Source organism: Ostrea edulis, chromosome 6 (genome assembly GCF_947568905.1).
Source record: "Ostrea edulis chromosome 6, xbOstEdul1.1, whole genome shotgun sequence".
Lineage (NCBI taxonomy): Eukaryota > Metazoa > Mollusca > Bivalvia > Ostreida > Ostreidae > Ostrea > Ostrea edulis.
In genome coordinates, this window is record NC_079169.1 from 48,368,365 (window position 1) to 48,470,881 (window position 102,517).

The 102,517-nt window shown below is 35.0% G+C and overlaps 3 protein-coding genes and 1 long non-coding RNA gene across 5 annotated transcripts; all 4 read right to left on the bottom strand.

Moving 5' to 3' along the window:
* Positions 1-6,569: 6,569 nt before the first annotated feature.
* On the bottom strand, positions 6,570-7,933 carry LOC125648455 (uncharacterized). Its single transcript, XM_048875566.2, has 2 exons — positions 7,015-7,933; positions 6,570-6,903 (listed from the first exon to the last, which is right to left on the bottom strand). Exons 1-2 carry the CDS (start codon positions 7,910-7,912, stop codon positions 6,737-6,739), a joined length of 1,065 nt encoding a protein of 354 aa, XP_048731523.2. The 5' UTR covers positions 7,913-7,933; the 3' UTR covers positions 6,570-6,736.
* Positions 7,934-18,622: 10,689 nt separating this feature from the next.
* Positions 18,623-21,857, bottom strand: LOC125665764 (uncharacterized). 2 transcript variants are annotated; one of them, XR_008795831.1, is made up of 3 exons: positions 20,050-21,857; positions 19,773-19,889; positions 18,623-18,853 (listed from the first exon to the last, which is right to left on the bottom strand). It is a non-coding gene; the product is annotated as an uncharacterized LOC125665764 (long non-coding RNA). The 2 variants fall into 2 exon arrangements; XR_008795832.1 differs by having other exon boundaries at positions 19,773-19,899.
* Positions 21,858-37,545: 15,688 nt separating this feature from the next.
* Positions 37,546-53,544, bottom strand: LOC125647217 (uncharacterized). Its single transcript, XM_056141921.1, has 6 exons — positions 53,158-53,544; positions 52,484-52,664; positions 51,215-51,403; positions 41,551-41,895; positions 38,835-39,360; positions 37,546-38,193 (listed from the first exon to the last, which is right to left on the bottom strand). The coding sequence occupies exons 1-6, from the start codon at positions 53,542-53,544 to the stop codon at positions 38,073-38,075; spliced, it is 1,749 nt and encodes a 582-aa protein (XP_055997896.1). The 3' UTR covers positions 37,546-38,072.
* A 28,888-nt stretch (positions 53,545-82,432) lies between these two features.
* On the bottom strand, positions 82,433-89,147 carry LOC125647218 (uncharacterized). Its single transcript, XM_056141922.1, has 2 exons — positions 89,004-89,147; positions 82,433-83,401 (listed from the first exon to the last, which is right to left on the bottom strand). The coding sequence occupies exons 1-2, from the start codon at positions 89,145-89,147 to the stop codon at positions 82,433-82,435; spliced, it is 1,113 nt and encodes a 370-aa protein (XP_055997897.1).
* Between the last annotated feature and the right edge of the window lie 13,370 nt (positions 89,148-102,517).

Consider the following 102,517-nt stretch of genomic DNA (forward strand, 5'->3'; position numbering starts at 1 on the left):
TGTGCGATAATGTTTGAAAAATGTTCCAGTGATTTTACAATTTCATCTGCTATATATTTTACATACAAGAATCCTCCCATATCATTTATGTGGTAAAATCGTGTTTTGGAAGATCTCACATCCCCATCTGGATTGCTGAAAATTACATGCCATTTTATAGTTTATCTCTCTTAAACATTTGGATCCATTACATGCTTTTGAGATTTGTATGTAAAACATTGGAAGAAACTTAACAAAGAATGTAAAATTCTAATTTACTCTGGTATAATATAGATAGAAGATCATACTCTTTTATATAAAACATCCTGAAAGATTTGAATAGTTTTGTTTTCTTTTGAAATTAATTTGGAAATCCATAACACTTAATCGCTTTCTGTCTTTGTATTCAGCATGTATGCCATCGTCGGAAACCCACGGTTGATTACTCTTCGTTCCTCTCTCCATCACCCGTGGGTCCATTCATTCCTACTCGCTCGTTCTCATGAATAAATATTTAAAAATATTGTCCAATCACAGTAATCGTTATATCAACGGAACTCTTCTGTTTTTAAAGGTAGCATCAACTTAACTTTGCTCAAACTTCCACCAGAGTTCGTTTGCTCACAAACCAAACTCTTCCACTTAGGCATTATGGGATAGCGATTTCTTAGGCCGCGTATACTGTGACGTCACTGTAGAATGACGAAAAAACATAACGTCAAACGTAAACAACTTTCAAAACAAGAACGTAAACATCAAGTTCATTATTTTACACAATAATTTGAACAGAGTCTCCCTACTTTTTAATGATCTTTTGATCATTTTATGTTTAAAATAAAATCCATACATTTATATTAATGCTCTTAATATTAATATCTTCAAACTTTTAACTGCGAACTACTTCTTTAGTGTAATTTGTCTGCGTGATAATTGCGGACTCACAATATACAAATCTGTATATTGTGGTGCGTCACATAGGAGAGGTCTATTCGTATGTGACGTAATGAGGCCTCGACGGGGAGTTTGAACTTTGCTATCACAAGAATTGTATACCAAAATTGGACTGAAAGCGTCTTGTTGATTGGACAAATTCGCTCAGGGTATACGATGAGCACCCAATCAAATTGCCTCAATAATTATTCATAGAACGAGCGAGTAGGAATGAATGGACCCACGGGTGATGGAGAGAGGAACGAAGCGTAATCAACCGTGGGTTTCCGACTATGCATGTATGCGTATATCTACAACACCTATTTCACCCTGTCGTGTGTCCCCAATTTAAGTCTTTCTTTTAATTCTATCTCTTTTATTCCATATGAAATTGAATACAACTTTTTATAATATCATTATCAGTCAGGGATGAGAATGATAAATCATAAACGATCTTAGATATAGCAAGGAATATTTATTTTGAAAAAAGGTTTTGTCGAATATTGATAACTTTCTTTTCTTCCATGATTCCAAGAGTCTTTCTGGTTCTTTAATCTTACAAGTTCTTACCCATTTTTTTGCATACATTTTACTCACCTGAGCTGAAACCTCAAGTGAGCTTTTCTGATCGTCTGTTGTCCGTCTGTCTGTAAACTTTTCACATTTTCAACTTATTCTCTAGAACCACGAGGTCAATTTCAACCAAACTTGGCCAAAAGCATCCTTGGGTGAAGTTTGTTCAAATGAAAGGCCCCGCCCCTTCAAAGGGGAGATAATCACAGAAATTCAAAAATAGTGTGGGATCATTTAAAAATTTTCTTCTTTAGAACCACTGAGCCAGAAGAGCTGAAATTTAGAAGAAAGCTTCCTGACACAGTGCAGATTCAAGTTTGGTACAATCATGGCCTCCGGGGACAGGATGGGGCCCACAATAGGGGATCAAAGTTTTACATACAAAAATATAGAGAAAATCTTTAAAAATCTTCTCAAGAACCATTGGGCCAAAGAAGTTTACATGTACATGAAAGCTTTCTGACATAATGCAGATTCAAATTTGTAAAACTCATGGCCCCTAGCGGTAGGTTGGGACCACAATAGGGATCAAAGTTTTAAATGCGAATACATGAGAAAACTCTTTAAATATGGGCCAAGGTGACTCAGGTGAGCGATGTGGCCCACTGGCCTCTTGTTTAAATATCATAACCTAGATCAATCCGTAATACTTTCAGACATTCTTGGTTAACTTTGATTCCATGTAATTATTTGGAAGGTACACTCGAAATTACACAGTAACGTAAATTCAGTCATACACTGAAATCTAGAGTAGGTCCAGCCACATTTCGAAAGTATTTTATACATTTTATTGTTACATGTAATTCTAACGTTTTTTTTATCACGTTGTTGTAGTGTAACACTGATCATCAACATATATCAATTTCATATATGTTTGACATGATTTAATTGTATCTAATCTAGTAAACATGTGTAACTTTAGAATTTAATGAAAGCTCCAAATGAAATACATGTAGGTAATTGGAAAACAGATACAATACACATATATATAGAATCCACCATAGCCTCATTTCGAGTGGAAGTAGTTGTGACGTACATGTATTAGTCATTCTTTAGACATCCATGCTAGTGGAAGGACAAATTTATTTTAACACTAAAACTTTCACCAAATGAACTTTATTCAAGGTCACAACTCACAATCCTTTTTCCATAAACAATCTCTGTACCAAGAATAAGTCCCCAGCAGCTTTCGACCGTTCTCCGTATTTAGGATTGGAAAGGCAGTTTTGCTTTAATTAAAACATTTTTGTTACGCAACCCTTTGTCTGTTTAGGCTTTTATATAGAAGAAAGTCCACTTATAGGGAAAAGGTTGCCCGTAGATGTTCAATAACTTGACAATTGCTGTCCATTATTTTTAAGAAAAGACAGATGCTGTTCGTTCTTTAAAACAATGGACAGTAATTGTGTACTTTTTGGACAGTGCCAGGTAAACCCACTAACTTAGACGTCTACAGGTAGACTGGAAATAAGAAAAAGACAATACATTTCTCAAAAAGATACAGATTTAATTTTAGATTCCCTACAACACAGATATCGGAAAAATCACTGAAACACATAAAACGATATTTCCCCTTAGTAGAATTCTCTGCTCCACCTCGAAGATTCACAATGTTTTAAATTCCACTGGCCATTATTATATCTCATCAAAACTTTAAATTGAAAGACATAATTCCATGTTGTATTTGAATTTCGCTTGATCCAGAGGCACATTAATTCCAAAACTTATTCACAAGGCTTTTTTTATGTTTTCGTTATTAATTCTGAATTATTATTTTCACTTTCATGAATCATTTCATTTCACGAAATATTCGAAAACACAATGCTTTTCAGATCAAAATTTGTCTCCATAACTTTCTCAACCTCCATATCCAGAATTTAACGCTCATTAAGATAATGTTCGCAGTACTTTCATTAAAATCCTCAAATTTTGATTGTGCAATGAAAATGCTCTCCCCATCAGAGGAGGACATGTTGATATGGTTCAATACTACAGAGTGAATATAAAACCTGCAGTACAAGATTACTTACATGATACTCTACATTAAGTGAACGAAAGAAACAGACTTCTACGCAAGACTGGTTATATTGTCAGACTATTAAAAAATAGCTTTATTTATAATTGTCATTGTCAATGGGTTTACCCAAGTCTGTCCATTCTTAGAACAAAAGATGTAATGTTTAAAGTAGGATATAAGCCTCAAACTGTCCATTCTGTGAGAAAGAACGGGCCTCGATCAGTTCTTTCTCTCACAGAATGGACAGTTTTTGGCTTATATCCTTTACATACATCATATAGGCTAAGTGGTTGAACCTTGGTGGTGAGATATTTTCGATACCATAGTGATGTTTGTTTACGAGGCTCTTGTATACCAGACACTTGATGGGAGTTATTCCGCTTTCTCTGTGTGACGTCACATTCTGGGATGTGTTCTTTTGTCCTGCAGTCCTCTTTAGGGTGTGATTAGTGCTGATAGTATTGCGGTGTTTATCAGAATGAGATTGGTGGACATAATAACAGTGGAGAGTAATCCAGACGGCATGTGTTTTATAAAAAAAATTGACCTGGAACATGAATTTTGGTTTCGACTATATAAATTTTATTACTATTTTGGGTATTGGGAGAAAGTTGTGGAATATTTGAATTATTGAGTGAATGTAAGAGGATGATTGATGATCTGCGGAGTCTTTTTATACCCAACACTTAACATGATCTGAATACTAGAGGATTACTGAGGATAGGGTAATATTCGACATGTGACGTATTAGTCATTCTTTAGACATCCATGTTTGGTTGTATCCATGCGTGGCTGTAGACATAATGCATCAAGGATTGCTGGTTTTCTCATTCAGTATACGAGTGTATGTTTTAGGTTATGAGAAACAGACCGGTCATTAATACATCTATAATAGTAAGCGCTAAGGTACAGCATGTTCTTATCGGCTGCTGTTTACTATGGATGCAGTGATCGGTATCGTCCATCTGCAGAGCCTTTATAATTCATTGTACGATCGGACAGCAGACACTGCCCGAATAAGTCATCTCCGTAGAAGGTACAAGGCCATACAAACATCAGAATATATAAATACACAATGGATGTAATAATTTGAACATTGCAATAATATAGGTAATTCATAAGATTGCAGCTTATAATTAATTATACTATGATACATGTATCGTATTAAATAGTTTACACGTATATTAACTAAAGTTAACCAAAATAATTTGAGTTTAAATCAAGCAATAAGCGCTTCATATGATTTTAGCGTGAAAATACAGGGGCATCCCCGAATTGCTGAACAAAATAACTGTCTCTGGGAAACAAATTAAAATAAATATTACATGACCATGTTCTCTAAATTTTCCGTTCAAATGATGACTTCCGTGGTGCAATATTTATCTCCCAAAATTAAGGTTCCTGTAGTTTATGGGTTTTTTTTGTGTTTTTTTTAGCAATATACAAGTAGGTATGTGGAGATAATATGTATCAATAATTTGATAAACAGACTAAAGGAACTCTTGAATTATAAGAGATAAAATTATATTTTACAATGGAAGTACTTTCATTTTTTTTTTTATACCTACACGGTAAGCAATGCAAAATTAATAGTGATAGTGAGTTAGGCTTACAGTCAAATCACTTATTTGAAGCGAACAGCCGTATCATCCAAGTGCCATCAATTGCTAGAACCGGCCGAAGCTGAAAGTAAATTTCCAGGCATGAATTATGAAGGACTGTTCTGAGATTCGGTGAAGGCGTCAGTCCAAATATTCAACTGAGCCGAGATTATTCTATTGCGTGGTCCAGTGGGTAAGGTTGTTTATACTGTAAACGACTGTCCAGGATGTGAATGGGACTCATTACAAACACGCCGAATACAGCATATGATACATTGCACCTTCGTTTTATTAGCTAAGGCTGTTGACGATTTTCGGAGTAAAAGGTGAAAGGACTGTCCTTAATACTTGGGAATCCTACAAGTATTTAAATGGCAAATACGTAATAAGAGTTTAAATCTAGATGAAGATCAGTTCAACGTCACGAGCGTTTAAATAATCGGTACGGAGTCACAATTATTGAGACTTCCTGCTGCTGTGCATCGCCCTCTTTACAAGGACTATTTATTGAAATATTTTATTAGTTTATATTGCTGACATACTTTACGTGTTCTTTTCACCATCTTTAAAAACATAAATAGAGTAATGACATCCGATTTTGTACATCCTCTCCCCCGCCCCTAGAAAAATAAAATGAAAAACTAAACAGAGCCTCATTCCAGCTATTAAATATTATTTTTCAATACACGAGATTCATCCATAACTCGCACGATGACACCAGAATATTCGTGGGTTGTTTTTGTTTCTTGTGATACGCCAATCATTACCATGTATCTATTATTAAAACTGAATTATTGATATTAGATTCTAATAATTCGTCCTTGCTTGTACACCTCTTCTAAAAATCCAGGGTTGGAGTCGTGTGTTATTTTAAATGTTCGTAGTTTGCGATAATCAACGGCATCGATTTGGGATCGTGGTAATCAATGACTGTAGTTTACGACAGTTGGTAACATGGTATTGGAGTGCGAGAATAGCTGCATCCTGATGCAGTCACAGGAGCAGTCTCGGAGCGAGATGGGATCGTAGCGGGAACGTCCTTTTACGTACATAGCGTGGCTCGGGTGTAGGAGAGCGTCTTTTCGGCTCGGGAAACATCGAGGTGAAATATGTTGTGTATCATAAAAGCACGGTAACGTTACGATTGCTTTCTGTGCTCTCTTGGAGGTCGTGAAAAACATATTTTCATTCAATATGAAAGGAGATAATTACTTTGTACATTTTATATTTTCTCGATGCAATGACATGCGTCATATTGTAATGTCACGATGCAATCATATATTTGCTAAAACAAATCTCAATGTTAAACGAAAGGACCTACCTTAAATACCACAGATATATCGTTTCAATACATGTAAACATGCAAGTGGTACATGTATTATGTGTGGTACTGGGAAATTGGTTATAACTCGATCTCTTAATGCGTGTAAAACAGATTCTTGAAATAGTTATAAGAATAAGAAATTTTTGATAGAATTTTATTATTTTCAATGAACATACCCGGTATTTAAGAATGCATTGATGACTTCATGAAATATTATACAAAAAGGGGATATTTATCTCCGTTAAATATTTCAAACAATATAAAAGACGAGAGATTGAAAAATCTCTTTCGATACACCATAGTCGTTTTAGCTCACGAAATCCAGAAACGTCGAATGTCTTGTGCCCTTTGTGGCGTATGGCGATCCAGTGACCGTAATCTGGAATTCAAATGAGCTTGAGCTCTAAGAGCCCTTGTTTTATTCCTCGCCCGGTCCAGTTCCTTCAAATGATTTTCGCCGGTTTTTTCAGCAACAAAATCTGAAAGAAAATGAGACATCTTACTCCAATCATCAACATTTAATTTTATCGGTTGAATTCATTTAATAAATACCGTAGATTAGTAGCGTGGCTGTTCAAAGGAATCTGTACCTCTCTGTATGCCGGTATTGTTGTTGTTCCGTCCAAAAGCAGGGGGCTTTAACTTAGGGTCAATTGTAGGGTACGTTGTTCCAAACATTTCTCTGATATGCCTTTTTGACGCGGTTTGGTACCGTGGAGTCTCGTTACGGACAACATGTTTTATTGACATCGTTTTCATTGGTTTGCGTTTCTTGAGGTAGAAATCTGCTTGAACATTTAACGGAAGGCCATGCGACTCTCGATCCATTCGCTCGTGTTCTAACTGTTTCCAGGTAACATACTGACAACGAACTCGCCATTCTTTCTCCCTCTGGAACTCCGTCCTTTTTCTTTTCAAATCTTTAAGAATCTGGTTTTCTCTGTCTATCCTTAACCTTTCTGCTTGGCGTTGCTCTCGCAGTTTTTCATTATCATAGTTTGATCTGAAAGACGTGTACTTCTGGAAAAATTCTTTTTGTCGCATTTTTCTTCCTTTGTCGACATCATAAACTTTTTTCACTTCGTTATAGTATGTCTCCTGTCTTCCCTTAAGGGATAAATCGAGGTCTCCTCTCACGGACAGGGCACTTCCTGTCCTAGAAGGTGTCACCGATCGGCCATGTCCACTGGTAATGCGCCGTGCCTTCTTTATTTCACCAGAAGTGTCGTATACAGGATAAAAATCCAAAGGTGTATTGGTCCTGGGATAATTTAGATGCATAGTTATATCAGAAATATCTTCATTTGTTGAAAGTGATAATTCTTCATAGGTATTTTTATCCGACTTTGAGGTCAAAAGGCGTTTTTGCCATTCCGGAACATCTCTTTTTGCCTTCGGTTCTGACTTTGAGGAGAGTGAGTTCACGTGCCGGTAGGGTTTCTTGTCATATCGCCGGTATGGCGAATCAAATGATACCTTGTCTGTCATTTTCAAAATTCAGAAACATTTCTGAAAATGAACACCCTGAATTAATACATGATAAAACGCATTTTTATATATCATTCTGGAAATCAAAGTATCACTTTTCCAGCGTGTAATTTCAGTGGTAGTAGAAAATCTACCAGACACTAGTAAAATACCACTATCAAAAATTAATGATATCAATATGATTAAATAATCATACTCTCTTGAAAACAAGATAACCTACGCACGCAAGAATATTTCTAATCATACGTTGTAGTAAACGTAAATGAAAACTCCAAGAAATGAACATACCTTTCACCAAACATTACGCAAGATAAAATGACATTCAATACTTACTTCCCCTCCATCATTTCCCTGGATATTCTTTTTTAAAAATGCCAAGACCAATGCAGTACTATTTGTAATATTTAAACCTAATTACAAGTTCACTGATTTTATTTCGTCATATTTCATTACCCTCTGCAAAAGCCTCTACCCACCTTTTGCTAATATTGATATTGTCGTCAAAATTTGTTTTTTTAAAGATCAGATTAAAGCTAATCAAATGTCCACTCCGTAAGCCATCATATTTTGTGTGTGTGTTATTTTATTAACGTTTCATCTCAATCCCCATTTGGAAGATTAGTCATTTTAGCCAGGTCGACGACTTCCCACTGTAAAATAAAATAAACAAAACATTCCATAAAACGAAATGTTAAATTTTACGCTCTGTTAGCGGTTCTTTGGCATAATTTAGTTTTTAAAAATGTGTACGAGCAAGTGCGTTCAACAGATCTTAGATAGAGGGTATACATTTCCTATTGTGTGACCCTGAAATTAACCGACTCATGCATCACATCGATACTGGTCAATACACTGTGTATTCATGAAAACAAAACTCCTTCAGTGTTGCAGCTCGTGTATCCTATAATATCAATGGTTTAGAATTTCAGTTCTTGGTGATGAATTTGTATTGTTAGGCATTGCGATTGCCGTAATGCATTAAAAAATAAAGATATCAAGTGTCCAGTATCCCAGGTATATAAAAAAGTTTCTGTCCTTTACAAAAGGACTGCACTATGTGGATGATACGCTTGTGTTCTAATAGAACTTTTAAAATACTCATACAAATGTGTATTAAAACATGCAAATATTTCATTATATCAAAGACCTATATTAGGCCTAATGGATATGGAATATGTGTAGCTTTGACTTTAAACTCCAGAATTAAAAGTCGTAATTGTATTTGATTTGAACTTAAAAGTTCAAATTCAATAGAAGACACAGTCTGATTTAATGGTAAATTAACATTTGATTCTCATACAAATTACTTAATCCAGTGCTATAAATCTGGCAATACAATGCCTTAATCCAATGATATCAATCTGACAACAAAATATTGATGTTCACAAGCTTGAATGTCAATTTTTCAATTCAAAATCTCACTGTAACTTCAAACATGATGTCCATCATGAACAACAATACATGACTTCCTTTGTTGAGCGTTGCTAAGGTGAATATGTCGTAATGTCAGGGTCGTAAATTACATGGAGGCGGAGGAGGCAGCTGCCTCCTCCAACTTTTGAGCCAAAAAAAATTAAAATTTAAAGTTCATTAGAATTTATGTTGTTTCCAATAACTAAGAACATGATACCTCCCTTAAAAAGCATTCCAAATCTTTCTTTTAGAATGAGTTAGTCAAGTAACATCTTAGAAGGCCCTAGAATCAAGGATTTTGCACGAAACGTGTTCAGTGTGCACAAAATGTGCTCAGCGTCTGGGGGCCTGGGCGGCCCCCAGACCCCCGCCTAATTTCCTGCCTCCTCCAAATTGAAGGTTAATTTACGGCCCTGAATGTAACTATGTGTAAATGAATGAATTAAGACTCCATACCATTGATCGTTTTAAATTAAGAACACAAAAACAATTCTTCAAAAACCTTACAGAATATTTTTTTAATTCTCTTGTTTATGAAACATTACTGAGTCCGATAAACATGTACACTCTGTTCTTGTGCAAGCGCAACCTGACCTGTAGCAACCTGACCTGTACGGCCATGTGTTACCATGTGGTGGAATCTATACAAATAAAGGCCGCGGCATTAAGTTCTCGGCCTTTTTTGTCAAGTCGAGAAGTAGTTTTTTCTCGACTTGACGAAAAAGGCCGAGCGATGTTCCGACTGGATCTGGTGGAAAAAAAACCCTTATTTGTCGTAGGAAACAACTAAATGGGACAGTCCTTCCGATGAGAACGCAAAATCCTAGGTCCAGTGTCTCAGCAGGTGCGGCACGTTAAAGAACCCTCCCTGTTCAAAAGGCCGTGTTTAACGTCTCTCCCGAGAATTTTTCGCCCATATGGAAACGCAACCATAACCGGTGAAGGGCCGTACAATTTAGGCATATGCTCGGCGCTTATGATCATTGAACAGGTAGGCAGGCAACTGACAAATAAGTTGAAGTTACAGCGGTTTCAACAATCGCGTTTAAAATAAGCAATTCGCAAATTCTATGGTCGTTATAATGCTCTAGTTTACCAGTACAACCTCTCAAGTGCTACCTGATATGTTTCATATCAATTGTTAGATCATTCTTTACACACTGACTTTGACTATGGATGACTACGTTTACCTGATCAAGATACATGTTTAGGGCTCACAGCGTGTGTGACCCGTCGACAGTGGATGCTTACTCGTCCTAGGCATCTGATCCCATGTACATCCATATTTGCCCTGCTCTTGATTTTGTATTCTTTAAAGGAATTATGACATTGATCACTGTTCGTTATCTTTACTTTTACATTGGTATATGTAAAAATAATGAATATTCTGTCTCCCTAGGAATTGATATATGTAAAGATAATAAGTGCCATGTCTCCTCAGGAATTAGTATGTGTGAAGAGAACAAGTGTTTCATATTCACAAAATATTGATATGTAGAGAAAACAAGACTCTATAGATATTGGTATACGTAAAGGTAAAATTATTAGGTATCCATAGGTATTGGAACAGTATATAAGTCAAGATGATATATCCATGCACATGTATTATGTAAAGGTAATAGGTGTTGTATATCTCTTAGTATACCTAATAAATGACCTGTACCCCTGGCATTGGGATATGTAAAGATGTGAAGTGTTCGAAATAGTGTGTCCCATGTTACTGGCATATGTGAAGATAATTCATCTAGTATTTGTAAATGTAAACAGAATTAATGTTTCATATTATAAACCCGTGAGGATCCGGTTTAGAATAGGTCCTCAGTACACTTCCATGTCGTAAGATTCGACTAAATGGGGCGGTACTTTGAATGAGACCGCAAAAACCGAGGCCTCGTGTCACAGCAGGTGTGGCACGATTAAAATCCCTCCCTGCACAGACCTACATTTTGCAGCCCTTCACCGGCAATAGGTGACATATCCCTATGATTGAAAGATTCCCGAGAGGGGCGTTAAACAATATTCAATCAATCGATCGTATTATTGACATCTTTGAGGTCAATATGATGCTTTAGCTACCTGAGAAATATTAAATCTGGAACGAATCAATATCTCTTGACTTGTGAAGATGGACCGGATGGTGAGGTAAATATTCTACTTTAAAACATTGAATCTATGAAACAATACCTTGTCTGCCATCTTTATATACGGCTAGACTGTAACATTTACAATGCGATCGAAAGTGCGAGTTTTTGTTTATCGTACGACTAGATAATTTAAATAAGCGAAACCGGATACAGAAATGTGCAGAACTTACCAACCCGATGCCTGGTCGATCTTCTTTGGATCGGATTTGATGTTACCGTAATATAACAATTGTTACTCCTGTTCTTTATATAGAAGTCACACTGTGTGCCATAAATGTAGTGCAAGAGAGTCGAAAAGTAAGTAGAGACGATATTAATTATATATACTGTAGTTTCCATTGAGTAACCAAAGAATAGTCATCAAATCGTATCGATGTTTAATTTTCTAATTTATTTTGGTCTGATGTTGGAAAAATTAATTGTTGAATTCATATCGAAGACACGTGCAGGTGAACATGACGTTCCATTTTGCCGTGATTGTTGAGTCTCAGGCATTCGGGGAACACAGAAAATAATCTCTGTAATGTTAACACCGAACCCGATCTAAATACGACCGATCAGGTATCGCTTGGTAAATTAGACATTCTAGCTGTAAATATGACTGATCAAGTATCGTTTCGTAGGCTCTAGCAGCCAATTTTGATGTTTTCAATCATAAGATAAAACAATTATTGACACTTTTTGTCAATGTTTTAGCTGCACTCAAAGTGGAATATTCACCTCGCCCTCCGGATTTGTTAAACATTGTACATGTACCTCTCAGTAGTTAAAGCACCATACTGACCTAAGATACCACAATGGTATATTATTGGTATATGTAAACATAAAAAATGGTTTGTATCCCTAGCTAATGTTGTATATAAACGTACCTGTCATTGCGGTGCAATTCCATTGATTTCCTATCTCTACCACTTGGTATAAAATTACAGTATTGTACGCTCAAGTTGTTTCCCTTTGGAAATATCGAGTTCAGAGATATATCTCTTATTAAAGAACCTTCATCTAGTTTTCTGTAACCAAATGACTTAGATATAAATTTATGCACAACAGTTTAATGATCAAAAGATATACAGGGATTCAGAAAAAGACATTAGAATCAGTAGTAATGTGGGTTGATTTTTTTTGTTTTTGGACAATACATATTGTAACCAGAGATCATGAAATTGCGACAGATTGCGCCAACAAATTACAGCATATCTAACTACGGGTACTTCTAAACCTTTAGAATGGTGAGAATCCGATATTCTTTAAATGGACGCACCTGGTGGTGACTGGAGTTGAAACGAATGTACCTAGCGAATACCACGCTCCAGCTCTATGATATGTGTACTTGTACAATAATGACATCTGACAACAGGCTGGTTTATTTACACGTAATATTAGCTCGTATGTAACGGGTTCACAAGAAATCTGTCATTGACCGGCGTTGTATCACTTGCTGAGATTACGGCATGCAAAAGTTGTTGAGATTTGCCCTCTGCTTTTCACAAGTTTTCTGTTACGAATTGCTTCTAGAAAAAAAAGATACATAAGTAAAATCGATACATTTTTAAAACTAGTGTTGTAGACAGTATTTTCATGTAAATATGTCTTTGTAAATAAAATTTGATATTTATCATATTCTCTTTTCAGGTTGAATACAGCGATTATAAATAAAAGTTATTGCGATAAAATGACTTATTCTGTCATTAATAAATTTCATTGTAATGACATTCATTCAGTGATACTATTTATATTTACGGATGATCTTTGCCTGTATTCAATTTAAATATTTCATGGTTCATTGCACCGCAGGTAGTTCGATTAGCTTACCTGATTTGGCGGGTGTTCACTTTTCCCGGTAGCACTAGTTCATGCTCCATGTATTTGCTGACAAGTACCTTTATCTTTTTATACATGCGTTTAAGTCTCCTGGACGCCGTTTCATCAAACATCGTAACTAGTTGCGTAAGCTTAGTTTGGCGTAACTTTCTGACTAGACTAAATATTTTCCGTAAGTCCGTTTCATCAAGTGGAGTAAGATTGGAATTTACGCAAGTTTTCTACTAACTAGTAGAAACACTACGTCAGGTCGAACCCTTACGTAAGTACCTACGTAAGCAAAAATCATGGCCAACTGTTAGCTGTTTGTAAATATATATGGAATTTTTACCGACGAGCTTTGCGTCGTGATCGATTTTTTCAAGACAGGATGCTTTTAGACGTTTACAACGATAAATATGTAAGGCCATAAGGGTTACTTCCCTTTGAAAACTAGTAAATTTATGGCTTGCCCTTACTGTATGATTACTTTCACAAGTGTCTATCTGTACATGAATGATGAATGCACAGTGTTATTCCCAAATCCCTTTGTAAAGTAGTCCACCGTAAAGGGAACATTCACTTTGTTGTATTATATGTAAGCTGTTTATAAATGAATGTGCTACACGGGCAGATGAAAACAAGCGGTATTCTTGCGAGATTATACTTACTTGGGTGAAACGTCACCAATAGATAATATATTTCCGGAATAATTGTTGGCGTATAATACGCCATATTCAAATCAGTCTGATTAAAATCAAACCTCTCACTTCGCTCGATATACGGATAGTCGCTGCAGCGACTATCCGTATATCGAGCGAAGTGAGAGGTTTGATTTTAATCAGACTGTATTCAAATTCGAAAAATTAATCTTAATAAAATATTTTCTAATAGATATAAAATACCTTACATATCCAATTACATGACAAATTTGGCTAGGTACATTTGGAATGAAATTACACGGTATTTTTGGTAGGCTCTATATCAGAGACATATATTATTTTAGGGCTAATATTGACTATAAATCAAATTATTATTTTTTTTCAATACAATATGCAAGAAAGTTGCCAGAAATTTTACTGAACTTCCATTTTTGTTGCACATAAGAATCTTTAGAGCATCAGACAGACACATAGCGTGGGTTTTTAGCTCACCTGAGCTGAAAGCTCAAGTGAGCTTTTCTGATCACCCGTATTCCGGCGTCCGTCCGTCCGTCTGTCCGTCCGTCTGTCCGTTTGTCCGTCTGTAAACTTTTCACATTTTCAACTTCTTCTCAACAACCACTGGGCCAATTTCAACCAAAGTTGGCACAAAACATCCTTATGTAAAGGGAATTCTAAATTGTTAAAATAAAGGGCCAGGCCACCTTCCAAGGGGAGATAATCAAGAAAAGGTAAAAATAGGGTAGGGTCATTAAAAAATCTTCTTCTCAAGAACCACTGGGCCAGAAAAGATGAAATTTATAGATAAGCTTTATTAGGTAGTGCAGATTCTAAATTGTTAAAATCATGGCCCCCGGGGATCGGATGCGGCCACAATAGGGGGTCAAAGTTTTACATACAAATATATAGGGAAAATCTTTAAAAATCTTCTTCTCAAGAACCACTGAGCCAGAAAAGCTGAGATTTATATGAAAGCTTCCTTATATAATAAAAATTCTAAATTGTTAAAATCATGGCCCCCGGGGGTCGGATGGGGCCACAATAGGGGGTCGAAGTTTTACATACAAATATATAGGGAAAATCTTTAAAAATCTTCTTCTCAAGAACCACTGAGCCAGAAAAGCTGAGATTTATATGAAAGCTTCCTGATATAATGCAGATTCTAAATTGTTAAAATCATGGCCTCCGGGGGTCGGATGGGGCCACAATAGGGGATCAAAGTTTTACATACAAATATATAGGGAAAATCTTTTAAAATCTTCTTCTCAAGAACCACTGAGCCAGAATAACTGAGATTTATATGAAAGCTTCCTTATATAATGCAGATTCTAAATTATTAAAATCACGGCCCCCGGGGGTCGGATGGGGCCACAATAGGGGGTCAAAGTTTTACATACAAATATATAGGGAAAATCTTTAAAAATCTTCTTCTCAAGAACCACTGAGCCAGAAAAGCTGAGATTTATATGAAAGCTTCCTGATATAATGCATATTCTAAATTGTTAAAATCATGGCCCCCGGGGGTCGGATGGGGCCACAATAGGGGATCAAAGTTTTACATACAAATATATAGGGAAAATCTTTTAAAATCTTCTTCTCAAGAACCACTGAGCCAGAATAACTGAGATTTATATGAAAGCTTCCTTATATAATGCAGATTCTAAATTATTAAAATCACGGCCCCCGGGGGTCGGATGGGGCCACAATAGGGGGTCAAAGTTTTTTTTTGTTTTTGTTTTTGTTTTTTTTGTTGTTGTTGTTGTTTTTTTTTTATATAGTGCAGATTCAAGTTCGTTAAAATCATGGACCCCGGAGATTGAATGGGGCCTCAAGGGGGGCATCAAAGTTTTACATACAAATTTATAGGAAAAATCTTTTAAAATCAACTTCTCAAGAACCACTGAGCCAGAAAAGCTGAGATTTATATGAAAGCTTCCTGATATAGTGCAGATTATAAATTGCTAAGATCATGGCCCCCCCGGGGGTCGGATGGGGCCACAATAGGGGGTCAAAGTTTTACATACAAATATATAGGAAAAATCTTCTTCCCAGAACCACTACGCCAGAAAAGCTGAGATTTATATGAAAGCTTTCTGATATAGTGCAGATTCAGGTTTGTTGAAATCAAGCCCCCCTGGAGTAGGATGGGGCCACAATAGGGGATCAAAGTTTTACATACAAATATATAGGGAAAATCTTTAAAAATCTTCTTCTCAAGAACCATTGGGCCAAAGAAGTTCATATTTACATGAAAGCTTTCTGACATAGTGTAGATTCAAGTTTGCAAAAACCATGGCCTCCAGGGGTAGGTTTGGGGCCATAATAGGGACTACGGTTTTACATGCAAATAGATATGGAAAATCTTCTGATATGGACCAAGGTGACTCAGGTGAGCGGTGTGGCCCATGGGCCTCTTGTTTTCCTGAAGGGGGGGGGGGGTAGCAGAGTCTAAAATTCTTGAAGGGTCCAAAAAATCCATAACAGATGTTCTCTATTCCAAACTTCAACACCATACATGTAAAGAAGGGGGCGGATTCATCCTACCATGCAATGTAAGGGGGGGGGGGGGTGTCAGCCAGTATATCATAATTCGCAAGGGATGATAATTTACTATGCTTGTGAATATAATGGAAAATTCAACTTTATCAAAGTTAAAAGTATCCCGTCTCTGATTTAAAGCGCATGAGAGTAAAGGATATCAAATTGGAATGGGACGGTGGTAAAATGGATTTCTTTTAGATCCAGTGGTACGTATGTATCAATATCTCACCAGAGCTCATAGAATGTAGAACTGACTTCATAATGACTTATGAAGGTGATCGGTGGAGAAATAACATATTCTGGTGATATTACTGGTTCTACAGGTATATATTTTGTAGACAGTGGAGGGGTGGTGGTGTGTACACAACATCTGTACACGTACACTACCCACTTCACGTGTCTGTGCATTATGCAAGCACTAGTGTTTGCAAACCTTTATAAGACACATGAGAGACTGCATTGAAGATAATGGCAAGGATGTCACTTAGGATCAACAAGCTCCACTTTTAATTTGGTGTCTGTGCTTCAAATAAAGTATTTCTCATCTCCCACAAAATCTTTAAAGAGATGGGAGATGTCTCTCATTATTCATGGAAATAATTGTCATTAACACTATATTCTTTTAGCCCCTTAGCTGACCCTGTGAAATGCAGAACCACATGACCTCTACCCTTGCCCTTGGTGACTAGGTATACAGACTGTTGAATAGCAGTTGACCTTTGCTGTTCACTACAACAACCTTTTTCCAAGACCACCAATTCTTTTAACACAACTTCCAAGAAATGCAATAAAATTGGAAAGTCTAACAGATTGAAACACACAAGAGTCAATGTACTATAATCATGATTTTATGCTTGTGTATAAGGAACTCCTTGAGAGAAATTAAAAATATTTTTAATATTTACATGTATGATCAAGATTCCTTATAGCCAATATTCTTTCAAGCTTAACAAGGTTATTATGATGTGCATTGAAAATAGTTATTCTTAGAGGGGTATTAGCTGTCATTTTGATACCAAAAAATGAATTAAATGAAATTTACTCCATATCATACATGTATATTTCAGTGATAACACCAGTATTTAATTATTTCAAACACCTTTTAACCCCAAAACAGGCACATGAATGTGTATGAATATCACATGAATTTTGGTAATTAAATGATTATTGTCTTGCAAGACAATAATTCGTCCTTATGTATTTCTATACACTAAAAGTGACAATCTATTGTCGTTTTATTAGGTTTCTCATGTTTTTGTACAAAATAAATATTATTATTAGGCATTAATATATATTCTTATTGAGAGATTTTGAATAAAAACGTTGCCATCACTTTCACAGCTAATGCCCTTTTGACAAACTACATAGCATATCATAATTAACTTACTGTTAATGAATATGTAACTCTTAAATTAGGTTAAGAGAATTTGATACCAAAGTGCAGAATATTATATTGTAAAATGTACAAAGGTGCAGCCTTGAAATTTATTAAACATAACAATAATATGATTTCACAAAATGTATTAATCAGTATCACTTATACCATTCATAAATGTATTTTAACATAATGCATTTATTACTACTGTGTGCTGGATTATTTTTCAACCCCATGTAAATAATAATTTACATTCAAGGACAACAACTCTTCTAGACACATATTCTGTTCTGAACACATTCTCTTCCATAGTCATAAGATATACATCATCATTTAAACTAATGTGTTAACATGTGCATACCATAGGAAAAGATTTCACACGCATATATCATAACCTATTATTCAATGTGGAGATGTACATGGACTCCAAAGTTAAGATATTGTGTGTCTAAAAACTGATGTTCATTTGAAATATTGGTAAGTACAAATGTACAATGTCAGCTACAATATGAGTTGAGGATTTTTTTCAAGTTTTTCATAGCAAAATCATGATGGTATGTAAATCTATCCAAATACATAAGGGTCTTAGTACAGTTTCCATCACATCCATTCATATTCCTGGTCATCCTATCTCCAACAATCTAGACATTACTTAGTTCTCTCCATGCCAAAACACATAGGACCGAGACTCTCTCCAATCCACTCTGTTCTATTGCTACCATCTTGATCTCATGCAAGTTTCTCCATTCTGCAATTTTTCTTTCTGCTTCTACTGTTCCTCTCCAGGTTGTTTTCGGTCTCTTAAATGCCCTCTTCCCTTCTGGTGTCCAACCTAACGCCATCTCACTGTCATTGTCCCCTCCCCTCCATAGTCCTGACTGCCACTTCTCTGTTTTCCATAATTTTCTGCTACTTTATCCCCAGTATCCTTTGCAAGCATCTGATATGGTAAGCATCTATTGACTTTCCACCTATTCACCTTCCAAGACATGGACATGCAAAATTTCTGAAAAAATAAATGCAAATATACCCTATGATAAATTTTAAATACATGCGTCTTAAACAGTACAAGAAGCCAAAGAGTCACATCGCTCACCGAAGTCACCTTGGCCCTGCCATTGTATGGCTGTTGTGATTTTAAAAAAGACTTCAGTCTTTATTCCTATGAAAAATGTTGATCCCATATTGTGGCCCCAGCCTACATGAACCCCAAGGATCACAACATTACTGAAAATGAATTCACATTACACAGAAATGCCTCAACACCAATATGATCGACAAGATCTTGCTGTTCTGAATAAGACCAAGGTCACAAGGTAATTGATCATGGTACATGCATGATACAAAAGATCTTGCCATAAGAAATATATATACCGATGCATCACATGAAAGAACTTTTCGTAAAAAATGTATATACAAAATATAAAAGCCCTAGCTTAAATAGTTCAAGAGATAATTTTAAAAAAGATTTTTCCTATATACTTGTATGCAAAACCTTTATCCCCTATTGTGGCCCACCCTACCCTCGGGGCCATGATTTTAACAAAATTGAATCTGCACTATGTCAGAGAGCTGTCATGTAAATTTGAACTTTTCTGGCCCAGTGGTTCTAGCGGAGATTTTTAAATGCCCCCCCCCCCCCCGGCCTATTTTTACATTTTTGTGATTATCGCCCCTTTGAAGGGGGCATAGACTTTCATTTCAACAAACTTGAATCCCCTTAACCCATGGATGCTCTATGCCAAGTTTGATTGAATTTGGCCCAGTGGTTCTGGAGAAGATGAAAATGTGAAAACTTTACAGACAGATGGCAGATACAAAGTGATTAAAATAGCTTACTTGAGCTTTCAGCTCAGATGAGCTAACAATATATCTTTTAAGATGTTTCAGCATATATATATCTTTTATTAATAATAACTTCTTACCCTGTCCCTTTTCTTTTCAGTGGAATGAAATCTGGGTTGTAAGATGGTAGATACATTTTTATCCATTCTTCAGCTTTCTGGAAATGTCATTTTAGAGTTTCAGACAGGCTTTGTTTCCTGAAATAAACTTTAATTTTAAAAAATGTTTAGAATTTCTGACTTCATTTTGAACTACATGTATTTGGAATAAGTAAATACTTGTAATGTTCAAGGGACATTATATGGAATGAGCACATGGGATTTTAATATCATTTATATGTATATACTTAGCTGTTACCTTCCCATTGCATGTGTCATGGAAGGATGGTTGTATAGGACATCATCTGCTGATCACAAAGGCCTTTCTTGTTTTTCCTTGATATTTCGAGTTGTACTCCCTTTTCGTCTCAATTACATTGGTTTCCATCTCATGATCTGTCTGAATATTGAAAATGTTATAAGATTTCTCATATGAATTAAAATGTAGATATTACTGGAGACTATTATTTTCATATAATTTTTCCATTTAACAAGCCTAAAAAATCTTGTATACAGATGCTTTGTGTTACCACCATGATTTTGACCTTCAATTCTTATTGAATCTAATCTGGGTAGATCTACAGTTCACGCTTGCCTTTTATATTGCATCAAAATTATTTGCCTGCATCATTAAAATTGCATGTGATGCACGTTATACGTATAAATTACACCTTCTTTGAAAAGTAACATAAAGTCAAATGTCATAGTAAAAAAAAAAGTAATATGGTAGATCCATGAAAGTAGGTTCAAAGTAGCTAATCATCTCCGTTATGATAGGATAAACTTCCTGAAGCTGGAATATTACAAAATTTCACTTATTAGATTTAGAGTTTGATACAATCTTTTTAATAGATAAAAAACACCCTAGACATTTATATTTACTAGTACCTTAATTTGCTAATTAATACATGCAAAGGTAGCAGTATGTTTACTACATTCTTTGGTTGTGTGGCACTAGCATCTATTGTTTTCAAGATAAAAGATCCCCAACACCAGGGACTGAATCTTCAATTTATGCCATAAAGTAGTAGTTAACTTATAGGAGAAACAAGTAATGTATAAATTCACTTAATTAAAGAAAAAGTAATTACATGTAGTTAGTATGATCTATCTCTGAATACCATAGAGGCATAGCAGGGTTGGGCGGTTAAAACCGCCCCCAGTTTTAACCAGTGGTTTTAACCGTCCCAGTCAATACTCCCCAAGTGGTCAATAATGGTCAATTGTGATTTAAACTGTCCATTTTCCTATTTTTGTACATTTCTTGCAAAGATAAAGATAAATTAAGTCTTTTCATTATAATATATGGATCAATTGTTGATTAATATTTTTCATTAGATAATCAAATGTAATTTCATAAGTTTAATATATTTGGTTTGCTAAAACTGACCGAAACATCTTCAGTACCTACCAGAGGGTCACAGTTCTATAACATAGCTTGATTATTGGAGACAGACCTCTTAATACATGTACCTGGACAGATTAACAATAAAAGGTAGCTGGACATTACCTGAGCCCAGGAAGCAGAGTGGACAGGTGTTTTATAAAATAAGCATAGGCTGGGACCAGAGATGACCAGTGTACCTGTTTATATTGTTATGAAAACATCACTAACCCACCCTCAAATGTTTATTCAACAATTAAAATGAAGATTGATGAAACAATACTTATACTAAGGTAGTTCTTGTTAAATTAAGGAATTTGAACAGAAACTTTTACATCTCCCCAATTCAACAGAGTCATTTGTACATTATTTATGTAATATTATGACTTATAAGTATATTATATATACCAAACAATTTTCAATCGACCAGTATTAACCAGTATTGACCACCGGCCTCATATCGACCACTTTTTTGCCAACCCTGCCCCGGGCATAGACTTATAATAGATATGTTATCCATTATATGTCTATGTGAATACATACTGCAACTTTGCATTCTGAACAATTAAACATACACATTTATATAATTATACAAGTCCATATTGCTCTTTTTCCAGCCAATTGTGCATTTACTAGTTCTGGTATACATGCTATAATTGATGAATTTGATTACATCCCTCGGGCCCCCCATTTTCATCTTAATACTTTAGCCCCCCCCCCCCCGTTGATGTCCACTTCCCCAAATCAATGTCTACTTTCCGATTTTTGTTGGGGGTTGGACAAAAATACAATGATCATTTCGATGTAATGGGATTGTGAAACCAGTAGGATAATTTGGTTCAGACAGTGAGTTTTGCATTTCATTCATGCATAGAATAGCCCTACTTACCTGATCTCACCTCTGATACGTCCAGGGATCTATGTTTGCCCTACTTTCAGTTTTCTATTCTTCATGGGATTTATGCGATTAATCGTTGTTCATTATTTTCACTGGTCTACATAACGGTAAGAAAGAAATAAAGAAGTTTTTCCTTCAACGTATCCGCTTCGTTTGTTTATTGCCGCCATTGCGCACTAGCATTCCGGATAAATACTAACTACCGGATACGTCTCTTTCATTTCGGTTGTTTTCATCTGCCCGTGTAGCACATTCTTTATAAATCTCTTCAAAACTTCCGCTCTGACTATCTTGGAACAAATGATTAGCGAGCCCGATTCAATTCGATCTCAATCGTATGGTGGGTGGATTTACGGGAGTGTAATGTATATTTCATGAACAGTTACTTTAAGATCTACTATTTTCCATTGTATATCTTAAATCTTGAAAAAATATCTCGTCTTAAGAGATACATCATATAACTATATTATGATAATAAAGTTCTTCCAAATTAAAAAAAAAAGTCTTCGTAACAGTTTGATACTTGACGAATTTCGGTAATAAGTGATTTGCAGGATTATCCGTGCAGATATATATTTTATGTTATTATACTTTCATGTAAAATACTCGAACCTGATTGGTCGACAAGCATTTGAAAAAACATATTGTTACCCTCTGAGAACAAAAAAACACGCGCCCCAGGGTGATGGTATCTAGCAACGGGTAACAGTACTTGACAACGGGTGATATTATTATAGGATTAAACATTCTTTTTGAAGAATTTATTGATGTATAATTCCAATCTTATTTATTACAATTGTTTTGATTGGACAAAAATAAAGCTGAACAAGAGTTTACACTTCAATAAATCCGAAAACGCGATGTATTCATACACGCCTGAAAACAAACAACATAGTGCGGGTAACTATTCAAATTTTTGCAATTGTTAATAAAGTCAATGAATTGGAATTATAAGAATCAAACATTCTTTTTGAAGAATTTATCAATGTGTAAACTTCGGACATTTTACTCACAAACTTAACATAAAAGTGCTTCTCACTTTTATTCAGTTTGTGAGTAAAATGTCCGGAGTTTACACATCGATAAATTCTTCAAAAAGAATGTTTAATCCTATAGTAAACTCCGGACATTTTACTCACAAACTGAATAAAAGTGCGAAGCACTTTTATGTTAAGTTTGTGAGTAAAATGTCCGGAGTTTACACATCGATAAATTCTTCAAAAAGAATGTTTGATTCTTATAATTCCAATTCATTGACTTTATTAACAATTGCAAAAATTTGAATAGTTACCCGCACTATATTGTTTGTTTTCAGGCGTGTATGAATACATCGCGTTTTCGGATTTATTGAAGTGTAAACTCTTGTTCAGCTTTATTTTTGTCCAATCAAAACAATTGTAATAAATAAGATTGGAATTATAAAAAAATTATCACATGCGTCAAATTTATGCGCGTACGGTTCGCCGTAGATTGCTAGACGACGTCGTTTGATCGTTTGTAATAAACGCGAGTACCCGCATCGAAATACGAAATATCGCATGACAGTGATTGATCAAATGTCAACAGACGTAAGTTTTTCTGCTTTCCAGTTTACATAACATTCAGTATAATAAAACAAATATTGCATGTAGTTGAGGGTAACATTGAAATTTTCAATGTTACCCTCAACTACATGCAATATTTATATATTATCAAATAAAGAAAAACATCTACATGTACATATATATCAGGCACTAATCGGCGTGAATGGGAGGGGGGTCACCTTGCGTTGCTACTCCACTTTTTTTAACTATACGATTTTTTAAAATTTTGTACTAGGAAAATGTTTTGATTCACTCATAATAGAATACTCTAGCACCCCAACGATTGAAGAAAATGAAACCTGAGAGAGTAAAAATTGTGGAAATCACTGCAAAAGATTCCAACACCACCCACTCCACCACCCCCTCTGAATTAGGATTTTGCAGATAGGACAAAACATTTTTTTTTTTTTGGCGTTATAACGCAAGATAAAAAGATTATTTGAAAAGCCAACATCTAATCTATGTCCCAGTCCCCCCCCCCCCCCCCCCCCCCCCCCCCCGTCACTTTGCAAAACGATGGTACGTGCCTGTATATAATCCCAAACTGTAAAATATGCACACATATTCAATTTGTTCAAACACATTTAGGCCTATGAGTCTACATACATTAATTATCCAATTAAAGTATAAATATATAGTTAATATCTATATACAATGTAGATGTACATGTATCGTGTCGACCTACATGTACTTAAAATATAATAACTTTTGAAATCATAAAACAACTACTTTTTGTAGAAGAAGAGATGTAAAATATATACATAGGCCTATATACATAAAAACAAATTTTGTTTATGGAGTGATATGTTTGATTTAGTATGCAGTGCCCAAATAGTATGGTATAGGAAAATTTCACTGTCTCTGCCAACACAGCCATCTCTGTCTCCTCCCAATTCCGCTTGTGAATTTTCTTTGCGTTCTTTTCATTCATTATTTTGGTCCACATGACAAGTGAAAAAAACCGAAAGTATGATGTACGCATGCTCAGGACGCGGTAACTAAGTACGTAAGCTTAGTTGAAAACTTAGTCGAGTAGTAACGTACGCATGTATTTACGTCGTTTCGTGAAACGCGGTTTGCGCTAAACTAAGATTATACGTGACTAGATTTACGTAGTCGGCGTAAGACTTAGTTAGTTGAAAATTTACACTTATTGATGAAACGGCGTCCTGGTATATAAGGATATAATTAATGGTTGACTCCATCGTATTAACGCCTTTACACCTCATGTGAGGGTTTTCTTATACACTTGGAAGTTTTCAGTAATAAAAACCTATCCAAACTCCAAACAGGACTCTTTTCTTCATACCGGATACCCGGTTACACTAGATTAATTGAAATGACTGGTTTTTCTCTCAATATTGATCTCTAAAGCCTATTAACTATCATATTTCGATGACCTGAAATCACGTCTTTTCTTCTTTCAGCACAACATATCTCTATATCTGTATGGTCCGAATTACAATATTTTTCCCCATCTCATAAAAACGCTATTAAATCATCGCACGTATGTAGTTATGAGACTGTACGACCTATCATAAATTATTTCACCTGTTTTAACCCAAGTAATTTGATTTTAAATCGATGTTTACAAATAACCGCGTCACTCTGCCATTTCAAGTGACAGTCACGTGACCAGTTCAAACTTTCAGATCATCGGTGGTTTTATCTGTGTAAAGCTGTGTATTTTGTTATAACTGTACCGTACCAGAAGTTTAATAGAGATAAAAATATCAAATACCTATTAGTAATTCGTTGTTTTACGCTCTTTCAGCCTTAAAACTAGACAGTTGCGTATGAGTCTATTTATAGACGTCTAATATGGGATGATTTATATATGTAGCCACTATATTTACTTTCTAAATAATATTCGCACTGTTTTCTTTTACATGCAGATATTTTCAAGCATGTAATTAAGAGAAAGTTAATAACTTCACAAAGTAATTAATCTGCTTTAAAGTAATTATGTACAAAAATAATACATGAACATCGGGTCATACAGCTTTAAACAAGATGAGTTTGTGAAACCCCAACCGTGACCAGGTCTCATCGTGTCTATTGTGACTTATGAGTATTCAACACTGACATAAGACTTTCACTATGGAATAGAGCGGTGACTTTGATCTTCCCATTCATGTTTTATGTACATGTATAAAGTATATTTATATATGCTTGTGTGACCAGCAAGCCGACAATAACACCAGTATGATCAGATATCTACAATCCCGGGACACAGACTTATACGAGGAATGTAATTCCACGCTCCGCTTGGAACTATGAGACATATTTGATTTGTAAGAACTTTAAACCCTGATTTAATGAACTACATGTACATACGGAAATGCATCTCATGAAAGGTGAAGATAACAAACAGTGATCAATCTCATAATTCCTAGAAGGAATACAAAATAATTACGTTGTACATAGCACAAAACGCCTGAAGCTTCTCCACAGAAGTTAATATTTCCGTGAGGAGTAGAGATAGGGACTTGGTAGAACATTTACTGGATCCTGGAATGTATCTCTGTAAGGGTTTGTGTAGTTTTTGGATCCTGTATAGTTACAGTAATTCATATCCATTCTTCCCATTGCCTACGATATTGAATGTGTCTATTAACTGAAACATGATTTTGAAGAATGTCCTCTTATGAATAGGAATTTTGAGTATACATTGGATTACAAAGGTGGAGTTAAAACCAAGTTTGTTTAAAATACAATTGTGAAAATGAGACTTACAAACAAAGGCAATGTTGTTACAAGCTTTGTCAGGAAGAAATGTGTATTCCTCATCTAACCTATTTAATTCTTTTTTCAACTCCGTTTGGTTTATCAAATACAGGAAAATAGACATTACGCACTTTTGTTTTAATGTGTCGAACACGAGATTTTATTATTCCCCTGACACTTTTTATCCATTTTGATAAGTCGCCATCTTCTTCTTGTCCCATGTGGTATACGGGTTAGAATAGGTCCTCAGTATACCCCTTGCTTATCATAAGAGGCGACTAAATGGGGCGGTCCTTCGGATGAGACCGCAAAAATCGAGATCCTGTGTCACAGCAGGTGTGGCACGATAAAGATCCCTCCCTGCTTAACGGCCATAAGCGCCTAGCATAGGCCTTAATTTTGCAGCCCTTCGCCGGCAGTGGTGACATCTTCACATGAGTTAAAAAATCTCGAGAGGGACGTTAAACAATATACAATCAATCACTCTTCTTCTTCTTCTCCTTCATATTTAGCCCATCTCTGGCATAATCTTCGACATAATTCATAATGGAGATGATGTTTATCACTAATTGAAAGATTGAGGCTCTCTGAATTTTGGACCTTTTAAAATAAGTGACTTCGAGTCGTCATTTTGAACTATATCGACATCACTAGTAATGACATATCCAGCTGGACTGCTTCTGTACCAAACAAGTCTTTACTGGTTTTTGACTTTGGGATCAGGTGCCTAGGAAGAGTAAGTATTCCCTGTATGTCAAGCATTAAAAACATTTATTTCTGAATTGTTTTGAACATAAATCTCACGATGATGTTTTAATTCATCAAATCAATTACATGAGCTGAAGACATGACCTATGTAATAATGAGGAAGAATAAAATATTCAACCATCCAATGACAAGGACAGCATTACCGTGCGTGGACTCTGTCAAGCGCCAAGATGACTTTAATTTAGTTTAATCTCTGTTGAAATATTCGTTTAGTTTAGTCTGGTCTTATTTCTACAGTGATGTACCATAAATAAACTTGCTTTAATATCTTTTACCGCCCAGTAATAAAACGTATTCTTCCTGTTTGACATGACCTAGCGACGTATCTTAAATCGGTTTTTATAGCTATCGCATGTATTTCATTTTGTTGTAACAAAAGTGACATTTAAGGAAGTTAGATTCTTAGCTTTTGAGCACAACTGTGCAGGATGCTATAATTGTATAGGTGCTGGTTCAAAACTTATTTGATTGGCCCACATATTTCATTCATTTATTACTTAAACCTATCCAACTGATTTTTTGTATGTCAGTTCATATTTTGAAAAGGGTTTGGAAAGGAATATATTTTGTGGCGGAGGGATTGTTCAATAAAAAAGATATAACACTGTAGGATTTTAGCATTTACGTTTCATCTACTGTATTACCAATATTTATGTCTCTAGACATGTATTTTGATTTTGTAATTCAAGATGCAAGTAGAGTAAAGACTTACAACTAATTCAAATGTTTTCAAACAGAAGTCCGATTGTATCAAAACTTCTACAATATGTTAATTTACCCAAAAGTCTGATTCAAAACTTTCACTTGCATATAGCTCATTATTTCTTGTCAACTAATCTTTTGCATGACTATATGATAAGAAGACATCAGTAGTATTATCTAATGATTGATTCAAATTGTGATGCTCATACAAGTTGCATTGATACCGTTTATACGATTATTTTAAGTGAAAGAGAAAATGGTTGTTTATATAACACTAAAGAAAACCAAATACATATTTATTTTGACCCATTAAGCCTTAGGGTTAAAACAATATGATTGACATTAAAAAACCATTGAGACACGAATATTATACTAGATGAATATTATTATGCGTTGTAATTATATTTTGAAGTTTGAATAAAACTACTATGTATATGTCATATGGCCAAAAGACAATCGGACAAGAATACAAAATTATATCATTTTCATGGGGATACACATTTGTAGAAATCTAATAATCGGGATTGGAGGGTATGCATCAGATTTATAATCATTTCATATTCATTATTATCTTCAGATTCATTCATATATGTTTAGCAGCGACATGTTTGGGGGAAGTTAAGGTAAATGAATCTTAAAATTTGATGTATATTATACAAATTCTCTGATTAATCCATTTAACCTGTGATAAATATTTTGTAAGAAATCAAGTGCATTACTGATTTACTATCTTACTTAAGATATTCGATGTTTCCATTAAATTTTTCGTGGACATCTTGCATCTAAAATTCGTATAGGACTTCTCTTGAATTGTGTTGTTTAGTATAATCACCTGCACCAATCAGTTAATTTGTACATTGATTGTTACAATTGTAATAAGAGAAAATTAGAAGAAACCTTGATTATAAAACGGAACCATTAGGAAAAAAAAGAATACAGAGTATATCTTTAAAAAGTCCACATTCTTCATAATTTGACATATTTGGGGGATTTTGAAGGTTAAACCCATTCTCATGAATACGAAACCTATAAACGTGAATTGCCTAAAGGTTTGTGTCGTTGGAATAAACTGTTATACACGACATAGTTTCTGTACATTAAAACACTCTTAGAAATGAGAGGAGTTCGTGCGTGGAAGTTTTAATTCGTAGATACAGGTACACACGTACCACACAATTCATGAGAATTTACAATAACAGAAATACATTTCAGAAAACTGTATATCAGTGCTGTAATGTTGCTGTTTAAAATGTAAACATTCCGTTACAACTAAATCTTCCTTTTAGCTCTTACAGGTTTATTCTTATTTCGAATTTCCAAAATTTCGGCTTGAGCATCACTGAAGAGACATTATCTGTCGAAATGCGCATCTGGTGCATCAAAATTGGTACCGTATAAGTTTTACATTGTGATAATTCAAAACAGCGTGCCCCCTCCGCTGGCCTCCATAACTATTAGCGTTCTCTTAGAGGCTACTCTTCTTCAAATGTTATTTTAATTTATATTGCACGTTATATTATAATAAAGATAAAACATTACAGAAATCCCACCCTTCCGGATTCGTTTTAATTTGATATTCTGTCAAAATAAATCTGCCATATACTTTTATATCTTGTGCACCCCATTCGTTTATTATCACAAAAGTGGCCTTTAGTGGTATATATCTTGTGCACCCAATTCGTTTATTATCACAAAAGTGACCTTTAGTGTTAAAATTTTTATAGCAAAACAAATAAATGCACATGAGAAACTAGGTTTCACAGTCACAAAAGATAATTTGTTTGTATTGGGACCGTATGATTTTCGAAGTTAAACCATATACCTAACAAATTAGTTAAAGTATGTTAAAGAATTTAAGTATAGTTACATGTAATTCTTATTAGGAAATGCATGTATTCATCAAAATGTGTAAATATTTTCCCCTGTTTATCATAGTTACATTTTCTTGTTTGCATGCCATTGTAACAGAGTGCAGAAAAGTTCAATTGCAATAAATGTATATGGTTTCGGCGAAATCAGAGACGTACCAAGACTATCGTTTTATTACCTAGCTATGTATATTAAGCTTTTTAAAACATGTCTATGAAGAGATGTCCACATTTTTCACCTGCTGAAACATCAATATTTACTGAAGATGTGTAGAAAAGAAAATACAGTTGTTTTCAAAACAAAACCTCACAGTTTTCAATGATATCACTTCTAAAGTCAATGCAATAAATTCAACATATTATGTCCGGTCGGGGAAAGAAATGAAGAAGTGGACATGCCTAAGAAGCGTAAGTAGGAAAACGTTGGCTGTGGGATATTCTAAACGAATATTGAGTTCATCACAAAGATCACATGTCGCGATATATGAAGGTAATCAATGATGTCCACATCCTCCATATACTAGTGGTCTAATAGATTGTTTTTGTACCTGAAATCACTTCACTTCCGGATAAGCTCTCTATTTCCTAGCAAAACATACATTACCGTCATGTTCATTATAGACTCTGTATATCTGAATGTCTTAAAATTTCTAACAATCTTAAGATCATTTTAAGATATGACAGTTTTATGAAACAGCTATGATGGATCTTATGACAAATTTTAGTCTTAGTCTTTTTTTTTCTTTTTTTTTTATAAAATTCCTTGAAAAGATATGATATTTCTAACATGCACGAAGTTTAAACAAAGATTTTGCAGAAACCTACGTCATCGCATGAAGTGCTACCTTAAGCTGGATAAAGAAATGAATTCATTCTATTCTCTTACCACAGCTTGTATACCATTGCATTGTCTAGAAAAGAGGCAACAACACCTCAAGGCCAATACGATTTCCGTAACCAAAGAAAACGTCTGTTCCAATAATGGCGAGATTTCTCGACGAATAAGGAATGCATTTTGTAGATTGAACAGGACAACGCAATCAAACATACTTCAGATCGTCTAGGACGGGATAAGGAATCGTCACAAAACTACCGAATGATTCTGATCAAAACGTTCATGATAAAATCCCTCTTTTGCAATAAGTTGGCAAGTGGACCAGCTGTTGAAGAAAAGTTTGGACAAAATTTTCTGTTAAAGCCTATCATGCTCAAAATCTCATAAACTCTTTCTTGTTTGAACATGTAGGAATCGGAAGCTTTGCAATAGCTTCCACTTCAGCCATAATAGGTGTAACATAACCCTGACCTACTTTGTGACCTGAATCCTCTACAGTAGCCTGACAAAAGTCACTCTTTACAAGGTTCACTGTTAAATTTGCTTTTGCGCGAATGTCGAAGAATGCATGCATGATTATGAGAAGTTCCTCTCATGAGTCGCTGTAGATGATAGCACATCGATGTAGGCTTCACATCCTTGAAGGTCATGAAGAAGGGAATGAATCATCCGCTGAAAGGTCACTGGAGCATTGTTCATACCAAACGGCATCACTTTGAGTCACACATACAGATATTTCCTTTGCTCCTTCAGTCATTGGCACTTACCAGTAGCCCTTCACCAGCTCAAATTTACTGAGAAATTTGGCATTTCCGATTTTGTCAATACAATCATCAATTCTAGAAATCGGATAAGAGTCTGTTTTCATGACAGAATTCACTTTTCTAAAGTCAGTACATATTCGGTAGGTGCCATCAGGTTTCGGTACTAGAATGCAAGGTGAGCTCTAGCCACTTTTAATTGGTTTGATGTCGTTGTCCAGCATATACTGCACCTCTGTTCTCAAGTACTGCCCGTTTAGTGGATTTAAATGATAGGGATGCTGCTTAATAGGCAAAGCGTTACCAACTATAACATCATGACAAGCGATATGGGTCTTTTGTGGAACATCCGAGAAGATTGAAGGATAATTAGCCATGGCACGTTGAACCTGTTCTCTTTGATGAATATTCAAATGTCCAATATTGGTATCCAGATTGGGAAGAATTTCAGAGTTCTTTAAACGGAGATTATGAAGTCTCTCTTTTAATTTAGATACATAGTCTAAAAGATTAAAGCACTAGTGTCAGTTAGCCGTTTTCCTTTCAGGAATTTCAAAAGCCCTCTAACTGTATGGTCAAACACTACTTCGAAGGGACTGAATCCTAGAGAGTCCCGAAAAGCTTCTCAAACCGCAAATAAAACAAAGTGTAACCGTTCATTCAAGTCTTTATCATACTCGTAACAATGTTTTCATCTTAATTTTAAGGGATTGATGGAAACGTTCAAGTGCCCCTGAGACTCGGGATGATAAGCATGTTGTCTAACACCTAACTCATGCATGGCCTGTTGAAACAACCCAGACATAAAATTTGAACTTTGATCTGACTGAATAGCTTAAGGCACTCCTAGAAAACTGAAAAACTTGGTAAGGGCCTTGACTATGGTCTTTACCTTAATATTCTTAAGAAACATCCTTTCTTAACTTAGGCCAATAAAGATGACTCAAAATGCTGTTACAACTCTTATCGACTCCTACATGACCTGCCATGGGTGTGTCGTGAGCCAAACTGATGATGCCCCTACGATATATCACTGGGACCACTATCTGGTGTACGACCCGCCATACTTCATCTGGTGGTTGCCACTTTCGCATAAGGCTCCCGTCGTTGGTATAGAAACGCTCACCAACTTTAGCCGCCTCTTTTGGTGGAAGTGCTCTTTTGCTCAGTTTGGTAAGATCAGGGTCTTTATTTTGCTCGAATAGTAGGCTAGCTGATCTCTACTGAGGGCATCTGATACAACTCTGCCACCAGCTAAATCGTTGCCTAACAACAAGGAAACGTCTTGAGCAGGAAGAGTACACCTACGATAACTGGTCCAGTAATTAAATCTGATTTCAGATAAATTTTATGTAAGGGAATATCAATAAAACTGACCCACCAGTAGAAGTCTGCCCAGACAAAGGCAAAGCATTCTCTAATACTTAGCACCCAGGACCGTAGCAGTGGGGATTCTTTAACGTGCCAACGCCTGCTTCGACCTCGAACTGCTCGAACTCACGACCCCCGGTTACGAAGCCAACGTTCTACCACTGAGCTACCGCAACCGGTGATCTCATGGTTGAAGTAAACTGTAAACATTAAAATGTGATTTTACACCATAGTCATACTACAGTGAATTTCACTCATCAAACAATAGATCCTATCCAGTGAAGTATAAATTGTACAGATTAAAGTATATATATTTTGCACATTATGTGTAACTTTTATCAATTAAAGTACAAATTTCAAATTTTAAGGATAAAAATGTGTGAAATTAACAATTTTGAAATGAAATAAAAAGAATTTAAAATATACACGGTTCTTTACAGTTAATTCTTCCAACATGATGTATACCTTACAAATTATACGACTAATCAATGTAATATGTGATAAATGTTTTGTAACAAAGCAAGCACATTACTGATTTACTATCTTACTTAAGATGTTTGAATTCAATTTTTCTTGGCCATCTTGGAAATAATATTCTTATATGACTTTTTTAAAAACATTATCATTTTCATGACTATAATCATCTGCGCTAATCAGCTAGTTGTACATTGATTGTCACAGTGAATATGAGAAAATGAGAACGGACCCATTAGAAGAAAAATACATGTACAGAGTTTTCATAAATGATCGTATTCTTCATGATTTGGAATTTTCGAGGAATTAACACATGTACCGCACAATTCATGATAATTTACGATAACAGAAATACTTTACAGAAAACTGAAAACCAATGCTGTAATGTTGCTGCTAATGTAAGCATTCCGTTACATCTAAATGAAACTTAATTGTAAAAACGCAAAATAGCACACCCCCTTCGCCGGCCTTCATGACTATTAAATATCTGATAGTGGCTACTCTTTTTTTAATCTTACTTTAATTAATTTATATTGCACGTTTTATTATTTCAAGATAAAATATTACAGAAATCTCGTCTTCCTGATTCGTTTCAGTTTGGTATTTTGTCAAAATAAATCTGCCATATACTTTTATATCTTTTGCAACCTATTCGTTTATTATCACAAAAGTGACCGTGGTAATAGCAAGCCAAATAAATGCACATGAGAAACTAGGTTTAACAGTTGTAAAAGATAATTGTTATATGACAGTGTAGTTTATAATGTTAAATCAGATATCTAACAAATTAATGAAACTATGCCTAAGAATTTAAGCATAGTTAACTCTTGTTAAGGATGAATACGTGTAAGAATTCACGCAAATTAGGAAATGCATGTATTCATCAAAATGTGTCATATTTCCCCCATGCTTATTATAGTTACATTTTTCTTGTTTACACTTGTACTTACTATTGTAACATTCCATACTAAATTAAAGTATAGAGAACATCATTTACAATACATGGTTTTGGTGAAATCGGGGACGTAGTAAAAATGTCGTTTTATTATCGAGCTTTGTACATGTAGCTAATCTCTTTCTGTATTCTTATGAGACAAAATTCATTTTTGAAAAAACTTATACTTGAGACAAAGAAATCTCATACTGTGGCCTTCAACAAGACATTTCAATGAAAGGTGAAGATAACGAACAGTGATCAATCCCATAACTCCTACAAGCAATACAAAATAGATACCACGTTCTATCTATCAGCAACTTCCATTTTCATATATCTGCCGTTTCGGCATACATTGTATCCCAGTACTAGTGAACTCTAAATCATGGACACCGCAGAGTCTTCCATTTTTGTCATTTTGGATCTTTTACCGAACATCTTGGACTAACTATAAATTAACAACTCAACTTTATGACAAACAGGATGACTTCAGCTTCTCCATTGTCAACTTTCCATGTTTATGTGCATGTAGTGATATATAATATCACCCGGATATAACGATTCTATGTCCCAACTGCTGTAATATGTGAGAACCTGTTTGGGTATGATCAATTTGTAAATCGAGGCAGGCCACTGACATATTTGGGACGTTACAAAGGTTTTTACATATTGTGTAATGGCAACATTTCGCAAATTTTATGATCGCTATGAGGCTATTTGCAAATGTAACCTGTCATTAGGTCGAATGTTCTCTGACATGTTGCATAGAAATTGTCACGCCGTTCTTTACATACTGATTTTGACTAAGGATTACTTCGTTTACCTGATCTAGATACAGGGATCAAGGTAGGTGAGACCAATCACCAGGAGATGGTTACTCCTCCTAGGCACCTGATCCCACTCTGGTGTTTCAAGGGGTCCATGTTTGCCCTCGACTTGTATTTGCTGGATGATTCATGAGCCTGATAACTGTTTGTTATCTCTTCACATTTTCCTTTACTTCAAAATTGAACGTTGTGAATTTTACCAGTAGTAATAGAAAATTATTGGCAAAACTATGAATGATACGAATACGCTTTGATTAGCGAAGTCAACATGTTGCACGATAATTAAGTTAGCTACATATACTCCTACTTTTTACGCAATAAATCATTACATCTTCTTTGGTCGATTCGATCCTGTGTCTTATTACGCTGGTGTTATAAACACATATGTAAATTATCTTTAAATATTTTAAGTACAGATGAAATGATATGTGCAAAATACGAAGAAGAAAAATCAGAGAAAAAGAAAAATCTTCATTCATTATTCAAATGAATTTGTCATAATATGTCATAATATGTTGGTTCTGCTTTTTAAAAAGATAAATAGAAATAGTGTAATAAATCAAGTGCGTCCGCGGTGAGTATTTGAAATAAAACATTGTTTCCCAAGCTTTTTGATGACAGGTAGGATGAGTATTTGAAATAAAACATTGTTTTCCCAGCTTTTTGATGACAGGTAGGATAATTTGTAGAAATAAAATGAAAAATAAAACTGGAAAATTTACTTACTGGTAGCAGGCTACTTACAAATGTCTACAGCAACTAGTATGGCATATGAAATACACCCTTATTCCATTATTTTATTTGGAATAAATTATTTAAAATTTTATATTAAACTTGATTTTGCATAACAGTGTTTAAGTAGCCGACCAAATCCAGCTTGCTATCTGGAATTACATAGTATATTCTAATATGAAAATGAACTCTATCCATCTAAATGCAAGCATTCAAGCTCAGTAACCCATTTCTTGTAGCTGGTTACTTCTAGCTATAGTCTTTATTCTTTGAATTTGTCGTTTACTAGCTAGCTTTAATTTGCTCACTTGAAGTCACTGGCTACTAGTAGCTAAATTGAATAACTTTTCCATTTTCAAGTAGTTCGCTACTTATAACATTTTTCCTTGCTTTCAGCAGCTGGCTACCCGTAGCTAACTTTACCTATCTCATTTTCTTTAAGGATAAGTGGATCATTTTTAAATCATTTTTGTGGGTATAGTTGCAACGCTTGTGACGTTCTGCAACACTTTATCCCTCATAGTCATAAAAAATTACTTTGTTCAACACCACTCTGATTCCACGTACAAGTACTCTGAAGGTGAAAGCAAAAATATGCTGGAGTTCCTCAATAACAATGTCTTCGTAGTCTTTGGTGGTCAGGTCTTCTAACAGTCTGTTGGAATTCCAATGGGCACGAATTATGATCCTATGATAACTGACATATTTTTATATTCTTATGAAGCAGAATCCATTAAAAACAAGAAAAAATTTCTTGCTGTGACCTTAAATGCGACATTTAGATATATCGACGGCGTTTTATCTATTACCAATAATGATTGTCATTCATATATAGATTCGAAATATCCCTCTGAACTCGAAATAAAAGACACCATAGAGTCGTTCATTTTTGCTTTATACTTAGATATCTTATTGAAAATAGATATCAACGGCAAACTAACAACTCAACGTCCTATATTTATGTAGCAATATTCCATTATCACCTCCATAAGGTGTTTTTGTCTCTCAATTGATTCGATACGCAAGTGTTTGTTCTGTGTATTATCAGTTTTTAAATCGATGCAGGATACTGACAAACAAGTTGATGGTGCAGGGGTTTCAACAATCTCATTTAAAGTCAGCATTTTGCAAATTCTATGGTCGTTCTAACAATCTAGCTTGCCAATACAACCTATCATGAAATGCTGTCTGGCTTGTTTAATACCGATTGCAAGGCCGTTCTTGCCACACTGATTTTGACTACGGATAACTCCGTGTACTTGATCAAAATATAGGGCTCACAGCGGATGTGACCGGTCAACAGGAGATGCTTACTCCTCCTAGGCAACTGATCCCATCTCTGGTATATCCAGGGGGCGTGTTTGCCCTACTCTCTATCTTATAATGATTATTATGAGTTATGAGATTGATCACTGTTCGTTATCTTCCCCTTTCATGCGTACTTTAACACAATTGAACACACAAGACGATTACATTTACTCTTGATTAATAAATCGTATCTTAAAACATTTATGTCATTGATAAACTACGGCGTTCAGCATACGACTGCTACTGTTGTTCTACTAACAAGTAAAAACTATTATTTACAACCGAAAACAGTTTAATAGATGCCTACTACATACAGTCTATCTGATATAGAAATTTCCCAAGGTTAATGCTTTCATTTTTACTTTGGAGAAATAGGGAATTACATTCGCAAACTTTACGTCGTGTGATCGTAATATCAAGTTTATTTCAGTCGTATCTGGCGTACCATAACACGTTGTTTACGAGACTGATCACTGTTCGTTATTTTGACCTTTTTTTCATTATTACCAAACTGCGAGGTATTTCTTTTTACAAAGTAGTCACATCAGCTACAATGAAATTAAACAGAACAAAACACGTTTTTGAAGAGAGTTTAATTTAAATTACTAAGTGTCATCGTGATATTCACATGCAGAACAGTTAAACTAGTAATATTATAAGAAAATTAAATGCTATCGAAAATACTTTAGGCTTTACATAGTTGAAGTTGATACGGGATTTATCCAAGCACATGCTTTCTTATGAAAATGTCAGGACAATAAATACTTGGAAATCAAAGTATCGAAAATGGGGAGAAGCCATCATTTATATGATGTCATAACTCAGAACTAGGTTATTCTTATCAAATTAAAAACTTACTTACATAGATATTCCTCAATACAACAAATTTGAAATTGAAACAAGAGCAAGACTTCAGCTCTATCATACACAGGTTTAAATTTTAGCAGATATTGTAAATATAAATGACCATAATATGGCCTTTCAAAATTTGAATCAACAAGATGGACACTTTAGTGGTTTGGGTAAATTTCAATTGCAATATGCATCTTTTATGTTACATGAATCATAGATAAGCACTGGATTCAATTTTGACGTGCATGTATGCATGTCCTACACTCTCTGGATTTGAGCGTAAATAACTGCATTTGTTCCGTTTGGAGGAGCATCTACAGCACATGAAATCTTGGTGCTTTCTGTGTCTGTCAGCTGCTTTGCAGGAACATTGCCATTGCTGTGATGAAATATTCAATTTAATTGCAACATATCTAGTACATATTTGTAATAGTACAATATTAATCGAGTCCAACTTTAGCTACCCTAAAGTACAATATTCTATATCACCTAGTCCGGAGAACGAGGCGAATGTTGTACTTCGGGGGTTACTACAACATTGTATTGACCAAGAAAATGTCATTAATGTTTTTAGTATATGATTGAATAATTGAAAACATCGACACCGGCTCCAAAATTTCCACCCAATCGATACCTGATCGGCTACGATACCTGATCGGCTATCTTTAGTACAAGATCTAGCCAGAGATGGTTAGAGACGCAAGTTTTCATTGGACTTTCAATAATTGTTCACCATCTTAAAATTCCGAATTCGGTTTTGGTCTGATTTTGGAAAAATCAAACGTTATATTCACCTCGAAGACTCGTGGAGGTGGACATAACATATATGTATTTCATATACATATTTAACAATCGTATCTTGATATTAATGCGCGTATTTAAAATTAAACTTCATGTTTACATTTTGATACTTTTTGCCCAATAGAGGAAATATAACTACACACGATAATGTTTTCATATTGAAAGTATATGAAAAGAGTATCGTTATCTTATAGACTACACATATATTAGGATAGTTACCATTCATTTCCTGTCTGCACATCAATCTTTGCCAGCTTACGAAGTTTTTTCAGGTGAAATGCCAGTCCAACTGACATAGCAACGGATGCAGCTGCAATTACGATAAAAACAACCCCAACAACACCCAAAGTGTTTGTTTCACATGTGTAACTTTGTCCGAGATCAACACATTTCTTAAGAGATCCACAAGGGTTTGAAAGACAGTGCAACACATGCTGTGGCTCAGGAATCGTACCATTCACAATGAGTGTAACATTTTGAGAATGCGTGGAATTCAAAGAATTTGTGACGGTACAGGTGTATGTACCAGATTTTTCCTCTTGGAGATTTTGCAGAATTAGAAACTTTCCATTTGAGAGTTTTTCTTCAGTAGCGTTGGAATCGACAGCTTCAAATGTCCATTCATACTCATCATCAGTTGGTAATGGATTGCCATCAGCTACACAAGTCATCTGTAGTCTTGGAGTAGATATTGGGTAAACGTTCGATTCAGGATCTCGAATAATTTGGAGAACACTCGCTTTATCTAAAATTCAGATTTTTAAATCAAGACAGTCTACTGACAAATATGTTGATGTTACAGGGGTTTCAACAGTGTTGTTTAAAGTCAGGATTTCGGAAATTCTATATAGTCATTATCATGATCCATTTTGCAAATACAGCTTATTACTAGGTGCAATGCTGTCTGACGTGTTTCATACCAATTGTTAGGCCGTTCTTCGCATACTGATTTTGACTATGCATTTTTTCGTTATCTTCTCTTATCAAGATATAGGACTTATGGCGGACGGATGTGACCGGTCAACGGGGAATGCTTACTCCTCTTAGGCAAATGATCCATGGTTGCCCCTTCTCGTAATTTTGTATGCTTTATAGGATTTAAGATATTGATCACTGTTAGTTATCTTATCTTGTTCATGCATACCATTTATGGTATAGAAGTCAATTATTTTATAATATGAGGTATATTTTATCCCATTATTAATTCATGCTTGCAGAAATTGTATAACATAAATAAAAGTATGATATTGTTTACATTTGCAAAAAATCTGAAATAGAAATGATGTTTCTAAAGTTTATACCATTCGCACCATTGATTTAATCATTATCTAGTTACAAAGGAAAATTGAAAACATGATGTGTCTTTCCGAACGTTGTATTTGTAGTCAGTATGATAACCAGCAGTAATGGCTACTAATCAGTACCGATTTCCCCACGATTTAAAGTTGAAAAAAGAGTTTCATCAAAATATATGCTGGTACAATATGTATAAAAATTGTAATAAAAAAATTGGAGTTTTGTACAAATACATTTTCAAATAAGTATCAGAGTAAAAATGCACGCGTGTTTCAACGACTAGCAAGTAGTTTGGACAAATCATAAATAAGTGGAACAAAATGTGCTTTTAAATCCTACCATTCTAATTTAGAATGGTTTCTTAACTGCATGTATCGTACATGTAACCTGTAGAAGGATACTTTTTCATGTTTACGAAAGAAACCATGAAATTCATGTACGTTTATCGGAAGAGGAATACCAGATATGACTTGCGCTATTTTTTCTTAAATGCGCCCGTCATAGAAGGTCGTATTATGGTATGACGCAGTGCGTCCTCCCGTCCGCCTGTCTGTCAGTATCTTGTACTATGGGTCAGATAAACAAAGAACTTACAAGACTAGGATCATTACATTTGATATACATGTTTCCAATTATTCAAGCAAGAGCCCTATTTTTTTTCAAGGTCCCGCGTACATGTATATTTGTAATTTTGTAGACATGTAAACAGTATTAAAGAATCTATGGTAATCAAATATACATATTAAACCATCATGACATAAATATAATTAAAAACCATCATAAACAGGTTTTATGTGATAAATTTCTCCGTTTGTCTTTTTGACTCTCTGTTGTCTATATTTTCACCCATTAGGACCTTGAGAGAAGAATAAAACGAGGATTCTGGTATTTGTCAATGTCATACTCTCACAAGTAATTATGGTGAAACAATATATTTGTTGTCCACACATTTCATAGTATTACTAATTCTAAGATCATCAAACTTGGTGTGCACGTCCTCCATGGTGTTATTGTCACGTATGTTTTGAAAAGTGATAAATCATCTTCTAGGGGTTCGTGTTTGCCCAATTCTGTATTCCTTATAGGAATTCTTCAATAATGGTACATTGTTCGTCACCTTCATTTTTCCTTTTGCATTTAGGATTCAGTAAGATCTTTGTTCAATTTGATATTTAACAAAGACATATTCCGATATAGAGAGTGTCAAAAGAACACCGTCAGTCATTTGTTACAAAAGAATGGTTTATTAGGACGTCAATCCCTTCTTTGTTTACTATTGCACTACTGAAAATAGTGACCGAGTATTTTTGCGTCGTGAGCATTGATCGAGTTTTATAAGCGCTCATTATAGGTAAGAATGGCATAAAAGAAATGACTTTATTCAAATCTCATGTTTAAAAGAAAAATCAAAAGAAAAGGAAGATTTCAGTGGGATGGTTGTCTGTGGAGAGTATCTCGTGTTCTTAACACTATTACTTTTTGTACAGTGTAGTATGCAAAAAAAAAAATCACCCAATTTTGTGCCTAAATTTATGAAGAAAATTCCCTTATTTAAAATTTGTGATCTAGTACACAAAACAAATAGTGAGGAAATATATATACATATCAAATAAATGCTGCATATATATTATATACTCACACAGAACATTTACTTTCATCGTGTCTCTGTACTGTAAACTATTTTCAGGATCCTGGTCACTGCTTGTGTCGTCTTGCGAGGAACATCGGAAGAAGGCGCCATTGTCCCCCTTTGTAACTGTGTAGGTTACATTCAGACCGGCCACAAACTCACAGGTTCCAGATTCATCGGATATTGCTTGAGATTGTCCGACGCTGGCAATGCTGTTATTGGCACGAAATCTCCACCATTTTACAAATCCTGGTGGTTTACCCACATCCGCAAAACAAGCAAGTGCTAGATTGTGGTTTTCTTGTATTTCTGTTTCTGATATCAGTGGAATATCCCAAGGTTGTTTTGCTGACTCTAATTCAAATTTTATGAATGACATATATTACACATGTATTAGTGTTTCAATGAATATTAGATACTTTAAAATCGCTTTGTAGTTAACATGATCATATATAACAAGTCCAAAATCTAACAACACGTATTCAAAAGCTCATAAAGATAACTTTAAGGATTCCCCAGGAAAACATAATTTTAAAAATGGCTGATCTAAACTGATATGATTTAACCAATCGGAGTTAAATCCATTTATTAAAGTAATATTGAGTCAGCTTTTCTTTTTAATAACTGGCACATTTCAATCATTTTAATTAAGGGTACTACCCCGGTTTTTTGAGTCATCCACGTCTTGATTGTTCGTGATATTAGCCAAACAAAGTAAAACTGTGACGTCTAAACGCAAATTCTTAAGTCGTCAGCAAACCATTTCAATCCTTCCTACGACACCCCATTTTGATTATTGTAGCTTAAACTTGTATCCACCATTTAATACTGTTACTGTCGTGTTTTTTAATATGTTAATTTCAGATAAGCCCTTACATGCGGATATCCCAATCGTCACGACTGGAAACATGCCTCACCAGTAACAGCTAATGGACAAGGCAACTATTTGGCTCACCAGTAGTGCTCAACAGTTTGCTTCCTATTTGATTTAGTATCCCAATGAATGAATTTTCTGTACTAGGTGATGAAACATGTGCGTATCTGTGTCCATAGGTCATAATTGCATGCTTGTATTGTTTAGGGATGCTAGATAGGCAATAACTGATGTCTGGCTCCCTAATTGTAAAAGTCAGCCGTGGCCATTATCGCCAAATAAAGCTTTTCAAGAAGTATTGTGCTAATTTTCTTTCTTTTTCTCCCAGCATAAAGGCTCTTTTGGGCCCAATGAATCTTTTTACAAATACATAGCAGCGAAATGAGTATCAAATCATCGTAGATATTGCATTTGTTCGTAATGATTTTATAAGTTATTGAAAATATTTATATCCATTTCTTACCACTCATGGTGTCATTGTCAAAATACAAATATCAATATATTGTAATTATAGACATCAAAAGCATGCATCCAATGCTGAGCAGTTTAAATCAAGCAACAAGGGACATTTTTGAATTATCAGCGAACAGTAATATTATTCAATGTTTAAAACTATTTCGAAATAAAGTTAGGAAATTGAAAGAACAAGGTAATCAGTAGTGATCAGGTAAGAAAAAAAATGATATTGTGCGAAGGGCATACATGTACATGTAAGATATCGTGCGCATGACTTAATATTTCATATGCACGATTTAACTAGGCTAAAGCTAGCAGCCACTAAACAGCAGCCAATTAGGCTCTAGAAGCTAGCAGCCAATAAGAAAATTCATCAAAGTACTGCGAGTACTCAGACGGAACACTAAAAAGTAACACATAATAAATCAAAACTGATAATTTTTCAAACAATTAATCAACAAAATTTTAATTACCGAGTTTCAGACTTGAAGGCAATTGAGCTCACCTGAAAGTTTCTGACGTTACATCATATAGGGGGATAATGAATGCTAATAACAAATTAATCTTTGAAGAGTCCACAAAAGGAGTAGGCAGGGAAGGAAGTGGACGCCTAGGACTATCATTTTCCGCCCTCAGATTGGGACTGTAGGGGTACCACCTGTGACTACCAAACGGTGGGACCACTTTTCGGACCTCTCTTATAAATGACTATAGGGTGTTGGAATAAAACAAAACTGAGGAATAGAGAACAATAAAATCAAACATATAGAAACTTTAAAAGGGATCACATAGGCCTTTAAGGGCAATTTAGCTCACCTGAGAGTTCCCAATTTTACATCAATTAGGGTCATAATGAAGATTACATGTAATAACAACATAATCTTTGAAGCGTCCGCTAAAAGAGTATATAGGCAAGGAAGTGGACCCACAGAGCTATCATTTTCAACCCTCAGTCAACCTGGGGTCTCCCAAAGGTGGGGTAACTTTTTCAGACCTCTCTAATAACTGACTAAAGGGTGTTGGAATTAAACAAGACTGATAAACGACTAGAGAACAATGTGTCAAACACATACAACCATATAGGCCTTTGAGGGCAATTGAACTCACCTAAAAGTTCATGATTTTACATCATGTAGGGTCCTAATGGAGGCTAATTATAGCGTAATATTTGAAGAGTCTGCCAGAAAAGAGTATATAGGCAAAGAAGGAGACCCACAAGATGGAATGGGGCCTCCCAAGAGCGAGGCTACTTTTCAGACCTCTTTAATAATTGACTAAAGGATGTTGGAATAAAACAAAACTAATACCTTTCCTGTTTTTTATTTAAATATGCAGTCTTTAACTGTCACTTCAAAATGTCATGCTAATTAAAATCAATGATTTTTTTAAAATTTGTGTGTCTGAAAATCGCAGTCGGATGGCATAAACTTACGGGAGCTTTACTCCCACCCCCACCCAACCCCAGCTAAAAAAAATACCGACCTTGATCTTTTGATCTATCCCCTTTAAAACCCCATTAAACTCACGTGAACATACACATGTAGTAGAAAGCTTCTTATGTTCCTCATTGGTTCAGTAGACTCCTAAAAATGCATGTTTTAGTGAGCAGAGTAGAAATGGTATTCGAACACATCTTTTAAAAAACTTTACTGCCCATATGAAGTGGTTCTGGCTGATTTAAAGATTATAACAATGATTTGAAATTAATTTTCTCTGATGTTCCTCCTTTGACAAACAATATTTCCTATCTAAAATGTGTTAAACCAATAATTGATTTCCATGAAATACACCAGTAACTGAGTTCATGCATCCAACTTTTCAACATTTTTTTGTGGGTGGGGGGGGGGTATCATTCCTTGTTGAAACAAGACATAAGTGAGTTGTTGATACATCTCTTTGGTCCCCGCTGTAGTAATTGATCTTAATGTCAAGGTTGAAGGTTCAAAGTCACCAAACATGGAACGTAACACATCGGCTTGAATTTAACAAAATATTATGTTATGCGCACGAGATAATAAGTCGTATGCACGAGATATCATGTCACTACGCATAAGATATTATGTCGTGCGCACGAAATGATATGCCATGCGCATGAGATATTATACATTTATTGCATGATAGTGAGGGAGATATGAAGATTTATTCACTGAAACATCATTGAAGTGACATTATTTGTCGAAATGCGCATCTGGTGCATCAAAATTGGTACCTTACGAGTTTTACATTATGACCCCTGGGTCAAGGCCTCTGCTGGTGGACTGTTAGTCCCCGAGGGTCTCTACAGCCCAGTAGCTAAGTACTTCGTTACTAGCTTGAAAATACGGATGTATATTTAATTGCTGTTATAAAATTTAGAAATTCATTTCAAAATTAAAGATTATCTCCCTTACGTATAACTCTTATCTTTAGATGTATTTGACTTCACTTTTTTGGCACACTGTTTTTCCCTATAATAACTCTAAAACTTCATTGTTATTTCAGATTTCAAACATTTTGGTTGAGCATCACTGAAGAGACATTATTTGTCGAAATGCACATCAGGTGCATCAAAATTGGTACCGTATAAGATTTACATTCACCCAAGAAAAAATCATATTCCCCAAGGGCAATGGGTGAATAAATCTTCATATCTCCCGAACATTCATGCAATAAATTGTTTATTATACCGAAACAAAGCAAGACTATAAGAAATGCATTTGAAATTGGGAGTCCGCTCATTTATACATGTACAATGTAGCTGAGATCGCCCTAGGGGCAACACCGCACCGCCAAAGTATTAGAGGGTACAGTAACGTGCAAGGGAGGCCACTGCCTGTGAATTTCTCACACCAGCGCACTTCCACAATGACAAACAGGGATGACCGCACACCTATCACTATATTACCGGTTCTAATCAGACACACTCGCAGGGATGTCCGCACACCTGACCTCGCACAGCAACAAGTAGGGATGTCCGCACACTTGTAGCTATAAGATACAAAATCCAGAACAGGGATGACCACACAATCCGGCAGTAATAAGCAGCAGGGATGACCATATACTTTCTACAAAGTCTTACGGTATAAGTAGGTAAGCCCACACACTCACACGTACCTTTCTGAGTTTGTCGAGCTTTACCTCGACAACCGTCTTTCCAGAATTGCCAAGAAAATTCCTATATATCTGCAGTACCATATATATTGTTTATTAACCAAACAAGGGCCCTCGGGGGGGGGGGGGGGGGAGGCAGGTTAGCAAGCAATTAATTATAACAATGAAAATAAATAACAATAATTCAGAAGTACTAATATTGCCAGAGTTGTGTGAACTCTGTTTTCTGCACTGCAGACATTTATAATAATATATGAAATACTGCTTGTAGACAAGATTTAAATTAACAAAATGAAATGTACGATAAAACTAGAGCAAAGCTCGTTGCAAAGCAACGAGAGGTCTTTGGATAAGGAGTTCTGAATCAATGTTTAATCAAAGTCATTGTTTTTAAACAATAAAACAACAAATCATTTGAAATGAGACTGGTCGGCCATGGGTTTCTGAATATTCTATACGCATGTTTAGATTTGGTTTAATCATGATTATAAACTATTGATTTCAAAACATGTTCAGAAATAATTCGTTATGTTTGTAAAATGTATCCATTTTCTTTTTCATAACGAAGAATTTGAGTAAAGCTTGTGTGTTCAGTTAAAGTAGTGTGAAATCACAGATCGCTAGTCCAGCAGCGATGAATCTCCGATATTAAACACACATTCAATTAGACATGATTGAGAAACGAACTGTATATTAAATTGCATATTTTAAAATTGATGCCTGACTCAAAGCTCTAGAGTTTTGAATTTAAAATAAATCAAACGTAAGGCTAGGGACGTATAAACAAGTACATCCCCGGAAAGACTGAATTATTCGAAAAATCCAATATGATCAAAAACATAACATTCTGTGTTATATTTAGGACGACAATGTTTACTTTGTGTAGATGCCCTGGTTCACACGCGATGGTTCCTCGAGGCGGTTACGTAACTGTAAACAAAAACAAACCCCGCGGTGTAAGATGCGTATAGTTAATGACTGAGTTATTGTATGCTTGAAGGTTTGTTTCTTCAATAGTCCATTTTCGAGTTACCGTATTCCGGCATGATTCTAACATTTACTTTGTACTCGATGCGGGCACATCAACATCCGGTTTTCAACATGAATTTCGAAAGTTTGAAAGTACCAGAATTAAAGCGATTTTTACAGGATCGAGGAGTCACATGTCACTTTTATAGAAAAGATAACTTATTAAGACTGTGTAAACTAGCAGAAGAATTGAATTTAGAGATCATGAATGACGAATCAGGTAATGCATTCAAAGAATTTTCGTTCTCATTGAAGTTTATACCCTTTAGAGTTTAGTGTCTCATGTGTCGGTGTATTCACACATTATAGATAGAACTATGATGAAATGCGAGTAAAAATATCATTAGATAATAGCATGATGGATATATTGTGTATGTAAGTTTTTGGTATCCCATATTATTTGTCTTTTAACAGTATAAGATGACATGGACCTGGTCTTTGTAAAGAAAAAACAGACAGAATTGTGGTTGAGAAGTACTTGCTGCTACGAAACTGTAAATATGATGAATATGAAACTCACTGGCAGAGAATATGTGAAAATCTATGTTAGTAATAAGGTCTATTTGTACTTTTTCATCAAATAGGTTTGTGCTTCTTTTTTGTGTTTGATCAATAGATATATTATATCTAGATCTATTATACTTATCAAAATTTGTTACCAAGAAAATAATACCTTTTGTACCTCTCTCTCTTTATCTCTCTCTCTCTCTTTATCTCTCTCTCTCTCTCTCTCTCTCTCTCTCTCTCTCTCTCTCTATCCTGAAAAAGATTTTTACATCATGCATATACTTACATAAAAGAATAAGGTAAATATGAAATGTAGACAGTATTAGAGTTAATATTATTGAGTTCGTATTTTAAAATGAATTTAATATGATGTGAAAATATCCATGTAACCTATCTCCCACATGTATGCAACAGTGTATGTATGAAGTGAAAATTTTGTAAATAAAAAAATTATAAAAAAAAAAAAAAAAAAAAAAAAAAAAAAAAAATTAGCGTTGGTGTATCAATGATACTATCATTGAAAACCGCCATATGGATGAGTGAAACATTTCCCTATAATATATTTTACCGTATCTTCAATGCGTTCTCTTATGATTGTACAGCATTAGAAAACAAAATGTTTATTGAATTCCTAGATGAGTTGCAAAGTAGAATGGGGACAGCATGTGTTATGGTTAATGGAAAGGATATATTGCCAGTACAAGATATACCTGAATGGTCTAAGAACTTGACAACCCTGCCACCAATTGAATCATGTGATGTTATGGTGTATCTTGTAAATGAATGTGGATGGGAAGCCTCTAGGTTAACTTCATACAAGAAGGATAATGGTTACAAGCTACACTTAGATAACCACATTAGTGATGTAGCCATAGCCGAGGTACCAGACACCTGAACACCACACTATTATGTGAAGGCTAACTGTATACCAGAAACCAGGCAGACAGAAGCCCCATATGCCACTTGGGTACTTTTGAATACAAATGGGCAGATTCTCAGTGGAGGTTGTTCTTGTGTTGTGTAAGTTATATATCACTAAGATATTCAATTACTTTTTTCAACTGTCAAATGTGTATAAATGATGATGAATTGATGATCATTGTATAAAATGTGCTTTTGTTTTTCCTTTACATCAACAACATTTTCAGATTTTGTTTGATCCTTATTTTGTGTTGCAACTGAGAAAAGTACCTAAAAGGCTTTTAATATTAAAAACAAGTCTTCTTTGTACTTTAATCGTTGACTTCACTTTCATACATCATTGGTTACCTAACCCAGTGCTGGCAACTTGGCGGTAACCATTTCCAAAATTCATTACCGTGCAACCAACGTTCATCTGGCATGAATTTGGTATGGTTTTTCATTCATCTCCATTTCATAAATTTTTATCATCCAATTCAGTTACTAATAAATGATAATAAAGTAGTTGTCATGATTTATAAAGTGTATATTTATGGTAGAGATATTCAAAATCATATACTTGTATTCTATGAAAATACATTTCAAGTATTTTATCAAGATTATTTACAATTGATAAAAAATTCAATTTTAAATTTTACATTAACATAAATACAATGGTACACGCATATGATAACAACAATCAAATGCATTTTATTTTTCAGTGGAAATGGAACATGTAAACATTGCAAAGCCTTGTTGTTTTCTTTGGTAAGTTTCGACAACAGACACAAAGATCGTTATTCAGAAGCATGCACCGACACTGTGTGTACCTGGGACGAGCCCAAGAAAACATCAGAACCAATGGAAATAGACTGCATTGATCTGCAGAGGGACAACACCACAGAGAAAAAAATAACACCCACTATTAAAAATTACTCTCCTTGTGGTGAGATCAATAGCAGAGATGTTGAAAAAGATGTATACAAGTTGTTCAAATCTACTGATTCCCTATTATTACAAGTCTTAGATCCCCCAAGTGATGACAGCTCATCTGAGGATGAATTGAATGTTTCTACACTTAAAAATGCCATGCTGGCTATGCCATCAAATAGGTCTGTCTTGGATCATTTAAGAGATATTTACACATCAGATGTTCTAGTAGAAATAGAAAAAAAATACACAAGGTCAATCTGATAACACTGCTTGGTTTGAGCATCGATGTGGAAGAATTACTGCATCACTTTTTCCATCTGTCATGCATTTCAAATTTACTGACAATCCCGAAAATTACATTTTGAAAAAACTACTCGGCAACTCTGGTGATGGGTGTATGATACCTTCGATTGCAATAGGGAAGAAATCTGAACCTGTAGCTAGGCAACAGTATATTGATTTATGCAAGAAATTACACAGAAATTTAAAAGTAGATACATGCGGGTTGTATGTATGTGACCGTTATCCTTTTATGGGTGCTTTACCAGATGGTAAAGTTACATGCAAATGTTGTGGAGTAGGTCTTATAGAAATCAAATGCAGCTTTACATATCAAAATGTTGAACCTTCAGAAGCTTGTAAAGATGATCATTATCATCTCTACCTTGATGAAAACAATGCTGTAAGATTGAAACAAACATCTCCATGGTATATTCAAATTCAGGGCCAAATGGGCATATGCAAGTTTCTATGGTGTGATTTTGTGTTTTTCACAAGGAGAGGTATTGTCATTGACAGAATAACATTTGACTCTGAAATGTACTCAGAAATTGTGCAAAAATGCAACAGATTTTTTGAGAAGTATGTGATTACTGCTCTGTTAAACCCAAAGTAATAATGGACTTGTAACCACTGGAAGGTGTTTTACAGAATTATGATATGGTCATAAGATAGTTTGTTCTATGTTTGATATGATATACAACTTTGTGTAAAACAAACTGTTAAAAAACCATTGCTTATATGCATCATAGACTTCCTGTACACTTGTGCTTTATGGCTGATAGTGACTTTAATCACTTTATGTAAAAATTTAAAAAAAACCTAAGTGGAATTTCATTGCACAAAGAATATAAGACATATACATGTACATTTGTTACATGAATCAACTGCTGACACAGGCATTTCATCTATGCATGTATTCGTATACATCTTATTTCACTAAAGGTTGTTGACAATTACTTAAGAATGCACACACCCTCAGAATTTGATTACACAAAGGTTTGATTTTTAAAGGCATAGTGTGTGATAGTATTTTGTAGTTCTTCAATCTGCCTATTGCCATTTCAACATGAATTCGGAGTTTTGCAATTTTTTTGGTTTCCAAAACATCACTTGCAGTGAGATGTTTACCTTTTCCCCACGAACACTTTTTGGTAAATGGTGGTATATTCAATGTAACTCTTCTCTCTAACAATAAGTCTCTTATCAAAAAACCCCTATCTGCCATCACTTCATCACCAGGCTTTAATATATCTAAAAATCCACTGTGTTCAGATATGTATCTGTCAGAAACATTGCCTCCCCAAAGATTTGAAACAAACATAAAAACACCAGAAGGAGTTATAGCAACTAAAGCTTTAAATGTGTTTTTCTGCTTATAAGAACTAAATGTTCTTATCTGAGCTGTTGGTGCAGATGGCCTTTCAATAAAGAACTCAGTACAATCAATGATACATGCTGTTTTGGGAAAAGTTAATTTAAAACATTTTGGCATAAACTTTTTCAAACATTTGGAATTTGGTCTTTTCAAAAGTGGTGAAAATATAATATTCATGTAATTAATCCATGTTGTAAAAATTTGTGACACCCTTGTACATGAAATACCAAAGCTATCAGCAACAACAAATGTAGGTAAAGCCAGGCGTAGTCGTAAAAGTGCGACAAGAAACTCATGAAAACGAGTCAGCTTCCTATTTGGTCCAGACTTCTTGTAAGGATTCTTTGCTCTAGCATTCTTTGTTCCAGAACCACCCTTCCAATACATCAATGTAGGTGTTGTTTTGTCAAGTATAGCTGTTAAAGTGAAAACAGATAGTAAACATTTATTCATATGTGACATAGTATCCTTTTCTATTACTTTTTAAGTTTGATTAAAATTCTAATTTGTAGTTGTTGTTGTTAGGTGACCTGTCGTCGTGAGTTAACAGTTGTACATTTTTAACTTCTTGACATCTACCATTCTAATTCTTTTCAAATTTGGTATGACGCAACTTTGGGACATAAGTTGTGTATTTCAGGACTTCTGCTTCCCTGGATCGTTAGAATTTAGCTTAGATATTCAGAATATGATATTTTTTTTTAATTTCATAGCCCTTGGGGCTTGTGATACTTTTAACTAATGCTCAGGACAGGTGACCGACAAGGCCTGTGGGCCTCTTGTTTATAAATGTAGTTATATGTGCATGTATAATAGAAAGAGTAATGCAGATATAATCTTATGATACATATATATTGATTCAAAGTGACATAGGTCCGTTTGGACCGGGTGTTCAATAATTTATGTACTTTGTAAAAATGTTGTGAAATATTGTATTTTAAAACACATAAATAAATTACTAACTTACTTTATTCAAATTAATTCATTTTGGTAAATTTTGTGGCTAGAATAAAAGCATACTAAAATTCCAATACTACCACACATGTGTAATTTTGTTTTATCTATCATGTCTATTATAAGGCAAAAAAAAAAAATACATGTTGGTTTCCACTTTCCCGACCGACCCTAAAAAGTTCTGCCGACCCTAACACATTTTAACTCATTCTCACAGATTTTGGTAATGTCATCACTACAACAAGAGTATATTTATTGACTTATTAAGTTATTAATTATGCACTAATACTAGACATATTCCAAAACACAGAAACAGTTTTTGTTTACAGTACAGTGGAAGAAATGTTTTGATTCTTCATATAATAATTCAACCTATAAAATAAAAAAAAGCATAACCTATCTACCGACCCTTAAATATTTTGAGGTGAAAGTGGAAACCAACATACAATTTTTTTTGGCCTAATACATACATTGCATAAAGTAAATACATTACATAATTTATAAATATATATATATATATATATATATATATATATATATACCAAAGATTCCAAAAAGGGTCAGTACAGATGGAAGCCCAAAGTAACTCTTCACAGAGCTATCACTTTCTGTCATCTTCTCAACAGATAGGTACCGCCTCAAGTCCTCTTTGTCCTTAAAGGTCTCTCGCAAGTGCTTGAGCTCAGTCTCAGAATCCTCAAAGTCTTGCAGTGTTAAGTCTGTCTGGCATTGTACATCAGAGGTTTGTGAATGAACTTGAACACTGGCAGTACAATATTCATGACCATGGGGCACTAAATAAATGTAATGGAAATTTATTAATTTAGGGAAAAGTTATGCATTCATAAGAGCTGTTGATAATTTAAGTGCTGACAGTACCCTTTTCACAATCATGAGGCACTAAATGAATGTAATGGAAATTTATTAATATAGTGATAAGTTAGGCATTTATAAGAGCTGTTGATAATTCAAGTGCATAAGTCAACATACTTGCCATTTGTTCAACTGATGGAATGGATTGCAAAATAATTTCACTCTCAACAGGGAGGGGGGGGGGGGGGAGTTTTACCCCTTCATCATCCTGTAAAAGTATTTTTAAAAGTTCTAAAATTTACAGGTATAAAATCGTCACTGCAGCTTGGCAATCACTTTTAGAATCAAGAATTAATAATTGCAAATAGAATACACTATTTAAACCTTAATTACGAGTACATACCTGTAAAAGAGACGTTGTATTGGACGTATCGTCGCCAATATTGATGACATCAGTATCTGTTCTTTGGTTCCGCTGATTAACTAATCTTTTCTCGATAGAAGACGTTCCTCGGGTTCCCTGCAAACATTTGTAGTTGTTATATCGAAAAAGCTCGGGGTAAGGATGATGTGTTGTTGGTTCACCATCTACAAAATGTCTGGAGCATAATCTGTCGTGACGTGAGGGGTTGAAATCACGGCGCCTTAACAGTTCAAGCCATTTTCTGCGGAGTTTGGGCTGTTTAGATGTAGGAAATGGAAAGAATTTCACATCAGCCATGAATCCGTATCTTCCCTTCTTTCTCGTATCTGACGTACATCCTTCCGCAACACAGTAGAACTTGGGCATTTCGCAGCAGACGAACTTGTTTCTAACATAAACAATTTAACCGGAAGTGATGCGCCCCTCAATTTTACGAAAATCACGTGACTTAAGTACAAAGTAAATGTTAGAATTCTGCCGGAATACAGTAACTCGAAAATGGACTATTAAATATATCGTTGTTTTAATAACAAACGTAGAAGAGATAATCTTTTCCTCTTTTTTACTTTGGAACGATTGTTTATATTAAAGCTACTAAATAATAATAAAAAAAAGTTGTCGATAGATGATTTTTAAAGGAACCATAGATCACGTTAAAACCTTATTTTAAAAAAATATTAGCATTTCATTAAGTCAGATTTATTAATTAAAGAAAGTTTATTTAAGTTATATGCATATTTTCCCCCTTCACCTACCTAATGATACGGTTACCTGTTTGCGGGTCAAGCTTTTTACTCATATATAACACAATACTCGAACAAAATATTATGTTTATGAGATCAATAAGATGTTAAAGAACAACTTTTCCAGCGAAAGCCATATCGAAATATTCACCGTTTTTGAGTTATAAAGCGAAAACTTTGAAGATCCCCAGATCCCTAATTGAAGGGGCCAGCCCCTTTTTAGGGATATCAAAAGAAAGCTCTTAACATTTTGCACAACTTTTGTTCTACACGTCTTAACAAAATATTTTTAGTTTAAAAGATACAAAGGAAAATATGTGTAATTTTTTGCTCCTTTAGGCGTCCTAATTTTTTAACCCTGTCAATCACCATTTCAAACGTTGTAATCAAAAAACAAACACAAAAAAAACAACAACAAAAAACAACAAAACGATGTACACAACTACAGTGCTCCTACTTTTCATTTCAATGCATTTTCTGCTCAAAATTATACAGTCTCGGAGCCTTTGTCTGGAAAACAAAGCCCCTAAAATTTCATTCAAAGGGGAATAAATCGTGAACAGAAGGGAATTTCTGAAATGTAGTACATGATTTTAAAATTGCTCTGTAAAGTTTATAAACTCTGAAAATTTGAGCAAAATCTATGCAGAAATGAGCGAGATATGAAGCTTCAAAGTTAGCATCTAGGAAAAAGAAGGGGAAAAAAAGAATAATAATAATAATCTTAACCAGCACAATCAGTAGAAGGTCTTCCGTTGTTACGGAAGACCCTAATAACTGCTTCACACATCTAAGGACAGTGTCAGTTTCACAGACAGTTGATAATGATAATGTTCTGTGAATACATATAAAATTGTAATTAAATAAGTGTAACTAAAGTATGCAAGAATAAAACACATGTACATGTAGGATCCAGTTGTTCTGAATCCTCAATGCTTAAGACAAGGAGGTCGGAAAAACATAATTACTTAAATGCAAACAATGGTACGAAGTGTTAAAGAAAGTATATGATACGTAGTGAACAATTACTTACAAATTAAGAAAAAATACTAATCATACCCAAACTGGCTAATCTTTATAGAATCTAATATTGAAACACACAATGATTATAATTGTATACTTTAATTCAAAACTAACTATCAATAAATATTTATTTGAGTACGACTAATAAGTAATTAAAAATGACAAGGGCGATAACTCTCGCAATAAAGATAACATAAGAAATACAGCTTTCCGCTTCATCACCCCCATCCCAGCTTTATCCGTCCTCGCATAAAAGAACATACAACAGTATTTGGCAATATCTAACAAACAAAAAAACAAAAAAACAAACAAACAAAAAAAAACAAAAACAAACGCAGCGCAAATATTGCATTTTTAAAACAAGTTTGTGTTTACCATTCCGCAAAACAAAATACTAAATTCTACTTAACGCAATGGCAAGTGGAGCCAAACATGTTAAGCGTGTATTATAAGACATAGTCTTCGTGCCAGCGGGGAGGATGGCGTCGACGTCCACTTTCTACGGAAGCCGATATGTGCCAGGGTATAGAATTAATATTTATTTAACTGGCGGCCGCCACTTAATTTATGTGGCGGTCGCCACTGAATTTAACTGGCGGCCGCCACTTGTTATCTGGCGGCCGCCACTTATTAACTGGCGGCCGCCACTTATTATCTGGCAGCCGCCATATAAATTAACTGGCGGCCGCCAGTTATTTTATCTGGCAGCCGCCACTTAATTCATATATGGCGGCTGCCAATTGCAAAAACAATGTAATTCGTATCGCTGAGTGATCATTTTGGAAAGATTTAGAATATAGTACGCAAACACGCAGCATCGTTTTTCAAAGTGTATAGGGACAGTCGGAGGAGAGATTGTCTTCTACAATTGTTGATAAGCAGAAAAGGAACCTAAAATGTCTCTTTTTTGTCCAAAATTCGTACTCCTAAATTGGAGGGAGAGGGCTCCGTTCATTTTTCAATGATCAGTTCATTCATTATTACAATTTTACCATTCATTACTACCACCAAAAGAGTGGGGTGGGGGCCAATCCGCCAATTAATCTTATTTCACATGTGAAAATAATTATAGTTTGCATGTGAAAATAATAGAAATTGAACGCTGTAAAAAAAAATGGAGGGTCAGCTCCATGGGTCTACGTATTTAACAGTACAATCGAAAAACAATAATTTAATGCTCTTAATTGTGTATACACACACACACACACACACACACACACACACACACACACATATATATATATATATATATATATATATATATCACATACATATTACTAAGCATTGGGAGGGATTGCACCCCTTTCATTTTGAGAGAGAGATAGAGAAAGAGAGCAATTGAATAACTGGTGACAGCCATATAAATGATTTAAACTGAGTGGCGACCGCCATATAAATTAAGTGGCGGTCGCCACTTAATTTATATCGCGGCCGCCAGTTAATTTATATGGCGGCCGCCAGTTAAATTAGCTGGCGGTCGCCATATAAATTAACCGGCGGCCGCCATATAATTAACTGATGTCTCTTTATACATTTTATCATGTTCCAGGAAGCTTAAATATCGCGGCCGCCATATAAATTAACCGGCGGCCCCAAGATAATAAGTGGCGGCCGCCAGTTAAATTAAGTGGCGGCCGCCAGTTAAATAAATATTAATTCTATATCCTGGCACCTATTGGCTTCTGTAACTTTCATATTCATCAATATATATTAAATAATATAATATATTATGAATCAGTGGGATAAGGCATTTTTTAAAACGTGGATAAATTAGTGTTCTGTGATAATGACACGTGTATTTAAGCTTCCTGGAACATGATAAAATGTATAAAGAGACATCATAGATCAGAGAGAAATATTTATTCGTAGTTCGAATTTCCTCCATTGTTTACACATAGGATAAAGTGCAATATCCTTGACCCAGGCGCCTATGCAAGTAACGTGCACATACCAGCGAACTACTGGATCTCATATTGGGTCCCCTGGTCTGAATGGATAATATACGGGACGCCAAAGCGTGTGATGACTTGTTCCACGACAATGCGCGCCACAGTTGCTGCCTTCATGTTTCGCATTAGGAAGCATCCCGTCCATTTACAAAAGTAATCTGCGACAACTAAGATACATTTGTTGCCTCTTGCTGTTACGGGTAATTCTCCAAGAATGTATGTGGCAATGCGCTCCATCGGAGCATCCGATATAGCGATCTTCACTGGGGCTCTCTTGTTTCTCAGTGGAGCTTTAATTCGATTGCAATTATCACAACCAGCAATGTATGTCCACACATCATCTTGAAGCCCAGGCCAGTAGTACCTCTCTCGAATCTTTGCTAGGGTCTTGCGCACTCCGAGGTGTCCTGATGACTTGTTGTCGTGGCTCATCATAAGTGTTGTTCGCCTTTCTGGCATTGGGAGTATGGCCTGCATTTTCGTTAACTTTCTGGACCTTCCCATCTTCAGTATAGTATGCCTTCCATCAGTTCCAAAGGATTGAATTGTGACCACAAGGATTTCAGTACTTTGTCCTTGCTTCATATTTCGGAGAACTCCCGTCGGTTGTTCGCCAATACCCAGTCTTTCACCCGCTTGATCTGTGCATGAACATCCTGAAAATTGCGTGAAGTTCCAATGCCATCATTGGTAACCTGCGCAACAACCTCACCAGGGCTTTGTTTGTCCAAGTCTGTCGTAAACTCACGCATTGCTTGCATGGGATTTGATTCAGAGCATCTCTGTTAGAATGTTGGTTACCCGGGCGATATTCAATATTCATGTCAAACACACTTAGAGTCTCTATCCAGCGTGAAACTTGACTAAAACTGTCCAATGAATCATTGATGCGCGGCAATGGGTAGGCGTCTTTTATGGTCATTCCATTCAACTTCCGGTAATCAACACAGAAACGAGTACTATCATCCTTTTTTGTACAAAATTCACCCCTGCTGCCCGTGGGCTAGAAGAGCGCTCTATGACTCCATCCTTCAGCATATCACTTACATGTTTATCTATTTCCCCGGCAGCATGGTAAGGAATGCGCCGCAAGGGTTTCTAAATGAAATGTGCGCTGCCAACATCTATTTCATGCTCAACCACGTTCGTCGCATCCAAATCAGAGTTACTTAGTGCAAACGCATGAGATTATCGTTGCAGAAAATCCCACACTTTGGAGTTCTGATCCTCTGTGAGGTCAGTGCTACTGCGCATTAAGAGATATGCAGGCTTTTCATGCAATAAAGAGTTATTCTTGTCTTTCTCTCTGCCTAGACTGCACAGATGGATGGCATTTCAGCAATATGAGTGCCACTCTAAATGGTTCAACTCTCTGGCCTCATATTTAATACTCGAAATTCACATAGCTTTCATCAACAACCCCCTTAAATTTGATGAATGTTGAAAATAATAATAATCAGTATATGAAAATTGATGTCGGATGACATGAACTTACGGGATTTTTAACCCCCTCCCCTAACTATTTGAATTTAGGTTTTTATCCGATAATCAATGCAGTAATGGTATTCCCGGAAAAATATAAATAACCAAAATCAAAGGTGTGTGTGTGTGTGTGTGTGTGTGTGTGTGTGTGTGTGTGTGTGTGTGTGTGTGTGTGCGTTGCAACCTCCACACCCCATCTAGATCTGCTAATGTCATGTACATGCATTGGTTGCACATGTAATTTCTGCATATCTAATTGTGTTTTGATAGTCCAAAATATTGATTAAAATCAATAATAAAAGAATTGATTCTATGCTTAAAATATCTTGATCCTGATATTTAGTTGTGGCAAAGTAAATGTATATCGATCGATCGGACAAGCGTGAACTGTGTATAGCCTGGTGTTGACTTTGGTATTGAGAATTACATAAACTACATAAAAACCCTTACAAACAAAGATACATTGCTGGATCCAGTAAGTGCTCTACCAAGCCCCTATCTTTGCTCCTCACGGAAATGTTAACAGCTGTGAAGGAGAAACTTCAAACTTACTGTGCGACTACATATGCCAGAAGTGGTGTTAATCAAATGTGGATTCTAAAAAATTCTAAAGAACTTTTAGTAAACTTGAAATCACAGAATTTTTCCCAAATCAATAGCATTAAAACCTATGACTTTTCAACACTATACACGACCATTCCTCACGATAAATTAAAGACTAGACTTTTTGACATCATAGACAGTTGCTTCTTCAACAAAAATGGAAAACGGAAATATTCATATCTAGTGATCAGTCATTCAAAGACTTACTTTGTTAAACACCACTCTGATTCCACGCACAAGTACTCTGAAGTTGAAATAAAAAATATGCTAGAGTTCCTCATTGACAATATCTTCGTGGTCTTTGGTGATCAGGTCTTCCAACAGTCTGTTGGAATTCCCATGGGCACGAATTGTGCTCCTTTGTTAGCTGACCTGTTTTTATATTCATATGAAGCAGAATTTATTCAAAAACTTCTACGTGAGAAGAAAAAATCTCTCGCTGTGACCTTCAATTCGACTTTTAGATATATCGATGACGTTTTGTCTATTAACAATGATAGCTTTCATTAATATGATATATCCCCGTGAGCTCGAAATAAAGGACACCACAGAGTCGTCCACTTCTGCTTCATGCTTAGATATTTTATTGAAAGTAGACATTAACGGCAAACTAACAACTCAACTGTATGACAAACGGGATGATTTCAGCTTCTCCATCGTCAACTTCCCACATTTATGTAGCAATATTCCATTATCACCTGCATATGGTGTTTATATATCTCAACTGATTCGATATGCAAGAGCTTGTTCTGGGTATAGTCAGTTTTTAAATCGAGGTAAGCTACTGACAAACAAGTTTATGGTACAGGGATTTCAACAGTCTCGATTGAAGTCAGCACTTCGCAAATTCTATGGTCGTTATAACGATCTAGTTCGTCAATACAACCTCGCATTGGGTCAAATGCTGTCTGACGTGTTTCATACCGATTGTTAAGCCGTTCTTGGCACACTGATTTTGACTGCGGATAACTCCGTTTACCTGATCAGGATATGAGGCTCACGGCGGGTGTGACCGGTCAACAGGGGATGCTTACTCCTCCTAGGCACCTGATCCCACCTCTGGTGTGTCCAGGGGTCCGTGTTTGCCCAACTATCTATTTTGTATTGCTTATAGGAGTTATGAGATTGATCACTGTTCGTTATCTTCACCTTGCACGTTAAAATCTTATATAAGACTAGCTGTATTATTGAGCTAGCAATAAATAGTTTTTCATATAATCAACATATTTTTCATTAAGTTTGTTTATCTCCGGATTTGATCGAAATTCCTCTAAATTCTAACAGCGTTTGCGTTGTAATTTTTGCTCGCTTATGAACAAAAGGAATTATTTGAACACCTTTTCTTCTTGCACTTCCCAAAATCTTTTCGGCCCATAGATTTGGTGCTTGTACCATTGTTTCTTGTTTAATTTGTATCAGGAACCACACTAGTGCAGAACAGCAATTCTTGTATCCACCGTCCACCCCTTCTACCTCCAAGCATAGCAGTACCTTTAATTTTGTGTTATTGCTACACACCCCAATTTTGTGGTGGGTAAGCAATGTTTTATGCATAATAGTAGGCCTTTCTTTGTTATTTGCTTTAATTTGTTGTTGCTACCCTAATTTGTTGTTGCTACCCACCGTTTTGTGGACATGCAATATTTTTGCCTTAATTTGTTGTTCATACCCCATTTTTTTGTGGGCATGCAGTATTTTTACACTAGCATTTTACTTTTTATATGATATGTTTATGCAATAGGGGGGTCAAACATACAATAAAACTCCCTTCTTGATAGACTTCCTATGGGGTGTTTTTATTTTGTGTATAAACATGTATATGTTCTCTCTTTTCAATGATATTTTTATAGATGTATTTAAAAGGGCCCGTTCTGTATATATTTTTCGTCACTTACTAAATAAATGACATTTTCTATTCTCAAACTTGTTTTATTTTGCATACCTTGAGCAAAAAATGAGCTCAGTCCACTTGGCAATTGGTTTTGAGCTAAGAAACATGAATTGCATTCAGTATATACGTACAGAAAGCTCTGCAATACGGGATGTAGGAACTTTTAAAAATTTTGAACTCTTCAGGAAAAGAAGTGATGAAAATGGTGTGTCACTTGGGAAACTCTTGTACATACAAATAAGTGATGCTAACGTCTCATTTCTAATACAAAAATATCTTCTTGATTTGAAGATTTTTTTTTCAGAATGTCACTAGCGAATACCCTAGTACCAAAAACATATTAAGTTTTTAATTTAAATTCCTGATGTTTGGTAGCGGATACAAAACAAACAAGCAAACAAACAAACAAAAAATGCACAAAACCATTTTTTCCCTCTGCAATATTGTGCATGTAGATATTTACTTGCCGAGATTTTTTCGAGTCATCATAACAACCGACCACTATAAAATGATAAAAAATAATCACCATTTACGCATCAATTTCCAGACACGTACAATTATGAAAATCAAGGTTGAGCCGATCAATTGTGACCCCCCTTTTATTTTCGTGCGACAGAACTACTTTTCTTGCTACATGTAAAAAAGAATTTTCATACAGATATGACGGCAACTTTTTTCTCCGTTTGCTCCCCACCCAACAACTTCTTTGAAAAACGACGTAAAGCGCCTAAACTTACTACATGTTATCTGATAGTAACGTGTACTTGATTCATGAAAGTTGACCAAGTTAACGCAGAAAACGTGATCTCGTTGGACAGACTGAATATTAAAACCTCGCCGGAATCGGTGACGAAATAATGGTTCCGATATCCCGTATTATTCACACGTATTCAAATTGTTATCCAAAAAAAAAAAAAAAAACAAAAAAACTAATCAGAATTCATATATAATGAATTACAACATTTTAATGCTAACTATCATAAAAGAGGAGTGTAACTTCACATATGAAGTCATCATTCGTTATTCTGTATTGCTTAAAGGACACATCTCATGTTTTCAAAGTATACAACATTACATGCATTTTGTCATCTTTATGCTTCTAGTAATTAATTCTAATAGTTCTTTCGCCGAAATTTTGCGATAATTAACCACAATACAGATTAAATCTAAACCTCGATTTCAAAAAGTCAAGTTAATTAGGTAGGTAGTCACGTGGTTCAGTGACGTCACATGCACCCTTCGGATGGTGAAAGTACTGCGAGATATTATTAAAAACTCAACTTTTAGGGGCCTAATTCATTTACCATGGGCAGCATTTAAATCGATGTTGACAAATTGTCCGAGTTTTATATGTGTTCGTCACCAGTGCACACATAAAACGATGTAAATACCCAAATATAGCGAGTAAAGCGTGTATGAAATCGGCAATATTGTGAGTAAATTTTGTTATATGGGTCGCTGTCTACAAACTGTTTGGGGATGTTATTCCTTTATAAGTCTGTAATTGGCGCTGTTTTTCTCAAATAAAGAGTGCAATCATTATTTATTTTTGGATTAGACAAATTATGATACGTTAAATTGTTGACAACTAGGCCCTATGCCAAGCTATTGTCACGCGTGCATTTCAGAAAGAAAGAAAAAGACAACACACACACACACACACACACACACACACACACACAAATCAATAAGAATATTCAAATTTAAAGTGGTAATCACATTATTTTATTTTGATAAAGCAATCTTATTACTATTTTTGAATTGTGATCTGCACGTCTTTAGGAAGTACGAAGTGGGAGCACGGTGTTATAGCCTACTGACGCACTCAAGATGCTACGAGTTCAATAAGGAAATAATTTTATAATTCAATTTAAAGTTAGGAAATACAATATTCTATTTTTTGTATAATTAAAAGTTCAATTATTTTGTATTTTTAGTTTTTTGTTTTGTTTTTGTAAATCTACCAGTTGGTAGAAGGTACATTGTATCGTCGATATATGTTGTTACGAGGTGAAGGTCATGCAGTTGATCCGAGTGTGTACTGAATTTGAAGAGCAAAACAGAATGTATGCTATAGGCCTACCAGTGCTTATAGCTTCGATATATCCATTTTCTCGCAGTTTATCAGGGTCTCTGTCCAAGCGGTGTTTATAAAGGTGACTGGGTGAGTTCTTGCTCCAACAAAAAAATTTATCCACGTCTTTTTTCTCGTACCTTCCTTCGAAAAATTGAAAAATTCTTTTTACCGACAACTAGTACACCCGAGCTCGGCACAAAACATCTTAATGCATTGTTATTTACAAGCCGTTAACGTGATAATTAGTTTTTTGTCGATTAAATCTAATCTGTTTATGAAATGGCTAATAGAGGTTTTCAAACCCGAGGGCGCATATGACGTCACACATAATGCCGCGTAAACTAGCGAAAGAAAATATGCATATCGCAAGATTTGAGTTTCATCGTTTTCAAACTCGAAAACTGCGCAAAATATTTCATTTAAAACACATTTAAAGTAGCTTTAGGCATGAAAAGAGTTAATTTTACTGAAAAAATGAAAAAGTTTAGAAACATGCGTTGTGTCCTTAACTCATCTATGGTTAGAGCAAATTCTCATAGCTCTACCTTTCCTGGTTATAGTGATAGCACAATCCATTGATACAGGTAAAACTGGTAATTAAAATCAAAGTGACACCATTAAAGAGTTATTATTTCAAAAATTACATTTATGTTGCTCTGCATGGTGTATTTCACATTGCTAAAACACAAATGATCTGTTAAATTATGATACCATGGACTGAGAGAGAGAGAACAGATCTTACTTCTTAAGGTGACTGCAACTTCTGAAGACGTGGCTTCATCATCACTGGTAGCCAGGCATCGGTACATACCTTCATCCTCACACAATACAGTACTTATTATAAGAAGAGCAGTTTGTGAGATCATTGATATTTCACTTCTGTTTACAAGGTATTCACCGGTAGGACGATATATGGGATTAGTTACGAAAGATACTAGAGAAACAAAGCTTCCACCAACTTTCATTTGCCAGAACAGACCTAAAAAGGATTCCAATGGTCCCAACGTATACGAACAATTTAAAACGATGGTGTCGTTTTCATCCAAATTGGATTCCATGTTACTTGATACAGAAATTTGTATTCCATCATGTCCTGTAAATATTCAATACATTGGTGATCAATAAGCATTCAATAAATTGTTGATCAATGAATATTCAATACACTGGTGATCAATGAATATTCAATATACTGAATATTATTATGCTTTCATGTAAAATACTCGAATCTGATTGGTCGACAAGCATTTGAAAAAAACCCGACATATTGTTACCCTCTGAGAACAGAAAACACGCGCTCGAGGGTGATAGTATCTAGCAACGGGTAACAGTACTTGACAACGGGTGATATTATAAAAAAAATGTCACATGCGTCAAATTTATGCGTAGATTCGTAGATTCTTAGACGACGTTGTTTGAGCGTTTGTAATAATACGAATATTTGCATCAATATACCAAATATCGCATGACAGTAATTGATCAAATGTCAACGGACGCAAGTCTTTCTGCTTTGTTGTTTATATAACATTTACTGATTCAGTATAATAAAAACAAATATTGCATGTAGTTGAGGGTAACATTGAAAATGTTCACCCCTCGGCTACGCCTCGGTTGACAATGGTTTTCTCGGGGTGAAGATTTCAATGTTACCCTCAACTACATGCAATATTTATATACTAAGCTACTACTACTAGAAAGGAAGAGGACATTTCGAAAAAAAAAAAAAAAACCCACAACAATTCTCGGATTTTTACTTTTTTTACAACAATTTTCAAATCTATCATTAGCAATTGTGTAATTTCAGAGCTATATCTTTGATAGAAAAAAAAGTTATGATAGAAAATGTAAATTAATAGTTGTCTTTACAAAAAAAAAAAAAAAAAAAGAAAAAAAAAGAAAACATAACGAAGGAAACAAAATTACCACAACTGAAATACATGTATACAATGTCAGTAATTAAGTAAAATTCATTACCACAAATAACACACACAAGTGTTAGTAAGGTCCAATTCAAATTCATTTTTATGCAGATGTACCTGTAACAACCAATTTTCAGAATGTGTTCGTCACTATACTTTGCCATGCCTTTTATAGAGCTCAGTCATATTTCTTTATCATGGTGATTTAAGACAAGAGTTTTACAACACCTGCAGTCCATAAAACGCTTAATATGACAGAGATGTAGATCACAAACGAAGAAAATCATATTCATTACAATGGAAATGGAAATATGCAATTCTGGACAAAATGTGGAGCAAACAATACTATTCTTAACTGACATTATGTATAATTTTCACCACATCATTTTATGAGGCTCCTTATATAGTCGTGTCCCTCCAAATGCTCCGAATCTTCAATATTTGTTCATGTAGGGAAGATGAATGTAATTTCTCTGTACAGACCGTCACAAGATAGTAGCCTAACTCAAGTCTTGTATGTCTGTCCAGGAAACAAATATACTGTCAAAGTCAGTCACCCCCCCCCCCCCCCCCCCAACACAGAAAACTGTAAGAAGACATGCATGAATATCAAAGGTACAAAAATGATAATTATAACGGATTCCGTATTATGTCTTGTAATCTGCTCCACCTCGGTTCCGCATGCAAGTTAACAAAGCCAGTTACAAATTGTCATAGCGTCTTGAAAAATGAACAATTATTAGATTGAGTAGTAAGGTTGTTGCTCCAGTGTGTGTCGAATTTCTTGGGAAGAAAAGAGAAAAATGAAGACACTGAACAGTGATTCATCTTATAATTCCTGAAAAGATTACAAAATTGAGAGAGGGGCAAACACAAACTCCTGGACATACCAGAGGTGGAATCATGTACCGAAGAGGAGTATGTATCCCCTATTGACCGTCATACCCACCGTGAGACCTATATCTTGATCAAACCTGAGTAATCCGTAGTTAAAATCAGTATGTAAAGAACATTATCGGCCTAACAATTGGTATAACATACCTCAGACAGCACACGAACTAATGACAGCTGTATTTGCAAATTTGATCAAGGTACGATTGTGTATATAAAAAGGACCAAAAAATTCTCTGTTTTAAATGTGTCTTGAATTAAGCTTGCTCCGTGTTTTAAGTATATGCCAAGTATACTATCGATTTAAAGGTATTGCTTATTTGATAGCATTATTACGTCATGAATAAGACTTTTCCCCGCCCCTTTTCAAACAAAGCTTAATAACTGTTAAATTTCATCCAGATTATTGCTTAGGAAAAGGTGTGCCCATCTGTCGAGCAAAATGAAATTAAAATATATTGTTTATTAATAGACGATAAAAAATATATTTGAACATGAATTTGCTCGACGCATGGGCTGCATGTTTTCTGAAAGGAAAACCCCCTGAATTTATGAATTTTTTCATTGATTTTGGCATTTTTGGCAATTTTATGCCAACTTCACGCTCTTGTCATTACAACACGAAGCAATTTTGGATCAAATCAAATGTAGCTTGGGTTTTCTTATGTATTCTCTTTTGGAATGGCAAATTTTGGGACTCCTATAGAAATCATTAATTTTCTGGGCTAGATGACTGTAGAAACTGTACCTGCTTCTTTGCGAAATGCTGATTTAAAAAAAAAACCCAAAACATGCATCTACAATGAATGCAGTTTGGTTTTCAACACATCATCTGTCGCATACAAAATACCAAATTCGAAGCATCATGCATCTTATTAGTTATATGACCAGGTTCAATATAAAAATGCGCACGCGATAAGTACGGACCATTATATGTAAAAGGACTTGTATCGAAATACCAGTTTTCAAGTTTGTTTTCCAAGTCACCTGATGCGTATGAATATGTTCATTTATGGTATATGGAACAAAAAACTGTATTAGTGGACTAGTATAGTACAACAATATCAATAGACAAAGCATATAAAAAGAGAAAAATAGATATCCATGTATATTTCTGAAAGCTGCCATTAGCAAATAGTCCATACACAATTTTCATAGCAGTAATACAGCCCTGTAGTAGAAATATACAATTATAAGCACATTGATAATTTAAATTTCATAGCAATACAAAAATATTTTTAATGTATGCTTTAACCTCCATGTCTGTTTCTGATCTCGATCTATTCAAATCTTAATTTCATTTTTATTTTGTATACATGTACTAGATTGATTGAATATTGTTTAACGTCTCTCTTGAGAATATTTCACTCATATGGAGACGTCGCCACTGCCAGTGAAGGGCTGCAAAATTTAGGCCTATACTCGGCACTTTTGGCCTTTGAACAGGGAGGGATCTTTATTGTGCCACATCTGCTGTGACACAGAGCCTCGGGTTTTTGCGGTCTCATCCGAAAGTCCGTCCCATTTAGTCGCCTCTTACGACAAGCAAGGAATACTGAGGACCTATTCTAACCCGGATCCTCACGGGATTATTCATATAGAAGAAAAGAGATTGAGAAGCTGTGTGTTTCGGTTTTCGACCCCCCCCCCCAAAAAAAACCCAAAAAACAAAACAATAACGAGTGTTTCCAATGAATGTTTAAATGGGAAACATTACGAGCGACTTCCCATATTTGTTTAACATTTTTACAATCAATTATCAAGTGTTTTACATCTTCTGTCAAGTTCGAGTTATTGCTTAAATTTTATACGTTTTTATTCCAGACACTCACAGATTTATTACTGTTCAATAAATTATGAAGTTTTAAGTTTAAGAATTCAGCAAGTCGTTTTTCATTGATTTTTGTTATTTTTTATGCAAAATTGATACTGCGTTCATTGAGTCCACATTGGAATGTTTTGTCTATGGTTTCTCAGAATATGATTTATCTATTGTTTTTTAGAAATAAAAATCTTATATATTAACATTTTACAACCAAGTTCACCTAAAAGAATGTTTCTTTGTTGCTCGATAAGAAGGTGTTAATATTTGTTACATGTATATCAATAAACTTGCTGTATTAGTGTTTTGTATATTCGTTAATTGTTTGCAATTGAAATTTCGTATAAGCAAATTATATTCGTAAGTTCAGTTAAATTTGTTTTGTATCACATTAGAGAAATATTCTACATGTATATCATGGAAGTTTCCATTTTGGTCAAATAGATACTATACGTATATAATCCCTTCTTTTACCCAACGAGTGTGAAATAATAATTTTTTTTTTACTTGGAAATTTTCATTTAACCAGTTAGGTCGCGGTGAAGCTTTATCTGCTGAGGCAATTACTTTTTTTTTTTTTACCGAAGTTTCTATTCATCAAAAGCACACAAAACTTAACGGTAAAAAGTTGGTATATGTAGTTCTTTAAAGCATTTTTAGACCACAGGTAAATAGATATTACTTTTCAACAGATACATCTACTGATTTTTTTTTAACTTATAAATACATGATTCAAAAAAGTTTTCATCGTACATGTACAATTCTTCTTGGATAAGTGTTTTATCCACATAGCTTTTACCGATTTGAATTTGAATTTACTTTCCACATCGACAACCCCGACTCCACCATCAACAATGTACATGTATTTCTTTTAATAGAAAATCAAAATGCAATATTTGAATTGTCATCAAAGTGTCTGCAGTTGGATAATTCAGAACCCTGGTACTGTAATATAATTGTGTAAGTGCTAATGTATTTATAACTAGAGCAAAGCTCGTTGCATAGCAACGAGAGGTCTTCCGTTGGAGCTGTGTGACATAAACACCTAGCAATTAGACATGATTGAGAAACGAACTGTATATTAAATTGCAGATTTTAAAATTGATGCCTGACTCAATGCTCTAGAGTTTTGAATTTAAAACAAATCAAACATAAGACCAGGGACGTATAAACAAGTATATACATCCCCGGAAAGACTGAATTATTCGAAAAATCCAATATGATCAAAAACATAACATTCTGTGTTATATTTAGGACGACAATATTTACTTTGTGTACATGCCTGGTTCACACGCGATGGTTCCTCGAGGTGGCTACGTAATTGTAAACAAAAACAAATCCCGCGGTGTATGTAAGATCCGTGTAGTTAATGACTAAGTTATTCTATGCTTGAAGGTTTGTTTCTTCAATTAAATATATCGTTGTTTTAATAACAAACGTAGAAGAGATAACCTTTTCCTCTTTTTTTCTTTGGAACGATTGTTTATATTAAAGCTACTAAGTAATAAAAAAAGAAAGTTGTCGATAGATGATTTTTAAAGGAACCATAGATCACCTTAAAACCTTATTTTAAAAGAATATTAGCATTTCATGAAGTCAGATTTATTAATTAAAGCAAGTTTATTTAAGTTATACGCATATTTTCCCCCCTTCACCTACCTAATGATACGGTTACCTGTTTGCGGGTCAGGCTTTCTACTCATATATAACACAATACTCGAGCAAAATATTATGTTTATGAGATCAATAAGATGTTAAAGAACAACTTTTCCAGCGAAAGCCATATCGAAATATTTACCGTTTTTGAGTTATAAAGCGAAAACTTTGAAGATGCCCAGATCCCTAATTTAAGAGGCCAGTCCCTTTTTAGGGATATCAAAAGAAAGCTCTTAACATTTTGCACAACTTTTGTTCTACACGTCTTAACAAAATATTTTTAGTTTAAAAGATACAAAGGAAAATATGTGTAATTTTTTGCTCCTTTAGGCGTCCTAATTTTTTAACCCTGTCAACCACCATTTTAAACGCTGTAATCAAAAAACAAAAAACGATGTGCACAACTACAATGCTCCTACTTTTCATTTTCAATGCATTTTCTGCTCAAGCTTATACAGTCTCGGAGCCTTTGTCTGGAAACCAAAGCCCCTAAAATTTCATTCAAAGGGGAATAACTCATGGACAGAAGGGAATTTCTGAAATGTAGTACATAATTTTAAAATTGTTCTGTAAAGTTTATAAACCCTGAAAATTTGAGCAAAATTCATGCAGAAATGAGCGAGATATGAAACTTCAAAGTTAGCGTCTAGGAAAAAGAAAAAAAAAAAAGAATAAGAATAATCTTAACCAGCACAATCAGTAGAAGGTCTTCCGTTGTTACGGAAGACCTTAATAATACTCCAAGACAATCGGACTGGGTGATTTGTAATTTTCACATCGTATAGATCCACATCTACTTTGAAGAAGTCCAAGTAAAATCCCCTTTGTTTTCTTCATGTGTAATTGCATGTCTGAAGCTCGACTACAGTTATGGATTAAATTAATTCATTGATATTTATATTTTATTTTATATTCGCTCAAACCACAATGAAAGTGGTAAATCAAATACAATACAGAAATTGCAGGTATTAATACAAGTTACATCAGAGGAATTAATATACAACGTAGGTATGCAAATAAACACAGTGAAATACCGGTACATGTATATGCATAAATACATGTATATACAAGAATCTGAAGTTGTACATGTATGTTAAGGAAAACAGAATCTTTAAAAGAAACATGCACAGGTAAAAGGCTTTTAACAGTACTCGTCAACATAATTTCATTATATTTGGTCTCGTGCAATATTTTATGTGTAGGTATATTGTTTTCTTAAACTGGATAAAGAACTGCACTCTAACACAAAATGATATTCATCTGCAATTTCTGTTTCATTATACAAGTATATAACACATAATCTTTCGTTATATGGTCTATACTATATTCGTTTTTTTCAATTTTTTGTGGATCAATTATATTATTGATAATCTCTGTGTAAAAGATATTTCGGTGGTGGTGGTGGTGGGGGGGGGGGTCTTTAAAAGTTTGCTTTAGAAATTTGTAATAATAATCTTTTATTTCATTCCAAAATATTTTGTAGAATTCAACAGGGAATCTATCTGAGCCAGGGGAATTGTTATTTTTCATTTGTTTTATGGGTCATTCACATTCAGTAAGTTCCCGCGGGGGATCCGGTTAGAATAAGTCCTCGGTACCCCCTTGCTTGTCGTAAGAGTTAACTAAATGGGGTGGTCCTTCGGGTGAACCACAAAAACCGAGGCCCCGTGTCTCAGCAGGTGTTGCACGATAAATATCCTTCCCTGATCAAAGGCCGCAAGCGCCGAGCATAGGTCTAAAGGACCAGAGCCACAAAGTACTAAAATTGGCCCTTTCACCAAAATAAATGAGACTTTTACAGTTGATGCTCTAGGATTTATAGGTCATAGAACAATTTATTTTATAACAATATCTTTTCTAGTTTTCGTTTTACAGTCATTTAAACTTTGTGTTGTTTTTCAACAGAAAAGCTATATAACGTCATGATGTTGACGTTATGAGAATCACAGTGTAATACACAAATAATGGACGCATAGGTTAATATATATTTTGTGGGCTTATTCTGATTGTAAATCACAACTGTTAAAATACTAGGAACTTGTATATTTTCTATCACGATGTTTAAATTTGTGATATATTGCCCCCCCCCCCCCTTCCCACTACATAACACTACAATTTTTTCCCCGCTGTATTGGACATACATTTGTAATTGAAAAATCGTGATCAAAAATTAAAATTCCTTGCAGTGAAAGGACCACAGCAAACAGTATTGTTTTACCGTCTATCTCAAAGACGAGTTTATATTTTCAAGTTGCATATATATATCTATTTGTATCAACTTCCATTAAAATTGATATAATTGAGGATAAAAAAAAAGAGAGAGACAACTGTATAATTTTGATTAAACTTGAGTTATTATAGTAACTAATTACAAAAATGGAGTTTTAAAACTATTTTTTTTTTTAAATAAAACACGGTGGACCTTGAAAATTGTCGGCACCTCTGAAGTCTTAATTTTCTGAGCGAGGTAGACATTTAAGTCCACGGAGATCTGACATCTGTGTCTCCTCTGTGCCACCGTGCACCTTCGTGTGATAAAAAAAAAATACTAAGCGAAATATTAGTGGGTGAAAATTAAAACGTATAAAACGGCGACTTGTATATATTCATATCATTTAATGATATATATTATTGTAAATTTAAAATAGTAATTTAATTTTTAAAAATGTACCTTCACTGTCTATCTTTAAAGAATTACCATACTGATTTGATAACTCACTTAAATTGTTTACATGTTGGAGTTTGCTATTCGAAACAATTCATCTTAATTACCCTTAACTTATGACGTCCGTTCTATATTAACTTTCCACGTTTATATGTTTGAAGCAGATATAGAGTGGACAGTGTCACTAAATGGATTTTAATTATCTCTAAGTAGAAACCTCAACATGTTTGTAAATCGGAATTATTTCTTGTATATAGATATATCAAGATATTGATATATATCCGTATGCAGACTTCCCCGCAGACGTTCACACCTTTATGAAACGCCCAAGTTCTCGACATCCCGTACACAAACACCTGTACGTGTTAGTCGCACATTGTTTCACCGGCAATGGTTTGAGTGAAAAATTCTTCAAATAATGCACAACTACTATTTACTCATTAGAGAGTTGTCTTTCTTGGCTTGATAGCCTTGTGCATTATTCCACATCGTTAAATATTTTCAATATTAATATTATTACATGTACTTGCATATAGGCCTTTCCGAAAACGTGAGTTATCTTTCCTTGATCCGGAACGTAGTGCGCTTGCGTAATTTCGTTTCAGACTTCCGGGTAGTATATTCAGAAAGCGTCATTAACAACACTACGGACGACAGTGCAAAATGCCACAGAGATATTGCTGTATTTGCAGCAACCACGCGAACAAATATGTTGACGGTAAAAAAATTACAATGCACAGGTTTCCTTCAAACGATAAAGTAAGGAAAGTGTGGATAAAACGCTGCCATATGATTCGATCAGACTTCAACTTTAAGAATTACGATCAGACGAGGTTGTGTTCGGAACATTTTGTGGGCAAATGTGGACCAACTAAGGAACATCCAATACCAACTTTGTTCCCAACACGGATATTTAAATTATCAGTAAGTATACATTTGCTCAGATGTTTACTTTCCAATATTGGAAAAAGAGATAAGCTAGCCTATGATGGCTTATATTGTTGAAACTAGTAATGTCAGAATGCGAGGAAATTTAAACTAGAGGCCTACAGGCTAGGTCTATAGATAATAATTTACCCTGACACATATAGATATATTACACCTATCCATGATATGATATTATATAATGTACTATAATTATATTATATTTAATATATTATTATAATATATTTTACCTGGCTGTTATAGAATATGATAGAATAGTATTTATTACCAAATCAGGGCCCAAATGGGCATAAACATGTAACATATATAACTGTTTATACAAGGAAAGACAATACACAGTGAAGAGTAATTCTTGGAGTAATACACTCATTAGTGGTATTTCAAGTTTTATATGTAAGCATTAATTATAGTACCCAGTTGATACATGTGTGTTATCCCTAATGCAATATATAATATGCCTGATACATCAACAAAAGTCGGTGCTAAAGGATATAAAACAGAAATTCACTTCAGCCTCATGTAGAATAAGCAGATACATAATATATAGATTAAATAGTAAATCGCATGTGTGAAATATATTAAACTGCAATGGACAGCAAGGGTAGTATAATATTCTTAATTGTGTTAATTAGTCCACTTCTGCCCAATGCAGAGTATATATCAACATGCACATTAGAACAGATTATTAACATAATAAAGCAATAAACTCGCAGTAAATGAGTCAATATATATATCCATACATGACTATGAAATTGTTTAACTAATGGTGCATATTGTTAATATTGTAGCGATGTACATCTGAACATAATCACAAAAAATATACCTGATATACTAACAAGAGACAGCAAGAGTTGGTGCTAAAGGATATATCAAACAGAAATCCACTTCTGCCTCATGTAGAATTAACAGATACATAATGTATAGAGATAAACTATAAAGTTTGTATGTTGAACTGTAGATGTAAATCACACTAAACTGCAATGAACAGCAAAAGACAGTGCTAAAATATAGTATATTATTAGTTATATATGTTAATTTATCTGCCCATTAATGCATAATGAGTAACAACAACATGCAGTCCAACAACATAACATACTATGATGGTGGTTTTACTTTAAAAAAGTCAATATCCAAAAATAAGTGACTATATGAAATTCTTTAACTATACATCTGACTTTTGTTAACTGTTGGATAGTTATTACATCATTTTCTGAAATTGACATTTGTTGAAAATACTCCTCAAATTTTTCCTGACAGAGATGGGAATCTAGTTTCACAGAATCATGATATTGAAAAGGAACATTTTGTAGGTTGGGTAATGACGAGCTATGCATGTCTTCCTGAATAGGGATTGTTTGCAGAAATGCCGCATTTGGATTGCATCGACGCAATTTTTCAGCAAATTGTATCTTATCAATGTCAAGTAGTTTAGAACCTGATCTACTTGTGTCTTTTTTTGCAGATTTGTGGTGCCCAAAGTCTTTGTTCTTTTTGAAGTCATATTTGTTAAAAGACAAATCTTCTGCTTTTTTGGGACTCAGTTTCCTTTTACGTGGTTGAACCCATTTACACTCTGCTGACGTTGCTGAATTAAGTCCATCAACTTTCTTCTCCGTAATATCTACGAGTGCATATAACGTAGCAAATATATGGTTGCATGCCTCACCTTCCCTAAAATAATCATAATGGCAGGTTGATATGCAGTTATAACAAATATTCTGAGAGTATTGCACAGCGATACATAGTCCCCTACCGGTTGCAAAAATTATTGGACCGCAACAATATTCGAAGTTCATTATGTAGATAATGGTAAAGGGGGAAATTATGAAACCAGGATAGGAAAGTTGGAAAAATATCAAAATTAATATATAACTTGTTATGGAAAAGCAATGTACCAAATATCAAATGAATATCTGCAAGAACAGCGAAAAAGTGCGGAAACTGATTTACTGGACTGACTGGCAGACAGACGGAGTGCAAACCTAAAGCCCCCCCCCCCCCCCCCCCCCCCAATAAAAAGACAAACCTCTTTAACGCATACTTCAAATGGGGGAGGGGGTGTCGTTTCAATTTTATGGGTTCAATTCCTCAGTTAAACCTTTTATTTTACCACTCAGTACTACTCCAGAAAAATTTAAGGGGGGGGGGGGGGGGGGGTCACTGGCTTTTTGCTTGCTTACCATTTTCGTTTTTCATGTAGAAATTTCCCATTATTGAAATGTTATAGCCACAAGTTTAAAAGATGGGTATTGACAATAATTGTTATTCAAAATAATTTTATTTTAAATCAAGCAATTTATATGATTTTTAGCGTTTAAATACAGGGTATGTAATCTACGTATCCACGAATTTCAGGGGGGGGGGGGGGGGGGGGGGTTACTGCCTCCGTGAAACAAAATCAATTTAGCATGAACATATACTTCGAGTTTTCCACTTAAAAACTGTCTTATTTATTTCATTTTTTTCCTCTCTCTCTTATTACAAATCTCAAAAAATCGAAACAATTTCACTTTTTCATTTATATGATTTTCAATTTCATCTTTACGTTAATTTTCTATAGGAAATTAGAATCTTTTGCGTGGTTAGGTCGTCGTCTATCAAATGTAAAAATATTTTCTTTTTTTCAAACGACCGCGTTAATTCGAATCCCTCACGGACATAAGGTTTTTTCAATCTATATTTTTTTTCTTATTTGAAACACACTTCTAGAGTATTCAAAAGTGTTTCATGTCAAATTTCTGCTTATTACGATGTGCCGAGTTTGTAATAAACTTTTAACCTGGACATTGTTTAGTTTGTTTAGTTGGACTTCGTGTCCAATATGTGAATGAGACTCACAACAAACACGCCAAATACCTGTATTTTATTAGTCAAGGCTGCTAACCAGAACTTATGTTTTATGAATTAACAATGGGGAATCCTACAGGTATACGTATATAAGAGTTTAAATCTAGATGAAGGTCAGTTCCGCATGTACGTCACAACATTTGCCGCTTCTGTGCAACACCCTCTTTTCTCAGGAGCTTTATTCTGGATAATTTAGACCCTTTTTCTAGCACAGCTAGACTTATAAAATGTCAGAGGTTGCTTGTTAAATATTAAAATAGTAAACGTTCAGCGATAAGAGTTCTGACACGATATACGTCTTGGTATGTTAGACAGACACTTCTGAATGCTGCAAATATCCACCTCCTTAAACTGCAGCGTCTACCCTTTAACCCAACATGTATTATATAAATGAAATGAGAAAGAATTGCAGCTGAATTCATTTATTTAATTAAAAACATCCAGTTTTAAATACGATTATAACCATAAAGAATTATTTAGATTTATTTATATACCGTTGCAAACAATCGGTAAAACTGACATACACATGAATTTTTATTTAAATATGAATTTTTATAGTAAATACCTTATAGAAGATGGAAAGTGTATATGATTTAATTAACTTATCTTTAGTCAGCTGGAAATTTGTAAAAACACGTGCCCCCCCCCCCCCTTCCCGGACTTGGACTACACCTATGAACAAATTATTTATACATTGTATCAATCGAGAATATATATTGAATAAATGAAAGTTGATTTTGCGATTACATTACTTAGTTTTCTGCATTTTAAATATAAATCAGACGATATACATACCCGGCTGCACATGTACAATTTGCGGAGTGGACACGTCCAGTTACTTTGGACAGAGTTACCCAAACATTGTAATCGGTTTGTTTTTGACAGAGTCCGTTGGTAATGATGGGCCAACTTTAGCCCTGATAAAACAATGAGAGCATTCCTCATTTACAGCATGATATTGGAGATCATACACGTGCCGATCCTCGTAAAAAACCCGAGCTTTGAGCTGACGAGTTGCCATCATTTTTTGGGAATCGGTTGTTCTGTTTTGACTTAATACTAAATAATTGTACAAGTCGTTGTTGGAGATATTAGGAAATAAGTGAACGTCCGACTTCCAGTTCGATTTTAAAGATTCTGGATCAGGTAAAATTTCACTGAGGGGAGTCATTAACTTTTCAAAACGCCGAATACCATCACTTATAGCATCTGACACACTTGTTTGTGAGACAGTTTTTTTGTTCAGAAAAATCACACCCTTGACTCGTTCAAGGAGTTCTTGTTTGTTTCCACTGACCATTTCCTTACGTTCCCGAAGAAAAGATTTTAACTGTTTGATAGACCATTTTTCAATTTCAGCATCCATATTCGATATGTAACTCGAATTTCGCGCAGCATGATCGTGTTACTACCCGGAAGTTGTCATAAGCACACTAAATGTTAGAGTACAAAGAGAGATAACTCACGTTTTCGGATAGGCCTATAGTCATATAGCGCTTCATAGAATTCATACACTTTATTTATTAACCATATCGCCAGTTTCATTATTTCCTGCTTTTATGTCGTATATTACGTTTAATGATTGTGTTTGATTAGAACAATCATAAGAAATAAGGCGTATTCCTTTCGCCTGGTCGTACATATGCACCTTTTGTAATATTTTTATAATATATATTTACATGTATCATCCCTCTCTGCCTCTAAGTATTTTTCTTAATTTTTTATTTTCATATCGATTACATTGGAATCCTTTCTATCAGCTGAATACGTTGTGTGTTGTGGTGGTTTTTTTAAAAGACTTTCATGTTGCGAAAATTGCATTGAAATTGTTTCACCTATCGTTTTATTTTCCTCCTTTTCAATTGGTCATGTAAAATGTTTTTCATGCATGGATTCTTTAAGTTGTGTTACAAAATTGGCATCAGTTAATAAGGATGTACATGTATTTAATTTTCAATACCCTTTACTTCTCTTTTCTCCTATATTAGTGTAAAATCAAACCTTTTTGTCCAGTGATCTGATGGTCTACTGTTTTGGGCTTTTCTGGTGGGGCAAATACAATGTGTATTTACAAAAATATAAATTATATCGTTAATTTTAATATTCACCAAGGTTTCACTACCACATTGTGATCTATGAATATAAGTAACGGGTACCTCGAATATAAGTATTTTTGTGAAAAAGAATTGATACTCCCCTATCATTAATCGAATCTGTAAAACTATGTAGAGAAGTTCCATGCCATCTCGAATCATATTTCAATAGCATTTCCCAAGAAAAGTGAGTTTCTTGTAACATTACTACCGGTATATCGATATTATAGTCATTAACCACTTGTGTAAAGTGTTTCTTTATTCATATGAATTAAGTCCCCTCGCATTGAGGGTAATGCATATCCATAATTAAGCGCAAAACAGATTGCTATATAGTGTTCATTAGAAATGACATTACCACCGGTGACAGTGTTTGCTCTTTAAAGGGGAAGGCAACCCCCCACCCCCACCCACCCCCCAAAAAATTACATGATAAATGATACAAATGAAGGATTAATTATTTGATAAAAACTTGTCATTCTATTCTGTTGCTATACGGCCTAGATAAGCTTCAGTACTAATTTGAAAACGTTAAAAATTGAAATTTCCGCCATCTATAGAGGCTGCCATGATGTGGAACTCTTTTGTATTCAAGACCACAAAAACAATAATTCTGACGCCACACCGTCTGTTCCAGTTTTGATGAGATTCTAAGATCATCAAAGATGTGTATATGGTAGGTTTTACGAATAAATAGGTTCATACCTTCATTTCAAGCTGTTGGTTGCACTAATATGAAGGGGAAATGTGAAAAAAAGGTTGCTGTTTTTTCCCCTCGAAATTCCTGACCCAACGAAGCCATTTGAAAAGAAAATACTAAATAAACTGTGGATCCGTCATTTGCGTAATGACAAGTTGACGTTCGATATATTTGTATGAAGAAAGTTAACGTATATCGTCTGCCTGGTCTGCGACTCGACTGAACGTCTTCTTTTCTCAATTTCTTTTTGCGAAAGAACGAGCTCAAATCTATACGGCTCAAAACTTAACTGTTCGTGACTTGTAATGTTTACAGTGCTGCTGTTGAAATAAACCGGAACCGACAGTGTGACGCCATAAATCAAACTTCAATGGCCGCTCTCTTAGCGGCGGCTATTTTAAAATATATTATAGATCAATATTGATTTAACCGTTAAGCAAGGATTGTTGTTGTTATAGACTGTCATTTACGATATCAGTAAGTAATACTTTATTCATAAAAGCAATAATGTAGTTGGGGTTGCCTTTCCCTTTAACCTCCAGCAGCATCGCACCGATATCCTTTTGACGAGTGATGGATAAAGGCACATACGTTGATCCAGATCGTTGTTTGTTTTTCAGCCTTTTCTGTAGGTCAGCAGCAACATGGCATGTGATCTGACCTGAAGTGTTTTTGAAATACCACACACTAGATATCGTGTGCATTGTTTGTGTAAGGTTAAAGCCAGCGCCCTGAAGTCAGAAGTCATCGCACGTAGCTTCCATAAATGTGGTAGAGTTTTTGTCGTTGCGAGAGTATGGCGGAATTTTTCAACGTGTTCAGCCTTGCATCGGATTATATCCTCCATGATTTCTCTTTGGAGGATAACCAAACGGAATACGGAGTAATTTGGTTATCGATACGTTTCGCTTCCAACGCTTCCAAATGCATGTTCTGCAGATTGGAACTGTTCTCTAGGACATTGCCTTTGCGATGAAACATAATAACGGAGGAAGGATGTTGTTTATAATATTTTGGGAATTTCTCATCTCCCGGCTTGTGGCCAGCTTGAAGACAAACCTTACACCAATTCCCCTCTTTACACTCATGCGGGAAATGTTGCTTACCTCAGCAAATTTGACATCTCTCTTGTGGCGTAGTCTTGGGTTGTACGTAATGGTAGGTGTGGTTCTACATGTGTGTATACTATTCTGTTTCCATCAAGGACTGACATCATCTTACGTGTTTGAGGGTTATGGAACCTCTCAAATTCAATTTTGCTCATGAAATTGACACCTACTTTTCTCCACATATTTTCAATTTCACTGCTTCCTAATGAGGGGAGTACACCAGGCACAATTATTTTTAGAAGTTCATTTGCTCTTTTGAGCAATCTAAGGAGAAATGTGAAAATTTTGTAACATGCACACTAAAGTTTTGATTGTGTAATTCGATCCCTTATACAACAAGAGGCCCATGGACCATATCGCTCACCTGAGTCACCATGGCCCATATCTAAATAGTTTCCTTGTACATGTTATATTCGCATGTAAAACTTTTATCCTTATTTTGGCCCCAACCTACCCCCGATGTCATGATTTTTACAACTTTGAATCTGCAATGTTTCAGGAACCTTTCATGTAAATGTAAACTTCTTTGGCCCAATGGTTCTTTAGAAGATTTTAAGAATATTTTCCCTATATAAAATAGGGAAACTCTTATACCCTATTCGAGTTGAACCCTTCCATGGCGGGCATAATTTTTCCAAACTTGAATCTGCACTGTGTCAGAAAGCTTTTATGTAGTTGTAAACCTTCCCGACCCAGTGATTCTTCACAAGAATATTTTTAAAGATTTTCCATATGTATTTCTATGTAAAACTTTTATCCCCTATTGTGGTCCCACCCTATCCCTGGACCATGATTTTAAGAAACCTGAATCTGCACTAAGTCACAAAGCTTTCATGTAAATTTTTCTGGCCCAGTGGTATTTGAAAAGAATTTTAAAGATTTTCCCTATAGACTGTATATTTGTATGTAAAATTTTGATCCTATTTTGTTATCCCATCCTACCCCCGGTGGCCATGCTTTTAAAAAATTGAATCTGCGTCTGCAATATATCAGGAAGCTTTCATGTAAATATGTACTTTCCTGGACTAGTGGTTCTTGAGAAGATTTTCCCTATGTATTTCTATGTAAAACTTTGATCCCCTATTGTGGCTCCATCCTACCCTCGGGTGCCATGATTTTAACAAACTTGAATCTACACCATGTCAGAAAACATTCAAGTAAATTTGTACTTTCCTGGCCTAGTGGTTCCTGAGAAAATTATTTTCAAAGATTTTACCTACATGTATATATTCGCATGCACAATTTTGATCTCCTTTTTTGGCCCCAACCTACCCCTGGGTGTTAGGGCTTTCTAAAACTTGATTCTTCACTCTGTCAGGAAGCTTTCATGTAAATTTTAGCCCTTCTGGCCAAGTGGATCTTGAGAAGAATTTTAAAATGACCCCACCCTATTTTTGCATGTTTGCGATTATTTCCCCTTTGAATGGGACATGGCCCTTCATTTGAACAAACTTGAAAACCCTTTATCTAAGGATGCTTTTTGCCATGTTTAACTGAAATTGGTCCAGTCGTTCTGGAGAAGTCGAAAATGTAAAACGTTTCCAGACGGACAAAAGACCGACGACAGGCAATCAGAAAATCTGACTTTAGTTTTCAGCTCAGGTGAGCTCACAGGTTGTTGCCTATTTTTATCAGCTAAGTAGATCTGCTATAAACTCTGGCCAGGTTGAACACACAGAATATTGTCATCGACAACTGCTGATACTGCATCCATCCTCCTCGTGATTGATTTTGTTCAAATCAAAGCATACTGTGTGTACAGTTATGTGTATGACAAAATATTGGCGAGGTGAAGAAGAATCAGGAACTATTGTTATAAATCGGCAGCACTATTCGTCGATGTTTTATATAAATTTACATTTGATTTAATTGCCTATACTAATAATACCAAATTATGCAACGTTGTAAAAGCATACAATTCAAGAATACAAATTTGTCAATATTATTTTAAAATAATAAATACCAGAAATGTTTCATGTATATGTTTCTCGACTGATCCGAATGAGAGCTTTAAAACATTAAAACCTACTGTCCAAGTTGGACTGTAATGCCCTCCCCCTCGTACGGAGCGCAATGGGGATGGGACAGGAATCAGAGTAATGATGTGCAAGTTTTCTTTGTCAGTTATGCATTGTAAATTCAAGTGAAAAAGAAAATTATATCTGATCTAGAGACCTTTTTTCCAATTGCGTGCCTCGGATCCAAAGGTCAAGCAACTGGACTCCAGTTGCTTGACCTTAGGATCCGAGGCACGTAGTGGTCTTTCTCATCCCATGTGTGTGAATTTCGGTGATTTCAAGTGAAAAGGGATATTAAAGTTCCTGCAACCATTTTCCTAAATATACATGTACCAATTTCTAGTTTCCCAGAATTGATATCTGTGTGTGAAGCATGGTGACTCCCAGTGATAAGAAAATGACCGAAACCTATTCTCCTATATCGGAATCCCAATCTCGTGATCTTAGACCTCTTGAACCCGAAATCACAAAGACTTGCCCTCATTCTACGACTAGTCAGTGTGTGAAATTGTGCTACTCCAGATGAAATGATAAAACTTTAAGTCCAAAATCAGTATAGGATCACTTGCATGCTGCGTATGAAGTATGATGATTCGAGGTATTTGGTAAACACGGGTGTGGCAAACAATTCGTCTACAGATGGTCAACCTAATACTAATATATTCCCACCCACAATGTCATGGGAGCACAATGAGAGAACCATTCAAATTAAAAAATAAAGATAGACAAGATTCAAGGATTAACGTTCTTGGAGTCTTTATACTGTGTGGGATATAAAAATACATCATTCAACAAAAGTGTCCAGATATAATGCAAGCATTTACTCATTCTGTCACTTTAATCAAACATAAATATCCTAGATAAAACCATTGGTTGCCATAATTTACTTTTGGAATATATATCTGAAGACCAATATTTGGTCTAATGACCTTCTGACCTTCATCACTGTACATAGCATATAACACTTGTTGGTCGGTATTCATCAAATTCTGACGCAGAAAATATAAAACAGCTCTTTGGTACAACTTCTCAAACTCTATTCCTACTTTGCCGCTACAGATAAACAACCCCCCACCGACCCACACCACATTTTGACGAAATATTCTATAAGGATCCATTGTCATGCTGGAATTAAATACGCGATTAAAGGCTACGCTATTAGGATTGAAGTTTGGTGGAAGCTCTAGTTTAAAGTTTTTCCGAGTTCCTACAATATCTCTGAAGTATCCGACGTCCAACCAGGCGAAAAATGAAGTGTTGAATATATTTCTCTGTGCTGAATCTGCCACAGCCACGTATTTGGAATGCTGCGCCGCGGAATATTCTGCATTGACTGTGTTAGGATGATGAGCTGGATATCCTGGTTGTCTGTAAACGCTTTGGATCTGATTCAAAATTCGAAAAGGCCAAAATTTTCTTTTCGAAACCAAGAAGATTTTTGTTTGATTGGTTAAATTCCCTTTGGCTCTCAAACTGAACATTAAATCCCTGAATTCTGTTGAGTCTGTATAAACAACAATGGGATTTATAAGATACTGAAATGTGGAAGCCCACGATAGATATGTGCTTTTGGTGAAGGTTTGTTTCTCGCCCTTTTTGAAACTTCCGAGATCCCAGTAAGCCGTTACCACAGTAAGATCACGTGATGTTTGTGGTCTTCTTTCATTTGTTTCACTTTCTGCAGATAATGTGTCATCGTACAGAAGAGTGGTGATATTCCCCGTTGATGTTATATCGGCCGTGGAAATCAATAAATATTTTACGGTATCTTGCGATGTTGAATAGTTGTATACCTGAAACAAAAAATCGAAAACATAAACGGCAAATTGAAGAAGGTATGCATATGGAATATGATTTCTCCAGGAATTGAATGTAGCGAAAAATATGCAATTTATTTGCCATCTCTGGGTTTTCATTCTACAAAACATATCACATAAAATGCAAAACAAGATGGGTTTGTGAAACACAAATGTCCCCGATAATGACCAATTCCAAATATGGCCAATGTCACAAGGACAAATATCTTGGTGCCAGTAAAAATATTTTGTCACAAGAAATGTTCATGTGCAATATGAAAGCTCTTATTTAAATTTACCATTTACAAGTTACGACCAATGTCAATTTTTTAAATGTAGGTCAAACTCCAAGGTCAAGGTCACAGGGTCAAAGGGTCAAACATATTGGTACCCACGGAAAGGTCTTGTCACAAGAAATACTCATGTGAAATATCAAAGCTCTAGCATTTACTGTTCAAAGGTTATTAGCAAGGTTAAAGTTTCAAACAGAATGACAGACAGGACAAAAACAATACCCCCCCCCCCCCCGATCTTCGATCTCAGGGGCATAAAAACCATTACATTCATTAATTTTTCATTTTTCTGTAAAATGTAATCCCAAGATGAAAGCTTACTTGAATTTGTAAATACATGTATGCTACAATTAATTAATATATATCTTTCAGATAATCTCTTTTTACATGTAGGTCACCAAGTCATTCTGATGACCTATTACAATTGATCTGTGTCCGTTGTCGTACTTTAAAAATTGAACATTTCTAATTTCTTGATAACTACTTTTGGTATGAAGAATCTTTGGGACATGGGGACATAAATTGTAAATATCAGGACTCCTGCACTACTGAGGTCATAGAGGTGGGGGCATAATCTACCTAAAATTGACCAATTCTCAAAAATCTTCTCTGCAACCACACATCTGTAAGGAAAACTAAAGAGATATTTAAAAGTAACATGTAGTCCTATCCCAGGGGTAGGGGTTTTGGTTCCAAGATCGGTTGAAAATACATTGTACTGATCATTGACTTCGATATTGAAAGACTTCTTTAACTTTGCTATTTAAAAATTAAATGTATATTTAGGAATAGCAGAACGGAATGTACTAAAATTGTAAATTTCGACTCAAGTGGGCTGAGGATGGGGGTGGGGGTGTCCAAAATAGTCATATAGTGTTAATATAAGAGGTATTATGTAAAAATCTTTCATCAATATGGGCACTTTCGTTGGGCATTTGTGTTTTTCAAACAACATTTGATTTTATACATGTACTTCTGCTGCTCAATACTACCGGTAGATACAGAACAGAAAAATTATTCTAGATTTCATAGTCCTTTGGGCTAACGATATTTATGACTAATACATGTACTCTGGTGATCGATAAGGCATGTGCATCTCTTGTATTTTAATCCATAATTATATGATCATCACAGAAAGTTCGCGGAAAAAAAACAACATACGAATAAATCCAAACATTATATATCCGTTCGTTGAAAGGAAAGATGATTGTGTCTTCAGCATGAAGCTCAAAAGTATTAGCAATCACAAGAAAAAAATTCAGATGAATTGTAAATATTGAGATATGGCGAGTTGAATAGGCGACTACTTTTTAACATAATGAAATCCCCGTATCATGTGTGTTGCTCTCCACCTTAAACAAATGTTGAATCCTTATATGTCAGCAATGACAACATCAAATTCTGCCAAAAACTGCTGGCATTTTTTATTCTATAATGATTTAATTCAAACAGAATTTTATTATGTATTTATGTATAACGTAATAGGATTAGGGAGAAGGCAGAGGCCATATAAGCCGACTCCATAAAGGTGCATGGAATGTCCACAGAATGATAAACGTGAGAATTTATGTACAACGTATTTATGATAATAACTCAATATGGATGAAGTGAAAAGGTAATACATGTATGTCACTGAAGATACATTATTTGTCGAAATGCGCATCTGGTGCATCAAAATTGACACCGTATAAGTTTTCAGGGCCGTAAATTACATGGAGGCGGAGGAGGCAGCTGCCTCCTCCAACTTTTGAGCCAAAAAAAAATTTAAAATTTAAAGTTCATTAGAATTTATGTTGTTTCCAATAACTGAGAACATGATACCTCCCTTAAAAAGCATTCCAAATCTTTCTTTTAGAATGAGTTAGTCAAGTAACATCTTAGAAGGCCCTAGAATCAAGGATTTTGCACGAAACGTGTTCAGTGTGCACAAAATGTGCTCAGCGTCTGGGGGCCTTGGCCTGCGCCTAATTTCCTGCCTCCTCCAAATTGAAGGTTAATTTACGGCCCTGAGTTTTACATGTATATCATACAAAGTGCAATAATGATAATTATATAGGGTATGGATACTTCATATGCATAATAAACTAACAAAACAGAGAAATGGGGAGAAAATATAAGGGGGTGCTTAATGGGAAGTAAGAAAGACAAACAAAAGAAAAGAACCGAAAAATAACAAATGGTGATTTCAAATGATATAAGAATTTAACCAGAAATGAAGTAGTGGGGTGCTGGTCTGACAAGTTCTCGATCGCGTCATCCTCATAATATAACAGGAGACAAGTTTGCTGGACACTTTCCACTTGTCAAATACGTGATGGATCCCATTTAGAATCCTTTGAAAATCATTATGATGGATTATATTGGGCGTCTTAAAATAAACAGATTGTCCCACTTGGATCGGGTGAATACTCCTGTCTGATATATTCAGTAATGTGATATTAGCATACTTTGTTCATTCAATATTTCTACTAGTGTTCCTTGACACTATCTCTGATTGGACGTTAAAAAAATATACAATCAATTTCTAATATCAGCTAGACATTGATAGTTGTACATAGTTGTCAGTGATAAAAAACCTGTTCTATCAAACTACAGAAAAATTGCATTTATAAACTGTGAAGCTTAGTTATCATTTTCAAAACACCAACACCATAGTAAACAAGTACACCTAGTTTCATGATCTAAACCTTATTTTTTCCCTCTGACCCTGACCTTTCAAATTGAGCATTAAGAGGTGTCTTTTCACAATGAAAACATATGTACCAGGTTTGATTATCCTAGCTTTATTAGTATTCTTTCATCCTTTCCACAAGGTGTTGATTGATGAACACACACACACACACACACACACACACACACACACACACACACACACACAGAGAGAGAGAGAGAGAGAGAGAGAGAGAGAGAAAACAGAGATACATGCATATTACAACGTACCATATATAATACAACCTATCTGTGATACTTGTAGCTGAATGTGTATAAGTTTTATTTCTTATCATTTAATATTATGTTTTTAAAATAAAAAAAAAAAATAAAATGAACAAAAAATTTTTTAAAAAAATTAAAAAAAACAAACAGATAGTGAGTTTTATTTAACGTTTTTGAAACGGCGCGTAGGAATACATGAACGTAACAATGAAAACAACAACAAAACTGGAGAACAAGCGGTTACTGAATGTATGCTGCATTGTGTAGGAGGACACATTGAACACTCATATCACGCAGTTCAATTACATTAATATATCCCCAAGATCAAAAGTCGCCGCTTGCTCCATCTTGTTATCAAACCCGTAATGCAGATGTTCTATACCGGAAACTTGTGTATATCTGTCTATTTCTTCTACCAGTCAGTGTCCTACGTCATCAAGTTGACTATTCTGCCACGTCACCACTACAGGTATGTGTGTTGTTTCTTTCAATTACTTTTGTATTTTATTCATATCTTTGGTTGTGTTTATTTCTTGTTGTGTTGGTTTATTTTTTTTGTTGGTTTTTTTTGTTGGTAGCAATGAAAAAACCAAACAGATACATTTCGTTTACAATGCTTGTGTGGAGATTCCCGTTTTATAATTAGCGCCAAAATTAGAACGGGGAAAACGCATTCTAGAGAAAAGTAGTCCCGTGTAGTGCAGAACTCCGTATGAAACTTTTTTTTTTACTAAAAAATCAAACTAATTTTTCACCCAATCAACATCGTTGTTAAGTCATCACTTTAAAAGTTATTAAATGATATAGAATTGAAATTAAATAGATAATTAGATGGAGTACGTAGCCCTTTACCAATATTGTAAATTTCGTGATCCCAAGGGTAAGCGATTTGGTTCCTGGGTGGGGCCAAAATTACAGTAATTATTTTCTTTATTAAAAGACTTATTCAAGTTTGTTGATACATTGTACGGTACAAAAGCTAACCGCATTATTAGGAAAGCAGAAAGGGTGTACCAAAATTGTAAATTTCGCAACCCCAGAGTTTTGACTCTAGGACAGCTTCAAATTACTGATATCTTGTAATAATGGTACATATACATGTGTAACATGTATAATTATCATGTAATGTATTTCATGAGTATAGACACTTTTGGGGTCATTTAAGTTTGAAGAACACATCTTGTTTTATACTGTTGCTGAATATTAGAATTTAGCTAAGATATGCAGAAAATGATTTTTTTTAAAGAGATTCCATAGCCCTTGAGTAACATGATACTTTTAACTGATTGATACTTAGGTGAACAATAAGGCTTGTGGGCCTCTGGGTTTTTTTTTTTTCAGTGGTTTCTGAAAATGCCTTTAAATGAATTTCCGGGATTTTATATGTAAAACAAAACCTTCTGCAGAAGATATTCTGCTTAATGTTCTTCATATTTACACGTTGAAACCTTTAGATCTGTTAAAATTTATTAAATGTGATAAGCATCATTTAAGTCAAATGGCTGTGTGTCAAGAAGAGAAAGTTTCATTTGTCAATGGCGAGGTTTTCAGGTTTGCTTATCCTGTGTTCAGTGCGTGCCCTCTCTTACTTTGGAGGTTTATCAGTGCCTTGTTAGACGTTAGCAATAGTGCATAGTTGTAAGTTAACATTCACTTAGAAGTATGTGGTTTTTGATCGTATTCATTGATTGATTGTATCTTGTTTAACGTCCCTCTCTAGTATTTTTAATTCATATCGAGACGTCATCAATACCGGCGAAGGGCTTCAAATTTAGTCCTATGCTCGGCGCTTAAGGCCATTGAACAGTGAAGGTTCTTTAGCGTGCCACACCTACTGTGACATGGGACATTCATTTATAATGTCATCTCCGAGGACCCGTGACACTCACACCTGATGTCGAGGGTTTGACGCAGGGCAAATGCTCCACCTCTAGACCACATGAATGTAATTGAAAAGTTTCTGGAAGAGTAAAACAGCATGCAACATTTATACCTGTAGTTTATTCATTCAGAAGTGATGGGTTCGTCTATTCGAATTAGATAAATATTATTTTTTAGAAGATTTTAAACAAAAGTACGTCACAAGGGTACATATAATTAACAGTTGTGTTAAAGGTTTCTTACAATATCACACGTTGAGAGGTGGATCAAACAAACTTGGATAGTCTGTCATTAGCTTATTTAATGTATAATACTCAGAAGTAATCAACTCCATGTGTATAAACTTGCAGTTGATTGGTAGTTTTCTTTATTTATTAATTATCATTGTTATTATTATTTTTTTTTTTAAATTGTATGATGTTATAAGATCGGGCTCGGGATCAATATACATGTATCAGCTGCATTCGGCAAACATCGGCAGATTTCGGTACCTTACATCTATGAAGGAATCGGCCAAGGTGATTCAAGTGGTACCAGCTGGCCAGTAGCCACATGCACATGTATTCTGTCTCCTCTTGAGAAACGTTTAATATCGTGTATCCCTGTATTGTCCAGTTACTTCCTAGACGACACATTGTTGTTGTGTTATGTTATGGCGATCTATGAGATTGATCACTTTTCGTAATTGTTCATCCTTTTCCCCCCTTTTTCATACTATAACATCACATATGTTCGGGAATAAGGAAGACCCAGGTGTGACGTTCACACAATTTCTGTAATATACAGAGACTGCTCCTTTAATCACTCGGAGTTCTGACGTAAAGAATTTTAAAAGAGAAAATACATTATATATATGATTCACTTATACATGTACATTTGCACTTGCGCCTGAACTCCCTGAAGATTCTCTATGCGACTCCATAGGTCTGATCGTCTGACCTAAGACCGTGGAACTGACCATTTCGGTAGACTTTTTCATTCTCACTATAGGTACTCACTTAAAGCGTTTGTCTACTGAATGCCCAGGAGAAAAGAAAACTATTTTGAAAATATATTGCATTTCCTGTATATTACATGTATACATGTATGACACATTTACCTTCGACTTGAAAAATCCATATACATTATAACTATGTACTCTGTCTCCTACAAGTTCTCGAGTAAGGAAAGATTTATAAAAGTGGCATATATTTTCTCTATATTTACCTATTCATTTCTGTCCTGTGATTTGAACCCCTGACCCTGGTCAATTTCAGTGTACACTGTTTAATCTGAACAAGGCAACCAATAGTGTATTTCCTTCCGGGACATTTATTGTACCTACATTGTATTTACCAGATATACTCATTCACATCTACTTTCACAGAGGACCGAGTTCATTGAAGTGAAACCATTTTAATGCATGCGTTTTATAAATCTTGAAACATGCAAATTGTATTGCTAGATATATAATTGGAGAGAGAGAGAGAGAGAGAGAGAGAGAGAGAGAGAGAGAGAGAGAGACAGACAGACAGACAGACAGACAGACAGACAGAGATAGACAGAGAGAGAGACTAACGAATATGAAATTTGTTTATTGATTGAATATTGCTTAACACCCCTCTTGAAGACATTTCACTAATATGGAGACATTTCATGCATTTGTAAAGATTATATGCAATAGCACATTTTCGAGTTACTGCCGGAACGCGTGTTTATTCTAGATTTTATATAACGTGATCACGTGATTTCAAGATTTGGTTAGCCTTCGATACTTCCGGTAAAAGCATCTGTTGGGAAGAAACGAAGGGATCAAAAGCAAGATCCTAATGCTCAGGGTGAGGACTCATGGAAGATGGGAAAGTATGGTTATACGAAAAACATTATATTCTATCCCTTTCTGGCACAGACAAAAGATCCGAAAAGCGTGATTAAAGTTGATGAAACAAAAAGATTACGACCCCTCGAAACATCATAGACTTATACTAGGCCTAGTTATAGACTGTACTCCAAACACTTCATAGATTGAAAGCCTACAAAAGAAAACCCCTATCTGACTGTTTGCCTACAACAACTATAAACAGCCTTTGAAGTTGAAAAGTACGAGTTCTTTCGACAAGCGGGACGTCAAGCCATCCATCTCGCAGTCACAGTAGCATGAACTGGTTTGTAATTTATATTTTACAAAGTAATACAATGACTGTTCACTATTCATTCTCATACATATATACATTCTGAAAATGTTTATAAAGTTTGTTAAACAAATTATAAATAATTACATTAAACATAGTGGAACACTGAAAAACTCTTAAATACGTTTAGTGTTGGTGGTGCTAGGAAAGGGGGGGGGGATCTCAATTTTATATGCGAGGAAATAGATACTATATTTGGGTAGCAACCTAATGGAGTGTAATATAACTGCTTTCATTTAAAGCTTTTATTTAACCTATATGCTTCAGTAATGTTTCGTTTGGTAGGCCTATAAAAATGTTTTCGAAATCAGACCCCCCCCCTTTTTTTCCCAAGCGAAGTAGAGACAAATGCGGTGCCGAGGTGCCGCCCCCTTGGTTGCACATTAAAAACACTGGTATTGTGTTTAAAAATATTCAGTTCAGCTACAAAATTTATTTTCATTATTGAATATTCTTTTTCCAGATATCGGAAACTTTGTTTTAGTGATGATAATGATTCCACTAATCGCAATTATATTGGTTTCTCGTCACCACGAAAAATAAAAAAAACAGTTGAAATGGAAGTACAGACAGATATAAGAATGGAAGAAATGACAGAGCTCCTGGACTTGAAATCGAAATCCTAGAACCCTGAGTCGCATGTACATCCAGTGACGGGAACGTGAAACAGCATACTGAAGTGTCATTGAATATTTGCACGTTCCATTATTGCAACAATAGATTCGAGATCGCTACAAACGATTAGAGAATATTCATGAAAATGTGGGAGCCTTTTTTATAAAGTGTATTATAATTTAATGATAGAATGTTGTCATTTATGTTCTATTGAATGGTAATGTACTGGAAAAGTGAGCTGTTTTAAGTTTCAAATGCACACTAGTGCTACTGTAATTTCAAATAAAGTATATTATCTGTCTTCTAATTTGTTATGAATATTTCTTAGATTAATTATATTTACCCCATTGGAATACTTTAATATCAGTTGCTTGGATATTATTACCAATCCATGATCAATTCGTAACATAAAAATGACAGTGGTGATGTTCAAATGTTCATGATAATAAAACATAGCCACCAATCAGAGTACAAAAATGCTAGCTTTGAAATATCAAGACAATTTGCAAAATGATCAACAACAGAACACTACAAAAACAAAAGGAACTAAACAGCTGTTGGAAAATGAGAAATTACGAGAAACAAAAGACAAAAACATGAAAATTCAAATATATGTTGATGATTGGATGACATGATACCACAATGGGAATGATATCTGACATGGTGCGATACTTTTACTTTCTAATTTTGCTTAGCAGTAATATAATCTATTTCTAATATATGACAAAATTGGCACCAAATTTGAAACAACACAAAAACAGGTACAACCTCGGACACAATTTGTCCGAACTAGTGCACCAGCACCCATACATTGTAAGGATTTGACATCTGCCTCGTTACTGGAATGCAGTCTGATTTAATGGCAACTGTTCTGAGCATTTATGACATTTGTATACTTTCAATATGGTTTGAAGTGAATAATCTGAACCCATTTTCGTTCTTGTTAGACTGTACACAGAATCCTGTGTGTAAGTCATAAAATACCGCAAGTTTGAATGTCTGGCTGAGAATATTGCGACACTTGTTCCATGTGATGAAATTACTATAATTAGTCCCGTTTTCTTCGATGTTAAATCAGTGACGGATTTAGGATTTTCGATGGGGGTGGGGGTGGGGGGTTAAAGTAAAGTATTAGCCAAAATACTCAGCCATTTTGAGTGAGAAATCTGAGTTTTTACTTGCATTATTTTTGAATTACTGGCGAAAGGAGGGAGGACTATTGGACCCACCCCCCTTCCCACTCTAAATCTGTCACTGCATCAAAAGTTCTTCTGGTACTTACTGGGCAATTGGTTCAATATTACTGGATCGAATCACATTTTACCAGACCGAAATTCTATAGACAAATTAAAACACTCTGTTTAATATAATTTTATTCACGACAATGTTCAAGTGGTATTACCTCTCTAACTTCAGTTCCACTGCAATCTCGCACGACTGTGTACTAACTAAATTAATTTTTCTACAAAAGAAACACGACCCCTCGATCCGAAAAAAGAAAAAAAAAGAACTTAAGATCTGTCACTTTCCATAAAAAAATCGATTAAAAAAGTTCTCTCCATCACTTTGAAACTTGACGGCAGGGTCTATAAGCCCGTGAACTGATACAATCGGAAGTTCCGTGAACTCAAACACACACAAATTGCATACGTCATACAATTTACTTTCGTTTTTACTAAAGGCCTAGTATTAACTCGTACCCGAGATGCATATTAAAAATCTTTTGTAAGTGGAGGTACAGAATCAACACTAATAAGGATTTGATTGAGTTCACAGGGTTCTAATTAGGATGTGAAACTTGACGTTTTAAAACCGGAAATGCCTAGGGCTAACCAAATCTGAGGGCGCGTGTAAAATTCGGGTAAAAACGGTGTTCCGGCAGTAACTCGAAAATGTGCTATTATTTCAATATTTCATTTTTATACACATATACCTCGTAAGATACAGTTACAGCAATACTGCAGAATCAAGACAAATATATTTTTGCACATATATTCTAAATAATTTATGGACATTTAAAAGTCAAACTTGTGTTTAATGTGATCGATCTGCCCACATTGTGAACAGAATTTACTGACATATCCTGTTCCATTTATTTATGGTTGAAAAGGTATAATAAAATTTTAATTTAGCAAAATGTTTGTCAGATATGCTGATTATGTTTTATGATTATGCATTATAAATATTGGATAATCAATCTTTTGACCAACTGTGTTCCAGGTACGGTTTCAAAAAGTTTAATTTTGATTTCCTACCATAATGATTTGATTTTTGAAATGGAAATGTGGTTTATAAATTCAATATTTTTATAATTAACCTCTAACTTCTTTGCGATTTTAATAATTAAGAATTCACCAAAATTATGACAGAAATTATGACAGAAGTTACAACTATATTTTCTAAAAAGTGTTATCTTTTGAGATCGCCATGAGTGTACTTATCAACATTTGTTTGTTAATCATATACTAGATATATCCCAAGTACTTTAATGGATTTCTTTGTCATTTTTATGTCTCTCATTTCATCGAAGGTATTTTTAGCGGTCAAACAGTATTATACTATTTGACCGCTGAAAATACCTTCGATGAAATGAGAGAATTATAACTTCCATTTCGACTATGTTTACTTTGGTTTCTGATGTTTCACTGAATGTTGTCATAATTGTAACAGCTGCTTCTAATGATTCCATATTTTTGTGGCAATGTGCATTCATCAGTATACTGTACACATTTTATTTCACCAATATTTTCTCTTTTAAAGCTATGAATATTATTCGAAACATTTATTTTTATTACTGATATTCCATTATACGAATACAAAAAAAAAAAAAAAAAAAAAAAAGAAAAAAAGCACAGCAATTACATTTTTTGTTATTCAGTCTATTTCATTATTATTTTTTCTTATCATATGAAACTATGTGTCGGAGCTACATGAATGTACCCCCGCTGGCAACAAAGTCTAAACTTATGACTTTATATTTCTGTTTAACGAAGTGATGATAAATGTGGTTTAAAGTATAACATCTTCCTGGTATGTTCGGTGACTTTTACAAGTTGTACATGTCTGAGGCTCTTGATTATACGCTTGCATGTAAAAAAAAAAAAAAAAAAAAAAAAAAAAACCAAAAAAAAAACAAAAAAAAACCAACTTTGTATTTCTTGAAAATTATGCGACCAGAGGCAAATAAAATCTAGACCTACGTGTCCCCGTGATATATCTAAAATGTATATGCCACATTTTAATTCAGTATTTCCATAGAAACTCTGAATGTGTAACATTTCAAAACCTCAAGGACCACTCTGCCAAAACTTATCCAATCGACCCATATTAGTACTTGACCTATGTATTCTCATAATATCCATCAAATTTCAATTTAAAAAGTCCGTGTATGATTGAAATAATAAGTTGAAACTGTGAATTGTTTCAAGGTTTCAAGAGGCATAACTGCCAAAATTACTAAACCGGAACAATATAATAGTAAGTTGGTCTGCGTATTCTCATTATAGGAATCAAATTTCAATTCAAAATGACGTTGTATGACTGAAATAAAGAGCGGAAATTGAACTGTTTGAAAGTTTCTAATTCCGTGGAGCACAACTTATCAAAATCATTCAACTACCAAAGAACTTGACCTTAATATTCTCATGATGTATCTATATACCAAATTTCAATTGAATAGACACATCTGTAGTGCAGATAATGAACGGAAGCTGAATTATGACGGGAAAGGATAACGCTATTTGTCACACCATTTCAAGGTTGGTTCATCAAAAGGGCTTTCATATAAAAGTTTCATTCATTTTATGAAATGTGTTCCGAAATGAAATTTCTCCAATGTTTGAAGAGGAAGAATAAAAAGCCTTTTGAAAATCAGTAAATAAAGACTTTTTCGTAAGTAACATATTAACCAGACGTTTAATCCCATGTATCTTTCTTTAATATACACGCATCTTTGATTTTTGTTAATCAATTTATCAATTACAATAATAATTCTTTATTGCGAAAGACATACATCTTATAGCATTATAACAAAATTGAACATGGATAATAATTACAAAGCTGAAAATAAACGGCCAATTCTTACAAAGACATCTAGCAGATGTAAATACACTAGTATAATGATAGTAAAAAAGGAGATTGACGATCCAAATTACATATTATAGACTGTTCTTAGTTCAAGAGCTTTACAAATAAATTTTCCTAAGTTACAAAGTTCTTTAACATTGTTTGCAATTAATAGTTGTATAAATTTGAACATGGAGGGTTTACTCCAGTAATACTTTTTCACTAATTTAGCTCTAATCTGACAATATACAGGACAGACTAACAAAAAGTGGTATTCATCCTCAATTTCAGTGATACATGTTTTACAAAACCTTTTTTCAAGTGGTACATTTTTAGCTCACCTGAGCTGAAAGCTCAAGTGAGCTTTTCTGATCACCCGTATTCCGGCGTCCGTCCGTCCGTCTGTCCGTCCGTCTGTCTGTCCGTCCGTTTGTCCGTCTGTAAACTTTTCACATTTTCTACTTCTTCTCAACAACCACTGGGCCAATTTCAACCAAGGTTGGCACAAAACATCCTTAGGTAAAGGGAATTCTAAATTGTTAAAATAAAGGGCCAGGCCACCTTCCAAGGGGAGATAATCAAGAAAAGGTAAAAATAGGGTAGGGTCATTAAAATATCTTCTTCTCAAGAACCACTGGGCCAGAAAAAATGAAATATATATGAAAGCTTCCTTATATAATGCAGATTCTAAATTGTTAAAATCATGGCCCTAGGGGTCGGATGGGGCCACAATATGGGATCAAAGTTTTACATACAAATATATAGGGAAAATCGTTAAAAATCTTCTTCTCAAGAACCACTGAGCCAGAAAAGCTGAGATTTATATGAAAGCTTCCTGATATAGTACAGATTCTAAATTGTTAAAATCATGGCCCCCGGGGGTCGGATGGGGCCACAATAGGGGATCAAAGTTTTACATACAAATATATAGGGAAAATCTTTAAAAATCTTCTTCTCAAGAACCACTGAGCCAGAAAAGCTGAGATTTATATGAAAGCTTCCTTATATAATGCAGATTCTAAATTGTTAAAATCATGGCCCCCGGGGGTCGGATGGGGCCACAATAGGGGATCAAAGTTTTACATACAAATATATAGGGAAAATCTTTTAAAATCTTCTTCTCAAGAACCACTGAGCCGGAAAAGCTGAGATTTATATGAAAGCTTCCTTATATAATGTAGATTCTAAATTGTTAAAATCATGGCCCCCGGGGGTCGGATGGGGCCACAGTAGGGAATCAATTTTTAAATACAAATATATCGGGAAAATCTTTAAAAATCTTCTTCTCAAGAACCACTGAGTCAGAAAAGCTGAGATTTATATGAAAGCTTCCTGATATAGTACAGATTCTAAATTGTTAAAATCGTGGCCCCCGGGGATCGTATGGGGCCACAATAAGGGGTCAAAGTTTTGTTTTTTGTTATTTTTGTTTGTTTTTTTTTTTTTCGTTTTTTTTGTGTTGTTGTTGATATAGTGCAGATTCAAGTTTGTTAAAATCATGGACTCCGGGGATTGGATGGGGCCTCAAGGGGGGCATCAAAGTTTTACATACAAATTTATTGGAAAAATCTTTTAAAATCTTCTTCTGAAGAACCACTGAGCCAGAAAAGCTGAGGTTTATATGAAAGCTTCCTGATATAGTGCAGATTATAAATTGTTAAGATCATGGTCCCCGGGGGTCGGATGGGGCCACAATAGGGGATCAAAGTTTTACGTACAGATATATAGGAAAAATCTTTAAAAATCTTTTTCCCAAGAAACACTGAGCCAGGAAAGCTGAGATTTATATGAAAGCTTTCTGATATAGTGCAGATTCAGGTTTGTTAATATCATGCCCCCCTGGAGTAGGATGGGGCCACAATAGGGGATCAAAGTTTTACATACAAATATATAGGGAAAATCTTTAAAAATCTTCTTCTCAAGAACCATTGGGCCAAAGAAGTTCACATTTACATGAAAGATTTCTGACATAGTGTAGATTCAAGTTTGCAAAAACCATGGCCTCCAGGGGAAGGTTTGGGGCCATAATAGGAACTACGGTTTTATAGCAAATATATATGGGAAATCTTCTGATATGGACCAAGGTGACTCAGGTGAGCGATGTGGCCCATGGGCCTCTTGTTATTATTAGCTGCAATCGACGTCGTATTGCAAATTACATGTATGAAGGCTATCGTTTAATAGCCATTACATGTACAGATTAGTTATATAGGAACTGAACTGAATGATTCAAATTAATAGGCTAGTAATAATCAAAATTTTGGAAGAACGCCATCTTCATAAGGTTTCGTAATATTAGGAAGAGAAAATGGTTTCACGATAGAGGTGTGTGCATAAAAGTTCACGTCAGCTGCACCATTTGTAAGTGATTAAGAATGACAGAGAACGGAGACAAACAGACACGTAGACGGTCGTCAGACGGGCAAACTCCCAAACCATCATCCAAAATGTTGAAAATGGCGGAAGGGGACAGTGGTGACAGTGATGACGTTGGAACCAAAATCATTGACCAGATGACTGTAATAGCGGACGCTGTGAGTCAGCTCCAGAAGGGTCAGAAAGAACTGCGTTCATCTTTCGATAGTAAGTTTGATAAATTCAAGAATGAGTTCATGGCTAGTATTGATAGTAAATTCAAAGCAATGCGGTCAGATTTTGACCTTGAACTTGGTAAACAGCAAAGCCAGATCGACAGTTTGTCACGGTCAGTTGAGTCTCTTATTCATCGAGTGAAAGAGGTAGAGAAAGTAGGACACAGTTACGCAACTCAACCTGGATCAGCTGTTCACCATTCGAGCACCGTCAAGGATTCGGAGGTAACCATAATAGCTAGTAATATACCTCAGTCAGACGATGAGGACATTCTACAAGTTGCACAGGATCTTGTTGACTGTCTGAGTGATTCGATTAGTGTAGTCGCGGCTGCTAGGCTCAGGAGTCGGATTCAGGGGAAACCAGGGTTAGTGAAAATCAGTTTCGCAACTGTCGAGGAGAAAGTAGAAATACTACGGAAGAAACGCGACTTGAAGGGCAGTCAAGCGTACAAATCTGTTTTCTTAAAGCTGACATGAATTAATAAATATAGTATAATTCTATATGTCCGCCATATTTCTTTGCTAATCCGCCATATTAGTTGGATATTCTATTGTTATATGTATCAGGGTTCGCATGGTATATAAGGGGACGAGTTTTGCTACGCTTCATTTCACATCAGTGTCTTCGATTTACCTGTGCGGGTAGCTTCGACAGGTAACACGTACATCTCCGATACTAATTTATAGGACATCAAGAAGAAATGAAATCACGTTTTGAAACACCATGCAGTGCTCAAAATTACAATAAACATATCGTACAGTAGTAAATCATTCTAAAACCTTTGGATAAATAAATATAGAATGTCTTTTCTTTACGTGAATGTGCGTACATTTGCAATAAATATGTCAAAACTATACAAAAACGCGGAGAAATATTTCATCTATTATCTAGATCTATTGATGAAACGGAATAAGCAAAGGGTATAAAATCTATACCATTCACACTTACTTCAAGCAAAATGCAAATACATAAATGCTACTGTACGTATAAAGAAGACATGGTTATGTACGCTCGACATGAAAAAGCATCGAATGCGGATGACTATTTACCTGGGTCTACTCGTAATATCTGTAAAGGACCGAGGATGTACAAATGTACGTGTACACTTGTCGAAAATACTCAAAGTAGTAGTAAAACTCCCTTTATTAGCATAATCCATGAAACAAAACGATACACTCCATTTGTATTCCAACAGTAAACAACATTGTCCATTGTACAGACTGCGACACACTTAGCCCGTGCCGATCAGCTATCTTCAATCAGGGGAAGTATCAGAGTAGAATAGTTACCCTGTATTGTGCATGAATCCTTATACTGTATGATTTACTTGTCAGAGTATTGCAGATTTATAAATCAGGATATCATTTATGCACATAAATCCTTTGTGCAAAGATAATTTGCATATACAACACTGCATGAGTGTATGGAGAGAGAGAGAGAGAGAGAGAGGGAGAGAGAGAGAGAGAGAGAGAGAGAGAGAGATTCAAACGATGATCTTGTAATAATCGCGCTCTTATTAAGACAAATGATATCGTTAATTCAATATAAGAGAACAGTAACTCAATATTGCTCTCATTAATTGATAATACAGATTTATTTGATTCATTTAAAGCACGCAATAATTAAAAATTAAACATATCTTTAAATAATGTTATTTTCAATTACTTCATTTTATGCTAATTCGGCGCTCAATAGATCTTATATATCTATGCCATTTTGCTTTATTACATTCTGCGTTGAACTCGACGCAAATTGTAGTAATGCAAAATGTAATAATTGAGAGTTTATTATATGCGTAGTTATCAAGCACATAGAATTGTTTTTTTTATTTAAACATATTTTATTGAGAAGCTCAACAGGATTGGGCAACAGGCATAGCCTATGTAGGCCCTCTCCCAAATACAAAGGTCAAGTACAAAGTACTTAGAATCAAGGGGAGGGGACAAGAGTGTCTGTCCCCCACTTTTGATAACAATATCCATTTTTTTTTCTAATGTTTTCCGCCACACTCAACAATTTTTCAGTTATCTGGTGGCACCCAGTTTTTGTTGGTGGAAGAGAGAAACCAGATACAATGTACCTGGGAAGAGACCACCGACCTTCCGAAAGTAAACTGGGAAACTTTCTCACCAACCGGCGCGAACGGGTTTCGAACCCGCGCCGACAGAAGTGAGAGGCCGTTATTTTGTAATGCAAGTAAAAAATATATTGGGTGACAACCCAACCCCCAACCCCCCAAACTTGACCCCAGCTTGAAAGTTCTGATATAATAGTAGAAGACACACACCACCACCAATTAAGAAAATGAAGATATTATGAGGCACTCATAGTAGAGGACTCTAACCACCCCATCCCACCCCCAACGATGGAAGAAAATGAAGTGTAGGGGGAAATTATTGAGGCAGTCAAAGTAAAAGACTCTTTTAACCCTTCACCCCCACTTTAGGACTTTGAACGTCGGATAAAACATCTTGGTTTGTTTGGGTTTTTTATTTTATTTTATTGCTGTTTTCGTTCATCTTTTTTAATTATTATTTTGAATGGCAAGAAATTTTGAAGAATCCACTTTTCAACACATACATGCATACTAATTGTATGGTGTAGAATTGCACCCTTTACCAAGTTTTCCTTCATTTACAGTGTAAGGAATGGTAAACCAAAATCACAAAACATAATGCATAAAGGCCAAGATAGTTTTAAGAGTAGGAACTTCATTCACGAATACATAAATACATGTATTCAGAAAAATCGCATGCATGCATTGCAGGACTATAGCATGTGTGTTTTAACGTTTCTGTAACATGCCATAATGATTATTTTCATTTCGTAGATCTGGCGCAATGGATATATTCTGAAAATAGACATACCGCTGTACGTCGAAATTTCATATCCAAATGTATTCGATAAGATGTTAGTATTCATAAATCAGTAAAATTCGTGTTGAGGTTTTATTTGATATGATACAGTGTCAATCTACTGTAATGCATTAGTAGGATATGCAAAAGGCAAGAGTATAAACATTTTCTAGTATCGATATCTATATGATCACGAAAAAACATCATATAATTTGTATCCGGATTCATATGCCGATTTAGATATCAATAAAAACAAAGCTGCATAGTTTGGGGGAGGGGGTTCTAATGAGTCTGATGAAATTAAAAGAAGGAACCCCACATCTGCATTCAAACTAGATGTACTTCAAAATTAATTCATTTCTGCTCTGACTGAAAGCATGATTCTAAATTCGGGAACGAATCTTGCATACAAAATAATTAATAGGGGAACACATAAATTCGAGCTCCTTTGGAATTTAATGAAATGCAAATATGCTCCTTTCTTTCAACACGAATTGATATGTTGTTTCAGGCACGTATACAGGGGGTTGGGGTGGGCAGGGAGGCTGGGCTGGTCTGCTCTCCCCACTTTTTTGACAATTTACTTTTTCCCGTTATTCTAACATACAAAGTCAGTATTTTCTACATGCAGTTTAAACTGGTATATATATATATTTTGAATTTGTAATGAATTCAATTATAAGCATCAACTCCTGTAAGTTTTTAATATATTGTCAATAACAAATTTTTAAATAGCTGGAATTTTTTAATGCTTGTAAGCTTACCATTATATCAGTGATCAATTTTCTTTCCTTCTGTGAAATGATATTGAACATCGAAGTAGGACAGTCTCTCTCTCTCTCTCTCTCTCTCTCTCTCTCTCCTGTTCAATCAATGAATATGGACATACAGAGACCGTAAATAATTATGTGGTTCCTAATGAAACAATAAAACTATATTTTCGTTTATACATTTCCTTTTATATGTGTCTTTGTGTAATCAACTGTTTATTATGGATTGCAAATGTAATACCCGCATTTTTAAACAGATGTATATTTTCGATCATTATTCCCTTATTTGTATATCCAAATTTGTATATGATCATCGATAAATTTTGAATTGAGCACGCAATATATCCAACCAGATGCTCAATGTATATGATTAGATTTCCGGTTTCTATCAACTGCAAAACCTCGACCAGACAAGCATTCAATGCAGGAAAAATTTTCGACTCTGACATCTCCCCTGATTGAAGACACCCTATTTGGCACGGGTGAAGTGTGTCGCAGTCTGTATAATGGAATGACAACGTGTTGTAAAGTTCTAACGAGATACAAATGGAGTTTATCATTTTGTTTCGTAGATTTATCAGAATAAAGAGAATCTAATATTTTCGGTAAGTGCACATCTCCGATACCTGTTGAATAGACGTCCGTATTTGATACGGTGTTTTTTGTGGCGAATATGCCATGTGCATTACATATTATGCATATGGCATGGACCTGTATTTTGCAAGAATTGATATAAATAATAATAAATAATATATTTTATGCTCTTTGCTTATTCCATTATATCAGTATGTAATTGGCAAATGATTTCTTCGTATTTATTTCATAAGAAACTGCAAATACTTGCTTGCACTTGCAAGTATGCAAGAAAAACTTTTTTGTGCATTTTTTTTCTAAATTATCTAATCTTTCGGAATGTTGCATTGGTATACAATAA

Coding starts and splice junctions, on each gene's coding strand:
- LOC125648455 (XM_048875566.2), bottom strand. CDS start 7,912: ATGACAGACAAGGTATCATTTGATTCGCCATACCGGCGATATGACAAG. Junction 6,904..7,014: donor CAATACCGGCATACAGAGAG/GTACAGATTCCT, acceptor ATTTTCTTTCAG/ATTTTGTTGCTGAAAAAACC.
- LOC125647217 (XM_056141921.1), bottom strand. CDS start 53,544: ATGCCCAAGTTCTACTGTGTTGCGGAAGGATGTACGTCAGATACGAGA. Junction 52,665..53,157: donor ATACAACGTCTCTTTTACAG/GTATGTACTCGT, acceptor GTACAATGCCAG/ACAGACTTAACACTGCAAGA. Junction 38,194..38,834: donor GTGCAGACAGGAAATGAATG/GTAACTATCCTA, acceptor ATTTCATCACAG/CAATGGCAATGTTCCTGCAA.
- LOC125647218 (XM_056141922.1), bottom strand. CDS start 89,147: ATGTGTCGTCTAGGAAGTAACTGGACAATACAGGGATACACGATATTA. Junction 83,402..89,003: donor GATTCCTTCATAGATGTAAG/GTACCGAAATCT, acceptor TTTTTGTTTCAG/GTATACAACTATTCAACATC.